This window comes from Amphiprion ocellaris, chromosome 14, assembly GCF_022539595.1.
Source record: "Amphiprion ocellaris isolate individual 3 ecotype Okinawa chromosome 14, ASM2253959v1, whole genome shotgun sequence".
Taxonomy (NCBI): Eukaryota; Metazoa; Chordata; class Actinopteri; family Pomacentridae; genus Amphiprion; species Amphiprion ocellaris.
Window position 1 is genome coordinate 20,040,666 of NC_072779.1, and position 144,179 is coordinate 20,184,844.

Consider the following 144,179-nt stretch of genomic DNA (forward strand, 5'->3'; position numbering starts at 1 on the left):
GGACAATTTTGTCATTTTTGGACATTTCCAAAAGCTATAAACTCAAACAGCTTAACCCCGACAGAGCTCAAACTTGGCCAGGACGTACTTCCGTCATGGTTGATCAAAAGTTATCAAAACGCTCTGCAAAAGTTTGAGGGCGTGGAAATGGCGAGCCACGGAATGCGGCCATTTTGAAATATGATTCATATTTTGGACAATTTTGTCATTTTTGGACATTTTCAAAAGCTATAACCTCAAACAGCGTAACCACGAGAGAGCTCAAATTTGGTCAGGATGGACACCAGTCATGGTTGATCAAAAGTTATCAAAACGCTCCGCAAAAGTCTGAGGGCGTGGCCATAGTTACCAGCGGAATGCGGCCATTTTGAATGTCTTGCCATGAAACAGGAAGTGCTGTCTAACTAGCCTGTACATGCTCCAGTCTGCTTCAAATTATACATGTGTGATCAGAGTCCAGCCCTAATCACGTCCATAGGTTGATATACACTCACAGTCATAGCGCCACATGGCGGCCATTTTGAATTTCTCGCCATTAAACAGGAAGTGCTGTGTAACCAGACTGTACATGCTCCAATCTGCCTGAAATTTTACATGCATGATCAGAGTCCGGCCCTAATCACATCTTTGTGCCACTTGGCGGCCATTTTGGATTTCTCGCCATGAAACAGGAAGTGCTGTGTAACCAGCCTGTACATGCTCCAATCTGCCTGAAATTTTACATGCATGATCAGAGTCCGGCCCTAATCACATCTTTGTGCCACTTGGCGGCCATTTTGGATTTCTCGCCATGAAACAGGAAGTGCTGTGTAACCAGCCTGTACATGCCCCAATCTGCCTGAAATTTTACATGCATGATCAGAGTCCGGCCCTAATCACATCTTTGTGCCACTTGGCGGCCATTTTGGATTTCTCGCCATGAAACAGGAAGTGCTGTGTAACCAGCCTGTACATGCTCCAATCTGCCTGAAATTTTACATGTATGATCAGAGTCCGGCCCTAATCACATCTTTGCACCACTTGGCGGCCATTTTGGATTTCTCGCCATGAAACAGGAAGTGCTGTGTAAGTAGCCTGTACATGCTCCAATCTGCCTGAAACTTTACTCTCTCAGTTGCAGCGCCTCCTGGTGGATATGCGTGGGCCAGTCGGGCCGCTCGGATGCGAGGACCCGTCCAACGCTGCTTGCAGCTTTTATTGGTTTAGTGGTTGGAAGTCAATAAAACATTAGCGTCAGTCAAATTGAATGCGTCAGTGGATGGAAGTGGTGGTTGCCTTGTGCTGCTCTTCACTTCACTGCAGCTCCATGGCTCCATCTGCTGAACGGACAGAAGTGCAGCAGCTGATGGCAGCTTCTTTGACCTCATGCTGCTGTCAGACCCCAGATTAGGGTTTATTTCAGATATATATAATAGAAAATAGTAATTAAAAAATAAGCTGATGTTGTATTTTTGCAGCAGTGAGTTTTACAGGGTTAAGAGCAACCAGTCAAAGGTTATTACTGAGGATTTTAAACAAAAACATTCAGGCAAACAGTTAACATCATAGGGTGCCTGACATGTTTGTTTTTTTTCCGGGTCGATACAGATTTTTTTTGTAATCAAGGAGATCAATAACCAAGATTTGGAATCACTACACATTTGCAGAAAAAATAAAGTTTTTGAACAGCACATAAAGTTAAGTTAAAATTAAAATAATCACGAGTTGCAGCCTTTGCTTATTTATGTTTTACATGCTGAAGTTGTCCTTCAGTGTTTCACTGATCAGATTGTGCTGTGGGCAGGAACAAGATCAGAGGGAGGCAGCTGCAGCAGACCCAAAGTAGTTTCACATTCATTTATCTGATCAGATTTCAGGGGGCTTTTTTTTTTTTTTTTTTTTTTTTTTCTTTAAGAAATGGGACCAATAATTGAAAACATGCTAAATATCAGATGGGATCATTGGTGTCACAGGACATCTGCAGACACAGGTCAAAGATTACAAGGAGTTTATTTAACGAATGAAACTAAAACCAACACAGAAAGGATAACTAAACCAAGGTGAAAACAAAAAGGGGAAACCAGACTAATTGTAGGAGAAAGGTTCTGGTTTCAAAGTCTCTGGTCTGGCAGAGAGCGGAAGAATGAAGAACCGGGCCTTCAGTGTGGCAGTAGCAGATAGGAAAAAAAGTAAAAAGAAAAGCAGCACTCAGTGCATAGATATAAATAGATGCTTTCTCCTTAGAGAAGAAATAGAAATGCTTGTAAAAAAAAAAAATCTTGTGAAATTGCACATATTGACTTATTTACATTTTATTGCAGTTACTTCATGGGTGATCTGAACTACTGGGAGCAGGTTTGATTGAACACAGTCTGACTGCTGCAGGAAGGAAGGACCTCCTTCAAACATCGTGGGTGAAGCAGTCTGTCCCTGAAGGAGCTGCCGGTGATGGTCCTGTTTCCTGCAGGGGGTGGGAGATGTCCTCCATGATAGACAACAGCTTTGTCATCATCCTCCTGTCTACCACCAGCCCAGGACAGAGCTTGCTTTCTTAACCAGTTTCTTTAGTCTCTTCCTGTCTGCAGCCGTGATGCTGCTGCTCCAGCAGACCACTCCATACAGGATGGCTGATACCACCACACAACCATAAAAGGTCCTCAGAATTGCTCCCTGCACCCCGAAGGACCTCAGTTTCCTGAGCAGGTGAAGTCTGTTCTGACCTTTCTTACACCGTGCGTTGGTGTTCTATCTCTAGACATGTTTGAATGTCTTTATCAATAAATGGTCAAACACATGTTGAGTGTCAGCTCAGCTCTTTGTTCCACACATGTATATGTTCCTATGTGATTGGTGTCTTGCAGTCAGAGTGTAAAGAATTGAAGCTGTCAGAGGCTTTCTGTGGTGAAGAGGCTGCAGGACATCAGCTGCTGCAACAGGTGACGCCTTTGTTCTTTGGCTCCAACCAGAACCAGCAATAAATCAGCATGAGCTGCAGCTTATCCACCTCATAGAGTGTATAATAAAGAAACCAAGAGGTTTTAGTTGATAGCTGTCTCTAGTGAATGACCAGCAGTGTCTTGTTCAGGTTGTGAGGAGAAGTAAAAAGCTTACAGCAGCTGGTATGCCCAGGTAGTCTCCCATCCAAATACTAACCAGGCCCAACCCTGCTTAGCTTTGCAGATCAGATGAGATTGGGTGTATTCAGTCTCAGAAACAAACCTGCAATGTAAGTTCTGTACCTCACATGATTCAAATCTCCACTCACACCTTTTATTTGTCCTTTGATTGCTCCAGTAGTGATTGATGCCATCATTTAAGCCAATTTACAACAACACCTTGTAGGAAATGTGGTGCAGAGGTAAGTTCTGTGCCTCACATGTTGAAGGTCCATGGTTCAAATCCCCACTCACACTTTTTATGTGTCCTTTGGATGCTCTGAAGTACTAATTGCTAGCATCATTTAAGCAAAGTTAGAGCAACATCTTGTAGGACAGGTGGTGTAGAGGTAAGTTTTTTGCCTGGCATGTTGAAGGTGCCCGGTTGAAATCCACCTTAGTACCTTTATTATCTTCACCTCCTTAATAGTTTTGTGTACCATCATTTACGAAAACTAACAGTTACACCCAGTAGGAAGGATAGCGCAGCGGTAAGTCATCTGCCTCTCATCCAGGAGGTTTTTGGTTCGAATCCAGCCCAGGGCTCTTTTGACACTTTTTAAGATAAGATAAGATAAGATAAAGTTCTTTATTTCTCCACAGTCCAGGGGAAATTTACATTGTTACAGCAGCTTTATTTACAATATATACATACTTTGGCTGTATGACAACCTCTTTCAACCATCATTACAACAAAGTCCACGAAGGACCTTGTGTGAAAGATAGCTCACACATAGGTTGTGTGTCTGTCATGTGGAGGGTCACGGTTCGAATCCCCACTGGGAACCTTGCGGAGGATGATAGCGGAGTGGAAAGGTTGTGGTCTGTGGTGTGGAGTGTCAGTGGACTGGAGTTGAAGGGTGGTTCCAGCAAAATCATGAAGTTGCCTGAAAAAGGTAAAGAGCGTAAAGAGCGTAAAGAGCGTAAAGAGCGTAAAGAGCGTAAAGAGCGTAAAGAGCGTAAAGAGCGTAAAGAGCGTAAAGAGCGTAAAGAGCGTAAAGAGCGTAAAGAGCGTAAAGAGCGTAAAGAGCGTAAAGAGCGTAAAGAGCGTAAAGAGCGTAAAGATTTAATTTTACTGCACTGTAAAGTTTGAGAAGCTCTCAGCCAAAGACTCACGACATTAAATGTGTTTGTGCTGAGGTTGATTTGTCTCTTGAGGCAATGCGAGTGGAGATTAAAAAGCTAATTTTGTATAAACCACTACCAAAAGGAAAAATGAAGAATGCAAAAAGAGGAGGTGCTCTAGGAACTACACGGTGCCAGACCCCCCCGGCCTGTTCGATGGCCACGTCTGGCCCATGTACCTGCAACACAAGAGGGCGTAAAGAGCGTAAAGAGCGTAAAGAGCGTAAAGAGCGTAAAGAGCGTAAAGATTTAATTTTACTGCACTGTAAAGTTTGAGAAGCTCTCAGCCAAAGACTCACGACATTAAATGTGTTTGTGCTGAGGTTGATTTGTCTCTTGAGGCAATGCGAGTGGAGATTAAAAAGCTAATTTTGTATAAACCACTACCAAAAGGAAAAATGAAGAATGCAAAAAGAGGAGGTGCTCTAGGAACTACACGGTGCCAGACCCCCCCGGCCTGTTCGATGGCCACGTCTGGCCCATGTACCTGCAACACAAGAGGGCGTAAAGAGCGTAAAGAGCGTAAAGAGCGTAAAGAGCGTAAAGAGCGTAAAGATTTAATTTTACTGCACTGTAAAGTTTGAGAAGCTCTCAGCCAAAGACTCACGACATTAAATGTGTTTGTGCTGAGGTTGATTTGTCTCTTGAGGCAATGCGAGTGGAGATTAAAAAGCTAATTTTGTATAAACCACTACCAAAAGGAAAAATGAAGAATGCAAAAAGAGGAGGTGCTCTAGGAACTACACGGTGCCAGACCCCCCCGGCCTGTTCGATGGCCACGTCTGGCCCATGTACCTGCAACACAAGAGGGCGTAAAGAGCGTAAAGAGCGTAAAGAGCGTAAAGAGCGTAAAGAGCGTAAAGAGCGTAAAGATTTAATTTTACTGCACTGTAAAGTTTGAGAAGCTCTCAGCCAAAGACTCACGACATTAAATGTGTTTGTGCTGAGGTTGATTTGTCTCTTGAGGCAATGCGAGTGGAGATTAAAAAGCTAATTTTGTATAAACCACTACCAAAAGGAAAAATGAAGAATGCAAAAAGAGGAGGTGCTCTAGGAACTACACGGTGCCAGACCCCCCCGGCCTGTTCGATGGCCACGTCTGGCCCATGTACCTGCAACACAAGAGGGCGTAAAGAGCGTAAAGAGCGTAAAGAGCGTAAAGAGCGTAAAGAGCGTAAAGAGCGTAAAGAGCGTAAAGATTTAATTTTACTGCACTGTAAAGTTTGAGAAGCTCTCAGCCAAAGACTCACGACATTAAATGTGTTTGTGCTGAGGTTGATTTGTCTCTTGAGGCAATGCGAGTGGAGATTAAAAAGCTAATTTTGTATAAACCACTACCAAAAGGAAAAATGAAGAATGCAAAAAGAGGAGGTGCTCTAGGAACTACACGGTGCCAGACCCCCCCGGCCTGTTCGATGGCCACGTCTGGCCCATGTACCTGCAACACAAGAGGGCGTAAAGAGCGTAAAGAGCGTAAAGAGCGTAAAGAGCGTAAAGAGCGTAAAGATTTAATTTTACTGCACTGTAAAGTTTGAGAAGCTCTCAGCCAAAGACTCACGACATTAAATGTGTTTGTGCTGAGGTTGATTTGTCTCTTGAGGCAATGCGAGTGGAGATTAAAAAGCTAATTTTGTATAAACCACTACCAAAAGGAAAAATGAAGAATGCAAAAAGAGGAGGTGCTCTAGGAACTACACGGTGCCAGACCCCCCCGGCCTGTTCGATGGCCACGTCTGGCCCATGTACCTGCAACACAAGAGGGCGTAAAGAGCGTAAAGAGCGTAAAGAGCGCAAAGCTTTTGTTTTTTTTGTTTTCACGGCCACAGTTCGGGGACATAAAGGAGTTTTGTAGAGAAAGACGGATGACCCGTCCAATGCTGCTTGCAGCTTTAATTTTTAACTTGAGTTTGGACTCGACAGTTTTTGTGAGGAGGTTGGACTTTCGGCTTTGTGCTGGAGGGTTGAACCCTGATTTCCAAGATGTTCTAAGTGTACAGACCTCTTGAGTCCTGAGGAGATGAGCTTTCACACAGTGTGAGGGCTGAAATTTTCGAAGTTTCACAGTAGCTGTCTGTAAACTAGAACCTTGAGATAGTCCAAGGACTCGTGTCTTCTATGTCCATGTGTAGTTGTCTGTTAGTTTGAAATGTCAGATAGTGTGAGGACTGAAATGTGCAAAGTGTCTTAGTACTTCTCTGTTAGTTAGAAATTTCTGTTTAATCGAAGCCTTAAAAGTTGTGAACATGAGTCTTGATTTCACATTTAGAGTATCCATTTGAGTTTGTGACCTGTGTGCTATTTAGAAATGGTCCAGAAACTTTGATTGTATTCACTGAAAAGTATAGTTAGTGGTGATCAGAAGGTAACATTAGTTTGATCAATGATTTCAACTATTAGTAGACTTTATGAGGGAAGCAGTTTTGAGAAAAGAGTTATTAGTAAATCAATTCATAGTGCAACCCAGAACATTGAAAGAGGAACTGTTTGAAGAAACAACCAGATGTTTTTGTTTCAGAATAGAAAACGTTTTAAGATATGTAAATTTATTTGTTTTTTTGGATTTTGTTATTGTGTCTTCTGTGTAATTAGATATTCAAAAGTGTCACTGGTGTTTTTCAAATTTTTTGTCTGTATTTAGATTCATCTTAAAAGTGTAGTCTTGGTCTTTTGTCATTCTGTATGATTTTATAATATTAGATTAGATGTCCAAATGTTCTGTCTTTTTAATGTGTAATTGTTGAGTCAAAAGTATTATTGGATGTGATGAGTTAAAATATTATTTTCAATATTAAATGTTTAGATAAACTGTTGTAGTTTGTAATTTTAAGAACTTGTAGTAGATTTTAATGTGTAATTGTATATTTAAAGTTTTCATAGTAAATTGTGTTTAATTCCTAGTAAAAGTGTTATTGTCTTTAAGGTGTTTATTTGTAAATAAACATTTAACTATTTAAATAAGTGTAGTAGTCTCTTTCACTTTTTGTTTGGATAGGCGTAGTGAGAGACAGCCAGACAATGGGGTTAGAAATAAGAGGTAGGCCAGCGCATACAGCATGGGGTGTACAAGCGGGAGTCGAACCCGGGCCTCAGCGGCGGGGACCTAGTACATACGTCAAAGGCGTAACCCGTAGAGCTACATGAGCACATATGTTCTCGCCTTGTAAACGTGTATAAATCCAATAGAAAGTCTAGGGATAGAGTTAGGGTTACAGAGCAAGGTCCTTACAGCATTAATGAAAAATAAGGTAAATTTAATATGACACATAAATATTTTTAATATTAATACTAAGCAACAGAATAATCCGAGAAATTAATCCACGGTTTTCCCTTCAGCATTGTGGGTCTAAATATCCTCTATCGGAGACGTGCAACCACAATATCCTCTAACGGAGACGTGCAACCACAATGCTGAAGGGAAAACCCCAACTTTATTTTATAAATTTTTTGGGTTGAGTGGCTTAATATTAAATTATGAAAAAATTTTAATTTATATATCAATTTTTTATGATACATTACAACTGTCAGGACCTACCTCTCCAACCCTAACCCTTCCCCTGGACTTCTATTGGGTTGGTACACCTTTGCTGACATGCAACATGTGTGATCATATAGCTCTGCGGGTTAAGCCACTGACGCATGTAGTAGGTCCTCAACGCTGAGGCCCTGGTTCGATTCCCGCTCGCAACCCCGTGCTGTATGAATTGTTCTCATTCTTATTTCTACCCCATTGTCTGGCTGTCTCTCACTACGCCTATCCATCAATTAACTGCAAAAGACTACAACACTTTTTTACAAATTTCCTGTTTCTTTATTAAATACAATTCTTTAATTTCTTACATCTTCCCCCCCCATACTTTATAAAAGTTTAATTGTCTGAACTTTTTCCCATTTATTTAATTGCTTCTTTTTTATGTATTTTCTTTCTTTAATCTTCTTCTTCTTTCTAGAATTTTACACCAACCTTAAATTTTGGGTCATTTTTTGACATTTTGAAAAGCTATCAACTCAAACAGGGTAACACCGACAGATATGAAATTCAGCCAGGATGTACTCCAGGCATGGGTGATCAAAAGTTATCAAAATGCTCACCTTAAGTCTGAGGGCGTGGCCATGGCGGCCTCGTGAATTCTGATGCTTCGCCATGAAACATCAACTGCTGTGTAACTGCCCTAAACATGCTCCAATCTGCCTCAAACTTTACATGTGTGATCAGAGTCCAGTCCTGATCACATCCATAGGCCGACATGCATTCTCGGTCGCAGCGCCACCTGGTGGACGTGCGCGGATTCGCCGACCAGCAAGGATGCGAGGACCCGTCCAACGCTGCTTGCAGCTTTAATTTTCATAGTTACAGTAACATCATGCCGCTATCCCGCAGTGATACAGAAATTCTTAACAAATCCGTGGATCCAGATTATAAACCGCATCACTGCCAAAATCGAATCACTTGGTCTTTGTGTCATTTCTGACCTTCAGTGAAAATTTCATCCCAATCCCTCAATCCATTTTTGGGCAATGTTGCTAACAGACAGCCAAACCTACGGCGATCGTCACGTAACTCCACCGTTTCTTGGCAGAGTAATCAGAGTGCATTAATTTTGATGCTTTGAATGCATTTTGTCCTTCTACGTAAATTGAATTATAAATGCAGGATTTTATTTGTAGTTATATTTACTACACTTGTTCTTAAAGGCCACAGACAATCTTGCGCGTGGCTTTAGTTTATGATTGGGATTTTATTTTGAAGAACCTCGCTCCCTAATGTGACAGTTCAGCGTATGAAACGAGCGCGCGGTTCGTTTCTGTCCCATAATCCTCAGCGGTCTTTTCAAAGTCTAAGGGTGGAAAACATGCCGGGACATATTCCAAAACTTACTATTTGCTTTATGATGTGGGATTCTTATTTTAAATTTGACATATCGATATATATATGTACACATAGTTGTTGACCCAGGCATTTATTTTAACAGGAACATTCTCTTGTGGTGAAAGTTTTGAAATTGTAATAAAGATTCACTCAAAGATCACTGCTAATAGCTGACGTACAAAGCAGAATATGTGTGCATTTATACGGACTTTATATGTACATTCTGACATTATAGCAACAAAATGTAAGTATGTGTCATGTAAACAACTGGAAGGTCTGCTGCTGTTTGACTGTCACTAATTCGCCGTTTTTTCCCAAGGCGGTTGCATGCATTGGGCGCGTAGCTGTGTGTCTGGTCCGGTAATACAGGAATCCTATTTGGGTTTAAACATTCAAACAGAAGCGAGGAAAACTTGCGGGATGACAGAGTGAGGGCATTCTTTTTCAAGTCTCGTTGTCAGTTTGGAGACATGCTATTGGTTAGTTTTGATCTCTCGCGATACTAGCGCAGCCAATTGCCGTGCAGCGGCGCCAAGTCAAACCGAATAGTTTTTCCTCAAGAGGCACAGCGCCGTGTTTTGCAGCGGAGGAGATTTCTCATATTACTACGAAAGACCGTCACACGGTAAGTCTGTTGTTAACTTCACTTCAACATATTGTAGGTACAGGTGTAGCCATCTCACTGGAGCAGACTTACGGCTAATGTTCTGTCGTCTAACGGCTAACTTTAACGTTTTTTCACTTCCACCCTTCACGTCAACTAGCTTATTAGAGGCTGTTAGTGCAATGCTAATGATGCCTATAACGATGCATCGTTAACGTTGCATATAAGCACATGAAATCAACCTAAACCTAGTGGACTGCATATAAAGTTTTGACAGTGTGTTGTGACTGTGTGTGAACGCTTTTACATTTTTTACACTGACTGTTTTTTTGATCTTTCAGAAATCTTCACTAATTTAACCGGTTTGGGAACCTTCACGATGGACAACGTCGCAGTTTCAAGGCGAAACCACACTAACAGGAAAGTAAGTTGACATATGTAAATTGCACATGAAATAATTGCCTTGCTGCGGCGAATTCTGACACTTAAAAACATTTTCACAGCCAAAAATCAGTCGACCTAATTCTGTTTTAATTACAATAGGGAAACAAGGAAAACACCCAGCCTGCACATGGACCCAAGTCCTTTATCAGAAAAGACAAAATGTCTGTTGCTCCACTCCAACTGAAAAACAACGAAAAGGAAGAGACCGTGGCAAAAAATTATCCTTTTAAAGCCAAGCCTAAGCAGGTTGGCACAAGGTCGACGTCTGCCGAGGTTCTGAAAAAGGTGAAGATTGTGCAAAGAGATGGGAAAGCAGAAACTGAAGAGACTGTGAAGCACAAAAAAATTGTTGCAGAAGCTCCAAAACCCTCAGCTGTTCAGTCATCAAAATCTGCTCCAGGCATGTACAAGGGCAAGGTTGTCCAGTCAAAAATTGGCTCTATTTGGAAGACGAGTGCATATGTAGGTGCAGTAGATCCCAAACCATCAGCACCCAAGACGGGCAGTCAGAACATGGCTAAACGCAGGTCCAAATCTGCCTCTGAGATGCCTGGGCGTGGCACACAAAAACCTGTGCCAACAAGGTCCAAATCAGTTTCTGAAAGACTTGCTCAGGTGTCCAAGTCAGTTTCTGAAAGACCTGCTCAAGTGTCGAAGCCCGGGACCAGCAGCCGCCGTCCTGCTGGTTTCTGTTCTGCACGCCCTACCAGAACCATCCCAGCAACACTAACTTCTACCAGCTCCAGAAACACTACTGCAGCTTCTACTGAGGCACGTGGGACTCAGAACTCGAAGTCAAAGATGCCAGTGACCGACAAGAAGGTCAGCAAACCTCCTATCTCGAGCACCCTCAGCCAGTACCGAATCACCACGGAGACGGCCGAGGAGAGGAAGTAAGTATTTATTTTCTTATGTATTTGATTTTAAGCCTTGGTTTGACTGTATGTCAGAAGTATCAAAAATGTTTCTGTTCCCTCTGCAGAGCGAAACTAGCAGAGTGGATGGCTTCCAAGGGTAAAACTTTGAAAAGACCAGCTATGACAACAGCAGCAGCACCTCCAAAAACCAAAGTTTCTGCAAGACCTGAAGCTCATCAGTCTCAGGTTGAGCCTCAGCCTGCTGCACGGTGTGAACCTAAACCTGAACCCAGCGTGGAAACACACAACACCAACTCTGCTGCTTCTCACTGTGATGATATCCAGGGAGCGGAGCCTACAGTCCACGGCCAAACTCCAATCATAATGAACACCACCCTGGACCTGCTTGAAAACTCTGATGCAGATCTGCCTGTTGAGCCACAGGACACAGTGGATGATGTAAGGAGACCGGCAGTGTCTATGTTGCTGAATGAAAATATGACCTTCCCCAATAATAAACCAGGTTTCTTCTTTATCATTTTGACAGATTGTTGTGAACCTCTGTGATGCCTTGGAGGCCATGGCAACACCATCAAGATGCAGCGATGGTAATTCTGTCCACTGTGTTTTGTTAAGTGTTAGATTTGGTAAATCCGGTGGTATTAGGTCACTTCTTAAATAAAGTTACACTGTATATTTGCTTCCGTTGACACAAATGTCATTTTTTTTCTATTAGAAATCTCGCAGGTGAAGAATGAGTGCAATGATGTTGAAATGGACGACAGCAAACCAGTGGAAGAAAGTGGAAAAGAGGAGCTGAAGAATGAAATGCCTGAGGATGTTGGCGAGCAAGTGAAGGATGAAGTAGAAGAATGTGATGACCAGAAAGTGGATACAGAGGATGCTGAGGAAGTAGAAAGTGGTGATGATGACGGTGTGATGGAGGTGACACCGCAGAGGGTAGATGCTTCAGTGATAAAGTACAGTGTGAAGACCACTCCATACCTGCAAAGGTGAGGCCAGCCACTTTCATTTGCAATAGTGTAATTTTTCTACTCCGTCCATTCAGCTATTTCATTATTAAACCAAGGATAACTTTTCACTGACACTTTTCATTTTTTCTTCTTGAATTATCTCCTGTAGTGTCAGAAAAACAATTGAAGATGAGGTCAGCACAAGTACATCGAGAAGAAAGAGCAACATCAAAGATCTGAAGTTCCTGACACCGGTACGCCGATCCTGCCGCATCGAGCGCAAGTCCGCCCGCCTGCCGTCTATGCTTGTCGATCACGATCCCTGCGTGTCGTCACTGGCTGAGCTGGTGAAGCTGGATGATGATCCCAATGCCTACATCTACAGAAAAAATAATGCACTTCTAGAGGATCTGCCAGACCAACCCAGAGTGTGAAGAGAGCCGTTTTTTAAAAAAAAAAAAAGAAGAAAAAAATTCCTTCAGAAACGCCTGGGACTAAAGCTAATGGACACTTTATACTGTTACTTGCAAGATGTTTTATACTAATCTGAATTCATCTGCAAGATTTGTGTTTGGTAATTTTATTTGTTTTATTGTATTGAGGGGAGAACTTATAGTTCACGTTTTTTCTTTCCTTCTCTGAATGTATTAACAGTTTCCTTTAACAGAAAATTGACATGTATCCCCACATGTACCATAATAAAACACTCTATTTTAAATGTTTTGACAGTGAATTGACTAAAAAGTCTTTAATACATCTTTAAATGTCTCACATTTGGTCATAATGAATGTAAAGGTTAAGAAATATCCTATGAGGAAGTTTAAGTTCAGCATAGGCAGATTTCACTCAAATCCACCAAGTGCAATGGAACTGACCAAGTAAATTGTCAGTTGTGTCAGAATAACGGTTAAACACCCATTGGAATCTGATCTACGTAAAACTGTCACCGACCAGCTGTGGACTTCCCCCTAAGGCTATTCAGGAGATTATCCCATCTTATCTCTTTTAATCAGGAATATTAGGGCCTACAGCCTCCACATGCAGGACTTTCTGCATTTCACTGTTTCTAAGGTCAGACTGGAAATGGGGAAGAATGCTTTTACAGTTGCTGCTCCAACTACATGGAGCATTTTGCAGTCAGAGCTCAAGCTCCAAAGTCTGGCATCTCTGAATGCATTAAAGGCTATGATCAATCATATCCAGGCTTCTGGAGTGCAAATGTTTTATTTTAACTAATCTTGTAAAATTATTTGGATTTTTTATGTCTATGTTTAAATGTGATTGTGTGTTAAAACTGTCATTTTTACCTGTATGTACTGCCATTCTTGGCCAGGTCTCTCTTGTAAAAGAGATTTTGGATTTCAACAGGACAAACCTGGTTAAATAAAGGTATTAATAATTTAATAATCCCACACTGCTCTGATTAGATCTGATTATTCTGTGTTTTGTGAAGGAAAAAAAGACAATTTTATCACATTTAATCCCACTTTAATTGACCACGTAAAAATCCAAAGCGCTCAGAAATGAACACTGCTTTCATTTGACCGCTTCTTGGCAAATTACACTCCTGACGTTAGACTGGACGTTTTGACACCAGTTCCCTCTGATCCCAGATGAGACATTTCATTATAACAAAATAAAAAAATGAAAATCATCCACAAAAAAAACCTAAATCTCTGATGCAATTTTCTTCCCCTAAACAAAAAGTATAAAAAGTACTCTTTCCCACTCATCTGCAGACCACAGGGGAAGGCGTTCAGTGCTGTGCGCTAAAATGCTGTTTTCACTGCCATCAGAAGATTTTATGTCCTTGAAAGACCACGGTTGTCAAGATCTTTCACCTGAAAGATCAAACACAAGACTTTGTTAGAAAGTTCTGTTATAACGCAGATTTCTGATAATGCTGTTCAAAAAAAGTCTTTTGCAACGGTATATTAGACAAGCCAAGCCTGATTAAACAAGAGTCAGTCAGACACAGACTGATCTATCAGATGTGACAAGTATTTGCACTGATGAATAAGCTTCAGATCTGATAAACTAATAGACATTAGATACAGAAGTATAAAGCATCAGAAAACAAAAGTTGCATCAAAAGGAGACATTAACATGTTTTATTTCACTTTAAAACCCAAAAGGTTTAATTTACTATCTCTAGTAGATGTTCATATTAGAAAACCTGTAACCATCAACTAAACTAGATGTTAATTATTTCAACGTGATCCAGCTCAAATTCCAGGTTTAGGTGGTAAAGAAATGTTACTCTTCTAGCCGTACGTCTAATCTGTGATTTCCTAGATTTCCTGAAGAATTGTTTCAGAAGATCTCTTCTTGATCAGCAAACCGATGTGGGGTTGAACAGTCCTTGCAGACTGATTGGTCATATCAATAAAGTCAGCTGCTTTACCTTGTATATCCTAACCAGCCAGTGCTCTGTTGTGTAGGCCTCCTCCAACACATCCAGCTCAAAGTCTTTGTTCCCAATCTCTGCATTCCTCACTCTGTCATAACCAGGAGGGCGCTCTGCAGAGAAAAGCAGCAAAATTAAAGTACAGAGGATAACTGCAAGTTGATCTTATCAGGTTTTGGCAGATATCTGCCTCTGATTGCAAAGCAGAAGAAGAGCTCAGACTCTGGGCTGTAGGGCTACTCACTGGCCTCTGTGTAGACCTGTCCGAAGCGGTAGTAACACATCTTGTACATGAGGCAGTTGAGCAGGACAGGCGAACCCTCACGGTCCACTCTGAACTCTCCAGTGGGAGTGTAGTAGTCGTGCTCTTTGATGTGTTTGCCTGTGTCTGTGCTTCCCCCAATACGGACCATCCACAGAAACTTATTGATGTCTGTCATGCAGAGAGAATACGTCATTTAGACAGGTGCTCAGAACAATGTCTTTTTACAAGTCCAGGATCACTTCATGAAATGAATATGTGAACCAAATATCTTCTAGTCTAACAAATCTACTGAAATTAAACTCCAAAAATTCTGTTATGTCCATTTGATAGGTTAGTACACAGCAAACAGGTTTAGTAGGTACAGTCCTGTAAGAACTATCCTGATATATGAGCTCATGTGCTGATACTTGGGAACGTACCATCTGAGGAATAACCTGTCAGTCCTCCAAAGATGACCAGGACATAACTGACATCCAGCTCCCTCATAATCTCGTAGGCCCTCTCCTCTGTGGATGCCATGGCCTACAAAGGATTCAAAAGGCTTTATTGTCATAAATAACAATTAAAAAAGCATCTGAGTGAATGACAGCCGGATCAACACAGCAGCTTATGAGGCTGAACTTTATAAAGATGATTAATCTAAAGGTGACCCAGCTCACCTGTCCAACTCTGGAGATGTGTGTGTTGTTCCACGTGTTGTTGTCCACTAGAATTGTTCGATTAGCCATTGCAGTTATCTGATAGCCATAATCCCACCATGACATGACTTTGGCGTCCTGAAAGCACAAAAATAAATAAATAAAAAAATGAAGCTACTTAAATGGAAACCCTATAGTTGATGGCTGTGACTGTGCATCGTTCACAGCAACAAGTTCTCAATCCACGTTTAATGTAAGACTGTCTCTTTTGTTACTGTGAGGATGACTGACCTCAGGAGTGTTGTGGCGGAGCCAGTAGTAGGCCTCTCTGAAGTCATCGAAGATGATGCGGCTGCCGTCACCTCCACGAGCCGACAGGACAATGGAAGGAGAGGAGTAGGCTTCACTGGTCACCCAGGTCGAGTGGAAGGTGTACGTGATGAGGAAGAAAGCCATGACCAGAATCATCCCACTGGCAACCTGGCAGGTACACACAATACATCAGGATTTTACCTTCTGCATGCATGTGATAAAGAATACTCAGCAATGTGTCAAGAAATCAAGAATCAAAGTAACAGCGCTCATTCTGCAGAGGGGTTATGGTTTCAGGTGATTTTTACATAAAAATTTAACCTATTTGGATATCAAAGAGATTATTTAACTTGAGGAATTTAGAGGGAAACGTCTAAAGAGGAGCTGAAGAGCTGCTGAGCTGCTAGAAACACTAATAAGGGACATCAACTGTCTTTACGCTCTCTGAAACCAGATCTTAAGCTTTGGTAAAAAAAAGAACAACAAGCAAAACATAGTTGAGGTTGTAACCATGGGAAAGCCTAAAATGGGTAGGAGCAGTTTTTTTCTGGCTGTTTAACCTGTTTGAATGTACTGATTTCCATGTGCAAAATATCCTCAGAATGTCACCATCCTCTAACAGTCTCTCAGACCTCATTATATACTGTACCTCATTTTTGATGGGGTAAGTTGAATCCTGCTGCTTCTTGCTCTTCTTGTCTGGCCGACTGACATCCAAATTCTTCATGTAAGTGGTTAACACCTGGGAGACACCAATGCCTGACAAGATGCACATGACTGGAGCCAACACCAACATCAGACGCACCTGAGGAAGCAACAAACAAGCAGTGCATTAACACATACATATCTATAGAGAAGGTGCAAATTCATATCGCTAGTTACACAATTACAATTTACATCATTACATTCTATTCTGTGAAAATGGTAACTGTTATATTGGAAGAAGCAAACAAACGGGTCTCTGTTGGTTTGGTATGTACATTTGGAAAGCATGTTAAAAGCCGATTTTGTAAAAATATACCATGACAGCGGAGAAGTACATGCTGGTGACTCCATACATGATGATGAAGATCCTGGCGTCGGACAGGTTGTTAAAACAGTAGTACAAACCAACTGCAAGGAAGGAAAGTAAAACCAGTTACATTTGAAGTGATGGTATGTTGTAAAGGCCAATTAATGGTTTCTGCATCTGTGTGTGCAGGCCGATAGGTGGACTGTGGATGCGGCTCTGTGTTTACATTTTAACAGAGTCACACAGTCTGCTGTACAGCCGGTTGCAACTTCCCTCATATTGAACAGAGAAAAACACACGAGAAAACAGCATTGTATCAGTAATTATCAATGAGGTGTGTTGGGCACAGTTTGAAAACCCAGAGGGTTTTTGGACAAATGAGGACTTCTTACAGTGCTTGGGCATTGTTGATGAAAGTATACATAAACAGAAGTCCAGTAAATAGTACTTGAATTTAGATTAATTTAAGGATGAATTATAAAGGGTGTGGATGACAAAGAATCTCCTCATAGCAAACGCTTATTTTAAGCACTGCTTGTTTTCTTGACATGTACTCAGGAGCGCTTGTAGTGTGGATTGTCCACCCAGTCACATAATTTAGGCTGAAAGCAGACAGTCCACGCAGACCCTCGCAAGCTTACACTACCGTTCAAAAGTTTAGGGTCATGTAGAAATGTCCTTATTTTTAAAGAAAATCTGTTATTTTTTTTAAAAAAAATGACGATAACATTAAATTAATCAGAAATACAATCTAGACATTGTTAATGTTGTAAATGACTATTCTAGCTGGAAATAGCTGATTTTTACACTGCAGACGCAGAAACCATGAATTAGTCCTTATGTGATTTTGTGTTTCTGCTGACTTGCCTGGGAACATGAAGACCAGCAGCTGGAGGTCAAAGTAGTATGAGGACCAAGTTGTGGGCTGGTGCTCAGAGACAGAGGCGATGATGGGAATGTTGTTCTTGGCGTAGGAGGGGTCCAGCAGCGAGTAGAAACGACCAGTCCATGGAGAGATTTTACCTGAGAGCAATATGCTCAAAGTCAGTCACAGTCCAAAGCAAAATAATGTAGAAAAGAAGTCAACATTTCTATTACGTTGCCCTCTGACCTGTCAGCATGAGAACAGCACCCGCAGACAGTAGGATAAAGCCCACCAGAGAGATGACACTCTTGAACAGCACCTCAAATTGCTGCGCATTGAGTTTGCTGCGCAGGTAGTCCACAAAGGCATGGATCTGGCACAAGCCAAACACACCGAAGGCTGCCATGTGCTCTGATGACTGCACTGGCTGGTGTAGGACAGAAGAGAGACAAACTGTGTTTCCCAGTGCAGAGTAGAAGCTTTTCTCCCCATCATGTGACTATCACTTTCTTTTGAACTTTGTCTAAAAATATCCTGAAGTGACACAAGTCAGTATACTTTACCTGGAAGCCAACAAAAGAGATCTGCATGGAGAGGATGGTGCCCAGGCAGTAGACTGTGCAGTAAGCCACATATATGCGGTGAGAGAATCGGCCTGTGAGCATCAGCACCAGAACGTGGAGGGGTATAAGGTTGATCAGGAACACGTAGCCACCCCAGGAGGAAACCTAAACACGCGCAAAGACCTTATCATACCTCTGTACACTCTGAAATACTTTAGTGCAACATGCAGATTTGTAGCTCTCCTCACCATGTAGAAGTAGGCCAGTGCGCACATGGACGACCAGTACACCGACCCTGTTTTGACAGCCTTGATCCACATGTAATAGGTCAACAACATGCAGAAGATGGCAATACCTGCATACGACAGCACAGAGGCATTACATTAACAACTTTGGTCATACTTTGTCTAAATAACATTGCTACACACATCAGTATAAACACAGCAAGGCTTAAAATAACAATTACTCTTGTTAGCAATGGTCTTTACAACATGAAAAAACAGTAAAGAATGCCCATTGCCATATACTAACTACCAAGCTTCACTGAATGTCTTGATTTGTGCAACAAACACTCCAAAACCCTGTCTCATTGACAACCAAGACAAACATCACATTCTTTACTGGCAGTTTGTCATTTACCTTCATTATCATAGGAGCCAGCAACAGAACGAGAGATATAACCAGGCACCACTGCAATCATGGCAGCCGCCAGGAGGCCAGCACCTGCATCCTAAAGAGACAAAATAGTACTCAGTGACTGTGGTGTGTACATTTCTACTGCTAAAAGCACATACACTCAGTTTTGTTAAAACCATCTTAGAAGAGTGTTGATTAAACTTTAAGTTTATTTTTGAGGCTGCAGTTTTTATTGCTGCTGAACTGCGCTGCATTATATGGACTGGTGTTTCTATTATATTGTCCATTTAATTTATATCAGTGAGGGCAAATACCAGAAACATCGCTATGTATGATGCATTACACTTCAGTAGCATCTCAAACTGCAAACTGAGGGTACTCTGACTAAAAAAAAAAAAGACCAACTTCTCACAAAAAACGAATGCAGTCAGGAGAAAAGTCATTCCTCTAATGCTACCAGGATTCTTAATGAAGAATTTGTATATGTATATTATGCACTTTACCTTCAGCTCCTTGGTAAAGTGGTAGGTGACTATGGCAGTGAAGGAGGAGAACAGGGGAGCCAGGAAGACGCAGACATTTCGAATGTCAATGGTGATGTGGAAAAAATGTAGGACATGGTACAAGACGGCAGACGTGATCATCAATCCTGGTGAAGGAGAGGAGATGAAGACAATCATTCACTGGCATCACTTTTCTGAACCTTATTAAATGCCTGAACTGCGCTACTTTGCTGATCAAACGACCCAGAATGGAGTTTATGAGTCTGTAATAGACGGTTCACCAGCCTTGTTGTCTGATTCTTACCTGGATAAATGGTGCCACCAATGATCCTCCCCAGAGGATACCATGCTCTGTCATCAAACCAGTTGTGAAACTTATAAAATCCTTCTTCTGCCAGGAAGCGGGTGGTACGGTAGTTGAAGTACCTGAAAGCGACATGAAGGTGAGACTTGACTTTATGGAGGACAATCTAAAAAAAAAAATTTTAAAAATCCTGACGCAAGAGGCACTTACGGATCAAATTCATGGATGACACTTTCAAACCTCAACACGGAAAAAAGTCTGGTGGAGAATGCTGAGGAGGAAGAGGAGAAGCACAGGAATCAACAGCCTTTTCAGACATGAGATAGGCAACATTGCTGGTTTCATCAGTTTGGCACAGCAACAACATTCTGTCACTCAGATCAATTTTACATTAAAGTTCCTCATGGCTTCATCCAGATAAAACTCCAGTGACAGAGAGAGACACAGTACGTACAAGATATTTATTATTTACATGAGATTGGACAGCACATCAAGTGATGTATAATATATGATTATGCACTACTAAACAAAATATAAAAACTAAATACAAAATCTCAGCCTAGTTTATATAAAATTTCCCTGCTCACTGAAAAAGTGGTCCATGAGTGAGGGCAAACTACTACTTAACCAGCAGCTGAAAAATATCTCAATTTTGATAGAAAACAGGACTAAGCCTGAAGATATGGATTAAAAAGCTGAACTAAACTTCAGGCTCTGTTAATGTCTTGTCAAAAAAGAAAAAAAAACAAACAAACCTGGACTCCATTTATTATTTGTGAGTCTTATTAATCTAGTCTTGTTTTTAATCGCAATTAAGTTTTATCGTTTTGGATATTTCTGTTTGTAGCCTAATTAATTTGAAATTGTAGAGCAAAAAAAGAGTGTCAAAGGTGGTGAGTTTGGCTGCAATGTTTTTTTCCTTCACCGATGTTTTTGGACCAACACTAGTGGTGAAATCTGGAAAAAGCGTTCCCCAAATAACTACACACTACTCAAAGTACTGTTAGCAGTGCATGTGTATCTGTTACTGTGATGGCCTGCAGTTCACACTTGACTTGTGTTGAAAGTGATACAGAAATGTTACCAGGTCCAGTCTTGTAAGATTGCGGTCAGAACTTTAACAATAAAGCAAGTAGGGTGCTTATTTAGACATTAAGCAAACACACAACTGCAGCCAGATTAAGGGAAAGGTGCACGTTTGAAAGGGACTAATGTGTTGTCTTTGTTTTCAAGGTGTGCTGGGTGCAGAAGACTCACAGAGGACAGCAGCCATAGACAGGATGAGCAGCTTCAGCAGTGTGTCCTGTTTCTCATAGGACAAACGCAGGAAGCCCAGCTTGGTCATTTTGGCGAGGTTAGGGACAGCTCACCGTACTACCTGATGAAAGGAAGACAAGATCTACTGTGATGAAAAGCATTGCAGATGTTTTTTCAGCCCATATCTGGCTAATAAATGTTTATTTAGACACAATCAGTGTTGCAGCTGCTAACAGTCCAACCGGGTAAGGCCACGCACTAAGTTGTGGCGTCAGGAACCAGGAAGCGGCCACTCTGGAAGCCCTGTGCAGGGATTTGTGCCAGTCTTCTTCACATTCTGGCATTAAAAACTACTATGCAAAGCAGAAACTCAAACTATTAAGCTACGTTATTGATGCTAACTTTCAAAGCAGCAGCATCAGAGAAGTGCTGACAGTTAAACAACCTTCAACATCACAGAGGGAGAAAACGAGCAGCAGCTGATAACTGTTAAGTGGCTATTAACAGGCATGATGTGCATATTTAACATGTATGCAGCCACAGAGTAAAACAGACAGTATCTTATAGCTGGTCAGCATTAGGCCGGCTTATGCTGATGCTCCCATCCAGTTAAAAGTGTGAGAAGCTAGCGAGGCTAACTTGCTAGCCGCTGTTTAATGAAAACCCTAATTATGCGCCTCTTGTCTGACTTGTTGTAGAGCTACCAGTGACTCCTTCAGACATGGCAACAGGACAACAGCCTCAAATAAAAACTGATAGTCCTATATGAGCTAACAGCTTTAATATGCAATGTTCAGTTAGACTCACCCGCTCCGCTCCTGCTACTCGTACACTTTTCACACACAACCTTCACCGTAAACTAAGCCCGCCCTAACCACGCCGCGGTGCGTGTTTATTGGTCGAACGTCGGTGTACTGTAATTTTCCATGAATATGATTGGTTCTTTGGCTGTCATTTAAGTTTGGTTCCCTACATTGCCGCTGAGGTGTAGTGACGTGTCCTTACTGGGGAAAGTAAACATGTCGCCCCCTGCTGGCCCAAAGTAATATCGTCTCGTTTCATGTATCACCATAGACTATATAAAGAATAAAATAAAATCTTTATATACAGTCTATGGTATCCCCACCAAAGTCAAACAGTAAACATTACAGTTAACAAATATTAAAAACTGAGTATCGTTTTTCAAATTTTATATAATCTCAATCAAGATTTAAACGCGTCCAACTGGATTTTTACATAACATGTAGAGGTATACAAATGAATGGAGTAAAATTTTTAACTAATAGATCAGCATGAATCTTTCCCAGTCGATTCCTTATAATACAACCTCTCTATATGTTTAAATGAGGCATTATCTTTAAAAAAATTATCTCTATTTTGCTTAACTTTTCAGAACAGAAATCTGAACCTTGAATGAAGTTAGGTTAAAAACTCATTTTGTTGACATATTAGAGTCCACTTTCATTTGTCTATCGTGAGGCGTGCACAGTAAATCAGAATTTAGCTCTTATATGATCAGATCAGAGTAAAAAGCAAATTATAAGTAAAAAGATGCTTTTCTGCAAGAATAAGCAGTGTTGTGTCTATTTTTAAACTGTGTTCAGATCAAAAGGCATTCTCCGCATAGTATTAAGAGGAATACAAATATTTTCCCACCGTAATGTAGATTTTGTGCTTTTTATCATCATCATTCTTGCCAACATTAAAACTACCTTTACACTGAAAGGCAGAATATTACAGAACTGTAGCACAACTTTCTAGATGCCACCATCACTTTCCTCCCAAGTCATGCTTTTGAGTGACTGATTCAGCCTCATGTTTTGAGTTTTTAGTTTAAAATGTCCTGCAGGAAAAAAAAAATCCTGAACACAGAGATCAAATATTGAATACTGACCAATTTTTATTGAAATTAGACTTATTACTTTTACAAAACCTCACTCACAATTATCAGTCTGAACAAACACTATGCTCTTTTCTACAATTGCACACTGTTTCATGGCCCCTTTCCATGAGCTCTGATGAGTGAGAGACAGGCTGGGGGCGTTGCGCTGCGTTGTAGCGGTGAACATCTGACCGAACATTCAGGAGGTATTAACATTATATACAGCAGAAAAACCAAAGAGCCAATGATCTCTGGGGATCAGTTCTATTTGCATCAGCTCTCTTGTTGATGTGTTGGGGGGGACTAGAGCAAGCAAGGCCGATCACCCGTTAGTTAAGATGTAAACGAGTTAACTACATGGCTCCTTTCTTTGTTACAGAGCCTAGCATTGTGGCGGTCGAAGTGAAATAAAACACAGATGAAGCAGTTTGGCAGTGTCATCTCACCTATCACTAATTTCACACCAACAGAAAAGGCTTAGGCAGCTTTTTCTTGAATTGCAACATCAGACAGTGACAGGTGATTTGAATTTGGGATCAGACACCAAGCAACGCTTTTGTCAACACAAAAGAGTGACTTTCTTATTTGGTTTCCATTACAACAGGTCGCCATTCCTTTGTGTAGCAGCTCCTGAAGTGATGTGTAAATTCTACTGAAAACAAAGCAGTGTCAGGATTTCTTAAAAATCCCCCCTTTATAACTGTACAAGGTTGTCACTGGAACTGCTAGGACACCAGAATATGACAGAGGAACACATCATTGTGCAAGAAAGCATTCAACCTGTGAGGAAGGAATGTGACTTGCAACATCAAGAAAACACGCAAAGTAGGTAAAACACGACTGTGCTTTGCTTTTGAATGCAAACGAGTCCCTTCAAAGTTAAAAAATCCTTCTTTAGTCACAAGTTTGCTCAAACGTATTAAAACTACATGATTTCTTGTGCTGTAATTTATTAAAGGAGAGTCACTCAAATGGCACATTATACAAAAAAAAGAAAACAATGAAAGAAAAATCAAAAAAGAAAAGAAGTCTAGAGCTGAGTATATAATGTGTTTTGAGTGTGAGGCACAGGGCAGTCGATTTTTGTGTCACACTGAAAATGTGTCTGGTGCATGCGGCAAATGAATAACTGAAGGGCCAGAGATGAGATAAAAATGTGTAAACCCTTTATCCCAAACCACACATCATCACTAAGGGCAATCCTTCATGAAGAATCACACTGGAGCCACTCTGCCATCCTTTCTCCTTCAGGTGGAGCCTTCACTGGGTGGGCAGCAGTCTCTGGCGGCTCGGGGAGGTGTGGGGCGAGGACAGCCTCTCTGACGAGGCGGACGACGTCAGGGACGACTGCAGGTGGACAGTCTTGTGGAACAGCTTGTTGCTAATCAGCACAACCAGAGAGAAGAGGCGCAGCTGGAAGTGGCTGCAGGAGCAGAAATGTGATCAGCGACTTGTGCAATGGGACAAACTGTACTTTAACAAGTTGTCTTTATTTGACACTCACTACAGCTTTGTTGGTGTCTTTGCCTCATTAGCGCTGATGATGAACAGAGGGAAGAGGATGGAGAACAAGCAGCCACTGGTAGAAAAGCAAGATAAAATATGATATATAGTGAAAGCAACTCACAGAGGATACGAGGTCCATTTTCCAGGCTGCTCTGTCTTTTGAAACTCCTGCATGTTTTGTGTTTATCTGCATTTTTTCCCAGAGGTGACACAGTGTATCTACATCACTGGCTCTACAAGTTAAATCTATATTATGAGCTCAGGTAAGGTCTGGGACAGGAATATGTTTCTTTGGATGCTTGCATAATAATAGGCTTGGGTTACTTTCTTGTGTATACTGCTCCTAAATTTCGTCCATCCATTATCTATACACTGCTTAATCCTTATTAGGGTCGTGGAGGGGTGGAGTCTATCCCAGCTGATTTAGGGTGAAGGCAGGGGACACCCTGGACTAGTCAGCAGTCTATCACAGGGTTACATATACAGACAAACAATGACGCTTGCATTCATGCCTACGGACAATTTGGAGTTACCAATAAACCTTGGCACGTTTTTGGACTGTGGGAGGGAACCAGAGTACCTGTTGAAAATCCACACATGCACAACGAGAACATGCAAACTCCACGCAGAAAGATCCCAAGAAGGCGGGGACGCAAATCGGGGATCTTCTAGCTGCAAGGCGAAAGCGCTAACATGAAGCCACTGTGCAGCCTGCTCCTAAATTCCACCATGCAGTGACCAGTGCTTCCCAAATGGGGTTCCTGACACAACATTTACAAATGTGTTTGAATAAAAATGCTGTTCATGTACAAAAAGTAGTTATTTTCCCTGTATAGCTGAGCCTTTAATAACACAAACCCCTCTAAATTAGCCATTGGCAGGGCTTCAGCATGTGAAGTACTGGGTGTATTTTGGTTGCACGTGTAGCCAAAAATCTGTCAAGTTCAACTAAACATTTTCACTGAACACATTGGTACACTTGACATTCATTAGGCTTGCAGCCCGAATAGGTAGTGAAAAATCGCTCAGTTTCAACTCTACTAAATCTGATATCTGAACATCACAGCTGTCTGAGCTGCTGCACTGCAGTTACTGAGTGACGACTAGAGGATTCTCTGTGCCCAGCTGCCAAACTGTCTACCGATCCATGTGAGGTATTTCAGTGACGATAGTAAACTGAAGTGTATTGATGCGTGTGAGGCGTTTAGGGTACTTTGGTAAATTGTAGCTTCTACCAATAATCTGCATTTGAGGTGTTATGGGGACATCTGTAAGTAGCAGCTCTCTGCCTCCAATCTGCATGTGCCTCAGTCCATCAGTCACACCACACCACCATCACAAATAAACTGTGAGAAACCCTGAGATATGATGAAAGGGCCAATATTATGCACTTCATTTACTGCAGAGTGCAGCTAAAGTATGGCTGGGAAAGGAGCATTTGCTGCTGTTTTGAACTGTAATGTTAACAAGCCATAAAGAAATGACGAAAGAAAATCGCCCTGCACTGTTTAGCTGCACCTAAATTATGTGCTGATGATTCTAAAAGAAAAAAATAACTGCACCATGGCAACCAAAGCAAAAAGTTAGTCTGTAGTCCTGTAATGTTGCCATCATGTTGTCCACATATAGGAGGTGGCCTGAGTTGAATAGTAAGGTATTGTAACATGATCACTGCCTTCATGGTGGAATGTGTAAAAAAAAAAAAAAAAAAAAAATCTGTAGAGCAACTGGAAAACGGACCTTACATACACAAAGAAATAAAACAATAACAAAAAATCTAAAAAAAGTAGTTCTGCAACTAATACTTATCTTCAATATCAATAATGCTGTTGGTTATTTTTTTTTGCTTTATTAAGTGTTTGCAGTTTCAACCTGATGATGTATGAGGAGGGCAGGGCGGTCAGCAGAGCCATGGGTAAACCAAAGCCGAAGTAATACGGCCAATTCCTCTCAATGTTTGACAGGCGTTGGTGCATCTCAATGCCTTTAACAAACATAAAAAGCCACATCTTTTTGCATGAGTTTTACATTCACTCCACTGGACTCACTGGGTGTGCTAAAAGGGATATCTCACCATGGTTGAACCAGCGATACTCAAAACAGTACAGGGAGTAGAGCAGAGACATGTGCAGGAGGCTAACCATCTGTCCAATGGCATCGATGGGGAAGAGGCTGACGATCATACCCTGGAGCACCACAGAAATACACACAAGCACAGTTCAATTCAGCAAGAATGCAAAGACAGCAGAGCAGTTTGTGCCTTTGAATGGAATGTGCTTTACAGTAAAGGGCAGTGATGTTGTATTATTTGCGTGCAAACAAGTTTAGATCAAGTAGTATTCCAAAAAAGGCCTCAAAACAACTAACAATAGCCCTTTCACCAGTTTATGAAACAGTTTTGGAAAAAAACAACTCTACTAAGTGTAACTCCATTATGTTTTGTGTATTTTGAATATACTCTGAACTGCCCTGTAAGTTTAGAAAACGAAATCACTTGCTTGTCGTGCTGGAGATGGCTGTTTAGTAATAACCAAAACTAGGGCTGAAACGATTCCTTGAGTTATTTGAGTAATTCAATAACTAAAATTCCTCGAGGCAAAATTCTCTAAATTGAGGCTTTGTTTAATCCGCTACATACTCAGGTTGCCAACTGGTGGACCAGACTTCATCCAATTTTAAATTTGATGGGACGCTTCTATTTTAACCGGGGCTGCTTTTCTAGCGTTTATGGCATTTAACAGATCAGAGGACTGAACTATGAAGGCAGTTCAACATAGTCAGACTTTCTTTGTGTGAGTCGGCTCAACTAAAACTAAAACCTCAGTCAGAATTAACAGATATGAAGGTGCTTGTCAACTTTCTTTGTTAACTCTGATTTTCTGCTTCAAACCCGTCACACAAACAGGAGCATTAAATGCATCATTTGACTCATTTTATGCAGAAAATTAAACAATCAAGAACAGGTTGTTTTAATGGAGAACAATGAGGAACATAAAAATACATGTCTGGAAATGATGTAAGATAGGAATTCTGGTGAAAAACTGTTAAACGTGTGTAATGTATTTATTTTACCGATCAGTGCAGCTGATTATTTCTAACAGACAGCTGCACAATAAAACTTAAACTTCATATATTCAAACATTATATTGTATTGAAGTGCATGTAGGTTGGACACTGTCTCATAATGAAGGAAATCACTTTAATTTGTGGCTAAATCAATGTGAAACTAAAGGCATTGATTGAATATTCTCTGTAATAGATACTAATAAACTAATCAGTTTTCTTTTTTGTGTTTTATCAGCTGCAGTTTAAACGGACCAAACATAAAAACATATTTATATGGTTTCTGCATCACCAACTAAATACATGTCGGGTTCCCATGGCTTTGAGTTTTCGTGGGATATTGTGTACTATACTATATATGTACGATACACCGCAGATGTCCGCCCATGTTCTGCCAGGATGCTTATTTCTGTTGCACAGCTCACTCACTTCTGCTTTTGATGCCGTAAAGCGCATGCCTAGCACGGAATCCGATTACCTGAATAATCGCCCAATCGATAAAACACTTGATTACTAAAATAATCAATAGCTGCAGCCCTAAACCAAACCCTCTATGCCTACTTTAATTATGGACTTTTTATGAGTCCATCAGAAAAGGGATGTAATTTGAAAACATTTAGTGCCTCACAGCTTAAAACTGACAGCAACTTCACAGTTACTGTTCAACTCAAACATCTTATGTGGTGACTCTAAAGAGAATCGATACATTTGATACGATTTTGTAGTACTGAAGCAAAAAAAAAAAAAAAAACACAGACGGATGCAATTTTTGAATTAAGAAAGACAGCATCCTTGTGCAATGATGTACCTGAATGAGGAAGAGTGCCTGGAGGAGGAGGTTAAAGAGCATGTCTGCGATGATCTTACTAACGCTGGGGAACGGCTGAGCTTTACAGCCTGACACTTCAAATGCTAGGTCAGCTATATCCTGCAAGAGAAAACAACACACTAATATCTGAGTCAATGCAGCCAAAGTACAAGACAGCATATAAAAACATTACAAACATTAACATTTGGAATGCAGTAGGTGTTGTAATGGAAGAATGAGACGACTGAAAATTAATTTTGACTTTAAATAGTCAACAGAAACTGTTAAATGAAGTTACTCAAAATTTTTATGTGATCATTTCCCTCCTCTCATTTAAAAAAAGGAATGAGAAAAATGTGCCTGCAGCTGCTTCATAACAAAAGCATTGGAACAGTGAGGCCAATCCCTTTATTTTTGCTGTATACTGAAAACCTTTGGGTTTGGCATCAAATGATGAATATGAGACAAGAAATCTACATTTCAGTTTTTATTTCCAGGTATTTCATCTGGATCTGATACACAACTTATAGTCAGAAGTGTAACCAACATGAAAACCGGAGAGCTGTCTATGGGTGAAAAACAAGCAATTGTGAAGGTGAGAGAGGACGGAAAATCAATCAGAGCCATTGCACAAACATTGAGCAAACCAATACAACCATTTGGAATGTCCTGAAGAAGAAAGAACCATGGTGTACTCAGTAACAGAGTCCAATAGGCAGACCAATGCAAACAGCAGCAGTTCACGACAGAAACATTGTGAGAGCTGTAAAGAAAGAGTCTAAAATAACTGCTAGTGACATCAGCAACAACCTCCAGAGGGCAGGAGTGAAAGTATCACAATCTACTGTTCACAGAAGACTTCATGAACAAAAGTACAGACGCTACACCAGAAATGCAAACCACTCATTACCAAGAAGTAAACGAAGGCCAGGCTGGAATTTGCCAAAAAGTACAGAGATCCGTCTCAAAAATTCTGGGACAAAATTTTATGGACTGATGAGATAAAGATGAACCTTTACCAAAATGATGGAAAGGCTAAAATTTGGAGAAAGAAAAGAGCTGCTCATGATCCCAAACATACAAGCTCATCTGTGAAACACAGTGGAGGTAATGCCATGGTTTGGGCTGACATGGCTTCTTCTGGGACGGGCTCATTAACCTTCATTGACGATGGAACACATGATGGCAGCAAACATTTTGTCTGCCAGTTCAACCCTTTGATGCGCAACATGGGTCAAAAGTGACCCAAATCCAATGGAAAATGGATATCTCCTAACTCACACTGCACATCAAACGGTTAAAGGAAGATGCAACCAAACTGATTGGGAGATCCTACATTGTGCAGCAAGATAATGACCCAAAACACACTGGCAAAACAACAAAGGAGTTCATCAGGGGCAAGAAGTGGAAGGTTTTAGACTGGCCAAGTCAATCTCCAGACTTCAACCCTATAGAGCTGCATTTTACCGGCTAAAGACAACAAAACAAACAACTGAAAGAGGCTGCAGTGAAAGCCTGGAAAAGAATCACAAAAGAATAATGCAAAAGTTTGGTGATGCCAGTGGGTCACAGGCTTGATGCAGTTATTACAACTAAATATTAAGTCTTATTCACTTTGATCTATTTTAAAATGATCTGTTCCAATACTTTTGCTCACCGAAAAATGTGGTGTTCCGTTATAAATAATGCTATCTTCTAAGTTGTGTATCAGATCCAGATGTAAATACCTTGAAATAAAAACTGAAATGTTGATTTCTTGTCTCATATTCATCATTTTATGTCAAGCCCAAATGTTTTCAGTCTACAGCAAAAACAAAAGAATTGGCTTCACTGCTCCAATACTTTTGGAGGGGAGTGTATAGTCATATCCAAATGTTCACATCTTCATTTCTCAGAAATCCCCTTCATTTTTTTGGTGCTTTTTAAAAATAAAAAATAAAATAAAGGATCATTCTGAGACATTGCACAGGAAGAGTGGACTTCTTTATGAAGTATGGGAATGTCACAGCTGTGCAGTCCTTTGTGATACTAGCTGTACTGTATCGTTATGACAGTTGGGTATTATTGATTTATAACCGATACCAATACTGTTTATTGATCCGGTACTTTAACGATACTTGTACTGGTTATTTTTGTTTTTTGTTTGTTTTTTTGAGGGAAAAAGGGAACAAATTAAGAACAGAATTAAGCAGAAAAACATGTCTGACAGTTTTTTTACTGTGGAGTATTATTAGTTTTACTTGAGTGTTTCTTCTACCATTGCTCTGCTCTGAGTGCTCTGAAACAGAATTTCACAAGACTCTGACCATTTCAGACTGAATTTATAAATACACACACAGCTAAACTTTCAGCTGGCTATGAGTTACTTTTAAATATTAACCCATATTTGTATGATTTAGTTCACTTTGTGTAAGGGCTCCAGGTATGATGAACTTTCGCTGGATGTTTCTACAGCTTGATCATGTTTCAGCTCTTACATGCAAAAGACTTGCTGCACTTGTGACAACAAACAATGTCAGCATCAACTGTGGTGAAGTGAAACCCCACCTTAGTACATTAAATTCTCTCTGCCAGTGTTACTGTATGTTTGTGTGTGCGTTGCTACAGGCTCAGAGAGAGAGATCTCATCATAGAAAAATTATTACTAAATTAGAAATTGCATTGCTGAGACAAAATCTCTAGAACAGATCCATGTCAGATTGTGCAATGAGATCTATGTAATCAATGCAGGACTTAACCTGGAACCAAATGGCGTTGACTATCTTGCTGAGGACGAACAGAGGGAGAACCCAGAGAGCGCTGAAGACAGAGGTCAGGAAGAACTCCAACCAGGACCACACACTGCCATGGAGGGAGGGGTCACCTGGAGCAAATACAGCTTCATCAACAGACTGGTTTCTACCATGTGTCCAAGAATCTGGTCCAGATTCACTAGCAGTCATGCTTACCGATGATTTTTGCTGTGAGAGTCTGCAGCAGTGGGATAAACACTCGGTAGAAGAGAAACAGACTGAGCTGGAGACACAAAATGAAAAGTTACATTTACTCCTGAATTCATGTTTCCTTGCATGGCAAAGTTTTTCAAAATGTAATGCGTGAATATTGAACTTTCAAGGCATTTTAAGAGAAACTCTACACACTTCAACAGAAGAGAGACAGATGTCATTCTAGCTACTAAACATATGGATGCAGCAGAGTTGTTCACATAATTAAACAGAAACTGGGAGATAAATGAGGGACATAACTGGCTAGTATTTTTGTGGAAAGTAAGAACTTTTAGTAATGCATAACAGACACACTTCACTGTTACAGCTGGCTAAAAACTTACCCAGAACACTCCTCCATTCCAGGCACAGCACTGAAAAATCCTGCTGGCTACTTTGGGTTCACTGAAATAGAAATACTGACAATGAGCATCATGGTTTAGTATTAATGGGTTCACTTTAATTTTATTTTTCTTACTTAACCAGAGTCAAACAAACTCGAACATGTCTCTGTTTGCAGACTGGAGGTATCTACAGCAGTGTTTATTCATAGACATCATGGTAACCCTTTGCAGGGTCTTTCAAATAAAGAGATATCAGCAAAAAAGTGGAGGAATAAACGGGGCACACACTGGACAGGTTATCAGTCCATCACAGGGCCACACAGAGACAGACAATCAAGCACACTCACAGTTATACCTACACACAATTTAGAATCCCCTAATAACCTCAGCATCTATTTGGATAAGTTCAAATGATAGAAAGTTTGCAGGATTCTTTGCTTTTCCTTTCACGCATGCAAACACATTAAAAGCATCCCTCTGTCTATCCGACTCTGGTTCAGCAACACAATTAGCAGCACTGTGACCAAAATATACAATATCTATCATGGCCTACTTGTCTGGTTTGCGCTCCTCACTCTGTGCCCGTCTCTGTGCCAAGGCCCCGCTGGCCCTTCGCCTCCGCTGCTCTTCCCTTTTCAGCTGGATGCGGGCATCCAGCTTGGAGATTGTTCCAATCCCCAATATGGAGTCCTTGATCCCCTAGAGAGACCGTACAAAGAAAGAGAGGATGCACATAAGATGTTTGTTTTTAACCTGAAAAAAACATGTCTGTAATGGAGCATTAAAATGTCTCAGTAAGTGTTTGCTGAACAATTATCCAATTATTCATCAAGGTAATTGCTGACCTAATATTAATCAGTGGCTATTATACACTTAAGGCTCCATGAATTCAGCTGACTGCAACACTACAGATGGGGTAATAAAAGAGGTGTTTGAAAATATTCCAACACAAGGCAAACATTATTTTTGGACTCTTCTGGAGTGCAGCCAGGTCACCTTCAAGCTGATGGTACACAATGATAAAGCTAAAGGTAATAAATATGTAATGAGGTTCAGCCATTTTCAGTTTTCCTGCACAAAAGTACACCAACACAACTTTGTCTGTCGAGGATTTGTCAGATTCATTTTGACCTTGATACATCACAAAAATTTCAGTCTGAAACCATCATGTTCTGATTATTATAGAGAATTTCTGTGTTACCAGTGACAAATATTCAACAATCTATGTGTAATCAGGGTACTATCTACTTCAGTCATATTGTATATGATGAGATTATATTGTGCAAGTGCTCCTTTAATTGTGTTTAGCCAATTTAGATAGATAGATAGATAGATAGATAGATAGATAGATAGATAGATAGATAGATAGATAGATAGATAGATAGATAGATAGATAGATAGATAGATAGATAGATTAAACCTTTATCGATCCCACAGCGGGGAAATTTTTGATGTTACAGATGCAGTACAAGAAATAGTGCAAGAAAAAGAAAAAGAGCAGCACACAATGCACACAATGCACAGATATAATCATTTTCTCCTTCTAGAAGAAATATAAATGTTTAATTCTGAACATTAACCACTTGTTACCTTCACTATACAGCAGGTGATTTGTTATTTTTTAATAGGGGGTACATTCCTCCTCATATCTTCTACTGAGTATATATACTCCAAGATTACTGGTACATGCCATTTCTGTTGTATGTCAATGAAATCAGTCACAACTTGCAGTCTTTACTCTACTCAACAGAGACAACTCTATAGACATTGCTGCCATGTCAAAGTAGTGTTGAATGGGTCCATTATTTTGAATGCAGTGATCCATTTCATTGTGCACACACTACATACTTGTGTGTCCTGTTAAAGCTCATGTGTGAGTCCAGTGTGTGTGTGTGTGTCTGCTGACCATCGCAACATTGCGGAGGAAGGCCCTGACGCTGTCTGTCATCTCTGGACCAGCTGCAGATCCATCAACTGCAGAAGGAGGGGGGGCTGGTGACCTGGTGGTCCGCTCTCATGGTAGGGAGGGGCTCACCCAGTAACCTGCCACAACCCGAAACCAGGGAAACAAAGCCAAGACAGGAGTTAATGGACTGAATGCTCTCTAGCAATGTACAGTAGCCTTTAAAATGCAGATCTAAAAAAAACACGGCTCACTTTAGTATTCTGGGAGATAAATCTGCTCAAAGGCACATTCTGTAATGATGTTTCTTGTCTCAATGTTCATAACAACCAATGCTTTAGTCATATTCAGAATAATAAGCATTATTGTTTTACTTCTTTATTTATGGTAATGCTCCAGTATGTGTTTGAATTTACTACATGGAGAAGCTTAATGTTAAAAAAATCACAACACAGGTTATACAGTATTTATCTGAAAAAAAGCACTTTGATATTTTCCCCAAACTACTTAGCTCTAGTTATAACATGTATAAGAAAAAGAGTTCTAGGATTGAGACAGTTCAACAATAAAGTGCTGTTTAGACATTTTCCCACCCTGAGGATGGTTGGTAGCCATTTTGTGCTGATTCACATATGATGTAACTATTTGTTTTAAAACACCGTTTCAAGCCACCACATCAAGCACGTGTTATTACAAAGAACTATGTCAGTGTAACACTTTTCCCTAAAATGCTTGTAAACAGTATTTATAGTAAGTCTTTCGTTTGCTGTGGATGTTATATGTGGTCACTCAGAATGCAAAAGTTTAATGTGAACCACAGTATGGACAGCAGGGTACTAACTAGTTAACAACTGGGTAAACACACAGATAATGAAGTCCAACCGGATCTGGCCCTTAGTTAGCTAACTGAAGTTAGGAAAGCAAAGCTTCTGTCTGTTTAATAAATGCTGCTCTCCCCCTATTTGTTTACAATAATTCCTGGGTTAGTTGAATGGTAACCGTATACAACAGCAATGTCACCTCTCTTGTTCTCAAACAAGATCTGTAATCGGATGAAACCTTTATTCACCGGCTAGTGTCTCTTGGTGACACAGTTTGAGTAATGGTCAGCGTTAGCAGGCTGACTCAGAGGGTTAGCTCAAAGAGGTGATAGCTATACTCAGGGTTAGCTGGCTCTGTCCGACCTGCCCAAAACTCTGAGCAACCTCATTTGTGAAGACCCTCCTTAAGAGGACCAGTTTTACAGATGTCTCTGACCTCCTCATCTTTGACTTTCGGTGGTTTGTTTAGTCCTGTGCTAGCTTGTCTGTCTGTGTTGCTAGCTTACTGTTAACGCTCAACAACTAATGTAACTCTTGTGTCTCTCGTCCAGACAACGCCTCAAAGAGCGAGCAAAGTCCGAGACAGAGCCCGCAGCAAACCACGGCGTCTTCCTTACCTCATGCGACAGGCTCAGGGTTATAATAACTTCGTTAGTTCTTTGTTTCGCCCCCTTAGTATGACAACAACAAACACCAACCACTACCAGCAACCAGGGCCGTCGAAAACACATTGCGCAAGCTCCGGCTTCTAAGGATCATGGGAAATGTAGTCCGCAGTGCTGGAGGATGAAAGGAGAAACATGGACCGTCACATTCAGTGCTTACAGAGAGAAAAGACGCAAACTCTAATGGAAATATATATTTTTTATTTTTTTTAATTATTGTATCACACTATTTTACATGCATTCAACTGATAACATAAAATATTCTTAAGGCCACAGTGATACTTTATTGTCATTTCTGTTGTTCGTGTATGTTATGCAAAAGGCTGCGTTATAGAACATTTAAGAGTTGCTGACATGATTTGCGACATTTTTTAAAAAGGCACTATTTTTGAAGATAAGATGTGCTGTTTAAATATGTTTGCTTTAATAAAACAAGATTAGTGTCAGAAAACTTTTTCAGATAGCTTTTTTTCCCCAGTAACTTTGCAGGTATCTATACTACCAGTCAAAAGTTTGGGTACACCTTCTCATTCAGTGGTTTTTATTTAATTATTTTGTACATTGTAGATTAATACTGAAGACATCAAAACTATAAAATAATACATATGGAATTATGTTGTAAACAAAAAGTGTTCATCTTCAGTATTAATCTACAACGATGAAAATAATACAAATAAATAGAAAGTATTGATTAAGAAGGTGTGTCCAAACTTTTGACTGATAGTCTTTGTATTTGTATGTATTTGTGTATACATATCTCTGCAAACCAAACAGTAACACAGACACCCTGCTAATGAGCTGAGTTAAATTTCCATGTCTCTGCAGAGGCACTCCCCTGAGGCGGAGCCTTGTTCAGGGCAACATAATGTGTTCATCTGCTCGCATGCTGCTATGAACTTATCCTGACTGCTGCTTATGTTACTAGAAGGGATCTTACACACCACCAATGGTTGTCCTGAGGATAAGAAGTGGGCACAAAAGGAAATATGCACTTGTCTGCCTGTGCATTGTTGGCTTCCTTATGTACAGATATCTTGGGTAAGTTAAATTCTCACTGTATTGGTTGATATGTTAGAGCTGTTTTGAGGCTCTTTGTGCCTTATGCAGAACCTTATTGCTGGTGTGTGGGCTTCTCTTATCATACTGGTGTCACAGGATACATACAAGTTTCACTGTAGTCCATAAAATGTGTTCAATGGGACATGGATACAGAATGACTTTAACCGTATTTACAGCATAACAAATGATATAGAAAAATATGAAAAGTATAAAAAATAACTTCATGTGAATGTACTGAAGTCTGTCTTGGCTCAAAATTTGGATTACCATCCTGCTTCTTTGTGTCTGAGTGTGCCAACTCAAGATGTCTACAAATTCCTATTCAGCATGTCATGTGGTCAGTTGAGACACAATAGCCTCTGTGCCATATTATGAGTGTGTGACACAAATAATTCACAGCTCCTCTTCTAGCACACCGGCAACGAGGTGGAGGATGAGCAGGAAAGTAGGCCTGGCTGCCAACACGTCCCAGTTCACCCTGGAGGGAGAGCCCTTCCACATCCTTGGGGGATCCATCCACTATTTCCGTGTGCCCAGAGCCTACTGGAGGGACCGGCTGGTGAAGATGAAGGCCTGTGGCATCAACACCCTCACAACGTAGGAGGACTGTTACTACTAAGGTTATATGTTACAAGCCTGGTCACCAGTTGAATGTTAACAGAGAGCATCCTGCATCTTTGCAGATATGTGCCATGGAGTCTGCACCAGCCAGAGAGGAAGGGGTTTAACTTTCACACACAGCTGGATTTGGAGTAAGCAGTCTTGTTGTCTTATTTGACCTAAATACAAAATACTCATGATTAATTACCATACAGTTTCTTGCTTGTGGTGTGCAGATCATATGCCCACCAAACCAAATAGTTAACCTAAAAATGTCAAAAACAAGATTCCAACCCCCGTTGCACTAGCTTCCTAGCTGTTGTAACAACATTATCTGCACTAAGCCATTTTGGGAATACTCTCCTTTTCTTCTCATCATCTAAGCCCCAGTGCTCAGGGGAGAAACTAGAGGCAGAGCGTCCCACCTGACAACAGCAACATCTCCACAACAACAGCAACTTATCAAACAATTAACAACACAGTGGTGATAAGTGAAGAGAGAAGTGATGCCTCAGCCTGCCACTATTGTTGCCAGGCACTTTCAGCACTCCTCAAACAACAACATATGGGGTCTCACCATGAGTCTACCATAAACTTTGTATTTGTGCAGAATGAAACTGTCTTCTCTGTCTGGGTTTCAGAGCGTACATCAATCTGGCAGCTGAGTTGGGCTTGTGGGTGATTTTACGTCCAGGGCCCTACATTTCCTCTGAGCTGGACCTCGGAGGACTGCCGAGGTAGTGCTGACATTCTCTGCCTATAGCAGCAGTGCATATACAAATACTTACTTTTTGTTTGCCTGAAAAGCATTGTCAGATTAATCCCCAAACCCATGCAAGGAATCGTAATTAAATAAATTCAGCATGAAAGCAAATTCAAACCAGAGAGTACAAAAAAACACTTGATCTGAAGCACAAAGTGCCATTTTTTGGCTCCACGCAATCTTAGTGGAAAAAACACATCTTGCTGTGGGGAAAGACTTTCCCAATGTTTGAAGCTTTGTCCAGTATGTTAGACGTACTATGGCTCCATTGTTCCTGCAGTTCTGTGCCTTTAGTCATAGCTGAGCATCTTGTTTTGCGTCTCCTTGCAGCTGGCTTCTCCAAGATGGCAGCATGAGACTGAGGACGACTCATCCAGGCTTCACTCAGGCTGTCAACTCTTTTTTTGACAAACTTATACCAAAAGTGGTTCCGCTGCAGGTCACTTTTTATTGGCCAAGCAACAACATAGTGTCATAGCTCCAGTTTATTTAGCTTGCTATCGTTTTGATAAAATGCTTGTTTGTCTGTTTTAGTTCAAGAAAGGAGGTCCCATCATTGCAGTGCAGGTGGAAAACGAGTATGGGTCCTTTGCAAAGGACCAAAGTTACATGCTTTTCATCAAAGAGGTAAAGTGACAGCCTTGTTTGATTAAGACTGCTCCTTATACTCTACATTAAAGTGGATATGTAGAAATTCTTTGTGATGTGTTTAATTTGGAAAGGCTTTACAATCAAGAGGGATCAGCGAACTTCTGCTCACATCAGACAACCACAACACACTAAAATCAGGAGGTGTGGATGGAGGTACACACACACACACACACACACACACACACACACACACACACACACACACACACACACACACACACACACACAAGTACTGACAGTTTAACCTGTGATCTACTGTCTCGCAGCCATCAGGACAGTGAAGCTGCAGAAGCTGAATCAGAGAGACATCCAGGACCTAAATGCTATCCAGGTGTGTATCTTCTCTTTCCACATCATTTCACTGAGGAAACTGTTAATGAAACACTCAACCTGAGCTGTGTGAGCTGACAGTCTGGATGTTTTCTGCTCGTGTTTTCAGCCCAACAGCCCCACCATGGTGATGGACTACTGGACCGGCTGGTATGATGTGTGGGGGGACCTCCACCATGTGCTGCCCCCAGAGGGTAAGGAAGGTTCTCCTTATTGTCGGTGGATTTATACTGTACATAAAGTTTTCAGGAAGTGTTCACATCTATAAAACAGAAATAAATAAATAAATATATATATATATATATATATATATATACATATATATATATATATATATATATATATATATATATATATATATATATATATATATATATATATATATATATATATATATATATATATATATATATAGACAAAGAAGGACAAAGTTCTCAACCCATGAAACAACATTTAAACTTACACTTTACCAGAGAAACTCAAATCAGAAACATTAAATCTGGAGATACATTGCTTTTGCCAGACATGAAGATGAAGAAAAGTTGTAATGTGAAATGTATCTACTAACTAAAGCTGCCAGACAGATGTAGTCGAGAAAAAGTATAATATTTGCCTCTGAGATGTAGTGGAATAGAAGCATAAAGCTGAATAAAAGGGAAATACTCAAGTGAAGTACAGGTAACTCAAATTTATACTTTAGTATAGTACTTGAGTAAATGTACTTATATTCCACCACTAAAACAGATTAGCTGATGCCACTGTATTCCTACAAGATGTTTTACAGTGTAGCTTGCAGGTTGTCATCTTTATGCTTTCTTTGTGCTTTCTTTTTGTGCAAGCAGCCAAAACCTATTTAACAATTATTCTGTTAGATGATAATAGGAGTTTATGGTCTAAGCCGTTCCGTCCGGTATTTGACACAAATATCCACAGATTTACTGTACAAAAACTATAACAAAAGTCTACTCAGCCATCATGAAACAGCAGAGTTACTTTCTGTCCTTTGTAATGCAGTAGCTCACTATTTTTTACCTTTCCCTCTGGTAATGGTTCATCTGAAGCCGCTTGGGATTGCTGTACACACAGGCTTACTACCTCTATGGTAGCTTTTTGCATGAGAAGCGCTGGCTACATGCCAGCGATGGAAATGCAAATGTGAACGTCAGAGTCATGCTGCTTTTGACTGAAGTAGATCGGCACCTGGCAAACAGAGACTCAGAAAGGTTTCAGTGACACAATTTAAAATCATGGGTAAAATACTAAAATGTGCAGTTGTTGTGTAAATTCACTTGTCCTGAGACAAAATGTAAAAAAAAAATAGGAGAAAAGAATGCTTGAAAATATTTTTTAAAGTACCAAATAAATCTGGAGTACCCCTAAAACACAATTTTCCTCTTGTCCCAACCCCCGGATGACAAAATTGAATCTCTAATAAAACAGTTAAAATGAAATTTAAATCTCCTTTTTTTGGTATAATATTTTCATTGATGTCTCTTGAAATTGTGGGAAAACATGTAATCAACATAACATTTTAAATAATAGTTATCATGCATGGAACATGGGTCCTACAGCATGCACACAACCCTGTTAGCATAATCTCCTTAGCTGGTAGAAGAACAAGAAAATAGTGAACCACATGACACACTGGAATTAACATCATCAGTTTTCCAAAAGAATGGGTAGAACAAAGCTATGTCCTCTCTTCTATTTTTCATATTTTCATAACATTGTCAGCCTTGATTGAACATCTCACTCTACCTCATGCAACCCCTTTATGCATATTATTAGGATAAGATAAATTATTTTTATTTTTTTCTTTACTTTTTCCATCAGTAAGTTTGTCCTCTTGGTCAGCAGTAACAGCTAAATATCTAGCTTCTACTCTTGAGAAAAAGCTAACATTATCATGGATTAGCAGCCCTGTTACTGTGATTAGAGTAGGGTTAGCAAACAACAAATAAAACATGAAATAAAAATGTTACCATTGATGTGTAAGCTGAGCCAGTCAAGTCTTTGATAGTTCATTACCTATTACTGATGAATATGTAGCAGAAAATTGTAAAAGAGAAGGTTTATTTTTCAAAAATGTTGAAGCCCAAATGTCTTCCATTTCTGGAATGACCCATTAAAAGCTTAGAGGTGTTAGTCTATTGCAGTGATATTCTCACACCCTGACCTTTAAGATTGTAAGGAGACAGTTTGTGAACATGTTGAACCTCTTGTCAGATATGGTGTCCACCATGAGGGAGATTCTGAGGAGAGGCATGTCTGTCAACCTGTACATGTTCCACGGAGGATCCAGCTTCGGCTTCATGAGCGGGGCTCTCGCCAGTCCTTCCTACAGAGCCTTAGTGCCCAGCTATGGTTGGTTTCTGTGCTGTGTGCTCTGTCACACACAATGTTTGGTGACTTTGATGCAAATTCACAGAGATTTTGTTTGAATGATGAAACACTGTCATGTCAGAGCTGGAGAATACTGTATGTTTGTTGTCTACGGAACAGCACTGGCATTAACTCCCAGCAGGTGGCAGTGCTTGACAGTTAACTCACACTGTGATCTCATGCAGATTTTGACGCTCCCTTAACTGAAGCTGGGGAATACACTCCAAAGTACCATCTTCTCAGGGATTTACTGTCTCGATACAACAGTAAGTTAAACATGAGAGTACAGTATGTGAATAGGTGCTGTTAGAGACCTCTTTGCCGTATTGTTTTGACCTCTCTATGCAGGAGGAGACAGTTTTCCTGACATGCCAGCGCTGCATTACAGGGAGGCTTATGAACCAGCCATCATGTACCAGCACCTGTCCTTATGGGATGCCTTGAGCTTCACTGAGGGAGTATGTTTTATGTAAGATTATCTGTAGCCTATGAATATCTGTAATGAAATGAATTTGGTTTTTTCAGTCAGTTTAATTCTTCACATTTTCTCTACAGCCCTTTAAATCAGCCAAGCCAGTGAACATGGAAAATCTGCCTGTGAACAGCAGGAACGGCCAGTCCTATGGCTATACCCTGTACGAGACCACCATCACCAGCGGAGGGTTGTTGAAGTCAGGAGACAACGTCCGAGACCGAGCCCTGGTGAGACATTTTCACTGCACATGAAGGTGCAATCTCACCACTCTGACCTTCTGTACTATGAATATGGTTCCCTTCCATGAACTAAATGTATGCATTATGATGCTGAAGGTTTTTGTAGCCAAATTTTATGGAAAAGACTTAGGTTATTATGCCTTCTTGAATGTTTGGTAAGAGGCTCTTGTCTCATAAACATAAAGCTTGAGCCAAAAGACAGTATTATCCAATATCTATATACCACTTAATCCTCATTACGGTCATGGGGGGCTGGAGTCTATCCCAGCTGACTTAGAGTGAAGGCAGGGGACACCCTGGACAGGTCACCAGTCTATCACAGGGCTGCATATAGAGACAAACAATCACAGTCTCATTCACAACTACGGACAGCTTAGAGTTACCAGTTAACCTGAGCATGTTTTTGGACTGTGGGAGGAAGCCAGAGTATCCAGAGAGAACCCATGCATGCACAGGGAGAACATGCAAACTCTATGCAGAAAGATCCCAGGCTGGGACGCGAACCAGTAGTCTTCTAGATGCAAGGCGAAAGTGCTAACCACCAAGCCACTGTGGAGCCTGTATTTTCCAAAATGAGAATATTATTTTATTGTTATTTGAGTATGAGTCAGTGGTGTCAGCAGTCACACCATGTCACTGGTTTGCCTACAGAGCACATTTGAGGACATAAAGTACGTGGAAGTTGTTAAAAAGTGAAGTTGACAGTGATCATTGAAAAACCACTGAGATATTTCATTCAAGCAAAGTTGAGTAAATGTGTCTCGTGCTATAATACAATGATCTGACAGTGATCTTTACTGCCACAGGTGTTTGTAGACAGAAGCTATGTTGGTCTTTTCAAGCGACAGACCCTGGAGCTGGCGGTTCCTGATGGTAAGGTATGACATCATGCTGAGAAACAAAGGAACATGTTTTGTTGAATGTGATGGATGCCGCAGTGTTGGTTGTTTTGCTGTTGAAACAATCAAAAGACATAAAAGCGATCCATCCCTACAGGGACAGCGTACCTTGAGTTTATTGGTGGAGAACTGTGGGCGAGTTCACCAGGGAAGGGACCTTGACAAGCAACATAAAGGTGATAGACAGAATAACTTGCAGTTCATTGCTATGACTGCTATTAAATCACTCAAGCACTCAGTGGGTAGTGCATAAGCCAATTTTGATCTGTGTTCTTGCAGGACTAGTGGGAGACATTTTATTAAACAATATCCCCTTGCGAGATTTTACAATATACAGCCTGGATATGAAACCCAGCTTTATTGATAGGTTTGTGCTCTTTATTGAATATAACACACTGCATATCACTTTCAGTTGTCTTTAATAGTATTTTTGAAGCAAACTTTTTTCAGTCTTTATCAGGCACCTTGGAAAACTCTCTCTGAATCTCCCAGCTTTCCTGGATTTTTCATGGGGAGGCTGTTTGCATATGGGTACCCGAGTGACACGTTTGTGAAGATGCCAGTAAGTGAAATATACAAAAAAAGTCATGTGAAAAAGTAAGTAAGTAGTGGCAATGATATTTTCAAAATATTTGGACAAATAAACTCTTGACCCCCACTGAAACAGTACCTATTAATAAAGATTTTATATATATATATATATATATATATATATATATATATATATATATATATATATATATATATATATATATATATATATATATATATATATATATATATATATATATATATATATATATATATATATATATAAATAAAAAATAAAAATTGATCAATCCTAGCGAAAAGTGAGCATAATTAATTATCCCAGTGGTTCCACATTAGGTGCCAAACAGTAGTAGCAGTTCCATTTGTGATTTAAGTGTGTGGTGTCATCATGCCAAGATCTAAATAGCCCTCTACACTCTTTGGGAAAAAGATGGTCGGTGTCTACAGGATTTAAAAAGATCCTTTAATCATTTGAAATAAATCATTACACTGTGAGAAAAATCAGAAGTGGAAGTCCCATAAATTTCAAACCACTTCCAATTTACCCAGGACCGGCTACATAAATTCAGTCCAATGGCATAACATTTGATGTAAGAAGTTTCCAAACCCCCCAAATTTCCTTTCGAGGATTTGCTGGTGACTCTGCAACTGCTGGTGTCAAAAGTCTTCATCTACAGTCAAAAAGAGAGCGCACAGATTTTACCTGTATGGAAAGCATGCCAAGAAGAACCTTTGCTGTCCATAACATTGGAGCAGCACTACAGTTTGCCAGTGAACATACAGGCACAGAGCAGATGTGTAGACATGATGTGCTCAGGACAAACAAATCAAAAATAGAACTGTGTTGGCCAAAACCTGTTGTACTGAAAATAGGATGTATCAACAGGATAATGATCTTAAGAGGAGCAAAATTACAGAATGGCTCAAAAAGAAGAAATGATGGGTTATAGAATGGTATCTTCCAAGCCCAGCTTTGAATCCCATTCCAATGTTGTGGGGGATTTGAAACAGGCAGAGCATGCTAGAAAACCCTTAAACATCTTGCAACTGAAGAAAATCTTCCCTAGAACAGCGATCAATTTTTTCTTATTTTTTTTCCAAGGTCAAATCAGAGACTAGTGGACAATTATTCAAAACGCCTACAGGAAATTATTTCTGCTAAGAGCACAGAGAAGGTAAACCAGTTTCTGAGGCCTGTCATGAACCTACTGTTTCCACCATAGAATTATATCTAGAGATAGTTTTGTTCAATAAATGATCCTTGTGGTATTGTTATCTATAGGCACTCTATCAAAGAGAATCAAATGTTTGCTTGTCCAAATTTGCCAAAAAAATGAAACAATTTCCATTTCATGTACAATTTTTTTTGCATAACTAATGTTCTGTAATGTGTATGTTTTTTGTATGCTTGTATGAGAAACGCTTCACGTATACATTTATGGACTCCACAGGGCTGGGAGAAAGGTGTTGTGTTCATCAATGGGCTAAATCTGGGCCGCTATTGGTCTATTGGCCCCCAGCAGACTCTCTACCTCCCTGGTCCTTTTCTAAACAGTGGAATCAACCAGGTACAGCTGTGCACCCACCAGTCTTTGTTAGAGGAACAGTTTAACATATATATAGACATTTTTTTTTAATGTCTGCATACCATGTTACCGATAGCTTAGCCATTTGCTCTATATGAAACATGGATTCTGGTTGCAAAAAGAAATCTGAAAGAACTGTGTAGAAGTCTATGAAAAATGAGCCTACTTCTCACTTGATTTATTATCTCAGTGAACATTTTCCCAATGCATTTATGGTCTCAGTCACCAGATTCAATTCTCCTTCAATACAGCAGGAAGTTGATCTGAAAAAATATGGTCTTATTTAGAGTAAAACAGATGATAAAGCAGGATATGTTTTGCTGCAGGGCTACCTTGTAATTGACAGGTCACTGTCATATTACTGTGCACAGTTGAACATCGTCCTTGTGTTCTCCAACCAGATACTCTGCTCAGTTGTTACAAAAGTTTCAAAAGACTCAAGGCTTCACAACATCAGGCCACAAACCAGTTGGTGACATTGTGGTTGCTACATCCATCATTTATATAGAGTCTGTAAGCTTAGCCATGCCGGTATTCGCTAATGCTAATGCAACTGCTAATGCTAATGCTAATGCTAGGGCTGCTGTCTTCGTATTAACTATTTTTTATGTTTATTTTTTTGCGTCTTAATAGACTTGGCGTATAATTTCAACATTTACAGTATTAACAGAGCAACACAGAGTCAAGTCTCTAACACCTCTTCCTTTCATTTTACTCTGTTCAAATAAATAAGGTCATTGTGTTTGAGGAGCAAGAAGGAGACTACAAAGTCAACTTCGAGGATATGCCTGATCTTGGAATGGCAGCAGACATCCAGTGACTGTCATCGCAAGACATCTTGGGAACTGTTTTGTTGTGTAAAATGTTGTGTGAAAATGTGCCTTTTTTACAAAATACCATGAGGTCAAAGTCCAATACAAGGATGTTGTTGTTAGTCATGTTCTAATATAATACAAAAATATCTGCATACATTCTGTACATACACATTCCATGTCAACAATCAATCAAAGACAGAGTCATGATTGTATGGGAGCAGTTTATATCTATGTACATACAGTACCTTTAGTTACACTGAATCTGTACACATCGAGCAGAAATATCAAGCACATCTTCTTACCCGTAGATTGCCACTTTAAAAGTAATTAATGACTTCTGTCTGTGAGTCACAATTCTATGCCATATTGTTACATTTGTATTGCTTGTGTGAATATTTTTTGCCAGTGTGACACGTAGCAGCTACTGAAACAGATACATATTAGGCCTGTAAAACAAACAAAAAAATAGCTTCATGAGACAAAATGAGGCAGAAGTGATATAAAGAGCTTTTGAATGACACCCAAGCAGTGTTGTAGCAACATCAGGCCCTTATTTTAAAGTAAGAGTTCAAGGTTTCAACAGCCTGCCACTTTACTAACTGACCAAACTCTTCTAAGCCACAGACTCTGAGAGAACATTTGCATTTAAAAGCGATGCCACTGCAAGTCAATGGGGTATGAAATCATCACTTGCAAGTCATCCATCCATGGTGGGAATAATTAGGATGTGTAACACAGCTAAAAGAAAGGATGCACATCCATTTTTTAAAGTAATGGCTTCATATTCCATTGATTCTCACAAGTATAGTTCACAACTAACAAGGGAATGGTACCAGTTACTCTGAAACAATAAATAAATGCAAAGAAACCTTCAGTTCAGTTAATTAGCTTACGAGGAAGCCTGCAGAGTGGACAGGCTACTAGCTACACTCAATCCTCTCTTAAATATGAGGAGACCTCGGTAATGTTACAGCATATCAGGACTAAACCAGAGCTCCTAGTAAATGAGTGTGAGAGGACATTGCTGTTACACTAAAATAAATTACTGCTCTGTGTTTTGTGTGTCTCTGTGCAGTGTGACAGCTGAGCGTATGTGAATGTGTGTTTAATTAGTGCTGGGTTCAGGGTGCTATCTAAATAGCTCAGTGTTGTACAGTACGAGAGGGGAGGGCTCAGATCCCATCAGTGCTATCTGTCAGTCAGTGCTGACTCACTTCAAACAAGGACTTCTTTTATTCCTCTTTGCAGCCCTGTGCCCGACAGCCAGCATGCCTCAGAACAAAAGGGCCCTATTTAATGCTGATTGGATGGTTGGCTGGTGTTGTCTGCGCTGACAGGGCTCTTTATTGCTTGCCGTACCATCTCTTCCTGCAGTTTAAGTCACGTAACATCCTTTGTCTCGGCTCTCCGAGGAGACCTCATTGGGCAAGCTCCTTTTGGCAACTCCTGTGAGTGTCGGCCACTGCTCCGAGCAGAACAGGCCACTTTGTTTTTGTGCGGTTGTGCTTTTATACTCTGTGGTCGGTGCACGCACATGGCTTCATGGAGGGGACAGCTGTACCTCCATTTCTAAGCTATGGTAAGATTTTTGGCCATGGCCGCTGCTTTTAGAAGCTCTGAGGTTGATTTGAATCCAGGCAGAATCCAGTTGAGAAACTCCCCCTGAAACAACAAGTGTACCCTTAATTAGGGCTGACAAAGAAACAAGAAAAACAGACAAGACTTATTAAAGTGGCTCTGTGAGCAAATGCTAATGCCATGTCATGTTGGATTTATCATCTCGGCACTCTCTTAAAATAATGGCCTAAGTCAGTTTTTCTGAGCGAATACTTTTGGCAATATAGTGTATGTGTACACTTATCAGCCACAACATTAAAAGCAGCTCTTGGGTCCCCCTCATGCACAGACTTCTGAAGGTGTTCTGTGGTATCAGGCAGCAAGATGTCAGCAAAACATGCTTTAGGTCCTAGAAGGTACAAGGTGGTTCCTCTGTTGATCAGACTTGTTTTTCCACCTGATGACACAGGTGCTGGATGGATCAAGATCTGGGAAATCTGGAGTCCAAGTCAACATCTGAAACTATTTGTCATGGTCTTGAAACCATTTACTGAAGATGTTCGCAGTGTGACAGGGAGCGTTATCCTGCTGAAAGAGGCCACTGCCACCAGGGAACACTAGAAGGGGTGTAGGTGATCTGCAGGGTTAGTAGAGTTTCCACTCCCTCCTCCAGCCTGCCTTCCTCTCATAGTGCATCTTGCTGCCATCTTTTTCTTTGACATCACACAGATGGCCCCATGTGATGTCAAAGAAAATCTGACACTCGTGTCCATTGAAGCTGCTCTCGGCAGTGAACAAGGTCAACATGTGCACTCGTACTGAGCAGGCTGCTATGTTCTGTGTGTTCTGACATCTTTCTATCACAGCAGCACTGAGGTTTTCTGCAGCTTGTGTTACAGTAGCTCATCTGTTGGATCACACAGGGCAGCTTTCCACATGCATCTGTGAGCCCATGATCCTGTTGCTGGTTCACCAGTTGCTCTTCCTGGACCACTGCTGACAGATACTAACCACTACATACCTAGAACACTCCATTAGACCTGACGCCTTACAGATGCTCTTATCCAGTCATTTAGCCGTCAAAAATGAACTCTTGTCAAAGTCTCTCAATCCATTTACTGCCCGTTTTTCCTGCCACCAACATCATTGGTACATCATCTCTAACTGACAGTTCACTTGTTGCCGAGTATATCCCAGCTCTTGGCAGGTGCCATTGTAACAAGAAAATCACTGCTATTCACTTCACCTGTCAGTGGTTCTAATATTATAGCTGATCAGTGCATATAAAAGTATTTTTTTTAGAAATAGTTGATCTGAAATAGGGATGCCACCAGGGATGGCAACGGAAACAAAATAAAGTAGATTGGAAAAGATGCATTTAGTGGGATTGTTGTTTCTTTTTCAGTCCCTGCTAATAGAGATACTAATAAAACTGTTTAATGAATGGAGGCTAATGTTTTCCAGACTTGTATGGAAAGGGTCACCCCTAGAGTAAACTTAAAAATACTACTGTTACCAAAAAAAGGGAGTAATATCTCTTCCATGCCCGGAGGAATATTAGAAAACAGCACAATTTTGACACTTATTCTGCTTGTGCAATATTGACTGTATTGATGTACCACTTAAGCAAAAACAATAAAGAAAAAAATTCTGTTTTATAAACGTCAGACGTTCATTTCAAGGAAGGTAATATCTGGTGGTGCACATATAATCTGAGATACTTCCCCTTTGGTCTAGCCCCCAGAGTAATCACTGTGTGGAAATGCACTAATTTGCATTTCTAAATCTCTGCTATTACCTGTGTCAGATGAAGTATGTCATATCTCTACGTTGGAGTCTGTAAATCCTTTCTTGCCCTCATTTACCAGCACAGGCTTCTCCGTCCGTGTGTGCCATACTAATACCTGCGGGCAAGAAGGAAGACATGGACGAGCAGAAACACAGTCAATATGATGAGATACTAATACAGAAATGTTGGCTGGAAATGCTGTGCAGTGTTAATATTCTACATCATATGAGCTACACAATGTCTAGAGGCAGAACATACTGTAGCATATTTTAAATGAGCTGTAGGCTTAAAGGGTTGGTTATAAGCTGACAGTTTACTGACTTTAAGAACAAATTGTTATGACAAGGAAAGATCCCAAGACTCATCTTCTTACACTCGCTTGTTTTGCTGCCAAGTCACTGGGGTTTCACGACATTTTAAACATGCACAGAGCCTCTTTTTCTTACCTTAGTGCAGTTAGCAGCTTTGGGTTCCAAGTCACTTAGAGTGACCAGCTCCTTTAATAAGCTGCTCTCCTGATATCCTCCCTTCACCCCACGTAACTTGAAATAAGCCTGAGGTTTGGACAGAATGAGGCGCAGGTTTACTGCAAACCCAGCCATGTCGATGGCAAAGGGCCGGTGTGGGTCGAATACAGTTTTCCAGCCATAAACTTTGCCCAGGGTGTTAACTTTTGGGGACTCGTATCGTAGGCCACCCACAAAGGCCACTGGCCACACCGACACTCTTTTAGTGGAACGCATCTGTTGGTGGAAAACAGAGACAGACATGCAAATCACTTGGGTGAGTCATAATAAATACAGAATCCTAAAATGTAGATTTAGCCAGGAGGAGGAACAGTTTGTTTTATATGTCCTCACCTCCTCAAACAGCTCCAAACTGTATGTGTTGTCATCATCCGCAAAGTAGACAATCCCAGGCTGGCTGTTATTTACACTGAACGTCTCTCGTAGCCATCGCAGAGCCAAATTCCTCTGTATGGTGCCTCGTGGTATTCTCGGGTCCCTGGTGTCTCCTCGTACCTTATAGTTCCTGGGTGTCTCCACATTGAGGTGGGTGTAGTTAAGCCCTGTGTCCTGGAGGAGACGTGTGACCAGAGCGGTCCTCCTCTGGGAGTCCTCCACCAGGATCCAGTGCAGGTTGGACACATGGAGCAAAGTGTTGGCCAGACGAGTCAGCTCTGCCTTTTGCACTGGGCGGCTGTAGGTGGGAGTGATGATGTGGATGGTGGGCAGGATGTCAGACCAGGGCGGAGGCCGGCTGTAGACGTATTCAGTGCGCACAACCTCCACGATGTCCCGGTTCTGTAGGGAGCAAGAGTCCTTGAAAGCAAAGGTGTTCCTGGAGTTGGAATGACCATCGTGTCTGTCATCTAGCAGGAGGGAAAATGATCACAATGAGCTTCTGTGTGCTGTCAGATATAGATGGAACATTGTGCAACATTTACTTTCTGTACATTCAGGTTTTTGTCTTGATCATTTATTGCATACATGAGACTGTGTGGACTCTTTGATTTAGAGATAAGCTGTTATATAACTAGATAGAAATAATTTCCTAATAGAAACCACTGACACAGAGGCACACTGTAAGCAACACAAGTTCCTTTGTTGCAGACAGCAATGACTAAAAAAAAAAAAAAAAGGAAAAAAAAAGATTAATCAATCTGAAAACACCAACACAGATCTTTTTTTCACCCTTTCTTGTAGCGAGCAGAGGAGTGATGGCGCTCTGGTGCCAAACAGTGATGAGCAGTGTCCAAGGCAACACAATCAACACAATGGCGACGATGTCTCGTCTCTTCGGCATTTCCAGGGTCAGACCTGAGTCATGTCACTACCTGCGAGGCATATAACACATGATATGGTGCACAATCATTAGAACCACGGAGATGTGAAATTAGATATCTAAACCTTTCTACTGACCTTCAGATCTCAGTGAGCAAATTAAATGGTTTTTGAGGAAAAGTGTTTTAAATGTTGTGCATATAAGTTGATGTTTTTTTGTATGTATTGAACTGTATGAACTGCATTTTGAGGCATTTTATTTATTATAGCATTTGCAAATTAAACATTAAGCTAACTGATTTCAAATTTGTAATTTAATGGAGTGCTGTGTAATTGGGTTTAAGGGCCGTACACCAGACTCCATTTAGAATGGTCATTTTTAAAGGAAACATTAGCTGCTTTTAGAGTTATATTTAGCATTCTTTCTTTAGCCTGTGAATAGATGAGCTGCTTTGCTGAGTCTCTACATCTAATGGCCCATCCCTGTACGTGAACAACATTTTGAAGTCCATACACCAACATACTCTGGCTGCAAGGCACAAACTACAAGGAAGGAGGCATTTTGTTAAGAAGCAGCCTCAGCGTGCTGGAGCTGCTGCTGCACAACAGAATATAGGTCAGAAACTGCTCCCAGCTTTTTTTTTTCATCTTGTTTGAAAGCATACTGGTGTGCTACAGAGAACAATTGAGCTAATGATTTGAAGAGGGCTAACGCGTGGCTGATAGAGTCAGACCCCTTCCTGCCTGTAAACACCGGACACAGACGTTATGCATTCACTCTTTTAAGGTTCAGCTAAACCCGAGAGAGCAAATAAGAACTGATGCCAGAAGAAGGTCTATCTGGTCTTTATAGTTATATATTATACACTACCAGTCAAAAATTTGGACACACCGTCTCATTCAATGCTTTTTATTTATTTGTATTATTTTCTACATTGTAGATTCATACTGAAGATTAACACTTTTTTGTTTACAACATAATTTCATATGTATTCTTTTATAGTTGTGATGTCTTCAATATTAATCTGCAATATATAAAATAATTAAATAAAATCCACTGAATGAGAGGGTGTGTCCAAACTTTTGATGTGTAGTGTACATTCTCAAATAATGTCCCTCATTTACACCAGTGGCAGACAAGAGACATTTTTGCTGATTATTGCAACAGATATGTCCAATTAATGTACCAAAAATATTCATCACGGTTACATATTGTCTTACTATCTTTAATGTACTATGATTATCTCCACTGCATTAGCATGTTACCATAAATTTCACTGGACTTCACATTAAGTCTCTCAACTTTCCTTTTACAGGTACATGTATGGCTAATTTTTAACATTGTTGTAAGGCAACGAAGAAACAAGACTACAAATGTGTGACATGGTTTTGTCAGTGCCTTGAATGGTAGCTTGCTGCCACCTCTGTGTGTGTGTGTGTGTGTGTGTGTGTGTGTGTGTGTGTGTGTGTGTGTGTGTGTGTGTGTGTGTGTGTGTGTGTGTGTGTCATAGTGCCACATAAAGGTAGTCCACTTCCATTCAGATCTTACCTATGTTTATAGTTAACACGCATGGCCATTCCAACACCTGATGCTGTTCTGCTCTCTGTGGGTGGAGGATGAGTGAACCAAAGGTTCAGATCAGTCGTTTATTTCTGCAGAGAGAAAACATATGTGGGATTAAAACCTGCTTGACAGCTCATCAAATACTTAAGTAGTATAATGCACACAGGCCACCAAACTTTCATTTTTGCCTGCTCAGCCTTTGATTGAGGTCACTTGACTTCCAAATGTGGGTTTATTTTCCAATATCAAAGCATAAATAAGTGTTTCATCAACAGTATTTGTGAAAATCTGGTGTGAATTCCTACCAGAAATAGTTGAATTTACAGCAGCAGTTGGTTTCAAGGAGTTTGTAAACTGGTTCAGCTGATATTTGTGTTAGAAATACCATACAAAGAAATGGCGATGACAGACACATGACATTCTGTATATATGAGTGTTTGCATGTTCACGCATATCTATTTGGTTTGCTGTTTCCTGTAGCTTTAAAACCGTGCAGCCTTCAATTTATACCTCAAATATCAGCAATCGTGTCAGCCAACTGCTCTGTGTGCTTTTATTTCCCTTCTCTTCAGGCCTCGCTTCATGAGACGGATCCTCTGCTGGTTAATCACACGTCTTTAGACATAATTAATCCTTGATTAAAAAGGATTATCCTCAGTCTGAGATCAAAGGTTGTGCTAGCTAATTAACACATCAGGATAGGTTTAATAGGGTCAGGTTTGAACAGCATGTCATTGATATAGACAAGATAATTATCTATGCACATCAGGATGAAAAGCATTGGCTCCTCTTCACCATTTTGCATCCCCATTTGCAGCTGAATTAATGTCATGGTTGAAAACAGCCACAGATGTGAGATTATACTTTAACGTGAGGAGGGAGGGGAAGGGGAAATTATTTCTACGCATACGAAAAATTTGTTAATTTGAAAATGTTTTGCTAAAAATGTAGTCATTTTGAGGGCTGCACAGTGGCGTAGTGGTTAGCACTTTCACCTTGCAGCAAGAAGGTCCCTGGTTCGCGTCCCGGCTTTCCCGGGATCTTTCTGCATGGAGTTTGCATGTTCTCCCTGTGCATGCGTGGGTTCTCTCCGGGTACTCCGGCTTCCTCCCACAGTCCAAAAATATGCTGAGGTTAATTGATCATTCTAAATTGCCCGTAGGAGTGAATGTGAGAGTGCTTGTTTGTCTTTGTATGTGGCCCTGCGACAGACTGGTGACCTGTCTAGGGTGTCCCCTGCCTTCGCCCGAGTCAGCTGGGATAGGCTCCAGCACCCCCCCCCGCGACCCTAGTGAGGATTAAGCGGTGTATAGATAATGGATGGATAATGGTAGTCATTTTGAATATGTATCAAAATAGTGGTCGAAAAGGATGGTGATGGTTTCTAATATAAATATTAACACCTGATAGATGGACAAATCCCACTCCACATTAACAAAGTCTTTTGGCATTATATCACAATCGGATGTGTGTGCAAGAGATTAGTTAGAACCAGTTAATGAAACTAATCAATAACTAGTGTATACACTCTCAGTTTAGTGAATATTAAAAGAAATACACTACCATTCAAAAGTTTGGGGTCACCCAGACAATTTCTTTTTTCCATGAAAACTCACACTTTTATTCATGTGCTAACATAATTGTACAAGGGTTTTCTAATCATCAATTAGCCTTTCAACACCATTAGCTAACACAATGTAGCATTAGAACACAGGAGTGATGGTTGCTGGAAATGTTCCTCTGTACCCCTATGGAGATATTGCATTAAAAATCAGCTGAATAGTCATTTACCACATTAACAATGTCTAGACTGGATTTCTGATTAATTTAATGTTATCTTCACTGAAAAAAAATGTTTTTATCAAAAATAAGGACATTTCTAAGTGACCCCAAACTTTTGAATGGTAGTGGATGTAGGACAAGAGTTGAAAAAAACTGTATGTTAAAATGTGCAACACCTACTGCATATAAATAGTGCTGGAACAAAGAATAAAAGGAGAGCAAAAAGTATCTACACTTCACAGTTCAGGGCTCATCAGCAAAATGTAAAGTTCATTCAGCATCGAGGGCTAATTAGTGTTCGTTTTTTACAACCAAATTCAAACTGTGAAGATGTATCCGCCTGCTGAGTCTTTTTACAGATATTCTGCTCGCTAACAGCCAAACAAATGGGAATGAAAAGCAAACCCTCTTCGTGGAGGTAATTAATGATGAACATAAAAGTGCGAACTAGGCTGTCTTCCTGACAGATGTGCTGCAGTAAAACACAATGATCCTTGTCAATCAAGCTTCCTGTTTTAGAGGCGAAGAGCGTGTCCTGTAACCAGCAGCTGCTGCTGTCTGGATGTCTGCTGGACAGCTCAGTGTAACATCAAGTCACTTAGATTCTTCAGCTTCATCCCTCAACTGTGTTTGTGCATTCAAACAAACAGTCTGATTGTTTGAATTACAACAAGAAAAGCACTCAGAGAGCGCAGTACTCCGCCAAGGCTGCTCAGTCGTTTCATTTCCGACGGATGAAATCTTAAAAAAATTTGTAGCAGAAATCACAACACCATAGAATGTGGCCATTTAATATAGACGTACCCACCAACAAAATGATCTTGTGCTGAGCACAGGTGTTTGTACGTTGCGTGACTGAAATATATAGCAGGCTGCAGGAATTGATGGGACTCGGAAACATGTTAACAATTTAATCAATTGTTCCTTGTATCATTTTCGACGGATAAGTCCAATAAGTCAGCAGCAGCCAATTTGTAGTAGGATCTGAATCATGTGATCGTCAGCAGGCAGCTGATGTAGTATTCACTTGTCATAGTTAAAGTGACACTGTGCTGATATCTCACAATGATACAGAAATCTTTAACAAATCCGTGGGTCCAGACTATAAGCTGCATCACTGCTAAAATCTAATCACTTGGTTCTTGTGTCATTTCTGACCTTCCCTGAAAATTTCATCCAAATCCGTTTGTCCGTTTTTGAGCAATGTTGCAGACAGACAGACAGACGGACAAACCAATACAGATTGTCACATAACTCCACCGAGGCTTCACCTCCTTGGTAGAGTAATAATGCAGATACCTGTATGCTATCTAAGTCAGAATTCAACCCATGCTGTTACTACAGTTGACACAAAGCTTATTAATTAGGATTTTAGGCAATGACTGCCAGCAACTAGTGGATTACAGGCAATTCTCTTGCTTTAGACAACAAACTTGATTTTCCATCTTTCTACAATGATAGGTTGCAACATATAGCCCAAATTCTATTAGTATAACAAAATAACTTCTACAGGATTATGTTTCACAAGCTAAATTTTCACGTTATCAAGCACCACTGTAAAAAGGAGTCAGTACAGACTCAGACTCAGAAATTTAAAGTATGATTGTTATGTCCCAGTTTCATTGTGATTTGTAAAACAGGCATTAGGCTGGTCTCCAGCTAGTGGAGTCTCTTTGCTGTATTTTTTCTTTTGCCTGCAACATTAATTCAGTAATTTATATTAAAACGGCTCTGGGTGTCTGGTGGCCTGGTAAAAGGCACAATAAACTTACTATAGCTGTACATTTCATGGTTTCTACTGGCAGAGGGACCTTTGATCTGACCTTTGTCTCTCTTCTGCACTTGTTTCCTTTTTCCTTACACTAATGACAGTCAAATAAAGACAGAAAAGCCAAAAAAAAATCAAAATAATAATTAAAAAACACCTGTATTCTTTATCTTTGTACAACTGCAGTTTGTGTTGTCTTAAGTAGTCTGTCTGACCTTTGTAATACCACTGCAAATCAGCCCCAATGATCACAACTTATTTAAAACATATTAGCCGCTACAAGTAATAGCAATACAGAGAAAATAAGGATGCTGGTAGACTGTAGGAATCAACAGGGACAGGCATATTGCAAGTAAGTAAATATATATACAAAGTCCTGGATGATTCCTATTTGTTGTGGTGGTTGGAGGTAGCGTGCAGCTTACATCTGCTCAGCATAGCAACCACCATTGATGCATTTCAAACTAAATCTAGTATGGATAAGGATTGCACCATTGCCTGCGTCAACAGGTTCGTAGGGTTAGGGGCACGCTAACTAACTGGCCTGTTTTCTCTGGATTTTTAATCACATCCCTTCAGCTGAGAAGGCTCTTGTGATCTTGCGGTTGATTGGTTTTCAGACTCCACTTGGCACGATACTTGTGTCCGCACACATGACTAAGCACAGGGGTCCCGCCATTTGCTAATGACCTCTGCAGGGAGTAGATGAGTCAGTAAACAAACACTGGGACCTCAACATGCAACTATGATGGTAATGCTGATTTAAAACTGCAAACTCTAGATTTTATGGTGATTTTCTGTATGTGTTTTAATGTTGTTTTTTAAGTTCAAGAATGAATGAATAGCTGATCCAGCCACATAATAAAGAGTTGGAGAGAGTCTTCAGCTCAGTTGTAAACAGGCAATTATACTGTATCCAAACACTGAACCACAATTAAAAAGGTACCGTGGCATCAATGTTTTCCTGTGACCTCACAGCACTTGTATCTGTTCGAGTGCAACGATGTGAGTTGTTTGGTTTAAGGTGCTATTCTGTTAATGTGCCATCTAAGACATGATCAAACAGCAGTAAATCAATACAGGTATATAAGTGGACTTGGCAATGATTTTCTAGTGCTGGAAACAGATTCAGGTCTTCATCACAAACCTAATGATTGCCGTCCAGAGCTCACTAATGACAGACCTTGACTGGATCAAAGAGCCATTTGTATCAGCAGGACAGCAGAAGACGGGCCAGCTTCACTCAGCACTTTTAAAGATCGAACGCTTCCTACACCAAATTTAAAATGTATGGCACAGTTCGTGGAAACTATAAATAGGTCTCTCTTGGTATCAAACCTCTCAGCGACATAAATCCCGTCTCAGTTGGGAAATCCATACTAACGTTGTTTGTGCTAATGACAGTCAAATGGCAGGGGCTGCTAGGGGCTATGAGGCAGTCACAAACTGAAGACAGGCTGATGAAAGATCCTCGGTTGAGAGGGTAACAAGCCTGGTTAGAACTGTGCAACACCCACACTGTTAAGGTTATGATATGTAAACGGCATCGATGGCCGCACCTTTGCATTTTTTCTGTGTTTAACCTCCAACCCTGTTAACTCCGTCTCTCACACTGAAAACTGCATCCAGGGCAAGTCCTCATAACGGAGCAGAGTCCTCCAGGCAGGTGGCAGATGGACTCACAGACAATGAAAGCAATATTAAGGTCGCTGTGCAGTGCATTTAATTGCATTGTCAGTGACAGAAACATCACTTTTGCTTCCAAATAAATTCACTTAACTTCATTGCTGCCATCCACACAACTGTTAATAATCCCGGTGCAGGTGTCTGGATATGATAGACAGCTGCTGGTAATCTGATGTATTACTGTCTCTGCTTTTTGATGTTCTTATGTTTGCAGTCATCACTTTCAGCTGGTTTGTGGAGTAAAAGTTGAACCGGGTGCTTTGATGTACGGCTGGTTTGGAATTCTAATACTGAGGTGCTCTGGGATTTTAAGGATGAGTCTCTCTGAAATAGTTTTTCACTTCAGTACCTTTCGGCTCAGCCTCTCTTCTTTTGGTGCTGCTAAAACCTACTATTTTGTTGTGTCTTGATTTTCATATTAGGTAGAGAATATACTTTCTCGGACTGACTCTAAAATACAATGCTTAGTCAATAATAACAATAAAAGGTGCAAGAGGTGGCTACTTACAGAGGTGAATGATGATCCGCAGAGTCTAATCCTTTTGTGGTGTTCCTAATGATAGGGTGCTGGGCCTTGGAGTGTCAGCTGTGATGAACAGAGGGATCCCTCAAGTTCTCTTTCTGGGGAAGGACAGTGTGCTTGGCACGCATGCGAGCAGCAGAGTTGGGGTGACAACTAGTGGATTTCGTTCACAGCATCCGGTGGGTGCTATCCAATCCTCGTGTAGGGTCGCGTCCTTAGTGCCAGCCCCTGCAGAAACAGAGGAGGTCATCCCTCTGGAAGAATGCTGCTTCTGATTGCAAAAACAAAGGCTGGGATTGTCAAAGCTGATGGCAAGGGGATGGGGCGGAGGGGCAGCCATGGCCAGAGGACTCAGGACAATAGAATAAATCACATAAAAAATGTCACAGCCCCACAAATGGAATTCTTGCTTGGGGATAAGGCAGGATTTGAAAAAATGAGAGCCACGCATAACATGGGGGTTGTTTATCTGACACATAAACAGCTAGTCACATCGCAGTAGTCAGACAGTAAAGCATTTCTATTCATTTTGCTTTCATTTCCTGACAAGCATATGAAAGGAGTGCTTTTTGAATGGACTCATATGCTTGAAAAGTCTAATCGAGGGATAGGGTAAAAATATGCCTCTAATCTAAAGAAGCCAACAGATGGAGAGGAGGCAACGGTTTGAAAGGCAGCACAGCTCACATCAGCAACTAAGGAGATGGTAATGGAAGAGGATTGGCATGTGGCTGTGAATTACACCGCTTACAGCAGGTCGTTTAGACAAGTGACTATGACTTTGAGCCTCTGGAGGAATAAATCAGTGGCAATCACACCTACTGTACTACAGTCACAGAGGGTTTAACTGTCAAGCAGCCTGACAGGGCTGTAAAGGTAGCAAAGATATGCTTCTCAAGTTAGACATGACTTATCAATGCAGGAAGATGTAAGTAATACCTGTCAGATCATCAATATGAGTGGCCCAAAGGGAAGAATCATTAGTGTCTGCCTCAGACTGCAAATTCTGACTTGGAGCAAGATCTCTTACTCGCTGAAACACGTCAACAACCTGCTGAAAAGCTGCCATTATTGACGAAATGCATTAAATATAATCCAAGATTAGTACAGATACAATCATCTCAGTTAATTAGGGTCCGAGCACCGAATGGTGCGAAGACCCTATTGGAATGCAAGGAATTATTTATTAGGGTCCGAGCACCACGAAGTGGTGCGAGGAACCTATTGAAACCCTAAGAATTATTATTATTATACTTTCTTTTTAGGCGTCGAAATCGGCCTTTTTGACGCCCTAAACATACACGAAAACGCATGAAAATCGCCACACACATCAGGACCGGCGAAAAATTTGATATTTTAGGGAAATGGCATGCGTGCGTGCCAAAATGGCTCAATAGCACCCCCTAGAAAACTAAGAAAATTCAGCCCCCGGACCGAGTTTGACCTAGAGCTACGAAATTCGGTACACATATGTAACTCATCAAGACGCACAAAAAAGCCTCTTGCATCATTACCCATAATCCAACAGGAAGTCGGCCATTTTGAATTATGACTCATATTTTGGACAATTTTGTGTCATTTTTGGACATTTTTTAAAATCTATGAACTCAAACAGCGTAACTCCAAGAGAGCTGAAATTTGGCCAGGATGTACTCCAATCACGGGTGATCAAAAGTTATCAAAATGCTCCGCAAAAGTCTGAAGGCGTGGAAATGGCGAGCCACGGAATGCGGCCATTTTGAAATATGATTCATATTATCACTTAAACAGGAAGTGCTGTCTTACTAGCCTGTACATGCTCCAATTTGTCTGAAATTTTACATGTATGATCAGAGTCCAGCCCTAATCACATCTTTGTGCCACTTGGCGGCCATTTTGGATTTATCGCCATGAAACAGGAAGTGCTGCGTAACCAGCCTGTACATGCTCCAATCTGCCTGAAATTTTACATGTATGATCAGAGTCCGGCCCTAATCACATCTTTGCACCACTTGGCGGCCATTTTGGATTTCTCGCCATGAAACAGGAAGTGCTGTGTAAGTAGCCTGTACATGCTCCAATCTGCCTGAAACTTTACTCTCTCAGTTGCAGCGCCTCCTGGTGGATATGCGTGGGCCAGTCGGGCCGCTCGGATGCGAGGACCCGTCCAACGCTGCTTGCAGCTTTTATTGGTTTAGTGGTTGGAAGTCAATAAAACATTAGCGTCAGTCAAATTGAATGCGTCAGTGGATGGAAGTGGTGGTTGCCTTGTGCTGCTCTTCACTTCACTGCAGCTCCATGGCTCCATCTGCTGGACGGACAGAAGTGCAGCAGCTGATGGCAGCTTCTTTGACCTCACGCTGCTGTCAGACCCCAGATTAGGGTTTATTTCAGATATATATAATAGAAAATAGTAATTAAAAAATAAGCTGATGTTGTATTTTTGCAGCAGTGAGTTTTACAGGGTTAAGAGCAACCAGTCAAAGGTTATTACTGAGGATTTTAAACAAAAACATTCAGGCAAACAGTTAACATCATAGGGTGCCTGACATGTTTGTTTTTTTTCCGGGTCGATACAGATTTTTTTTGTAATCAAGGAGATCAATAACCAAGATTTGGAATCACTACACATTTGCAGAAAAAATAAAGTTTTTGAACAGCACATAAAGTTAAGTTAAAATTAAAATAATCACCAGTTGCAGCCTTTGCTTATTTATGTTTTACATGCTGAAGTTGTCCTTCAGTGTTTCACTGATCAGATTGTGCTGTGGGCAGGAACAAGATCAGAGGGAGGCAGCTGCAGCAGACCCAAAGTAGTTTCACATTCATTTATCTGATCAGATTTCAGGGGGCTTTATTTTTTTTTTTTTTTTTTTTTAAGAAATGGGACCAATAATTGAAAACATGCTAAATATCAGATGGGATCATTGGTGTCACAGGACATCTGCAGACACAGGTCAAAGATTACAAGGAGTTTATTTAACGAATGAAACTAAAACCAACACAGAAAGGATAACTAAACCAAGGTGAAAACAAAAAGGGGAAACCAGACTAATTGTAGGAGAAAGGTTCTGGTTTCAAAGTTTCTGGTCTGGCAGAGAGCGGAAGAATGAAGAACCGGGCCTTCGTGGATTAAGGTGATTGAGAACAGGTGAATCAACCCCCACACCTGTGAGAGAGATGGATGGATGGATGGATGGATGGATGGATAGATAGGTAGGGAGGTAGATGGACCATAGATAGATGGATGGATAGGTAGATTCTGCAGTGGGGAAATTTTCAGTGTGGCAGTAGCAGATAGGAAAAAAAGTAAAAAGAAAAGCAGCACTCAGTGCACAGATATAAATAGATGCTTTCTCCTTAGAGAAGAAATAGAAATGCTTGTAAAAAAAAAAAAACCTTGTGAAATTGCACATATTGACTTATTTACATTTTATTGCAGTTACTTCATGGGTGATCTGAACTACTGGGAGCAGGTTTGATTGAACACAGTCTGACTGCTGCAGGAAGGAAGGACCTCCTTCAAACATCGTGGGTGAAGCAGTCTGTCCCTGAAGGAGCTGCCGGTGATGGTCCTGTTTCCTGCAGGGGGTGGGAGATGTCCTCCATGATAGACAACAGCTTTGTCATCATCCTCCTGTCTACCACCAGCCCAGGACAGAGCTTGCTTTCTTAACCAGTTTCTTTAGTCTCTTCCTGTCTGCAGCCGTGATGCTGCTGCTCCAGCAGACCACTCCATACAGGATGGCTGATACCACCACACAACCATAAAAGGTCCTCAGAATTGCTCCCTGCACCCCGAAGGACCTCAGTTTCCTGAGCAGGTGAAGTCTGTTCTGACCTTTCTTACACCGTGCGTTGGTGTTCTATCTCTAGACATGTTTGAATGTCTTTATCAATAAATGGTCAAACACATGTTGAGTGTCAGCTCAGCTCTTTGTTCCACACATGTATATGTTCCTATGTGATTGGTGTCTTGCAGTCAGAGTGTAAAGAATTGAAGCTGTCAGAGGCTTTCTGTGGTGAAGAGGCTGCAGGACATCAGCTGCTCCAACAGGTGACGCCTTTGTTCTTTGGCTCCAACCAGAACCAGCAATAAATCAGCATGAGCTGCAGCTTATCCACCTCATAGAGTGTATAATAAAGAAACCAAGAGGTTTTAGTTGATAGCTGTCTCTAGTGAATGACCAGCAGTGTCTTGTTCAGGTTGTGAGGAGAAGTAAAAAGCTTACAGCAGCTGGTATGCCCAGGTAGTCTCCCATCCAAATACTAACCAGGCCCAACCCTGCTTAGTTTTGCAAATCAGATCAGATTGGGTGTATTCAGTCTCAGAAACAAACCTACAATGTAAGTTCTGTACCTCACATGATTCAAATCTCCACTCACACCTTTTATTTGTCCTTTGATTGCTCCAGTAGTGATTGATGCCATCATTTAAGCCAATTTACAACAACACCTTGTAGGAAATGTGGTGCAGAGGTAAGTTCTGTGCCTCACATGTTGAAGGTCCATGGTTCAAATCCCCACTCACACTTTTTATGTGTCCTTTGGATGCTCTGAAGTACTAATTGCTAGCATCATTTAAGCAAAGTTAGAACAACATCTTGTAGGACAGGTGGTGTAGAGGTAAGTTTTTTGCCTGGCATGTTGAAGGTGCCCGGTTGAAATCCACCTTAGTACCTTTATTATCTTCACCTCCTTAATAGTTTTGTGTACCATCATTTACGAAAACTAACAGTTACACCCAGTAGGAAGGATAGCGCAGCGGTAAGTCATCTGCCTCTCATCCAGGAGGTTTTTGGTTTGAATCCAGCCCAGGGCTCTTTTGACACTTTTTAAGATAAGATAAGATAAGATAAAGTTCTTTATTTCTCCCCACTCCAGGGGAAATTTACATTGTTACAGCAGCTTTATTTACAATATATACATACTTTGGCTGTATGACAACCTCTTTCAACCATCATTACAACAAAGTCCACGAAGGACCTTGTGTGAAAGATAGCTCACACATAGGTTGTGTGTCTGTCATGTGGAGGGTCACGGTTCGAATCCCCACTGGGAACCTTGCGGAGGATGATAGCGGAGTGGAAAGGTTGTGGTCTGTGGTGTGGAGTGTCAGTGGATTGGAGTTGAAGGGTGGTTCAAGCAAAATCATGAAGTTGCCTGAAAGAGCGTAAAGAGCGTAAAGATTTAATTTTACTGCACTGTAAAGTTTGAGAAGCTCTCAGCCAAAGACTCACGACATTAAATGTGTTTGTGCTGAGGTTGATTTGTCTCTTGAGGCAATGCGAGTGGAGATTAAAAAGCTAATTTTGTATAAACCACTACCAAAAGGAAAAATGAAGAATGCAAAAAGAGGAGGTGCTCTAGGAACTACACGGTGCCAGACCCCCCCGGCCTGTTCGATGGCCACGTCTGGCCCATGTACCTGCAACACAAGAGGGCGTAAAGAGCGTAAAGAGCGTAAAGAGCGCAAAGCTTTTGTTTTTTTTGTTTTCACGGCCACAGTTCGGGGACATAAAGGAGTTTTGTAGAGAAAGACGGATGACCCGTCCAATGCTGCTTGCAGCTTTAATTTTTAACTTGAGTTTGGACTCGACAGTTTTTGTGAGGAGGTTGGACTTTCGGCTTTGTGCTGGAGGGTTGAACCCTGATTTCCAAGATGTTCTAAGTGTACAGACCTCTTGAGTCCTGAGGAGATGAGCTTTCACACAGTGTGAGGGCTGAAATTTTCGAAGTTTCACAGTAGCTGTCTGTAAACTAGAACCTTGAGATAGTCCAAGGACTCGTGTCTTCTATGTCCATGTGTAGTTGTCTGTTAGTTTGAAATGTCAGATAGTGTGAGGACTGAAATGTGCAAAGTGTCTTAGTACTTCTCTGTTAGTTAGAAATTTCTGTTTAATCGAAGCCTTAAAAGTTGTGAACATGAGTCTTGATTTCACATTTAGAGTATCCATTTGAGTTTTGGTGAGATGTTCACCTGTGTGCTATTTAGAAATGGTCCAGAAACTTTGATTGTATTCACTGAAAAGTATAGTTAGTGGTGATCAGAAGGTAACATTAGTTTGATCAATGATTTCAACTATTAGTAGACTTTATGAGGGAAGCAGTTTTGAGAAAAGAGTTATTAGTAAATCAATTCATAGTGCAACCCAGAACATTGAAAGAGGAACTGTTTGAAGAAACAACCAGATGTTTTTGTTTCAGAATAGAAAACGTTTTAAGATATGTAAATTTATTTGTTTTTTTGGATTTTGTTATTGTGTCTTCTGCCTGAAACTTTACTCTCTCAGTTACAGCGCCTCCTGGTGGATATGCGTGGGCCAGCCGGGCCGCTCGGATGCGAGGACCCGTCCAACGCTGCTTGCAGCTTTAATTTATTTATTCTTCTTTCTTTTTTTTAACTAATCAGCAGAGGTAACATAAGGGAAGTTGGATTTATTCAAGGTTAGTAGTGGGGCTATTTTTGAATATTGCATGGTTATTCAGGAGTGAGAACTAGTGTTTCTTACCTGCCCATTTTGCTGATTTTGTGTGACTGCAACATTATTAATATCAGAAATTGTTTTCAATCAGGAAAGTTAGGATTATTCTTTAATGTCAGTTGGTATCAGGCATGTCTCATGCTGTGTGGAAACAAAGGTGCAGAAAAGCAGCAAAAAAAAGCAGATCAGTCATATGAGTTAAATCGTAGCATGATCCAAATTTGTGTGGAAAAAATTTTTGCATCTTCTACTTTACACATTTTTAGTTAAAAATTTAGAACCACCTTAAGAGAAAAGATTTGGGGGAATGTATTATTTTAAAATGGTGCTGTTTTGTTAACTTTCTGTGTGCGAAACTTCACATTGCTAATGAGGAAGATCCAGGATGTTTCGATGACGTTACTTGATCACTCATACCAACAGTACTGATTACTGAAGCATGACTGCTGGTTGTAACTTGTAGAAATAAACATATTTCCCAAAAAGTAATGCTATTCTCATAACAACAAGTGACCCAGAGGAATGAACCCAGAAAGATCATTCCCTAAATCTGAATAATTGACTGCTTTGCTGAGTCTGACTTAGCTTATCAGTTAAACGAAGCTAGTAATGAGAGCTGAATTACTTGTAAGCTAAAAAGCAGGGATACAGCCACCTTTCTGGTCACCCCACACAATCAATAGTGAAGCATAACTCGAATCAAACGTTCCATTTTTTTTCTAATTAAATGAGATTTACATAAAAAGCTCATGATACATGCGTGCACTTCTACATGCCTGCATAAGTGAATGAGGAGGAAAGCGATTTTAAAAAAGAGGCTATTAGGCCTGGAACATTTTATGACAATGCAGACAAAAACTAAGATATGAATTTGTGTGGCATCCCAGTATGAGTCATGGTGTCAGCCTCTATAAACACTGTCTGGTTTCATCACTTCCTAGGGAGAAATAAATCAAATGAATTCAGAGTTTTGATTTTGTGTTGCTTTATTCATTATGACTGATCTTATCGGTCCAGTGTAACTACTGGTGAAGGATAAATTAGTAGCAAGTTCAAAATCCATATACTTTGAGAGTAAATATCAGACTTGATCTGCTCAGATACATAATGTCAAGTAAATGATAAAGTACTTGCATGTCTGCTACAGATGTGTCGGCTTGTATTCTTTGTATACTGCTGTGAGGTGTTATACATCAAATGATGAGTCAATCAATAGAAAACAAGCTTACCAAACTACTGAAACTGGCTTTTTGATTGAAAGGGCATTTCTTCAAGATCTTGTTGCTTTTTATTTCTATACAGAAATGTCCTTGACTTGCCAGTACACAGTATACCTGCAGTATGCTGAAGTATCACATATTCTATAGGTTGATGAATTAATTAATTAAAGTACCTCTTTCTGAAGATGTCAGGCAGCAGACTGCAAGACGTGAGCAGTTTTAATCCTCAGCCTTACACATGTGCCCCTCTTTGCACCTTTAGTGTTCTGTTTTACTACCTCCTTCAGTACTGTTGTTGTCCCAGCATCAAATCCTTCATCAGCAACATTACGCAGTCATTAAAATGTTTATATGGACATCTTTGCATCTGATCGCCTGTTTAAGTTTTCCTTGCACGCGTCAGCCGGATTTTTCCCAGGAGAAGCCTTCCTCTGCTGTTTATTCATCCATTTGTTATTGGGGATCACAATAAGATGGTGTTTATTAAAAAAAAGCTCTCTAAAAAGCTGCATTATGAGCTGCAGGATGTGTCGAATAAAGCCTGCATGTAAACAGACTCATTGTAGAAGAATAACTGCACTCAGCCGAACAGCTCTTGGGGGATGTTTCCAGCAGAAGCCTGACACAAGTTATTGATCCAGCAGGAATAATTTCTAAACAATTTGTCATTAAGCTGCCTGCTCCTCACCTCACAACACAGTGTTTTAGAATTCATCATGCTCAACATACTGGGAGACTTGATTCAGCAAAGAGAAACTGACAAAAATTAATTTGGCCAAAATAGCATTATTTGTATTATTTTGCACACCCACTACCAAAAAATGTACCATTGTCCCCTGATAATTCTCCTTGAGGTGAGAAACGACATTCAGCACCTGACAGATGGCTGATTAATGAGATTGTGATGAAATTTCAGCTGTGTCACATACAGAAAGAAGTGTAGGTGTGCTATTAAAATGCAAATCATTAGTCTCACATTCAATTAATGGTTTCTTTAGATGGCCTTGGCAATATTAATATTTATGTGATGAAAGCACTGCGAAACATAACTCCTGTAAATTTCAGTGTTGTGAGTCTCTTGAAAATGATCTAGGTGATAATTAAGTGCCTTTTTACTGCGACAGCTCTTCCTCTGCAAGTGTCATTTCTCTCACTTTTTTTTGTGTTTCGTAACTACACATTTTGGTGTAAAGAGACTGCAATAAAACACTGTAGGTTAATGGAAAATGGCTTCAGCCTAAAAAGACATTTGAGGAGACTTCAGGGGCGATGTTCCGTCTAGGTTCACTCATTTTTGGAGGTCTTGGTCAGAGGCTTCAGTAGCCTACTTTGTTAGCTCTGTTTAGATCTATACTTGCCAACAGTATCTGTCATTCCTTAACCAAACTTAACCAAACCAACAATCCATATTTGTTCTACTTTGTGATTGGTCAGCTGTGTGCTTTAGATGTTGCTGATAGTTGCCTTCAATTGCCTCAGAGTTGTGGAGTGTCTTTGATGATGCCAACCTGTCACTTGTAAGTGGCCACGTCCTTAATTACGCATAACTTCAAGCCTAAATACAAAATGGGGTTGGGGCAGTTGGTGTAAGAAGGAGGGTAAGTCTGGTGCATGATAATTAAATAAATATACTGTCTTTTCCCACAGACTCCACCCTCTTAATCATACAGTAATCATAAAAAATCATTACTATATACCGTTCAGAAGTCTGGGGTCACTTAGAAATTTCCTTATTTTTGAAAGAAAAGCAGCTTTGTCAATGATGATATCATTAATCAGAAATACAGTTTAGACATTGTTAATGTGGTAAATGACGATTCTAGCTGGAAATGACTGATTTTTAATGGAATATCTACATAGGGGTACAGAGGAACATTTCCAGCAACCATCACTCCTGTGTTCTAATGCTACATTGTGTTAGCTAATGGTGTTGAAAGGCTAATTGATGATTAGAAAACCCTTGTGCAATTATGTTAGCACATGAATGAAAGTGTGAGTTTTCATGGAAAACATGAAATTGTGTGGGTGACCCCAAACTTTTGAATGGTAGTGTACATTAGAAAGAGAAATGTATCATCAGTGAAGAGACATAAGAAAAGATAGCTGACACTAATGAGAAAGTTGTTGTTTTTGCTCTAAATGGGACCACAATTTAGAAAATATACATCATGCTATGTTTAGAAAGTTTAGAAACTGGCGACTTAAACCATCACTTCACTCAGAAAATATTTACTGAGGTAACAAATCAAGTGAAAAGTGGGAGCATTTTCTCATAGTACAACCAGACTTCTCTTTGCATCTGGAGGAGTCGCCCCCTGCTGGCTGTTACAAACAAGGCAGGTTTAAGGCACTAGGATTACACCCAGGGGTTACATCCAGCTTTTATCTACAGTCCCTGCATAAACGGTAACATGAGCATGCTGACATGCTCATGTATGGCGGGTAATTTCCCAATTTACCCTTTTTAATTTTTCACTTTACAATGCAGTGTGAGGACTACAGCATGACTTTTGGGGGAGCTCACTTTGCTATACTTTTGACCTGTCCAGGGTGTCCCCTACCTTCACCCTAAGTCAGCTGGGATAGACTCCAGCTCCCGCGACCCTAATGAGGATTAAGCGATGTGTTGACAATGGATGGATGGATGATTTCTGTTCCATTATTTTATATTTAGAAGAGGAAGAGGAAGGAGAACAAGAAGAAAAACAATGAAAAGTAGCCTTTACTACCTGCTTTCAACACAACAGACAATTAGGTTCACTCTTCTTTTGGGCAATTGACATCAAGGAAGTTTTTTTTTTCTATTTTCTGAGTTAAAGTGAACCAAGTATATGAAAACCCTGCTACACTTCAATGATAATGGTAAAAAAAAAACAGCATGCATGCTAGTATCTTCATTAAAGTGAATTAGTGATGAATCACCCTCATGCATGAATCATACATCAATAACAGCCTCATTTTACACATGATCCACAAAGAGGAAGATACAACAAAATAAAATAAAATAGAATTCGTGGTTAAAAAAAAAAAATAAAAAAATTCATATTCTCAATATTTTAGGGACTCCCCAGAATTTCATGAATCCTGTTTTTAGGAAAGCTCATGTCTTTTCCAGAAGACCTCCCTCTTACCCTCCTGTAGTTCGCTCACCGTTACCAAGTATTGGTCCAGCTGACAGACTGAATCATATCACTAACAGGGCTAAAACATTACTCTATGTCTAAATAATAACTGAATGAACTTGTCCCAAACTTCCCCGTGCTTTTAAGCCACTCTGTCAGACTGCATGACAGGGAACAATGAAGACAGGGAAACACTGAGCATGACATTAGAGAAAAGTTGATCATAAGGCAATGCAGCACCAATGAAAGGTTTAAATCAGACATGTTTAGAAATCCGGCACACCTTTAGCTGATCCGGTGCAGCTGCATTATGCTGATTTCAGTCTGACTTTGATGATGAATGTAACTTAAAGACTAGACTTATTAGCCCCCTTCACTCTCATCTCCCCCCACACATCCTGCAGATGATTATCTTGTTTTCCCAGCACGGCCTCATTTGTCAGGAGGTGAATCTATTTTAATTTGTTATCAGCAGCCATCGTGACCTCAGCAGTGACAGTCAAATATGTTGCAATGATGGGAAAAAGAGCTGGACACTGAAATAACTGATGACGTGGCAGCATGAATTGAAAACACTCCACTAACGCCTGGACAGATTTCTATTGAAAAAATTTGATTCACTTTTTATCACTCCGAAACATAAATTTAAACAAACTGGCAGTGAGCCCTGCTGCTGGAGGGGATGTGGAGGAACCATGGCTGACCATGTTTTCTGGCCTTGTCATTTTATCCACGCTTTCTGGAAGGAGCTATTGTAACAATCACCTCGAAAATCCTGGGTTATAGTATGAGTACAACATTCACATCTTAGACATTTCCCTGACAGGCTTAGTAAAGGTGATAAGTTCCGCCTGAAGATCTTGCTAGTAACAAGCTAAAATATGTAGCCATTCAGACAGATCTTTTCTAATCATGTACGTGTCATGTGTAAGACTTTTTTTCAAAATAGCCTCACTTTTCTTGGGTTGCTGATTATCCCATGGTCTCATATTTAGTTTCTTCCTTACTGTTTGCTTCATATAGAGTTTTTCCTTATTGTCCAAGAAAGAAAGCAGCAACATTTATATTTACTTTTCAAATCAACACTTTGATTTAAAAGAGAATGTATTAACACAGTCACACTTAAAACTTTTTGAAGAATGTCTTTAGAATGTGTGAGTTATTTAAAAACAACATAGCAAGTGATACTTCAATTATTCAACATGTGGGTGTATGTAAGTACAGTTTTCTACTGTGAAGATGTCTACAAGCACAGATGGTGTGAAGTCTAACAGTTCAGTGAAAGTGTTAATAAGTACCAGATAGTTGTGCCGGCAGTTCGCTTCACAGCTCAGACAGGGAAAATGTTCCCACTTTCAGCACAGCTTGCATTTGTAATAAAGATATTTTTTATTGGTTTGGTCAGAAAAACAACAGCTCTGGAACCTTATAGATGTATATGTATATATGTAAATATGTATATATGTATAGATAGATAGATAGATAGATAGATAGATAGATAGATAGATAGATAGATAGATAGATAGATAGATAGATAGATAGATAGATAGATAGATAGATAGATAGATAGATGTAGGATCAGCTTAGATACTGCACAGAACCCTCTGTTAGTGGACGTGATCCTCAGATAGACACATACCACCCCCACTTCACTTATTAGTTTTTACCGCTCCTACAAAAGCCAATGTTACTTTTGTCTTACTCTGTAATTGGACTCTTTTGAACTATGGAATAACCTTTGAGAGGAGAAACAACACATTGTTCCTTTTACGAAGGAAGCACTTGCAGCATTAGTTGGTCTGGTTTGATCATTTAGAACTGTCTCCTTGAAAAATTGCGTGCACGTAAATTGTTTTCCAATTAAATAGTGCTGGCAGTTTAATTGCTGGTTGGATAACGTTCACTGGCAACAATTTGTTCCAAACGAATGAAGGAGGAGGTTGGGGTCGATGGAGGTTGTAAAAAGTGCAAGACTGCTGCATCAGACTTCTATTTGTGGTTAGGTTTCAGAAACAAAAACACTTTGAGTAAGACTATGAAAAGATTGTGGTGTTAATTTCATGCAAGTAAAAGCACTAAACATTGTCTCCAGTCATGATAGATGTATTGAACAAGCATTTTTCAATCACAAAGACCTGTTAGTGCCTAAACATGACCATTAAAAGATGAACAATGCTTTGGTCACTATCAGATGGATATTGTATTGACACTTATGAGTTTTTCCTTAAAAATTCACAGTCAATATATTTATAACTTGTCAAATATATTAATTAACAATGTTTACTTGTTATTTTGATCAAAACATAATCCTTTAACAACTGTGTGTCCTGTAAAGTGTATTTACTGTTGCAGCTGTATAGGAATGTTGGACCCCTCCAGTGCTATTACAATACTAATGTTAGGGTTAGAGTTCAGACCAGCAGTGAAAAGATGGCTGGCTAGCCATTTTTAATGGAAGCTGGTGACATGAACCTACACTGACACTTCCTGTCGTGTGACAGGTTTGACTCGGTAACAGTAAAAGTCACACTTATATCTCAACCACTGATATGTTTTTGTTACACTATTTCCACTTCCTTGTCTCTCCTCACAATCTCATGGGCTTTTCTGTCTAGAAAAATGGAAGAGGAACTTATTCCCACCATTAACCATTTGCCAGAGCTTTTTAAGTCCGTCCTTTTTCAGTTAGGTCTTTACCAACACTTCAGTGGTGACTTTGCAGCAGTTTAGCTGGCTCTGATTGACAGTTTTGTAGCTCATAGTCTGAATGTAACATAAAACTAGCACCACTGAGGTATTAGAGTGAAATTCTGAACAGCAGTTCAGAAGTGTTAAACAGTAGTTTCCCGGAGTTTAGCATATTGCATTTTCCTGTTACTGCTGGTTGTAGCCACAGAGTTTGCTGCTCCACAAAAGTAAGTCTCACTTCAAACACTATTGTGTTAAATAAGCAGACTAGGAAAGAGAATGCTGTGTGTTTTCTTGTAAAAAAAAAAAACAAAAAACAAAAAACAAAAACATTAATTAATAGAGATTAGAAGCCTTGGCAGCTCTTGGAGTTGGATTTTGGTCCACTTTTCAAAAAATAAATACACTGCTGTGTGTTGTACCTAAATGTGCTTACTGCCGGCCTCCACTTCCAGGAATGTACTGCCAACTATCCGACTGTGTGTCAACCAAAGGGTGATTATAGAACAAGCCAGAAGATGCTAAAAAGTAAAAACTAAATACTCCAAATCCATTTGGCTGAATGTCTGTATTCTCTTGGCTTTAATCAAGGCAAGTATTACAAATGTGAGGTGTTTTAACTCTATATTGTTAATGTGAAAATGCCAAACAACAACATAAAAAAACATAGTATACATTTTTACTGATATTCAAATTAATCAGTACCAATAATATGAAGCTGAAGTAGCTGATAAGAGATGAGCTTTGTGAATTAGTTTTGCATTCTTTCAATAATGTGTGTATGGACTGTACATTATCACAAACATTAGCCGTACATGTCACACCTCACACTTGAAATTAACTAAGAGAAAAATAGTGCATGTAAGTATTTCTATAATATATTCTATAATATGCAGTCTTGTATAATACAGTAATTGGAATGAAATGTGCATTTTCACTATATTTCTGCTCCACAGCTAGCAGTGAAATCTGTGCTACATTGAATTGCACTGAGGAGCCCTTTCTCACTATACTAAAAACAACATTTATTTTAAGATTAAAAGTAGAAGCTTTATTTCAAGCTCCTATCATTCATTTTTGTTAGCAGCAACTGTCCTGACAGAGAAAATACTCCAATATGCCCACAAACATCACTGTGGACACCTATTCTGCACCTTCCCTATCATGGGCATATGTTAATCTAATTACTTAGAGTTTGTGAAGAATTTAATCTTAACTGTTCCTTCACTTATTATATAAATTTTTGCTATTTTGCATACTGAATTTGTTGACAGAGTAAATAGTTATGCGCTCGTTTCCCTTGAAGCAATCAACATTCATCAAAATTCATGGCTCATCACCGTATCAATTTTCTATATATGACCATAATATAGCAATAATTATGTAAGATGCTTACATGACCATGTTGTAGCTGCTGCCTTATTGCGATAGAATTCAAGTCAGCAGCCCAAGGCAAATGACAATCAGTTCCATCAAAAGTCAGTGTGTACACGTAGTGTAATATTCTACTGGGCATGTAATTAACTTAATCCAATTATTCTCATGATCAAAGTAAGAAACAACAAGTCTGTGTAAACAGTCACAGATAATGAAGCAGCTTTTCATTTTGCCTTGAAATGACATCAAACTGTTCTTTTATCTACATCTAAATAAAAATAACAATGATCACAAATAGGAGATCAATACAGTTGTGTTTGTGCAACAAACAAATCAACAAAAGGGATTTTGTATGATTAATGGTCGCTCATGGATCAGGTGTGATGGACTGGATTTGATATAGGACTGATGTGATCAACATAAGAAAACAGATTTAGATACAGAATTCTGAAGCAATCAGAAAAGTCAAATTATTGTATTATTATTGTAAAATGTATATATTCATGTGTACAACATTGAATTTGAATAAATTAGCATTTGGTCACATTTCACTGATTGAAAGTACTGCACACCCCCACAGAGGCAATCTTATCTTCAGATACTAGTAAAAATACTTTCAAAACAATCACATATACAATCAGCAAATACAATCAGGAAGAAAGTATATGCATGGCCTTGACTCAATTATAACACACAGCCGCAGCAGCTCCCATTATATACAACCTCTTTCTACTGCATGCCACTCATCCTGATTACAAAAATACACACACAACACGCATACATTAACTTGTTTACTAGTTTCTCAGTTGCTGAGATATGTTTGTCCCAGGGGGCAGAAACTTAGAAGTAAGCTTTAAGTAGTTCAATCTTAATCAGAATGGCTCAATTAGAGGAAGAAACACAAACTGCTGCTTTTTCTCTCTGCTGTCCCCTATCTCCAGCTCCATCCCACTGATGCTGAAAGAGGAGGGGGTTTATCGTCTTTAAAGTCAATCATCACTTTGTTGCTTTTGTTTTTGCATACTGGTGAGATATGAAACCTAATCTAGGAAGTCCTGTTTGAATACTTATCTGACATTGGAATGCTGCAGAATTGTTTCTAATACTCTGAGACTGACTTGTACAACCACTGAAAGAAGTTTTGTCTTTTGTTATGGTGAACATAACGTCAGCACTAGACATATGTCATTCATGTCAGACTGTAATCTATAAGAAATACCCATGTGAAGCTCAACATTGTGACTGCATGGACTGTACACACTGAAAATGCAACTGCACCTTTATAATTCATCATTTAAAGATCTATAATTGAAGAAGTCGCAGCCGGACTTGCTTTGAAGTTCTTTGACTCATACACGCTTTCCATCAACGGTGTCCAAACACAGCGAAGGGTTTTAAATTCTCCATAAATCCTGTGAAGTATCATGTCGTTGACACGGCTCAAGAATAATCCTATTGACATGGTGCTACAGTCCAGTCTGTGCCCAGCTGGATTTATCAGTACAAAGTGTAAAGTTGCAGCAACATGTGTCCTTGTTTGACCATAGAACCATGTACATGTCTGCTGTCTGCTGCCAGAGTCTATATCGGTCTGTGCATGGGAACGCAGAAACCATGAATTGGCCTTAAGTGGGACAGGAATGTCTGTGCCAAATGTCACAGCAATCCCTTCAATAGTTGTTGAGACATTTCAGTCTTAACAACAAATGTCACCATCATAGCGGCACAAGAGGAAAAGTCAGGCAGCTTCACCCTCCGTGAGAGTTGGTACAAACCTAATGTCAATCTATGTGATAGATTTTAAGATAATCAATCTTCCAATTGCGTGGAAGGCATTTGTAAAACTCAACCCTGCATCGATCCACTCCGTTCAATTGCTAAATTACTAATTGCTCCTTTTTGTGATATTCACAGCAGCATGGATGTCATATATACTACCGATCAAAGGTTTGGGGTCACTTAGAAATGTCCTTATTTTTGAAAGAGAAGCAGTTTTTTTTCAATTAAGATAACTTTAAATGAGTCAGAAATACAGTCTAGACATTGTTAATGACTATTCTAGCTTGAAATGGCTGATTTTTAATGGAATATCTCCATAGGGGTACAGAGGAACATTTCCAGCAACCATCACTCCTGTGTTCTAATGCTACATTGTGTTAGCTAATGGTGTTGAAAGGCTAATTGATGATTAGAAAACCCTTGTGCAATTATGTTAGCACATGGATAAAAGTGTGAGTTTCATGGAAAAAATGAAATTGTCTGGGTGACCCCAAACTTTTGAGCAGTAGTGTGTGTGTGTTACGACTTGTGCATTTTTCTTCTGTGCCTACAGTGCAAAACAATGTCCTTCAAAGATGAGTAAATCCTTATGAGTGTGAAGTTTACAGTAAAGATGGCTCAAGTGATGGAAACCTGTAAATGTACCAGTTTTATACCACTGTACCTAGGTTTTATAAGGATGGAGGAAAACAGATATAGCAAGTAAGAATGTTTTATTTATATATATTTCAGAGCAGACAGCAGAGTCTGATCAGGTGTGAAATGTGTTGCAGTTTTAACAGTCCTAATTGACATCATCAGTCGGACATGTGGGACCATACAAGCCATAATTTTAATTAGCCATCAACTTTTCTCAATAGAAAATGTGCCAGATATTGTGTTCATAACACTACATCTTAGGGAAATGTAAACTATATGAGTGACATATGGATGAAACATTACAGACACAACCAACTGATTCATCTCATCCTGTAGGAAATTTAAACAAACATTACAACATCACTTGTGTAAATTAGACTAATATATTGTATGTAGCATACTGTTTAGTTGATAAACTGGCTGAACTTACTTTAAGATCCCACAGCTTTAGTGTCTGGCAGCTAGTATGTTTGTCTCAGAACTTTTCCTGTCCAAACATGCTGTGTTGCTTGCAAGGCAAAGAAGTGTTATTACAAACTCCTGCGTCAACGCGTGTAAAAACTCACTCCTTACTTACGCCTCACGTAGAACACATTCATCAGTTTTTGCACACATTTCAGGCAGAGGTCCAAAGTCTGTCTCAATTTAGGTGTGAACCTTATTAGCTCACCAAGAATCTGTGTGGGATGTACTGTGTCTGTCTCTGCTTGGCATTTGATGAAGCTGAGTCACAGTCAGGTTGGACACATTTGTTTGCGCAAATTCCAGTATAATATGAGAGCAATTCATATGAAAGTCCTATGATGATCAACAGCTAAGAAAAAGTGCATTGGTGTTCACATAAATTCTGTTTTTTTTGGCTGCTGCTGATGTCTATACAGTTGTGTGTTTGTCGTCAGGAAGCGGGCCTGGCATTGATTGCTCCGGAATAGATTTGTAACGCCCTCCACCTCAGCTGCCAGGTAGCAGCAGATTCTCTTTCCCTTCCCCCGTCTCTTCTAGGTGAGTATGGCATGTGGCATGTGGACAGGTGTTGCCCATCATAATCAGTGGAGTGAGCTGGCGAGCAGGTAGGAGGGATCACCACATTAACCTACTCGTCCCATACAAGCCAGACGCTTCCACTACTCATCGCCAGATCGTGAACTACTCCAGTTAGTATTGGCCCTGGTTCAGTCTAGCTCCTTTTGTTACTGCTCGTGCGCACTAGTCATTCTCTGTTCCAGTTTGGATTCCTGCCTGGATCTCCCTGGATCACCACGGACTCAAGTCAACCACCACGGCACCAGCCAAGACGCCAACCTCTGCAGCACCTATCCCGACTCCGATCAACACCAGACCACATGGCACCTCACCTGTTCTGTCCTCCCTTCACCAGTTCTAAGCCTCAGACAGTTAAGTTCTCCGCCCGCTCAATGAGCCAGTTCAGTATTGTGTATTCCTGTTCCTAGAGTGCCTAGCTAGTTTCTGTGTTTCCAGTATTCATGGTCGTTTTGCTCTGCACCAAATTAGTGGTAGTTGTGTCGCTTTTCTGGCTTGGCAGCACCAAGTTTGGGTCAGTTTTGTTAATCTGTTTTTCTCGTATGTTGAGTCTGGTTAGAATTACCCTCCGGTCCTTCAGGGGGGCTCTGTTCTGTTCTAGCGCTCAGTATTATACAATCCTGTTTTGGTGACCTCTCGTATGTCACATCCTGTTGTAGTTTGTGTATTCTATAACAAATAAGTGTTTACTCCAAATGCCAGTCTGTTGTGTGTCTGTTACCCTGCATCTGAGTCTCTGACTTTGGCATCATAACAAGACTCTGGTTAAGTGAAGGCTGTTTCCTTGTCAGCATGTGTTTCCACTGACCTCAAATGAAGCCTTACCTTGGCATTAACTACAGCCAGTTGTCTCTTCTATAGGGTCACCTGACCCCAGTATTACGATAGCCAAATTAGTTCTGCCTATTGCCAAGAAATGGAATCCCATTCTAACTCAGCCAGTAATACTTTTTATGACATCCGATGACTGAGGATATTGCTGTGAAAGTGTACCATAAAACAATTTTTAGCTGCTTCCCTGCACCTCTTGGGCCCTCAGCAATACACCTGCTCAGTATGAAGCAGATCAGATGAACAGTAAAGAACAGACCTGTCACAGCCAGGACTGTGCAGTCCTCTATGGACCTACAAATAAAAATTAAATCTGTCCGTCAGTGATTACACAGAGAACGCCCCCACAGTTAGCATTAATCCTACTGTTGCTGCCATCTACAGATCCTCTATAGTTCATGAAAGAGTACAGTTCAGTGGGAACTTCAGAGGAGTCAGCATCCTGCTTCACAGGACGATAGTGCTGGTTTGGCGAGGACCTGCTCTGTGTATTGATCTGCTCATACAGCATTCCCTCTGCTTCCAATGAGAATTTGCCTCTGATCTGAACCAGCTTTCAAGTGGGCAAAAACAACCTTGAACAATCTGACTCAAAGGAGCTTTTCTGTAATGTACATCAAGAGGACAGCCCAGTTTGCAGATTGGAAAAAAAAACAACAAACTGTCAAGCCTGCAACAGTGGTTCAAGCTGTGGGGAGTTTCTCTTGAATATCCTGAACTGGTGTTAAGCCTCTTGAGAGTCATTCGATTTAGATTCCACACAATTTGATGTAAAACAAAATTGTTGGGAAGGATTTCAAACGTTTCAGTGAAACAGCTCTCTGATGAATTCCCAAGCAGATATTAATTCTACATCTAGAACTATTTCATCCAGAAACACTTGTTAATGAACAGGCCAGTAACAGTGGTGCAAATCTCAGAGTTTGCTGCAATAATGTTGCTATCGCTGAGGTGACTGCAGGTTGTTTGTTCTACACTGAGGCTTTGTTTTTCCTTTGACATTAGTAATCTGCACAACAAAGATCCTCTCACTTCGTGCAGTGTGAAAAACATCTACACAGCGTACCAGATTTGCAATTAACACATTTTAATGAGGAAAGAACCTTCTATTGACTCTGCAGGAACATTCTTTTAACGCTCCACTTTCATGGCTTCTTGTGTCGCTGTGTGACACAAAAACAAGCCTCAAGAAGCTTTTCAAGAAGCAATAAAATCTAAGCTTGGCCTTTTTTTGTTCTCTGTGCAGAAACTTTAAAATTACATGGCTTTACTCTGGATTTAACTTTGCACAATAAAGACACAAACAGTAAAATTCGCTTCACCTTGATGGTGCAAACCTGTAAAAAGTGTAACAACTCATTCTTGATATATGTTACAAAGCTTTACATCATTAATGCACTGCTTCATAGTTTGTGTGTGGCTGAAGCAACATTGCTTAGCTATCTCTATGTTGGGAGATCTCCTATAGCTAATTAATTTGTTTTGTATGAACATTGCTGCACTGCTGATCACTTTTCATATGTGTTGTTTTCCTTGTTGCTGGTCATTGTTTTGCTGTGCTGTTGTTTTAAATGGTTAAGTCACATTTGGTGCTGATGAGGTAATAAAGCTCTGTTGAATTCTATCTACATTATTTTACGGTTTTGTACAAGAGGCAGCATGTAATGCTCATACATTAAAGTGCATCTTCATTAGTGTCAGTATTTTGAGAAGGAATAGTTTGTTCCAGACAAGCTGGCAGCAAAATGCCAGAAAGACCTCTTGAAGATCATCCAAAGTCCAATTAGAAGACTTACATTTCAGTAGTGCCGAGCAGAGATGAGATGACAGATTTCGTCTTCAATAAAAGAACTATGAAACAACAAACCCTTAACATATCTGCACTCTGATCCCAAGGACCTATGATTCTCAATTCCGTTAATGACTTTTCTCACCATGAAAGTTGTTTGTAGTTGAGCCAGATAGACCCCCAGAGGATTTGGCAAACTCATCTCTATTGTAGCTTAAGTCTGTAGTTCAATAAGCACTCTGACGCTGGACACAAAGCATGAAAAGCCCTCAGTAAACGGTCAGAAAGCATGTCCTGTCTGTCGCTCCTGCCTGTTTGAAAAGACTGACAGCTCAAAGGAGAGGGGAAAAAAAGAGGTTCAGACCTTAATTGCAGACTGGAGCAGCTCAGCATCCACTTCTCTGCATGTCGCCTTCTCCTCCGCTGCCTCTGCCTCCCAGCTCAAATGATCGTCAAGACAGATTTCAAACACTCTTTGCTGCAGATAACGCCGTCGCTGCCATTCATACATGAACGCTGCATCCCTGAGTGAATGAATAGGGCTTACAGGTGTACATGTCGGGAATGCGCTACCAGAGCTCGCTCTGTGCTCCACTGCTCACAGACTGAGATGCGAGAGAAGAGAGGGCAGCTTATTTAGCACCATAAACCCTCCCTCCCTCTATTCCACTCTCCTCCCGTTGCTCTTCCTCTCTCTGACACTCTTTCCCTCCTCTTATTCACCTTTTAGCTGCCCCTGTTTAACTCCCGTCCTTTTCCCTCATAGCGGATGCCCTGATTCCTCTTCTCTTATTAATACTGCTAGTAATTGTCTGGTTCCAGCAGAAGTGTGAGTGTGAGAGAGAGTGAGGCAGACATGACTTGAAGCAAGACATCTGTGAGTGTATTTATACGGGACTAAAGCAGTATCTGCTCTGAGGGCAGGACCAGCCACCTTCCTCTGTTATGTTAGAGACTGTAAGAAATGGCTGCAAGTTCAGAGTCTGCATGTAATGTGAATGATGATGAGGAAGGACTTAAACAAGCACAGAATCACCTTCCAAACATGTGGGACGCAATTGCATTTTTTTTCTTGTTTGACAGTGAACGATAACTGCTTAGGAACCATTAAGTGCTACTTCTTGTCTTTTTGAAAGGTGTGACATTTAGAAGAAATGCTAAGCTACTGAGAGTAATCCAGCAAACTTGAGCCTAACCTTTGCTAAATAATGGATTGTGGCTGCGCATCATGTGACATCTCAGTAATTGGAAAACAATATGAAATCTCAAGTGCCTCACTGTACCAGTTGTAAATCTACAGTAGTGTGTGCATTAGTTGACTCTATGATGTGCTGTATTGATTTATGGCAAGAACACAACGTTGATTTAAGTAAGACGTGCAGGACAGGCCAGACGTGATGAAGCGAAATAAGCCCTCTGAAGCCATCAATCTCATTTTGAAATCTTTCCGCTCTGCGATGCTTTTCTGCTGCACTTCAAGAATGATGTGTACTCTAGAGATATTTAAGCCTCTTTAGGAGTCTAAGTGATTGTCTTACAATCTACATTCATTAAAGAAACACACTCTAATTAGAGCAAGTGCTGTATTTCCATAATCTCACTAATGAAAAGGTTGATGTGTTGCTTGTATTTGTGCTTTTTTTCTTCATAATGCGGGCCTCTCCTCTGCCAGTCTGTAAAAAGATGCATCATCCCTCCCAGCTTCATCAACATGAGTCCCAAGGGTGCAGCAGCTGTGGCCTTTCAAAGTCTGAATTTTGACCTTTAAAGTTTGTCCCCGATCACAGGGATTTGTAAGTAAGGCTGGGTATGAGCGCTTTCACTTATTCTCCTGGAAGAGTTGCAAACCTTCATGGAGCACAGAGAGGCCGCAGTTATTTAGCACATGGAGGGCACTGAATGGATCCCATCTCAGAAATGTTGTACATTTTTTCATTTTGTTCTAATAATCTATTGGTTTTTAAAAAACTGTATTTAATAGGAATTCAGCCTCTGACATTGTTTTTAATTACTCTGCCAAGGTATGCCGAATTATGTAACGATTGGTGTACGTTTATCTTTCTGTCTGTTAGTCCGTCTGTGCGCAATATTACACAAAAATTGACTAATGGATTTGGATGAATTTTTCAGGGAAGGTCAGAAATGACACAAGGACCAAGTGATTAGATTTTGGCAGTGATGCAGCTCATAGTCTGGATCCAGGGATCTGTTCAAGATTTCTGTATCATTGCAAGATAGTGGCATGGTGTCACTGTAACTATGACAACAAGTGAACACTACATCAGCTGCCTGCTGACGATGATCACATAATTGTGATCCTACTACAAATCGACCGCTGCGGACTTATCGGGACTTATCCGTCGAGAATCATACAACGACTGAGCAGCCTTGGCAGAGTACTGCGCTCTCTGAGTGCTTTTCTTGTTAATGTTGTTTTTGCCACATTCCACCGGCACTAAAATCAAGATGGCAGAATGCTTTGGATTTTTCCATTTTTGATTTAAAACTTGCACTTTTTACCTGGTTGAAGCAGAAGGGTACCCCACCCTGGTGTGATTTTGCAGATCTTGGCACCCTGTTCTAAGGGTAAATATTCATGTCATTAAAATGTCTTGAACTTCTGTCAAGCTACTTTAATCTCACTCTCAAAGACAGAGCAAGCTGGTAATGCTGGTCACAGTGAAGTTGGTACAGTAATCTGCTGCATGCTGCACACACATTCATTTAGCCTCCTTTTTATGAACTCAGTTTTAGCAGAATAGCATCCTATGGCAGCTTTTGGTGAGTATTCGTGGTGATGGTTGGGTGCGTTACAATAGTGAAATGTTTTCTGTTTCTGTATGTTTCTACAGTTTGCCTTGCAAGAGGAACAAGTAGGTCAAAGCGCCTGGGGACCTTGTAAGTGTTTTGACAGACTTCCAGATCTCCTGGATGTTGGTCTCCAGAGGGGTGAAGGCAATATTTAGGGCAAAGTACTGCACAGTAATCTCCTTCCTGCAGCTAGTGCACCAGAAAACTAGCAACATGAAAAATATTTCAAAAAAGACAGATAAATACTGAATATGATAAAGCTATGGGAGCTTGATGAAGGAAGGCACATGCAGATGGGTGTGTGATTGAAGCAGTCAGCAGCAGTATTGCTTTCGAGAGATGATTGAGCATTCAGTAGGCACTGTTTGGCTTCTAGGTTATTTAAAGTACGGTAAAGTTATTGGCTTTCTGAAGCTCGTCCCCGATGGGAAAGCATCATCCACCCTGTCACTGTTACCAGACAACAGCTCCCACAAACTGTTGCAATGGTGGTAAAAGGGGCTGTGAGGGACAAAGAACAAAGCAAAGGAAGTTGCAGGGAAAAAAAGAAATGGTTCAACCAAGCTGAATGCCCGGGCATTTTGTCTCTGTGTGTCTCAATGGGCAGCCTACAATGTGTGTTAATTCATTCTTCACAAAGAGCCTTGAAGCGAGGCTTTCCCAAACTAGCAAACAAATCACTTCCCCAGCTCCATTGGTATTCTGAGGATGGTTCTCCAGTCTTTGTGTTGTGAAATGAACAGTAGAATAAGGAGTAGATTTGAGTTACAGGTATGGTTCCCTTACTGAGAGAAGATTTTGACTGAGCTATATAGTACACAGACACACAGAATGACATATCGCACCTTATTTAGGCTTAAGATTTATAGCTATTGTTGTTGTTTTTAACCTATATATGAGGTCTTGTTTTTACCTGGGTAATTGTACAATTTTCAAATTATCACAGAGTAAAAATGAATATAAAATGCTAGACACTGTGCTCTAGATCCATATTAAAATCACACTGGGTGCAGTGTAGCTAGAACAGTGGTTCTCTAACTGTGTCCTGAAATTACTCTTTTTCATGATGTAGATGTGCCTTGTCACAAAAACATGTAAGAACCACTGAGATAGTTTTTGCTACCTGCTACAGTTAGTTTGGTATAGGTTGTTATTGGTTATTAATTATAACTGTAATTTTTAAAATTATGTTTATTTGATATTGATTTGGGTGACCAACTGTAAATAATGAGTCAGAAGAGATGCAGGTGCAGGTGAGACAACAACATTTGCTTAAAAACTCCAATAAAATAACGACTAACAATAATCTTCTGTCTGAAAGAAAACTATGAAAACCTTGTACATGTTTGGCCTAAAAACAATTCTAACAATGCATTCAACAGTAGATAACTCTCTCTCCACCTCCTCCTACAGTGCAGCCTGCACCTCATCACCTTCATCCTGTCTCTTTGGAAAAGTTTCTTTAATTCACAGCCTTTAGCCTTTGGCTTGGTGAGTTATTTTGCTAATTACCACCAGATAACAACAATGACCTGCCCTGTAACTGTGTGCACTCAACTGACAAGCAGATCTGCTGCTTGAATGACGCACAGAATATCAGATACACAGACTACTTGTGTTTGTAATTAATTGTGTCCTCTTATTTTGAAGGACTGTAACACCTGATTGCAATCACAAATAAATAGATTGGGGGCAATTTTTGAGATTTTGGGCTGTTTATGGAACATTAAGAGCTATAGACAGGTCTAACAACACCACTATATGACATGGATAAAGAAGTACCAATAGCATAGATGACAGAAGCAGCATGTGTTCATGTAAACCAGCATTTATCTAGGTCACATTTACTGCGGTGATTCGTAGCACCATGACTCCATTCTTATGACTGTCCGTGGCACTAAATCAGCCACAAAGCTAAACAGACTTTTATTTAGTGCTAATGATGCTAGTTGCATGTGTGAGGCTACTGCTTTGCAACATTACTCAAAAATGGATTAACAGATTTGGATGAGATTTTCAGGGAATGTCAGAAATGACACAAGGACCAACTGATTAGATTTTGGCAGTGATGTGGCTTACAGTCTGGATCCATGGATTTGTTAAGGAATTCTGTGTCATTGTGAGATAACGGCACAGCGACACTAACTATGACAACAAGTGAACACTACGTCAGCTGCCTGCTGACGATCACATGATTGCGATTCCACTAAAAATCCAGACTTATCGGGACTTATCCGTTGGAAAAGATGCAAGAAACAATTGATTAAATTGTGGGGGTGTTTCTGAGTCTCATCAATTCCTGCTGCCCGATACATATTTAGGTCACGTAATTCGGTATCCGTGCATAACGTACACATGCATAACACACACCTGTGCTCAGCACAAGGTCATTTTGTTTATGGGTACATCTATACTAAATGGCTTTGGTGAAGTACTGTGCTTTCTGTGTGCTTTTCTTGTTATTTCTACATTAATAATGACTCCCACAGCAAATCACGTGAAATGAGTCAGTCAGTCGAGAGAGACAGCGACACGGTTTAGACAAAGCTCACTGTATGCTACTTACTTAGCACCAAAGCTTACAGTCAGTGTTAACTTGTGAACTTACTGTAAGCATTTTTCAAACATGGGAGACTTAACATTGTTGCCTCCATCAGTCTCTTAAAGTGACAGCATGCTGTCATTCAGACATACTGTAGGTCACTTTCACATTAATGTTCCTCATGACTTCATTCAGACATGCCCCCTTCAGTGTGAGAGTCATTGTCATGCAACTCTCTCTCTTATGAGATGCTCATATGTATCCTGCTGCTGTCTAATGCTGCAGGTTTTTAACAAACTCAGAGGAAAGGCTCCTACAAACAGCTGGAAGCAACAAACTGAACTTTTGCTCCTGTTAATGTTTTGTCAAAATGTGAACCACATTCATTATTGGAGAGTGTCATTCAATCGGACTTTTACAGGTTCTGTCTTCAACACAGTAAAATTTCATCATCATGCGCATTTCAGTTTGTAATACATATGAAATTGTAGATTTTGCCAACCTCATAGTGAGAGGGAAAACCCTGCTAAAGTCCCATTGTAGGTGTTCATTGGTATTAAATTATAGTGGAAAACAGGTTGTGTGCAGTGTGGTTAGAGTTAGGTTGGTCAGTGCAGCCTTGACCACTCTGAAAGTCTGAGTGATGCTGTGCTACTTGGAGTCACCTTTGCTATTACAGTTTTTCTCAGTCGCTTTGGTACATTTCTTGAATCATCCTCAATATTTGCAAAGCAGTAAGTTCATTTCTCCAAACAATTTGTACAAATAGCAAAACACCATGGATTACCTGCAAAAGCCAGTATCTTGCTCCAAAAAAACAGAAGTAGAAATGTGAATATAGGACATTCTACTTAGGGAAAACTGTACATGCAGTGCTGTAGGAATTCCAGTGCAGTCTTCCTACACCTCCTGACATTCCTGTCTGTTGGGCCACAAATTCTCATCCACATCATAAATATGTTCTCTTGCGTCTTTGAGCGATTTCAGAAAATCCAAACCCTTCACACATTTCCCTTCATAGAGAAAGTCAAGATTCACCTGGGAGCAATTTACCAATTCAGGACAGATTTAGAAAAAAAAGTCTAATGGAAATGTATAGAAATATCCTTGACATATTATGACAACTTCTTCACCCATTTTGCATGTAAAGACTTATGCAATGAACAAATGCCTAAATGTTGTGGGGGTTGAGACTATTCAACAGAGACCCATTATAATACATTTTGATCAACATGACATAAGCAGTTGATAAAGTAGGAAACAGCAGAGAATTGTACATAATCATTTGCAAAGATGTACCAAAGCATTTGTAACTTGCTCAAAGAAATGAGAAACTGCTTTTTTAATGTGCACAAGTGACACAATGATGTGAAGATTGAACAAGTAGTTTTGAGAATTTCAGTTCTGATCTGAGAAATGTACCAAAGTGACTGAGAAAAACTGTAAAGTTACTAGCAGTAAATGACTGCATTCTACAAGTTCAGACCGAGTTTTTGCAACAAACCCATCAGCCAGAATATGCTTCTTGATATGAAGGCAATTTGTTGCTGTACAGGTCTGAAAATTCAGAACTCTATAAGTACTTATACTGACCGTGCTTGGTGCACCATGGACAGCAGCCCAGAACTGTTGCATTGCACCACATACATAATAATGAGGTGTTTCAGACAGCTATTTTCAGCAATAACATGGAGTCACCGTTAATGGGACATCAAAAAAAGAGTCAAATGGATTGTAGTTTCAAGCGCAACTTAGAGGTTGAAATGTTCACTAAATTTACACTTAATATTTGTGGACTTTTTGAAACATTAATGCAGAATTTCAGATGTTTTATGAGACATAAATGCAGAAACATAAAGGCAGAAATACACATTGACAAGTCAGGATTTTGAGCAAACTTTTTATTTTGCACAGTGCATCATATTTGGTCACATAAGGCAGTGGTCTCTGCCTCAGTACACTGTGTAGTAGTAGGGGATGGTGAGTCTGAGCACCTGTGAGTTACAAAGTTGTGCTTTTACTTTGCAGTTCACAGCTTTTCATCATGGTGAGCCTGTCAGGACATCAAGGCTGCACTTCTCCTAACAACAGAGCTGCTTTCCTGCATGAGCCAGTTTTATGCAGGTAAAGAGAGTTTACTGCTGCATCTGTTATAAATGATGTTGTTGCATGCAGCACACCTCTTAGACAGGAAATATTTAAGCCTGTGCTGTGTTAGACTGATAGCTGTTGCAGCTCCTTCAGTACAAACAACTGTTTCAACAACAGTAACTTGCGGTTCTGCTGCTAAAGGAAGCCGTGGCCACACAAACTCAAACCACGCAAATTGTGCAAATCTTTTTTTATGTTTGCAAAAATCTGAATTAGCCAGCTGTCTCTCATGTTTTACCATGAACTGTGTGTTTTTTTTTATGATAGGTTCATGTTAGACAAATAGGATATGACTGAGCAGTTCTTTGTGCAATACTCCAGTATTAAACAACTACAAATAAATTTACCAGAATGTAATGTAACACTGTGTTAGCTAACATTATAATGTCAGTTATTAACCAAGACACCTGTCCTGCTCTCCGGTGGCTCTCCTTACAGCACAAAAGAATCTCTCTTTGATGGCTATTATTTCTTCTAATCTTTGTCAGTTTCTGTTCTGTGCTACTCCCCACATGTACAGAAATATAAAGACATGGTTGATCTTTCAGTATTAATACACATTTTCAACAAACATTTTAGCGTCAAACTACTGCTCTGATCTAAATTTCTTCTGCTAAACTAGACTGAGTTTAGATGCTCCCCCTTTCCTTTCGTGTTTTTTGTTATAAATGTTACTGTAGATATGTCATTTAAAAATGTACTCTCTGCTACATTGTGCTACACATGAATTCTCTGCGATTGCAAACCTGCAAGTTGCTCTTTAACCCTTTGTACACTACTGTTCAAAAGTTTGGGGTCACCCAGGCAACTTCATGCTTTCCATGAAAGCTCACACTTTTATTCATATGCTAACATAATTGCACAAGGGTTTTATAATCATCAATTAGCCTTTCAACACCATTAGCTAACACAATGTAGCATTAGAACACAGGAATGATGGTTGCTGGAAATGTTCCTCTGTACCCCTATGGAGATATTCCATTAAAAATCATCCGTTTCCAGCTAGAACAGTCATTTACCACATTAACAATGTGTAAACTGTAATTGTAATTCATTTAATGTTATCTTCATAGAAAAACTGCTTTTTTTCCCCAAAAATAATTACGTTTCTAAGTGACCCCAAATTTTTGATCGGTAGTGTACGTATTTTATTTTTGGTGTACTTGATGCTCTCTTCATATTGTAAGTTTTGTGTTGCGCTGATTACCATGTGTTGTACCTTTAGTTTACACATAACTACATAACCTGCTGTGTCGTCTGACCCCGCTAGTCTGCACTGTGTACAGCTTTTCTTTGCTCTTGCCCTAAGAATTAAACATGTGAATCTAGAAAACCTACAAAACTGACATGAAAACTAGACTGCATCTGATATTCACCCACATTATTCAACTCCATCTGCTTCTTCATGTACAGTTTACACCAATTAAAAGCCTATTTTAATAGTCAGTTACCACCTTTAAGCACTGCTAGAAATAGACTGTATAGCTTGCGACATAGCTTTGCACCTACAGTTAAACTGCTAGTTGCATTGGAATGTGTGGATTAGCAGAGCTTCCACACTGACACTGATTTTCTATGGAGGAGCCTTAACTAATATAGCCTGTTTTGCAGTTATCTACAGCCATCTACGTCTTGTTAGAAATTATGTCTCTGCAGGTGTTTTTTATTTTCCAAATTCAACCAAGCAGGATGTCAAGCAGCTATTTTGTCTGAGGCCATTTCTTGGCTCCCTTAATGCTTCTCTGGAGTGAAAACGTTGCCTAACTTTAAAGCAGAGATATACAGAAGTGATGAAACTAAATTGGATGGGTAATTACAGTCATGCAAAAGGTATTAGAGTAACAAAATGAAAAATCTGTGCAACTGAATCAGACTGCAGGGATCATCACTTTGATATGTCTCCTGTGTTCACGGCAGTAAAGCAGCAATCAAGCTGACATTCAGATGTTCCTGTACTTTCATCTTTTTAGTGAAGGCTTGGCCCAAGGTTACTTTATATCGTCCCATGAATTATTAATGGACCAAATGGCCTTGCTTCATTATGCAGCGACAAACGGTGTGAGACAACTGTCTTGTCCATGTTGATGTGTTGTGGTTGTAGGCTGCTTTAAGAATTCTGCCAGTCACAATGAATATTTAAGTGAAGACAAAAAACTTTCAGAAATGATCTTGAAGAAAGTGAAGAGTGTATTGTTGAAAGTGTGGAGCTGTCTGGTATTTGTATTATATTTTGCTTTTTCAAATGCTTGTCTTACACTACCATTCAAAAATATGGGGTCACTTAGAAATGTCCTTATTTTTTTAAATAAAAGCATTTTTTCAATGAAGATAGCATTAAATTAATCAGAAATACAGTCTAGACATTGTTAATGTGGTAAATGACTATTCTAACTGGAAACGGAAGATTTTTGATGGATATAATCACATAATGTAATTTGCAAAAGAGAAATCCTTCATATACTCCATTGACCCATAGAGTTTTCAGGAATGTTTCAGTTTTCTGTCAATTGTCCCTCAGATGATTGCATGTCCTGCTGCTTTGAAATCTGCCACCAAGTCTCCTCAGTATTCATGATCTGTTCAGATTTCTGTCTGCAGCTCTAGGAGTCATGCATGGGCAGAGCACCTGTTGAGGAGTCCTGTTGGTGTTAGTTGCATTGTGGCTGATTGCTTCTCTCAGAAAACTCCACTTTCCACTTTTCATAGAGTAATTATGCTGGCCAGACATGACTGAGATACTAGTTTTACATCCTGAGAAGTGGATTAACCAGCTGGGATGAAAGCTCTGATGTGCAGTCAGCTGGTCTGAATTAAGGACCTAATGTTTACATAGCCAGAAATATTTTTACATCATTAATGAGCAAGTTTAATAAGACAGTCATTGAGGCATTTGCTAATTTCAGACTCCCTGCTGTGCCTTTTGTCTGACCTGAAGGTGACATTAAAATGAATTTAGACTGCTGCTAATATACTTTATAGTGAGATATCTTGACAGCTTGTGAATGGATTGCAATGAAACTCTGTACAGATATTATACCCAGAGGATGAATCTCAATGACTTTGCCTGTAGTATCACCATCACTTATCCTGTGAAATCTCTCACAATCTGCTGCAAGGACTAGAACAGCATTTTTGCACCAATCTCCTGTTTCCCACAGGTGATCCCTGCATTTCCTCTAGTGCCATCATGAGGTTTGTGGTTTGGAGTGAAACATCTCAACAACTCTGAGCTGACTTTGAGCCACCATCAGCTTCGAGCACAATCATACAGCTCGTATGGCTGAAGTCTTGCTGGTGATAAGCTGCCAGCTTATCATTTTGTTCTTTCCAATGTTGTTAAAAAGATCTTACATATGGCACAAATATATAATATGAGCAAACATTTAACTCACGTGACATGTAGAGTCTCCAGGCAGCATGAAACATGACCAGCACCTGCTCATGTAAAACAATAGATAGATAGATAGATAGATAGATAGATAGATAGATAGATAGATAGATAGATAGATAGATAGATAGATAGATAGATAGATAGATAGATAGATAGATAGATAGATAGATAGATAGATAGATAGATAGATAGATAGATATTTTATTAATCCCGAGGGAAATTGAAGCATATATTGAAGAATATTTACAACTTGCTCGATTGCACTAAATCCTCAATGACTTCTATTTTTCTCTCGTAGATGGCAAAAAGATTAGTTTTTCCTGATCTTCTTGAAGTTTTTTCAGCAGCTAGCAAACAAATGGTTTTGTTTTGACCTGTTTCCTCTATTATTACAGCCATGCGTAACATGCTGTGTAGCACCACATTCTGACAGCACAACACAATTTGTTTGTCCCAAAACCAGTTAATGGAAGGAAGTCTGATTCACATTTTGGTTCATTCCAGAATTGGAAGACATTTGGGCTTCAGCATTTTTGAAAAATAAACCTTCTCTTTTACATATTCCTCAAAAATAGGTAACAAACTATTAAAGGCTTGAGATTACACATCAATGGTACCATTTTTATTGCATTATATGTGTTGTTTGCTAACCCTACTCTAATCACAGTAACAGGGTTGCTAATCCATGCTAATGTTGGCTTTTTCTCAGGAGTAGAAGCTAGATATTTAGCTAGCTGTTACTGCTGACCAAGAGGACAAACTTACTGACGGAAAAAAGTAAAAAAAAAAAAAAAAAGACAAAAAGAATTTGTCTTATCCTGATAATATGCACAACAGGGTTGCATGAAGTAGAATGAGACGTTCAATCAAGGCTGACGATGTTATGAAAATGTGAAATAGAAGAAAGAACATAGCTTTGCTCTAATCATTCTTTTGGAAAACTGTTTGATGATGTTAATTCCAGTCTGTCATGTGATTCACTGTTTTCTTCTACCAGCTACAAAGGTTATGCTAACAGGATTGTTGTGGGACACACGTTCCAATAGTTATTGTTTAAAATATTATGTTGATTAAAAAATGTCCCACAATTACAAGAGACATCAATGAAAAAAAGAATATCAAAAAAACAACATTTAGGTTTCATTTTAACTGTTTAATTTGAGATTCAATTTGGTCATCGGCGGGGTGGGGTAAGAGGAAAATGTACTTTTAGAGGGAACTCCAGGTGTAGAAGTAAATTTACACAACAACTGTATGTTTTAGTATTTTGCATATGGAATATTTGAAATTTCATGAGTGGGACGTCAAATGTCCTCCAAGTCTGGAATGACCCTTTTACATCCTCTCACATGCCTCATATTTTTGAAGCATTCACAATCACCTAGTATAAATTCTGTACATATATATTGAATAATACATGCAAAGAGTGCATATAGAACACATACACACTTAGTAATGTAAAGAGAACTGTTGTCACTGTGTTGCGCAAAGGTCATAAATGTTTGATGTTCTGTTGCTTCCCTCCCATCCCTGCTGTTGGCCACACACTTAAAATGCTTTAGTAAAGATGTTATATCCACCTCACTGTGATTGTCTGCAGTTTCAGCAAAATGCTGTAAAATCAATAGAACCTGCAATTGTGCGCTGCTACTGTCCTGGAAAATGATGATGGATGATGGATTTTTGGTTAATAAAGCTGTTGCTGGTATTGCAGTATGACTCTAAATTGGATTTTTCACTGCTAAAGCACAAGTGACCCAGGAAACTGTACCTAGTAGATTTTTTTTTATATATATATATATATTTAATATATTTGGTTAAAGTAAAAGATTGCAATTTCCACACATTACCTGCTGTCAGTTTGTGTGTTTACTAATGTGAACACATTAACTGTAAGCACACATTCGCACATTTCTTTTCCTGTCCTGTGGACACAGAGACTAGTGGATCTAAGTTAACACACTCATTAATAAAACATATCTTAATGGTTCCTGTTTGATGGCGGATTCAGTAAAAATATAATCTCATACCTCGGCAAACACAGCCTCCAAGCAAACAAAAGCTGGTAATACTCTGTTCATAGCTGGAACAAAAAGGGAGGCATTTTAGTCTAGTAAATGTGGTACAAGGGAAAAGAGATATTAAATAGGGAGCAATTCTAACTTTAAAAAAATCCATTATACTAGACTTTAGAAACTGTGCAGCTGTAGAAGAAAACGGTGTTTGCTGAGGTGTGGTGGGTTCTTCTTGCTCGACTATTATATTCAAAATACATGATGTAAAATGAATCAGATTATACTGATGTATGAAATAGAAATTGCCTCACAATTTGATTTACTGTGAAACATGATTTTAGCAGAATCAATGAAATTTTAGTCTGATTTACTTCAATCATTGCCTCATATTTTGTTGGTTCCCTTTTGCTGCCAACAGCTCTGATTCACTAACATATTAACCCAGAATCAGGATAATGGGTCGGCACCCGTATTTTGGTGGTACATGTAAAACAAACATCTGTATGAATGTCAGGACTCAGTGTTTCTCAGCAGAACCTTGCATTGTGCAAGATGACAAAGTCATTTATTTCAGCTGTAATGTTGTGGCTGATAAGTGTATGGACAGGTTCAGTCAATAACAGGAGGACAATTGAGAATAATAAAGCACAGCGCCGACCAATCAGCTGATACAGGAAAACAAAACTGTGAGCAGGAGGAGTCTGAATACAGGCAAAGGTTCAAAACTAAGCATAACCTGGAAATCTGTGTCTGGAATGGAGAAGAGATTTAATTACTCCGCCAAGGAGGCAGGGCCTCGGAGGAGTTATGTGACAATCGACGTATGTTTGTCTGTCTGTCTGTCTGTTAGCAACATTACTCAAAAACGGACTAACGGATTTGGATGTAGTTTTTAGGGAATTCACAAATGAGACAAGGACCAACTGATGGCACTGATGTGGCTTATAGTCTGAATCCACGAATTTGTTAAAGATTTCTGTATCATTGCGAGATAGCGGCACGATGTCACTGTATAACAACAAGTGAACACTACGTCAGCTGCCTGCTGATGATCACATGATTGCGATCCTACTACAAATCAACCACTGTGGACTTATCGGGTCACCCAGGCAACTTCATGTTTTCCATGAAATTCACACTTTTATTCATGTGCTAACATAATTGCACAAGGGTTTTCGAATCATCAATTAGCCTTTCAACACCATTATCCAACACAATGTAGCATTAGAACACAGGAGTGATGGTTCCTCTGTACTTCTATGTAAATATTCCATTAAAAACCAGTCGTTTCCAGCTAGAATTGTCATTTACCACATTAGCGATGTCTAGACTGTATTTCTGATTTATTTGTTATTTTCATTGAAAAAAGCTGCTTTTCTTTCAAAAACAAGGACATTTCTAAGTGTCCTCAAACTTTTGAACAGTAGGATATGTAGACCCTCCCTGATCCACTGTGTGCCATATAATGCCCTAAAAAACATCTAGGTTTAAAGATACTACTTCACCATTAAACACTGTAACCGCATCCAAACATGGAAGACCTGATGGCAAATACAAAACAGATCACCAGTGCATTTCACATCTGCTGAATTACTGCCTTACGACATTAAGGGAGAGAATTTAAATGTACCACATAGAATTCATTTTCACTTGAATGTAAAATATATCTCCCTGCACACTTCTAAATGCACCATCACATCTTTACATCTACTTATTTTGTTCTGCAGGTCTGTTATCAGTCTTGTTCTTATGTTGCTCTATTAAGAAAACTCCAGGGAGGAACAGGAGGGAAATACAATATATTGTCTCAATCACAGTCCTGGTTATCTGCTGTAATATATCCAGAAGAAAACTCAGTGTATTTGTCAGTAGTGCTTGCCTAGTATCAGTTAAACCCAGAGCACATGTTTTTCTTTACTACCAGGCAGCATAATATGTCTCTCTGCAGCCTTCATGCCCAAAATGAAGGAGCACCACATTAAATCAAACCCTTAGCTTTCATCTCCAACCTCCTCCCACAACATTAGGAGACAAACAACCTTGTGTTTAATAATGAGAGTCTGAGCAAGAAGACCTTTATCTCCGGAGAAGACTGGGGATATAATGGCAGTAATTAACGGAATGTTACTCCTCAGCGAGACCTCCTGAGATCCCCCACAGTCCTCCCGGCCGTCGCTGCGCCACCTCCTCCTCTGCCTAAATTGACACTGCTGTCAGGCTTAACATGCTTGCTCACAGCACTGGCCGTGAACAGGAAACCTGTATGAATCTGTACTGCAGTACATGATCAGTGCTCATTTACTTTGCTGTCTGAATATCCAATAGAGAGCAGCTCTAATAAGTCACCCGCATGAATTCATAGTCATGATTTTTATAATTCTCAGATTAAACTGATCCTTAAAACTTATCTCTGATCAGTAAAATTGCATCCATCCATCATCTATACATTGCTATACACCACTTAATCCTCATTAGAGTCGCAGGGGGCTGAGTCTGTCCTAGCTGACTTATGGTGAAGGCAGGGGACACCCTGGACAGGTCACCAGTCTGTCACAGGGCTGCACATCGAGATAAACAATCACACTCGCATTCCCACCTACGGACAGTTTTGAATTGCCAATTAACCTTGGTATGTTTTTGAACTGTGGGAGGAAGCCAGAGAAAACCCACGTATGCACAGGGAGAACATGCAAACTCCATGCAGAAAGATCCCAGGAAGGCCGGGACGTGAACCGGGGATCTTCTAGCTGCAAGGTGAAAGTGCTAACCACCAAGTCTCTGTGCAGCCTCGTAAAATTGCAGATTTAGTAGCAAATCTTCCCTTTGTGCCTTAAAATGATGTAGACGTAGCTTCACACTGTTGGGTCCTTTGCTATGTGCAGATCTATGCATTGTATAAAAAGCAAACCTCCACTGTCATCAAGACATTGTTCAGTCGCTGAGTAGCCCTTCTGTAGTCACTGACTGCTGTTTAATGTTTGCCTTTTGTTTCTCCAGAATGGCTCATTCAGACAGCTTCACATCCAACACAGCACTTCCTCCGGTCCCCAACAATACACACCTGCGCGCGCACACACATACACAAACACACAAACACGCACACACGCACACGCACGCACACACACACACACACACACACACACACACACACACACACACACACACACACACGAAGAGTGGTGGATTTATTAGTGAAATAAACACCACCATATGGACGTGATAACAAGGTTAAAAACCTGATTTCCATTCAATGCGATCTTTAACTATTCCACCGGCACTAACCAGTCCCATCACCTCACATCTAACTGTTCATTTAGTGTTGTAACTTTGTGTAATAGTTAGAAGAGTAATTGTTCCAGAGGGAGCTGCTGCACACTAGGCGCTCCAGTGACAGCCTGCAATAAATCACTATGCCTGGATAATTTATGAATATGAACAAAAAAGGAGGTGTGATCATTATGCTTTGACAGCTCACACAGCTACTATCCACAGCACATATATTAGATCAGCCAGGTTAACGCCTTCATCTGGGCCCTTTGCCATGACAAACTGTAGTGCACAGCTGCAGGGCCTTTGAATATGTAGGATGGAAATGTAGTTTTCTGCTTTTAGCCTTCATTACAACATTTGCCCACATACAATTCATATTGTAATGCATTTGAAAAAAACAGCTTTGCATCTTAAAAACAGGATATGATCAACAAGAGAATGTACTATTTGATGTATTATGTTTTTCTAGAGTTATGAATAAAAACCCATGCAAATGTCAGAAGGAACAATTAGATTGAAAGGAAACTGAGACATGTCTTGTTCCATAGTGGTGGTAACTCACAAAAGCACAGCTTGAAAACTCAGAAGCTTCTTGCAAGCTTTCTTGAAGGCTTGATTTGAAATCAGTGACTGAGCAGCAAATTACTTCTGGGCGGGCGAACCGTCCCTACGGTTCTGTAAATGACTCTGCTATAAATGGTGAAAACAGATCCACAAATCAACCTGGCATTTTCTTCCTCCTGTATGTGGTTTTCTGCCGTAACCTGCCTGTTTAACACCTACTATTCTGCTTTATCAACACAATGGCACTCTGTTATTAAGCTTACTGAAAATGGTTGATGTTACTGAACTTCAGTGTGCAACGTAATTATCATTTCAATAACATCCTTTGACTCATCAATTTCTATGATTTAACCTACAGCATTTTTGTTATGACCCCCCCATTTTAGAACAAACAGCTTTGTTAATCCTGCTCTCATACTGCCGCACGTCCATTAAGCTTTTTTTTTCCTTGCAAAAACAAACAAGCTCAAATGGTGCTATATCCAAAGCTCAGCCTTTTCACATTGTGCTGGTAACAGCTCTCCAGACATGGACGTTACAGTGTCATGAGTTAAATGTATTTTTTCTTTTTCTTTTTAAATCAGTCATGTCATTGACAGATACAGCTACGGCGAAGTATCTTTTTATTTCCCCATTTTCTATGGTAATCGTATAGGAGCTAATAGAAAGAAACAAAGATTTGCTACTATGTAATAACAAGAAAAGACTGCTCAGTTGTTGCAAGATTTCCGATGGATAAGTCCCGATAAGTCCACAATGGTTTATTTGTAGTAGAACTGCAATCATGTGATCGTCAGCAGGCAGCTGACATAGTGTTCACTTGTTGTCATAGTTACAGTGATGCCATGCCACTATCTCGCAATGATACAGAAATCTTTAACAAATCCATGGATCCAGACTATAAGCTGCATCAGGACCAAAATCTAATGAGGTGGTCCTTGTGTCATTTCTGACCTTCCCTGAAAATTTCATCCAAATCCGTTTGACTTTGATTGTTTACATTTCTTGTTGGGATGCAAAAAAGCAATAAAGAGTAAAACACCCACAACAAGATGCAAAATTACCACAAAGAAACACAACATGACTTTAGACACAAAATAACAACAGAGAGATGCAAAATGATCCGAAAATGATGCAGAACAACCACAAAGAGACGCAAAACAACCACAGCGATGTTATACAACCAGAAAGAAAAACAAGATTAACACAGAGATTCAGAATAACCAAAACACTAAGCAACAATGACAAAGAGACACAAAATGATCACTAACAAATGCAAAACTATCTCAAATAGACATACAAGGACCACAAAGAGACTCAACTCAGTGCTTTCCATTTGCTCCTATGTGAGACGAGTCTTTGACATGTCTGTGACTGTAGTGTGCAGGTTCTGATTTGAACATTGATGCTTCACCTATGAAAGCTGCTCGTGTTAATATTGAAGACTTTGATGACTTATTAATATTATGTCACAGCTGTTGCTTTTCAGCATTGTGTAATGCGCATTCTTTTTCATCCTATGATAGGATGGAGAATGCATAAGTACAGTTAGGAGGTACTTACACATCTTTGAGTATTTAAATTTTCTGTTTCTTTGTTCTTCTGCTTCATTAAGATTCAAAGAAAAATTAAGTTTTTACTTCACTACATTTGCTCGACAGTTGTAGACTTACAAAATACACTGCCCGTCCAAAAAAAATAAAAAATCAAATACTCTAATATTTCATTGGACCGCCTTTAGTTCTGAGAATGACACACATTCGCCATTGCATCGTTTCAATCAGCTTCTGCAATGTCACAGCATTTATTTCTGTCCAGAGTTGCATTAATTTTCTACCAACATCTTATACTGATGATGGGAGAGTCGGACTGTTGTGCAAAGTCTTCTCCAGAACATCCCAAAGATTCTCAGTGGGGCTGAGGTCTGGACTCTGTGGAGGACAATCCATGTGTGAAAATGACGTCTCATGCTCCCTGATCCACTCATTCCCAATGTGAGCCCCATGAATCCTGGCATCGTCATCTTAGAATATGCTCGTGCCATCAGGGAAGAAAAACTCCACTGATGGACAGACCTGGTCATTCAGTATATTCAGGTAGTCAGCTGACCTCATTCTTTGGGAACATAACGTTGCTGAACCTGACCAACCCCAGATCATAATCCTAACCTCCACAGGCTGGTAGACACTAGACATGATGAGGACATCACTTCATCCATTCAGCCTCTCTTCTTACCCTGATGCACCCATCACTTTGGAACAGGGTAAATTTGGACTCATCAGATCACATGACCTTCTTTCATTGGCTCCAGAGTCAAATCTTTATGCTCCATAGCAAACTGAAGCCATTTTTTCTGAGTAGCCTCACTGATCAGTGGTTTTCTTAGAGCTACACAACTGTTTAGACCCAATCCTTGGAGTTCCCTTCACATTGTGCATGTGGAAATGTTCTTACTTTCACTATTAAACATAGCCGTGACTTCTACTGTTGATTTCCTATGATCATCTAAGAGTTTGTTCTGACATTTGTTCCTCGATGATGATGGTTCACCACTATCCTTCAGGTTTAAATAATGCGTTGAGGGATTCTTAAACCGACTTTAGTAATTTCAGTAATCTCATTGTGTTTTCTTTGCTTAATACAGGCCAATAATTTGACCCTTCTGAGACAGATTAACATCCTTTCCATGACCACAGGATATGTCTTCCAACATGGTTGTTTCAGAGAAGCTCCTCACTGCATCAGCTAGTGTTAAATAAGTTGTTGCTAGCTGAAACATATTCATCACTGCAGTAATTATCCAATGGAAGGCTCCTACCTATTTGCTTTGTTAAATATTTTTCTTTTGGACAGGTAGTGTATAAGGCACACATACATATTATCTCCCTACAAGTAAATCAAAATTGTCACAATACTTTCCATGTCGACCATTGTGCATAATGAGTACATTTACTTGTATTTGAAAATCTTTTTGTTTTGTAATATTGCAACTTTTACTCAAGTAAATGACCTGATGACTTCTTCCACTCTTGGGATGAGTTATTTAAAACACCTTTGATGTCAAGCAAAGCCAACAGCTGTCTTTGAAAATGCTGTCATTCACATAAAACAAAGCTCACATCTGTGGGTATCTGGGGCAGATTATTGTCCAGCTTCACATATTGGTCCATTCTTCTCTACCTGACTGTCAGCCACATCCATGTGACAAATAATACCATCAAACTGGGAGAGCGCCGGGCCCTGAAGAAACATGAAAACGCATCTTGCAACACAAAATAGTTAGGCAACAGGTGTGTGGGACTCCTTCCTTTATGACAGTGATACTGCCTCACTGTCAAAATGATTCATCCTGGTCCTGACCGTATTATAAATCATGTCATTTTAAATCAGATGCTACACAGAAAGCTATTTTCTGGTAAGATGTTGCAAAAAGTTCTCAGTAGCTGCACATTTAGCCTGTTGTGGCAACATTGTTGTGTGTTAACTTCATGTGTGGACATTGATAATCACTTGTAGGGATACAGCTAACACTCCTGCATTATCAGGCTGATGGTCTCTCTTTATTTCCTCACTTTATAATCATTCAATAGAATCCAATCGTTTAAACAGTGTGTTTCGATTTTAGCATAATATGTTTCCCACAGAAGCTTTGCATGTCATGTGATGAAGGTCAAATTTAAGCCGAGGCCCATTTTAAATTTGTTGCTCATTGTGACATGACTTCATTGTTTCTTTGTGGTAAAATGCAATTTATATTTGCTGTGGTAATACAGTCTGGATGATTATCTTCAGCTCTTTGGAATGTTATTCTTTTCACACAAATTTGTGGTGTCTTTTAAGTCTGTGTGGTTGCATTCGCATGTCACACATTAAAAACTGCTGCTTCTCAAAGCATTGTCAGATAAAGTGTATGTACACCAGTATAAATGCTCGTGAGATGGTTAAACTGCTGAAGGACAATTTCTGTAGGCTGCCTTTAGCCCTGCAAGAAAAAATACAGCCCCCTCATTCATTTTAATGAGATCACTTTGTTAATGTATCAGTTGTGTCAGCACGGCAGGTTTGGACAAAAAAATGCACGGACATCTGGCAAGAAGTTTAACTTGGCTCAACATTTAACTATTGTGTGACATGTGCAATCAAACAGTAAGAACAAGCCCACAACCTTTGTAGGTCACTTTGTAATGTGAACACCGTTTTTCTATTGTTTAGCTAGTGATTGCTATGAAAGATAATAATAATAGTAATAATTTTATTTATATAGCACTCTTAAGAACAGCGTTCACAAGGTGCTCTGACAGTCAAAACATGCAACACAGACAATCAAGCAAGACAGGAGGTGACAAGGCAGAGCAGTCAATTAAAATAAATAGTAAACGTGATAATAAGTTCAATGAATAATGAGCTAGATTAGCACGCATATCAAACAAGGGAACTAGGCAGTTTAAAAATTAAGGAATAAGACTGAAGGTTATCAAAGTTAGAAATTAAAAAAAATAAAAATGAGAATTAAAGAATTAGAGATGAGATCACACCAAAGAACTAGAGCAATTAAAAAAGAGCAGTTAAAATTAAAATAAAACAAGAGAGAATATATAAAATAAAGCTGGACATAATACAGAATAGAACACTAAAACAAATTAAAGCTAAAAGTAAACTTCACATAAGAGCAAGTCTATAAAAGTAGGTTTTCAGAAGTGATTTCAAAGAAGTCACTGACTCTGCAAGCCTTATCTCCTCAGGCAGGTCGAATAGATGAAAAAGATGAAACAATTGCAGTGGTTATTGGGAGTGTGTGGCCATTAGATGCTGGTGGAGGTATCTGACTGACATATCAATATGCTCTGTAACAAATGTGCTACAAGAGAGAAGCAAAAGAATCTAAATACATGAAAGTTTGCTTGTGGTGCTGCAGAGCTCTGTGTGGGAGCTCACCTCAGCTGGTTTGGGTTAGAAACCACTATTAAGGAAAAGCAACAAGCAGAAAAGATTTGTGTGGGCCAAGAAACACAAGGAATGGACACTAGACCAGTGGAAATCTGTGCTTCGGTCTGATGAGTCCAAATTTGTGATCTTTGGTTCCACCTGCCGTGTCTCTGTACGACGCAGAAAAGGTGAATAGATGGTCTCTACATGCATGGTTTCCACGGTGAAGCATGGAGGAGGAGGTGTGATGGTGTGGCGGGTGCTTTGCTGGTGACACTGTTGGGGATTTATTCCAAATTGAAGACACACTGAACCAGCATGGCTACCACAGCATCCTGCAGCAACATGACATCCCATCCTCTTTGCATTTAGTTGGACCATCATTTATTTTTCAACAGGACAATGACCCCAAAAACACCTCCAGGCTGTGGAAGGACTATTTGACCAAGAAGGAGAGTGATGGAGTGCTGCATCACATGACCTGGCTTCCACAGTCACCTGACCTAAACCCAGTCCAGATGGTTTGGGATGAGATGAACTGCAGAGTGAAGGCAAAAGGGCCAACAAGGGCTCAGCATCTCTGGAAACTCCTTCAAGACTGTTGGAAAACCATTTCAGGTGACTACCTCATGAAGCTCATGGAGAGAATGCCAAGAGTGTGCAAAGCAGTAATCAAAGCAAAGAGTGGCTATTTTGAAGAATCTAAAATATAAAACATGTTTTGACTTATTTCACTCTTTTTTGTTTACTACATAATTCCACCTGTGTTCATTTATAGTTTTGATGCCTTCAGTGGGAATCTACAATGTAAATAGTTATAAAAATAAAGAAAAACCATTAAATGAGAAGGTGTGTCCAAACTTTTCACTGGTAGTGTAAGTCAGAAAGGTTATTGAATGCACAACTTTCTCAAACAAAAAAATAAAGTATTGAGCTTGTGATGTCGTTGTTGTGTGTCTGCCCTACCCATGTAGCGCATCTTAAGTACTGTCTGTGGCTTTTGTGCTTAATTAAATTTGCTTTTCAAAGACGATGCACAAACTCCATTAATCTCACACAAAGAGAAGAGATGCTTTGTGCCAGATTAAGCTACCTTCCCTCTGCACTCCTTGTTGGAAAACAATGTGGATTTCACTCTCTGGACATGCTCTGATGTTCCAACTCTGACTGCAATGGCTTTAATGGCAAATGAAGATATGAAGACTCTGCTTGGCTTTCAGCATCTGCATATTTTCATTCAGCATTCATAGATGAGATGCAAGTATAGAAAGGCAGAAAAACATAAAGGCTTTTGTGGTATTTTTGGAGTATACTTTACAAATAAGAAGACTTAGTAGCCCAGCAACATGCAGTATAGCCACATTTTGAAGTCTTAATTGCATTTTATAAAATGAAGGGCACAAAACAGTAACTCATGAAATAATTAGTAATTAATGAGATGTAACTGGTCTGTGCTGCTTGGGGGCTGATTCTTAATTATTTGGGATTGACTCAGGAGGAAAATGGTCAGTTTGATTCGCAAAAAATAATGAACTAATCTTTACCTACTGGACATGTACTTCTTTGTGTAATATCTCTCAGGCGTTTTTCTAAATCATCGTTATCTACTAAAAAGTTCTTTATTTGAAACTACTTTATAATTATTCATCATTATAGCACTCCTCACTTGTTCCTTGCTCCTCTTGGTCTTGTTGTACTTGTTCGTAACAGTGTTGTTCTCCATGTTGTAGAGTGTTAACACATAAGCTAGTACAATGTAAAGTGGTTGGCATAGCATAACATTTGTGTGCAAAATAAATGACAGACCAGTGATTTGATAGAGGTCTTATTATGTGTGCTCAGTATAATTCCAAAGGAAGCGTCGCACATAATTTAGAAACACATAGTTAAATCTGCAGTGTGGAGGTTTTGTCTCCCCCTTCTGGCATTGACAGTAATTACACAGACTTTCATGTGAGCTATTGACATATTGCCTCGCCACTGATCTTATTTTTAAACTGCACATTTCTTCACTCCTATTAATGCATTGCTACATTTTAACAAGCACAATAAACTTTTATTTGAGCAAAATGTATTTAAAATAATGTTAATTTGACTTTAATTTGATATTGTGAATTTTAAGTAGAATCTGCAGCTGTGTTTATAAAAGTTAGAGAAGAAAAACCCACATATTGCTCCCTCAGCTGAGTATACAGTGCAGTTTCAGCTGCTTGTTTAATGCAGCAAGCAGTCAGCTGTATGCGTGGGGGATACTCTATGCATGCATCAGTTTAGAAACAGGTGATTTACTTTTAATTCCTTTGTCCCTTGTTGAAGGTGCTCTTTCTTACTGAGAGTCACTTTCATTTTGTGTTCCTTTAGCTGCATTTGAACATAATGTCTTTCATTATAAACAACACATGATGTTTGTTTGAAACTGCTTCCATGGGCAGAGTGTGAGTTGAATGTTTATCTAAGTGAGAAAGCCAAGCAGTTAACTCAATTATTGTTCTGTATTTTCAAAGCTAGGTTGCCACTGACTCCATGTTTAGATGGACAAATCATCAGTATTGTCACCAATACCTAAATTCCTGTCTAACCCAATAATAGGCAGAGATGTAGCATGAACGGAGCTGAGGTGGGTTATGTGAGCATTTCTGTGCCATTGACTGTCTTCTGACCACACCCACCTGTCATTCAAAGTGACCACACCCTCAGTTTTGCAGACATTTAAGTCTTACTACAAATGAAACAGGTGAGTTATATAAAAATTGACTCTCAGACGTCTTGAACATGAACACAACTGCTTTCTTCTACAAGGCTGTAAACCTGCTTATTTCAGCTATAAAGTTAGAACATTTTCCCATTTGGGTCCATGGGGACTGACTCACTTTCTGGATCGGCCTCAAGTGGCTGTTCAGGAAACTGCAGTTTATGGTACTCTTGTGTTGGCTCCATTTTTCAGCCACGGAAAGACCATTTGAGGAACTACTGCTTGAATGTTGTGCACCATTAAAATTAAAATTAGCTTTGGCTGCCCAGGTAGCTCAACTGGCTGAGCAGGTGACCTATAAAGAGGGGTTGTGGTCTCTGACGCAGCAGTCGGGTTCGATTTCAGCTCATGGCATTTTGCTGCAGGCCTTCTTCCCATTTTTTTCTCTACTTTCCTGTCTGCCTTTTGACGAACCTATCCAATAAAGCCAATAAAAGGTCAATAAATAATAATTTTAAATTAAAAACAGCCCAATTGCTAAATTAATGTTTTTTCACAGGTACTGTCTTTGGAAAACATTCCCCCATTGTTTCATATTCCAAGCCTTTGTACTGTTCAGGGACTGGATAAAAAACATGCTTCAGCTTATCCTGAAATTTAAACATAAATGCACACAGATGATCCCATTTTCTTTGTTCATGGACCTAGGAAAGAAGGTGACAGAACAGATACAATGTAAGATATTAATAACTGTCTCATCATTGCACCTCAGCTTTGGTAAAATTGTCTGACTCTATATACTAGAAAATGAAGGAAAAATTAAAATATCTTGCATTTAATGCTGATTTGACTAGATGTTGTAAAACTATAGAATATGCATGTAATGTATCTGTCAAACCTTCCATACTCCATTCTTCATATTAAAAACAATACACCAATCAGCCACACCATTCAAACCACCTTCCTTATATTGTGCAGGTCTCTCCTGTACAGCTTTGACTCATCAGGGCTCTTGGTCCTGAGGGTTGCGGCATGGGGCCACTTTTCATCCACTTAATTCTGGTGCTTCCTGTGAATGCTCATTTGGATTGGGATCAGGGGAAGTCTAGTCATCACCTTGAGCTTCTAACCGTGATACCTGAGCCGTTTCTGAGCAGTTTTCACGGTGTGGCACATTGTCCTACTGAGGAAGACGGGTGGCGTTAGGGAGTGCTGTTGGTATTAGAGGGCATGCTTAGTCTGGAACAAGGTGGGCGATATGCGTCAAAGGAGCATCTGCCTGAATGTCAGAACTTAAAGTTCCCCAGTAGAACATTGCATGTAATGAGATGATCAGTGTTATTCACTTATTCATACTGTATGTGTGCAGATAGCCATGTGTTCTAAATGTGTATGTTTGTTACAGTTTGTTGAAAAATGAGAACCCAAATGAGAATACACAGAGCGACACGCAGGTGGGAATAATCAGATTTTTATTCAGGGAAACAAATAATTCTCTTTGCCACTAGGGCCAGAAATTTACTAAAGGAGGGAGGGGGAAAGGCAGGCTCCTGGTTGTCAGCAGTCAGGGAGGCACACGCCGGTTTCCTCAAAACACAATAGAGAATGCACTTTAGTTGTATAGAAATGTAATACGTAGGAGAGAGGGTTGACTCTTAAAGCTTTAGAATGAAACCGGACTGGAGAGAATTAAACTTTTATTAACTGCAGATGATTAAAGAAAAAGGAAGACGCCTGCCTTGAACGCAGACCTTGGCTTGAAAACATTTCTGAAAAGATAATTGAACTGTGATGACATTTTCCAAAGACATTTTATTGGAAACACAGCAAAGTGTGCTTCTCAGAAATAGAAAGGTATGAATTGTGAGTGAATCAGTGTGTACAAGCAATCAGTATGATTAAAGTGACTCTTTCCTCATGAATATCCAAAGAATGCAAGAACAAAATCTCTGCACAGCCTTGAAATAAACACACATTTCATCATCCTTTAACTTACCCACAGAGTGTGTAAATCATGCATATTCAACATGCAGTCATGTGCGTGGGCGTCTCATTTTCATTAGTTCTTAACTTCTCACATCAGTGACAAGGAAGAGGTGCTGGAATTGAAATGACAGCTCATTTATACAATATTAGAACTCACTTTCTCATTTCCCATTGTAACACAGTTGTCAGCGTCATCAGCGGATTGCAGTTTAGATAAGAATAAAAGTTATTATGAGTCATTCTGGCATTAAACTTTTTAATACATATATATGTAAATATATATGTAGGTCCTTGGTGATTAATCAGAGACTGAGAAACTAGACCCAGGTTAGCGATTGTCATCCTTCTATTTCCAGATAACATCTGTTCCAGCACTCCCTCGACAAAAGACTGTTAATGAAGAATGAGAAAAATGAATAATTGGCATATCTTGCCTTGCCTTATGGTAAACCTGTACAAGTATTTCCTCCAGTGTTAGTCTTTTTAATTTGATCAGAACACAGAATTAAATGTAAAGCAAGTCAATAAATGTGGATAAAAATGAAAGATGAATATTTCTTTCTTTCTCAGTGTAAAAGCCACACTATTCCCTGAGCCTGATAACAGGTTGAGATGCAATGCTGTCATTAAACTGTCATTAAATGGGCTATCTTCATTAGACTGCATGATGTGGATAGACAGTTAATACCCCAAACCAATTACAAAAGAGTATTCTTAATATTCATTAGAATTCACTTTGTGAGATTAGCTGAAATCCTGTGACGATTTTCAACTGGATCATTTCTTTTCTATATAATCAAAAATAATGGAAAACATTTTTAACTCAAATTGTGTCCTCACATAAACTCACATTTATGTATTTTAAATATATGATAGTAGAGGCATACTTATCTGGATCCTGACACATCTACTGCACACAGGGGCACGGTTACATTGTTCCCCAAGAATACATAAAACATTCCTCGGACAAGCAAAGGTGCACTCAGGCATTTCACTTTGGGTCGGGGATGTCACTTAAAAGTTGTTTAATAAGCTTGCCAAGAGTTTGTCAGTATGGCTACACAGTTTTCATGGCGTTGCTCTTTTTATGTGTAAAGTGAAAGAAACATGGGAATCATTTTATGTGGACACAGGCCAATAGAGAAGAACAGGCATCTCACAATTTTGCAGTCTTTACTGTTAAACCACTGCAGGTTGTAAACAAATATTCCTTTAAACACCTGCAGCCAAACTTTTTTTACACTTAGTTTTTATTAAACAAGATCAATCCAGAATTGGAGGATATTTTAAGTCCCACCCATCAAATTTCATATAATCCATGTACAAAATACTAAAACATGCAGTTGTTGTGTAAATTTACTTGTCCTGAGACCAAATCTAAAAAAAAAAAAAAAAACAAAAATAGGAGAAAAGAATGTTTGAAAATATTTTTAAAATACCAAATAAGAGAGAAAGCTCACATTAGCATAGATTAGCAACCCTGTTACTGTGATTAGAGTAGAGTTAGCAAACAACAAATAAAACATGTAATAAAAATTTTGCCATTGATGTGTTAGCTGAGCCAATCAAGCCTTTGATAGTTTAATACCTATTACTGATGAATATGTAGCAGAAAATTGTAAAAGAATAGTTTTTTTTTTTTTAAATTGACGCTCAAATGTCCTTTAATTTTGGAATGACTTATCTGTGAGCCTTTGTAAGATTTGTTCAACTCAACAAAAGTTGACAGGTGTAATTTGTCAGTTTAACAAGCTGGAGGTAATGTGACGTTCACCCTCTCATGTTGTAGTCAGCACTGCTCACTCACTGTATCTGTACGACAGTAAAACGCTGCATAACTGGCCAGCGTAACATTTAAACCAACCTCCTTGTTTGATCAGGGTAATGGGGGCTCATTCTGACTTTACACAATAATTGTCACAGTATAATTCCTCTTTGCACACGGTGATTTGGTTCTTTATGATTATTAAGCTGGGAAACAGCTCCTCTCATATATGTTTCACTGAGATTGATTGCTTCATAAATGGTGAACTACAGAGCACATTTTGGCAGCCTAAAATTATAAGAGCTGATTATGAATTATCCTTTGTGAGGGTGTGTGAAAAAGTGGGCCTGCATGCGTCTGCAGTAGATTTTTAGAGAAAGCTATTACACTCTACCTCCCTCTCTGCATTATTATTGCCTGCTATCCTTCACTCCCACTCCAGTTCACTCTGACATTCTTTTTTCACCATGTATTCTCCTAAAATATACATAATAGTCTGTGATTTTACTGCATAACTTAACAATGGTTACCTAATTAATGATGACGCAGCTATTCAGTGATTGCACTTGGATCATAATTGGTCTGCCTCATGGATAAGAAGAGGAAAAAAATAACTTACCAGCAGTCCAGCACAAGCTGAATCAAATTATGCTGTCATGATGATTGGCAGCCATATCCAACACAGCTACAGTTTTTTATAGTTGTACAAGTCAGTGCTGCACATATATGACCACCTATCACTGTGTCATCAGTGCTTTTGTTGCATGCAATTACATGTTCCAGCCAAAACACCAGGGTGTTCTAGCTTACGAATCTAATATGAGGCCCTGCTGGCTGCTGCCTCCATTCAGTAAACAATCATCACAGCCAATCAGCACGGTTGTTTCAAGCAACAAGAAAAGCACTCAGAGAGCGCAGTACTCTGCCAAGGCTGCACAGTCAATGCATCATTTCTGACGGATGAAATCTTTAATAAAAAAGGCCTTGTGCTGATGACAGGTATGTGTTTTGCATGTGTAAGTTATGTACAGATACTGATTTGTGTAGAAATTGATGGGACTTGGAAACACCCCCACAATTTAATCATTTTCTCCTTGTATCATTTTTGACGGATAAGTCCCGATAAGTCCACAGCAGTGGATTTGTAGTAGGATCGCAATCATGTGATCGTCAGCAGGCAGCTGACGTAGTGTTCACTTGTTACAGTGACTCGCAATGATACAGAAAATCTTTAACAAATCCGTGGATCCAGACTATAAGCCGCATCACTGCCAAAATCTAATCAGTTGGTCCTTGTGTCATTTCTGATCCTCCCTGAAAATATCAGCCTAATCCATTAGTCCGTTTTTGAGTTACATTGCTAACAGACAGACAGACAAACATGCCGATCACATAACTCTTCCGCGTTCCTTGGTGGAGTAATTATCCAAACATTGCTCTGCAGATCCTCAAACTCTGTCTTGTAACTGTTGGGATAAATTTACTTTTTGATTAAATTTCCATCCTTACCTACCTCTGTACCTTTTCTTGCCTCTGGACCTGTGATCTGCTTCCTCACCTCCCGTCAGTCTCTGCCCTTCAGCTCAGGTAGTAAAGTGGAGGAGTTGCCTTTGAGAGATAAATGTCATGCAGAGCATTGATTGCAGTCAGTGCCTTTGATGCAGAGAGAGGTTTTAGTTTTGAATATTTTATGGATGCACACACATTTTTTTTCCCCAATGAATGCAAATATATTTGCATAGATGCACCCGTGGACACATGCTTACATACCTATTTGCATATGCATGTTGTGTAATTTAATCTTTTTTTCTGTGTAAATTTAGCTTTTATTTTGGAGGGCTTCATCAACACCTTCTTCACCTAAAATCCCATTAAACTGAATGAACTGATCAGAGAAAATATCTGAGAATGAGAGACATTTCCTTGACAGTGTGACTGAGACAGAAGTGCACACAGGTGAAACTGGATGTAAAGAAAGTACATATAACCACAGGGGGTTGCTCTGCCCCCTAAACACACAGAGAGAAGAAAGCGGAGAATGGGGATTTGTAAAGTCTCAAGCAGCAGGGGCTGAATTTGATGCATTAATTGAGATGTGAAGCTAATTTCTGCCCTGTGGCCTGCCTCTCCTGCTGGGAAGCCATTGATTGCAGTTAGTAGGAGTCAAATGAACAAGCTGGGCAACTTTTTCTTCTCCCTTTGTGGTTCATCTGAATGGCTGCAATGTCCCCAACTCATTATTTCTCTCTTCTCTCATGCTCAAGATTCAGTGCTGCTAAAAGAAGTTTTCAGAACACAGACAGGCAGATATTTAACTTGTTAGTTAAGCTTTATTTATAATCGTACTGTTACGGATTCAGTGAGGCTCAGACGCAGGAATGAGAAAGAGACTTCTGGGAATCGTGTCGGAGGTAGTTGTTGCAGCCAGGGTTCTTTGATCCAAGTACAGCGGGAGCAGGAGGACACGGACAGGCGGGATCCAGACTAGGAGGAAACAAAGACAAGAGTTACCAGGAGTTTCAATGTTCGGAGGCTGGAATGAACAGTGCTAAGACTGAATGTTGATCCTTCACGGTTCCGCACGGAATGATGAGTAGTGTCAGGCTTTATTGTAGAGAGGATGGTTTGACTGGACCAGATCCACCTGCTCCCGCTCAGCTGCTACTGATTGCAATTGTCCACACCTGCCACCGCAGTCTCTATGCCAAGCACACCTATAGTAAAACAGAAGGTTCTACTACAGATATTAAATATCACAACAGCTACGACAGAGAGGCCTTATACATGAAAACACAGGTATGGTGATGAATTTCAGTGGTAACTTCTGTCCTTTTCACATCAATCACTGTGGAGAAAATGACAGTTGTCTGCAAAAATGAATCCAGTGTATCTTTTGAAATGAAACAGAATGTATATTTTTTAAAGAATATAATTATTTTCATTGTGTTTAATTGGGATGTCTCACATGATTAGAAATTTGCTGTCTAGTCAAATGTCTCATGCTGTACTGCTTTTGTTCAGTTGCCATGAATCGCTTGCATTAGGGAAGTAGCGTTTAAGGTTCCATACTCTTCTGAAATCCATATATTTGTCTTCTTGGAGCTGCTTTGGTACATTTCGTGAATCCTTCTCAACATTTGCAAAACAGTAATTGTGTTTCATACGGACATAATGTACTATGAGCCAGCTCTGCTAGGGTACTGGGAAGCAACATAAACTAGCTGTTGTTAGTTTAGACAAATTATTTATTGCTTAGTAACGCTATTAACAAACAAAAGAGGCAAAGCTGCAAAGGAAAACAGGGCCTGTGGGTGTTGTAGAAAGTAAAATTCACCACAAGGAAGTAAGGTAGAAACCCACAAAGGGCTCTAACAATATAGCACCACACAATAGATTTCCTGAAAAAGCCTGTAACCTTCTCAGAACCCTTAGTTTATCTCTCAGAAGTAAATATTTCTGTCAAAGAATGTGTCACTACCATCAGAATGACAAGTCTTTCTGGCAGTGCTTCCAAACAAGACAGTCAAAATGCTTGCCAAGCCATGTTGTCAATATAACAGTAAGTCTTTTCAGATATAAGATATAAAGTTTTGATGATACATTGCATATTACTGTACTGCATCATTAGGCGGCTCTCCACTGCAGGAACTTGTAGCTATAAGATGGCACAAATATTTACAGGAACAGTCCCCTAATCAGCCCTTTCAGCCTTTGTGTTTTTATTGCGGTGCAGGAGTCAACAGTTTTGATTGTGACGTGAACTCCAAGTGCACATACACGAAAAAATAGTAGTTAGTGGACATTCTAATTCTAATTCTATGAGCATCTAGGAAATAGAACAATAGAGGTTTGGTATGTGAGCCTATATGGTGAATTTTATGTTGAAGATGGCTGAAAAAAATTACTGTCAGAGTTTAACCAATCAGTACCAGTTAACTTACTTTAAGTAACACAGAAGGCTTGCTCAAAATGAACTACCTCGGAGTAAATGACAGTCCTATTACAACTGATATTATTAGACAGAATGGCAAAGCCCAGCAGAGGTGAGGGGGTGAGGAGACCTGCTAAAGCTTTATGCTTTATGCAGATGACATTTTTCTGTTTGCTTCATCAGCCTGAGACCTTCAGGGCACACTATGTATATATATATATATATGTGTGTGTGTGTGTGTATATATATATATATATAGAATAGAATAGAATAGAATAGAATAGAATAGAATAGAATAGAATAGAATAGAATAAAATAGAAGCACTTTATTGTCAACCAGAACATACACTAGTTGGTGCACACTATGACTGAAATTCTGGTGCAACAAGCTCGCCAGCGGACTGATAAATACAAAAACAAACAAAACATTTTTCTAAAAAACAATTCCAATATATACATGTAAACAACTATATAAATATATATATATAAATATACACACACACACACATAAATATATATATATGTATATATACACACACCTGTAAACATACACATCCACATATATTTATTTTACAGTGAAGATGTAGCATCTGTATTGCACGTGTAGTGAAAAAAAAAAAGTAGCAGCAGTTATGTATTCATAGTGACAACGGGTGCCCAGAAGGGTTATTTTGAGTTCAAGAGTCTGACGGCTTGGGGGATGAAACTGTTCCAGAACCTGGCTGTTCTCGTTCTGATGCTGCAGAACCTCCTCCCAGAGGGGAGCAGGGAGAACAGTCCATGGTGGGGGGGTGTGGAGTCTTTGATGATGTTGCAGGCTCTGCTGAGACAGCGCTTGTGTGCAACATCTTGGATGGATGGAAGAGAGGTCCTGATGATCTTCTCTGCTGTCCTCACCACCCTCTGCAGCGACTTCCTGTCTGAGGCCCTGGAGCCGCCAAACCAGATGGAGATGCAGCTGGTCAGCAGCTCTCTATGGCGCCTCTGTAGAAGGTGGTAAGGATGGGAGGGGACAGCTGTGCTCTCTTCATCCGTCGCAGGAAATGCAGATGTTGCTGAGCCCGTTTGACCAGAGATGATGTGTGTAATGACCAGTCCAGACTGTCCGTGATGTGCACCCCTAGAAATTTGGTGCTGCTGACCACCTCCACAAATTTATTGTCAGTGATGAGAGGTGAATGGTTAGGCTGCTTCCTCCTGAAGTCGATGATTAACTCCTTGGTTTTCTCGACGTTCAGGAGCAGATTGTTCACGCTGCACCAGTCCACCAGTCATTTCACCTCCTCTCTGTAGGACAGATCATTATTGTCCCGAATGAGACCCACTACTGTTGTGTCATCCGCATACTTGATGTGGTTCGAGGAGGATGCAGAGCAGCAGTCATGCGTCAGCAGCGTGAACAGTAGTGGGCTCAGAACACATCCCTGTGGGGATCCGATGGAGACAGAGATGGAGCTGGAGATGGTGTTTCCCACTCTCACTGACTGTGGTCTGTTAGTGAGGAAGTCGAGCAGCCAGTTGCACATGGGGGTGCTGATACCCAGTGGACTCAGTTTGCTTACCAGCTGCTGGAGGATGATCGTGTTAAATGCTGAACTGAAGTCAGCCAGCAGCATTCATGCGTTGGTGTTTTTATCCTCCAGATGTGCCAGGCTCAAATGGAGAGCAGAGGAGATGGCATCCTCTGTGGAGCGGTTTGGTATGTATATATATCAACTGCCCATTTGTGCATATGCAGCAGCATGTGCGATGTTAAGTCTACTTGGACAAATTGCCCAAAATGCATTGCCAGAGATATTTCAGAGATTTTGAGTCATTTTGTGCTACAAATGGGTTATTTGAGTTAAAATTTTTAATCAGAGTAATCATCATGATGGATAAATTCTCATTAACGCATTAGTTTTGACAGCCCTAGTATTAATGAAACTCTGGAGGGCATTAAAATCGTTTGGTTTGCGGTTAGTCCGCCAGCATAGAAAATTTTATCGTCACCATAAAAATTGATATGTCAAAGATTAGTTGGAAATTATATATTTGTGTAAAAAAACAAAAAAAAAACCAGAGGTGCTGGAATTGTTGTCTGTGGGATTCCACTGTCAAACATTCATGATTGTAACCAAGATCAAGATCAAACACGTTGTTATATCAGAGAAAAGCAGCATATTTAAGACAGTACTATGAGCATCTCTACATAGACAGACTATTATGCATAAAATGCAAAAATCTGAAATGTTGACATTTCAGGATACTAATGACTCTAATGATCAACATAATAACACAACGTTGACTCAAAAATGCATCATGTTGACTCGGCACATCTCCGTTAGTTGCAATAAATTAAACTGTGTTACGTCACTGAACTGTCCACTGTCAAAGTGGACAATTATTTTTAAATGCCCTCTATTTGAGAATGAAGACCACAACTCCTACTTGCTTCCATGAAACTGGTAAAAATTAAACTACATACGCCTCCTCTGTCATTTGGGAGTAAATTAATCTTTAATTCATTCCACAGTACAGTTACGAGGCTTTCTCCTGAATAATTTAACACCAGGCAGAGGTATGTATTTGGTTGCGTCACAGCAACAGTGTTCCAACGCTATCAGCTCCCTGTTGACCAGCATATAAATAGTGTATATCCTGAGCATTCTGAAGAGTCAGCTGTGTTGTTTGGTGCAGTAAGCTTGTTCTCTCTCTGGATACTACAGGCTGTCACTCTTACCAGTAATCAATGCTTCCAGTCTGCTGGTGACAGAGTAGAGGGAAAAGAGGAAATAGATTTTCTCAGTATTTTTCTGTAAAAGTCAAAATGATATTGTCGTTACTTTAGTGTGAATATTGACATAGGACAATGTTGCCCAAACATGCAACATACACCAATCAGCCAGGACATGAAAATCACTTGCTTGGTAACGTTAGATCCTCCTTTTGCCAAATCAGCTCTGACCCATCGTAGCAGGGACATGGAGTCTGAAACTGGGATGGTGGTAGTGGATCCTTTGGGTCCTGTGGGTTGTTGAGTGGATCAGGCTCATTTCAGTATATCAGTTGCTCAATCTGATTGGAATAATATGGGGAATTTGGCGGCTGGGTCGATGCCTTGGTTTCTTCGTCATGTTCCTCAAACTGTTCCTGAGCAGTTGTTGCAGTGTGGCAGGCTGCATTGTTGTGATGAAGGAAGCTGCTGCAGATGGCGAAGTTCCTTTGGCACGGGGGAAAATGTGCTTCATCGTTAGTAATGTTTCGGTGGGTGTCAGGGTAACATAAATGCCAGGACTCAAGGTTTCCCAGCAGGATATTACTTTGTGATGATTAATGCAACACTGAAAGAGCTACATGTACAGTATTTTATCTGACTGTCAGCATGGCATTGTCAGAGGAGCTGTTATTTCCCCAAGAGCTGCCAGTCTCACAGTCATTAGAGTATTTAATTATTTTTCTAAAATTACACAGATTTGAATGTGAGTGTTAAATGCTGCAGACTTCAGTTTGCAATGTAGTGTCATGGTAGGAAATTTCCATCAGCTCTTTCTGCTTTGCATGCAGTGACTCCTGTAACTGAAAGTGGGGAAAAATATGGTCATGTGCTCAGTGATGTTCAATAATATGATTTTGGTCTACACAGCTTAGCTGTTATAAGTACAAAGACGGCCTGTCCATATTCATTTTTTAGTTTCAGGATTATCAACAAAGTTCTAAATCATAATGACTGTTATGTGATGGAGGGGTTTTTAACACTGTAGCAATTTGTTCTTTGTCACACAAATGAACTAGACATCTAATAAGTCTTTTTGCTATCAAACACTGCTCCAATTATGTTTCTTAATTCGACAGACCATATCTGGAGCCACTGACTCAACCTAATAACTCAATTTTGTTATGTATTTATGATGAAAACTAAAGGCTAATATCTTGCAAAATCCCCCAGAAAAAAATAATAATTGAGGCTGCTTTGAAAGGGAAGCTACATCTTACTGACCAGAACTCCAGCTGTTTCCTTCACATATACCATGTAAGCATGAATGTGTGGCATGTGACATTATTAGGCTTAAACTAGTTCATTTCAAGGTGAAATGCATCTTACTGTTAGATCAATGTGCAAATAAAGTACATGTACTGATAGGTCTCAGATATAAGACCATAAATTTATTGCGAATACAGCTCTGCCGTATGAGCACAATAAGTCACATATAGTAGTGGTGGAAAAAAGTTTTAGGACACCCTTAAAATTTTACACAATCTCAAGTTTTATCATATTTGTGGAAAAATTGTTTTTTGTGTTTCAGAAGGTGTGGCTGCATTAGACAGACACAAACAAATACAAATGATTTTCTTTATTGTTCACAAGAAAAACTAACAAAACTAAATTCTTGACCGTTTCAATATGTCAGTTCTCAACACTGTCTGTATCAAAGTCAACAAATAACAGAATGTGTTCAAAACTGAACAAAAAATAAATAAACCATCACATCATCAAATTAACATTTAGTAGTCCTGCCATTAGCACACAGTAGAGCTCTAATCCTGGCTTTCATGTTCCCCATGAGCCTTTCACACTGTTGAGGGTTAATCTTGTCCCATTCTTCTTGAATTACTGTTTTGAATTCTTCTAAATTCTTTGGTTTACACTTTAAAACAGACCTTTTGATAATCCGCCACAGATTTTCAATGAGACTCATGTCTGGGGATTGAGCTGGCCACTCTAAGACCTGGATACTGAGCTCCTGCAGCCAAGTTCTACTGGTCCTAGATGTGTTTAAGGGGCATTATCTTGTAGAAACATCCAGTTTTGACCTCGACAGAAAAGTACATGTACAGAAGGGAGCATGTGGGTTTGGAGAATGGCACAATACTTGGCAGAGTTCAGTGTGTCATCACAGACAGTGAGATGACCAACACCAGCAGCGCTCATGCATCCCCAAACCATGATACTGCCTCCACCATGCTTGACAGTAGGTACTGTACATCCCTTCTGCGTACCCTCACATTAGCAGGAGGAGGATAAAGCTGGAAACTGGACTCATCTAACCACAAAATCTTCTTCCAGTTCCTGACTGTCCAGTTCTTGTGTTCTTGGGCCCAATGACGCCGGGCTAACCTCTGTCTCTCAGTGATCGGGGGCTTCTTGACAACCTTGTAGAACATTAAGTCATGATCCGAAAACTTTTATCTACCACTGTATTTATAGAGAAGGCCCCAAACCCACCGGCTGACAATATTGTATCCTTATATTTTTTACATATAAATTTGCATCCATGTTTTTCAGACTGCTGTGTAGACACTGTTGTTTGAAGGTGGAAATGCTCAGCCATGGCGATGACTGCTTATTTCACTCATGAATGTCTTCCAGCATATCAAAAACACCATATGGACACATTAACAAGGTATGAAACATGGCTTTAACTGGAAGGAGTCTTTAAAAATTATCCTGCTGTTCAATTCAATGTTGAATTATTTGCCTCCAGGCATCGACAGATGTGACTGTTAGTGTCAGTGCTGGAAACTAACTTAGTAGATCTACTCAAGAACTCAAAATGGTGTATGGTACTTGAGCATAGTAACTAGATGCAGTACAGATTTTAAGCCTTTAAAAAGATGATCTGTGTATTTAATGCAGAACAGCTATGTCTGTTAAGGGTGGAATGCAAAAATTAAATCGAATAAAAAAGAATGGTTCTGCATGGTGATATGCTGTCCTCTGACAGGTCATTTCTGCCAGAATAAAAAATAGCTTATTAATATGAGAAGAGATAAAGCATCAGGTTGTGAAAGGTAGTCTCTTACTGACTTACTATGTAAGTTAGTCTCAACAAAGGCACAATGATGATACAAAAGGTAAGCACAACACTTCTAACACATTATACTGAGGCAGATTCACAAACACTCGTTCTGCTAAATAACACATTAAAATGTGCAATAAATCCACCCATAAATCACTGTCGAGTACATCAACTGAAGCGAACATGTTGCTTTAGCTCCATCTGTTGGTAGGATGAATGTGAGCATCCAAAAAGCGAAACAAAGATCATATTCCTTCTCTCTGTATGGAAACATATCAGGTAGTGAGTGAAAATCAAGAGAAATAGTCTCTGCAAACCCACATGTGTGTTTTAGTTATGCTGCTGATTAGACCTCAGTTACTTCTATTTTTATAACCCCCCTAAAATTTATTATTTCTAATCTTCCCTCTTTCCTTTTGTTGAACCTTTCATTTCTTCCCCATATAAGAGAGCCAAAGATCCATCAGTGTGTCAGTCTGTTCACACCCACCAAGAGCTCAGGGGAGTTCGAATCAGCCTCATTAATCAGAAACACCTGTGTGGGAGGTACGTGTGTGTGTGTGTGTGTGTGTGTGTGTGTGTGTGTGTGTGTGTGTGCAGAGTCTGTAAATTGTCACTAATTAATTGGTTTTTATGTTTATGTTTGACATAACTCATGACAGATGCGTTTCATCAATCAGGGCTGCAGTGCACTACGCCTCTGGAACATTTTAGGTTTCAAAAATATATTATGACTTTTTAATGAATTAAAGCACATCTACACAGTGATAGTAATCTTATTAAAAAAATGAACACAGGAGCAAAAATTACATCATCATCATTATCTTTGAAAAATGAAAGAAAAAACAGAAACCATAAGGACCCACAATAGGTGACATTTAAGTAGCTTTCATAGCTGCACAACGTCACAAGCTGAGAGACACCTAATTAAAAGATCTGTGAAAGTTAGAAATATTTTTGACATAACCTCAAGAGACACACACACAGAGACTTGTTCTAAAGATGGGATTTATGGCTCTTTGAAGGGAGCTGGGTCTTAAGGAGCCATTCGTTTCCAAGAGCCGTTGAAAAGACTGGCTTGTTGTTATATTCATTTATTTTAGAAGCCAACCAGGGGTAACTCATTTATCAGTGGTAGCAGTTATAAGATCAGAATAATTCAAACTTACACATCCCACCAATATATACACTATTGGCGGGAATTTTTCTGAAATATTAATTATAATTTAATGTGGCTGCTGTTTTCATTGTAAACATTCCATCAGGTGGTGCCATATCCCCATGTTTTGACAGTGAGATCACTATTTGGAGTTTTCCCTTGCCAAAAAAACTTTGTGGCACAATAAAACCTATGCAGGATACAGATAACTTCTATGCAAAACAACTTTCCACACAAGAACATTTTAACAATACAGAAAACAATATATAAATAAGAAATAAGAATAGAAAATATGTATGTATATAAAAAAAATACATAAATAAAACTAGAATAAAATTAGGGCATGATAAAAATGTGAATGCAAAACTGTAGAACAATCAGAACAATGTAAACAAAAACAATGTAAACCACAAAGGACATTTTAACAATGGAGAAAAAAAATGATAAATAAGAATAAGATGTATATATATTAAAAAATATAAATGAAACTAGGATGAAAGTTAGAACATGCTAAAAATATGAATGCAAAATAGAAGAACAATCAGAACAAATGTAAACAATAACAAAGTGTAAACAATAAGTGTGAACAACATGTGTTTTTTTCCCCTAATACCTCCTCCTCTCTGATAAAGCGCTAAATGTGGCTCCGCTCCAGCCTCCAGTCAGTGGGACTCAGGCAGCCCTCACACTCCTCCTCTAAGTTAGCTGCATACATACCTGCGTTCACATGAAAGGAGTGCTGTGGACAACTCAAACTCATGGAACATAAAGGTGACGTGAAGAAAGCATGGACAATTGCCAATATGAATGGCTTGCAACTGCAAGCCGGTTCTCATTGTTCAATTAAAAGTCATTCAAACAACTGACTCATTGAATGTCACTTCTCTAACTTGTTGTTTTTATCATGTTTTTTAGTTCCTTTAATACATGGTCATTTTTTAAACTACACTATCTTTGATGCTTTAGAAGTACCGCTAACCTGATATCCTTGCCAATAAAGCACACTGATTTTGGAATTGTCAATTATCTGCCAACACTTTGGGGAGCAGTGCAGAAAAAAAGTGAAAGGAAGAGAAATTCAACAGGCTTTTCACAGCAGATGTTTGGACATGAGCTCTTAGGGCTGATTGTGTTGATTGTGTTGTACTTGCAATCTAACAACCAGTGTCTGGTTGGTGAAATGCACTGTGATGCCTAACCCTTTAACCCTGAGGCTATTTTTTTGACCTTTCCACCTTTAAAACAACCATCTCCAAATTCAGGCAGTAACAGCATCATAAATATGGGGCCAAAATAACCTTGGGCCGAATGGTTACAACACACTTCTGCTTCTGCAGAATCAAACGTGTAAATTAGAGAGTAAATAACATCCTCTCAACACTAATGTTACCAAGTCTGTTCTTAAAAAATCTGCAAATACCAAATTGGAAACATAACAGGTGCTGCACCCTTTTTAGTCATGGCAGCACTCGGATGGCATTTTTAGTGAATGTGCTGATCTCTGCAAAATTCTAAAAATGGTAACAGAGACAGGTCCTGGTGAAGAGACCTCCAACATGGAAAGGGTTAAGCTACACACTTGTACCACATAAATAGTACTGAGAATAGTCCATGATTACCTGTGTGTGTGTGTGTGTGTGTGTGTGTGTGTGTGTGTGTGTGTGTGTGTGTGTGTATATATGTATATATATATATATATATATATATATATATATATATATATATATATATATATATATATATATATATATATATATATATATATATATATATATATATATACATATATATGGAGAACATCTGAGGAGTTTTTTAAACCTCTGATCTTTTGGTTCTGCAGCAGTCATTCCAGCAGCAGTTCTGCTGCAGTCTTTAGCCTCCAGTAGAGGGCAGCAGTGAGCAACGGGAGCTAAACTGGGATTTTAGTGCAATAATCGAAGGTCAGCTGTGTCGTATTATCCTGAAGGCCCAACTGAATCACAACATATGCAAGATCGTGACGGATACGAGCTGGTTTGTGCGGTGACCAATGACAAATTTAAATTTGCATGTTTCTCTATGGAGTTTGGCGGCGTGGGGATTGACCTCCACCGGACTACTGGACACAGTTTGGCTGCATTACATGCAGTGATTGGTTATTCGGCACACTGACTGTGCGTGCGTGTGTGTGTGTGTGTGTGTGTGTGTGTGTGTGTGTGTGTGTGTGTGTGTGTGTGTGTGTGTGTGTGTGTGTGTGTGTGTGTGTGTGTGTGTCTGTGCGTCTGTGCGTGTGTGAGTGTATTTGTGCCACGGCGGCTGAGTCCCCCCCTCCCTCGTCTTTCCCGGGGACGCGCTCATAGAGCTGCAGATGCGTGAACGCGCCTCGTCTTTAGCATGGATGTGATCAGCGGGAGGAACGAATGAAAGGTAACGCGATTTACAGGCATTAAACTGCTGTATCAGAGACCCCACAGCATCGCTTTATGTCAAGATTAGTTAAGACATTGGCCTGGAAGGCTCTCAGATACTACTGAGATCAGTTCGCCACGACTAACTCTGAAGATAATCGTGCCAGTGTTAGCAAAACTGCTGCTGTCTGGTCAAATGAAACAGCTCAGTGCGGTTTGTTCTGTTGTTTGTCGCTTTGACCGCCACAAGTCAGCCACAAGAGAGTTAACACAGCACATACAAATGATCAGTAAATGTACAGATAACACGAGCAGAACTTAAAAACTCATTTAATTCTAAAATAAAATGACTCCAAGTCTGCTGAGTTCAAGTTTCCTGACATCTGATATTTTTAGGGTTGCTGACTGGAGCCTCCAAGCCACACGTCGAAGCCAGTTAAAGGGACAACTTTGCATTTAAATGACAGCCCTAAATTACAGTGAATGACAGAAGAAGCTGAGCTGCAGGTCCAACGTGTACCTGAATCCTGAACCAGCACCTAGTGAGGTCCCAGGGGATGCACCTCACCAGGGTCTGGCTCAGCAGCATCACAAGCCCCAACATGGACAAAAGGCTTGAGAAGAAGGAGGGCAACCCCAAATCGTAGCAGAGTGTCATTCTGTTACCCTTCATCTGCTGAATCATTGCATTCAGACTAGGTTTCCAAGTGCTAAACGTCTGCAGTTCAGAAGTGACCTGGTGTAATTCCTTCTGTGTTAAGTGATGTTTATGTTCATCTCACTTTCAGGCCGGTGTGAGGTTTCCTCGCTCTGTCCTCGCTTCTAGGAGCAGCAGCCCCACAGACAGACGGAGCCTCCAGCCTGCAGGAATTCTGCTGTAAAGACTGCGTCCCACTGATAAAACTTCATCTACCAGCCCAGGATACATCTCCTTTCATATCTCCCACTGTAAACAACTTGCTTGATAGTGCCAACTTTTTACTGGCTCTATTCTAGATGCCAGGGGACCCAAATACAAGACTCCACTGAAGATAGAACTGCATATCAACTGCAACCATGGGGGCCACAGGCTACGGCTACTATCGTGTCGTCATATTCATCTGCATGTTCATCGGCTACTCACTGTATTTCTTCAACAGAAAGACCTTCTCCTTTGTCATGCCCTCTGTGATGGATGAGATAAACCTGGACAAAGATGACTTGGGTAAGAAAGAAGTATTAACTGAATGTTTTTTGTTTGTTTGGCTTAACGGCTTAACAAATGTGTCTTTAAGCATCAATTTAAAATTTAACCAAGCTGTTGCTTCAGGAAAACTTTTCACAGTAATCCCTGGAGACATTTTGCTTGCCTGAAATGCTCCTGAGCACAAATATGAAACCAGTTGTTCACCCAAAACTGAATTATTCTGTCAGCTGAGGTGTCAGTTTCACTCTCCTCCCACTGGTTGCACATTAAATGTATTATTGTTTAGTAACAAACAAAAACCTAGCTATGTGAAGTGTTTGTTTAGGCCGCTGCTACGCCTAACAAGGTTATCTCATAAACTCACTTGACCTCAGAGTAGTCGTAACACTAAACTAATAACTCTAGAGAAATGAACAGCCGAGGGTGGTGTTGGATGCAGTCCACCTGTAATCCAACATAGGAAAAGATTACAGCATTGCTAGCAGCTCTGTTGGGGTCTGCGTAGATGCAATGGTTCTTAGAGGTAAAAGGCTAAGGTCTGGATGTTACACATGCTCAGAGTGATGATAACGGCATGCCTCTGTTTAGAAAGTATAATGATAATTATTCTCACTATCTCTTACTTCAGTGTGTTAGCATGCTGACATTTACTGATTAAAGATAAAGTAAACCTTTGGCTAAAGGGGATGTCAATACATTTGCAAAGATTTGGTCATTTTCCAGACCGTTATTCCGCTTCTATTGGAAAAGACAGGGGAGTCATAAATATCAGCGGGGTTCATCTTCTGCCGACCATGAATGTGCCTCAGAAGTCATGGCAATCAATCCAGTTGTCAAAAGGTTCCACTAAACATCCAACATGTCAACCTCATGACAGATAAAGTTACATGTCACCATAGACAATCAGATTCACCTTCTGGGGACCATGTTTTGAGATATCTTAGTCTGGGATGGACCTTCTATTGATTTTTATAAATTAGTGATGATGAGCCAAGTCATGACAGTCAGAGGGTGTTAAGTCCCGACTGTCTAGGGTAGCCAGACAGTAACAAAAGGAAAACAAAGCAAACGCTGAGCTCCAGAATGAGAGGTGGGATTCATTTTGGAAGGGGGTATGGGCACAACAACACAGAAAGCGAGGGGGTTGAATTAAAAGCAAATGGATGCTACAGAAAACTAAAGAAATAAACGCAACAGAAAGCGACCTTCTCTATGAAGCTGATATTACAAAACTGGGAGTAAATAAAAGATAACAGATACAAAGAAAACTCTATACCAAAATACACGGGTCACAATTTGAACAGACTGATGCCATGTTGTTAGAAATACATGATGTCATTTTTAGTTGTTGGAAATAGAGGTGCAGATTTTTAGGTAATTTTGTGACCGATAGTTGACCACGTTATCAATAAGTAATCGATAAATTGTCAGTACGAATGAAATACAGTGGACTTGTTTTATTAAGCTGATCTGATCGTTTGCAATCAAATGAATGTAAGATTTGCTACTGTAGCGGCTCGTTTACATTAGCCACTCCATTGTAGGGACTGTCTTGGTAAACTGACCCATCATCAATATGCAAGATCTGACTGGCAACCATTAACTTTCATAAGTCTCTGTCATGGTGGCCCATTGCTAACTGCTGTGTGCTTGCCAACACAAACTGCCTGCAATCTGAGTAACCTCCTTCATGGTTTGCCGCTGTATTAAACAGAGCAAATGAGCTGCAGTCTTCCATCTCATTAAACAGTGAGAGGTACTACAGCTAATGTACAATACATGTTCTGACGTGCAGTTCCTCATTGTCCGCATAATTTGGTTGATAACAGCAATTAATCGCATAACTGTTAATCTTTAACATTGCTAATTGCCATGTAGACAAAGCTAGAAGCAGCCCTTGTCTCCTGTAGTACAGTTTCTGTTTATGCGTTGCCTTGATCTTCATTGTGTTTCTGCAGGTATGATCACCAGCAGCCAGACCATGGCCTATGCCATCAGTAAGTTCATCAGCGGCGTGCTGTCGGATCAGATCAGCGCCCGTTGGCTTTTCTCCATCGGCCTCTTCGTGGTCGGAGGCATCAACATAGTCTTCTCCTGGTCTTCCACTGTGTCCATGTTCTCTCTGCTCTGGTTCATCAATGGTCTGGGACAAGGCTGTGGCTGGCCTCCCTGTGGGAAGGTGCTACGCAAGGTAGTACTATCCATATGAAACACAGATCTCTAGCTCAGTGTAACTGTAAAGTCCTCAGCATGCAGGCTACTCATGGTGCCTGTGATTAGTGTGGGCAGCAAGTGAAACTGTGTCACTCCAGGGTGGAAACCACCTGCTGCTTGACATACTGTGTATGTTTGCAGTCTGCAAGAACTTGCACCTGTCTGTTGGTTGCACTTAGAAGAATCCTGTTCTGGGCTGGCAGCCTGTGCTGACCTTTGGGACAGAGGTAGCACTGTCTGCTTTGAGGAGATATCAGCCAACTGTACAACACACTGATTATCCAAGGCAGGAGTCGTAATGCCGCCGACAGTAGTGGTTTGAGAAATTAAGGGATTACCCAATAATCTGCAAGGTCTCATATATAAATAGCTTTTGGATTTGCTTTAAGTTTATTCTGGGATCATTGAGGTCTCAGTGCAGTGAATAGTTTGAATTTTAAGAGGTACTTTCAAAGTTCATATGTGTGAGCAAACCATAATGCATTCTACTCTAAGACACAATGACGCTTCTAAGAAACTGCCTTAAAAGTAGAAGTGTTCAAAAGCTGGGGAATAAATAGGATTTGTCATGTGTTCAGTGACTGGAGGGGGATCAGATTACAAGAGAATGTATTTATAGAAGATTGTCAATCGGCCTTTCCAATAGAACAGCAACTTTGTGCAAAGGTGTTTTCTTTCTCTAAAACCTTTTAATAGCTCAAAATCTGTTCCACAGCTGAGTTAACTTCCACACAGTGTTAATCAACATAGTGGTAAATCAGCCTGTATCTGCCTTAACTGTTTACCAGTGGATTCTCAAGTTACGGGGTTCTCTGCTTTGAATGCTGTCTGAGGATTGTTTATGGCCGTGTTTAGCTGGATTACATCATGAGGGCGTGTGCCTCTGATGCCATTTCTCTAGGAGGAGTAAAATTTGAAAGAAATTAGAGCAGTGCTGCACTCTTTTAAAGAGAAAGTGCTTTAAATTTGTAAGTCTGTTTATTATAGGGTCAGAATATTGTCATATTTCTGCTACTTTGTCCTGAAATTCTCCTTAACCCTTTGATGCACAACGTGGGTCAAAAGTGACCCATATTCAATGGAAATGGGTATCTCTTGACCCATGTTGTACATCAAAGGGTTAAAGAGAACTGATCCATGTGCGGTAGCATGTTTATGATCATGACCTGTGGGTTGCTTCAGCAAATGAGAGGAAATCAACAATATGTGCAATATTTTATAGTTACAAGTTGTGTATGAATAGGAAGAATGATCTGTATTCTTTGATTCTGTATGTATTCTAGGAGAAAATGTTGACTATTGTTTTGTCCTGTGTGTCTCTCTTCAATCAGTGGTATGAGCCCTCCCAGTTTGGAACATGGTGGTCTGTGCTGTCCTGCAGTATGAACCTGGCTGGAAGTCTGGGCCCAATCGTGGTCACAGTGCTCCTGCAGTACTACGACTGGAGGACTATCCTGACCATGTCAGGCATTTTCTGTGCAGCCTTCTCATTTGTTTGTTTGGTGTTTGTGAAGAACGAGCCAAAGGATGTGGGTCTGCCCAGCATTGAAGCAGCAGCCAAGAAGGGGGTGAAGGGAGGTGAGCAAAACAACCAGTAGAGAAGCTGCTTCTGGTGTAGCTAAAATGTTTAGCATGCCGATCACATGGTGATATATTATTCCCCGTGGGGTTATAACATTCCAACAGTGCTTCAGTTTTGCTACCGACACTTGTGATATCTGAGAGTAGTTCAGAGCCTACTTGTATGTCAGACTTCTGGTAACAGCCAAAGTGTCCAGGTGCTGTGTCTAAAAGGCCATTGTCTGAAACCACTGTCTATTTACCAGACAGGTCACTACATTTACTGTTAACCATTTCGTTTGAATGTCCAAATGTTGAGTGTGTAAATATTGGTATATTGTGTCCTCAAAAAATTCACAGAGGAATGGAAACATCAGCATGTTTGGTCGCTGAAAGCTCCATTTACTTCTCCTAACTTAGTGTTTATTACTTTGATAGTAGTGAATAATTCACACATAAATAAATGGGATCAACTAAACACATACAGAAGTAGGCCAGTACAGTTATTGAAACAGTTAATGAGTTAACTTGAAGCTTGTCAACTTTGTCTATCTCCGTATTTGTAGTGTAGATGTGCTCACTATATCTGATAAAACTGTGGTCACACATAGAAGGATTTTAATACCTAACTTTCCTTTTTAATTACAGCCAGTAAGCACAACTCTTTTGATAGAGATAATATCTCAGTCACAGTTTTCAGTTTTTAAAAAAAAAAAAAAAAATCAGTTCCTCTAACAGTATTAGGACCATGGAGATCCAGCCCCGATCTCTACTTCCTGTCACCAGAAGATGGCAGTGTGGGTAGCTGGATTTTACTAGACCTTAGATCTATGTAACGACATGAATGAAATTGTTCAGAACTGATGCATTCATACAGTATAACCCATAAAATGCCAGCATCACTAAATGACTACAGGACACTATAGATGTAATCTTACAGATTTAAAAGGGACTTAGCCTCACCATGTGACCGACATGCTGTGAGGAACATAAACTTAAAATAGTTTCACAGCACATGCATAAATCTGATTATGCGACATACATAACAGATCTCTTGTTAATGTGTGTGTGAATGCAACACTTGTTTTCTGTGCTCACTAGGCAACAGCGAGAGCACCCTGACGGAGTTCCTCCTCTCACCTTTCCTGTGGGTGCTGTCCCTGGGGTACCTGGTGGTGTTTGGAGTGAAGACGGCAGCTACCGACTGGGGACAGCTGTTCCTCATGCAGGAGAAAGGACAGACCGTTCTCATGGGTATGCATATGAAGCGGTGCTTCTTACTTGGTTATCATATAATGGTTACAGGTGCTGACATCAGCTGTGTTGCTAACAGGCAGTACCTACATGAGTGCCTTGGAGGTGGGAGGTTTTGTGGGCAGCCTGGCAGCAGGCTTCATCTCAGACAGAGCTGTATGTCGGGTGAGTAACCAAAAGGACTGGGCTCAGCCATAGACTGGTCGTCAGGAAGATTGGGAATTTTTAAATTTTTTTTTATAGTCTGTATGCAGGTAATAGGTTGTCTTAACTGCAGTGACACAGCTGGTGAAATTCATAGTAGCAGGAAGCGGCTGCAATTACAACTGAAAGTATTTAGCACTCCGGCCAAAATGTACATCACAAGAAAAGAGAAAACCCACAGCCGACGGTCCAGCGAAGGCACCAAATAAAGACAAAGGCTTTGCTGGCAGATTCTGCAGAGTGTGTTAAGAAATAACAGTTATTTAAGCAGTCTCCAGGAGAGCAGTATCGAAAACATAGAAACATCAGAGAGGAGCAAGCAGGTGCTTTGTCATTCTTACATGCTCTGTGCTGTGAACTAGCTAAATGAACCAACTAAATGTTTTCGCTGACCTTTGGGGATTTCCACTGCAGGTTTAACTGTCAGATTCAGTGCACAAATATTAAAGAAGTTTTCTCAGACCTGTTTAAAAATGGTTGCCAACTCTGATCATAAATGAATAAAGTAAGCATTTGCTTAGAAAATTTCCTTTGCGCATTAGGCAGAGCCTGTAAGGCAGGGGTGTCAAACTCATTTTAGTTCAGGGGCCACATTCAGACCAGTTTGATCTCAAGTTGGCAAAACCAGTAAAATCACAGCATAGTAACCTATAAATAACCACAAATCCAATTTCTTCCTTTTGTTTTAGTTCAAAAAGTACATTCTGAAAATGTTCACATTTAATGAACTATCTTTTTCCAAAACTTGATGAACAACCTGAAATTTCTTCTGAAAAATAAATGCAATTTCAACAAGGTTATGCCTCAGTTTATTATTTACGCATGTGCATTACAACTCAGTGTGTTTATAAAGGCACAAAACATTTAGTTGCAGGTATCTGGAACTAAACAATGTAATAATCTATTTTATGATCAAAACAACTTGTCAAGATCCAGAAATTATTTTTAATTTACAGTTTGCAGTCAATGCTTTCTCTACGGTTTTTACACAAGTCATCCTGCAGACTAGACTGGACCCTCTGGCGGGCCGTATGATTGGCACCCCTGCTGTGAGGCATATGATAACCAGCCCAGCGCTAAAACTGCATACCTTACAGTAAAAATATATGTGAACATGGCTCTAAACAAGAAAGCGGGGTGATGGAGGAGAGGGGAGCAGCAGCACAGATCCAGTTGGAGGTGCACTAATGATTGCTATTGTGTGACTGAAAAGTAAATTAGAGCACACTTACAGATTGACAGATATGTCAGTGGGAATTTGGCGTATGAAATTGTGGCTGCTTGACAGCATTATTCCCGGGCTGTTTTTTGTTGCTAGTCTGTCCCAGGCTGGGCTTATCTTTTCAATTTTAAAGGCTCTCTCTTTGCCTTTTTCTAGCAAGGCTTGGGCACCCACGGTAACCCTCGCCATGGCCTGCTCATTACCATGATGGCTGGCATGTATGTGTCCATGTACCTCTTTAGAGTGACCATCACGCCTGAAATCCCTCAGGTAATTTGACTCTATTATCTGTCAAATATCTGTGAAATGTGCATGTTGTTAGGGTTGAAAGTACTTTAATCATTCGTGTATTTGCTCAGGAGGCTCCTCTTTGGGTCCAAGTCATTCATCCTGTGTCTGTCCTCACTGGGGTGTCAGAGAAAGAGGTACGCTCAGAAATGCTTTCATTTAAATGGATCAACATGCAGTGTGTCATCAGAACGAATTCAAGAACTTTCATATTGTCTTCACAGATTTGGATCCTCTTCCTCGGTGCTATGTTTGGATTTTCGTCTTACGGACCAATTGCCTTGTTTGGGGTGATAGCCAGTGAAAGTGCTCCTTCTAATTTCTGTGGAACCTCTCATGCTGTTGTAGCTCTGATGGCTAACGGTAAGCTCTAGTTTCAGGTGACCAGCAAAAATCCCTTATATTGTCATGTTTGCGCATTGAAACATTTTGGCAACCATAAATGTAATTATTTTACAGAAAATGCTATGTAAATGTGCACTTAACTTGATCTAAATGTAATGAAACCCAATAATGTAATAACTTCACAGTAAATGTTATATAATGTTTGGAATAATGTCAACTTCACATTGAAAGTAACATAGAAACCCTTTATCACCAGACGGAACTAGCACTGGTTATGTGTGTTTATATCAGGTGTCATGTTGTGCACATGGAGGTTTTCTAAATGCTTAATGCACTTTTATAGCATTGTGGTTGTTTTCATGAACAAGTTTTTGCTGGAAATCTGTGGTGCACAGAGAAAAGTAGAAGACTTAGGCATCAGGATGTAGTTGCATGTCCCTGAGTTTCTGTCTTAGTGTATAAATCTAAATTTAACCTAACAGTCATTCATTCATTCCAACCAATCTGTATTTAAAATTCTTACATTGTTCATTTCATTTTATTTCTTTATTTATTTGGACAGGACAGTGCTTACTAATGAACATACAATCTCATAGATTTACACAAGGTTACAGTAAATAAGCCGGTGCTAATTTCCATCTGTTGTCCCAAACATAAAAGAAAAACATACAGGCGTATCAGACAAAAAAGCAAAGACAATGATAAATTCATTCTGGCTGGGTTAAACCTACCCTAAAGTGATATTATTTTAGTAAAGTGCTTACTAGGCAGAGCCTGTCATGAAGTGCTTAAAGTTAAAGTGCCTGTTTTTAAAGTGTCTGATTTTCTCAATGTTCACAAATTTGATTGTTAATCAGCCATGCCTTATACTGTCTCTTAAAACTGACAAAGATGGAGCTTTCTCTGATAGCTTTTGGTAAAGTATTCCAGTTTGTGCAACCTTTAATAGATAAGGCATTCTGTACAAAGGAGGACTTTCAAAATTTTACTTCACAGTCACCCCTGGCGGCTGATCTTGTATTAGAAATACAATTTTTCTTTTTGATAAAATCTCCCAGGGGCTTTGGGAACATCTCATTCATTGTCTTATATATTAAGCAGGCACTTTTAAATGATTTGAAATTCTCAAGGCTCACGAATCGATATTTCTTCAAGATTGCACAATGATGGAATTACTGGGGCTTTTTGTCAAACACCTTGATGACTTTTTTATAATGCTGTTCAATGTTAAGGTACTTAAAATTAGTGACCATCTCCTGTTCTTCCCCATCTAAGAACACAGAGGATCGGGAAGAATTGGAGATGGTAGCTCACCTTATGTACCTTGAGGCTGTGCTGGACTCCAACCTCAATTTTAAAAAACACATCAAAAAAGTAACCAGTACAATAACAAAATTGGAACAAATTCGGCCTTTCATAACAACAGAAGCTGCTAAATCCTACCTCCACTGCATGATCCTGTCTCACATCGAATACAGCTTCACAATGTGGTCGTTTGCTAGCATCACTGCTCTAAAACCTATTGAACAGCTTTATACAAAAGCCATCAAGGTGTTTCAAACACAATATATAAAACTCTGGACTGTATATGAACACAGTATTACAATATCTGTCAAAAGTCTTACATTATCAGTTTTGAGAAACATAAATGACCCACCTGAATTATATTACATTACTGGTGAAAATGTTCTGACAACATTAGTCAGGAGCTTTTGTCATATTTATTCAATTTTTTTCTTACATTTCTGGTCAAGTTAAGTGCAAACATTATTACATTTTCAAGCGTTATTACATTGTCAGTAAATTATTACAGTATTGGCTGCTATACCTTCATATGACTAAACAATCTTTGTGTCTGTCACAGTGGGAGCTTTTATGGCAGGACTTCCCTTCAGCACTATTGCCAAACAGCACAGCTGGGACATGGCTTTCTGGGTAGCTGAGGTGATAATGGGCATCGCTACTGTTGGGTTCTTCCTCGTGCGCAACATGCGCACCAAAATGGGACGGATCGCAGAGAAAAAGGACTAAAGTCTCTTCTAGAAAAGAGCCAAGTGTCAGTGTCAACAGATGGTGTTCTTGCACTTTCGATAGCAGAATACTGCACATTAATACAACTCCGGTCTCACAAACAAAATGACAAACACAAGCTAATATTTAGATATTTTTCCACGTTACTGGTGATTGATGTAGATACTCTGGGTGAGTAAACCATTTTAAATTAATAATCCGTTAGCCACGCACACATAGCTCTAGTCGTCACATGCAACAGCACAGCAATGCAGGAGATCATAATCTTTTATCACAAGCTAACATTTAATTCTTCCATTGACAGCCTAGAAAATGCTTTCATGTGGTCACACTTAGTTGCTTTATGACAACTGTATGCTCAAGAAAATACACAAACATGAAAGTCTTTAAGTTTATAGGAGGATTTTCTCAAGATACAGTAAACTGTATGTGCTGCTCGTTGCATACTCTGCCTTCAGTGGAGGTCATTTATATTTAACTTAATGAATGTTTACTGAGCAGTCTGTATTTTCTAGGATCCTTGTCTAGGTATTAGCACAGATGTGTTGCATGTGTCTGCATTCATTTCACTAATACCTCAAGTATTTTTTAAAAACGTAGAAGGGTTATTGTTTCACTGACATTATGTAATTAGAGAATGTGATATTTTTATATACACTTGGATGCTAAATGATACAGAACAACAGTTTTGGGCATTCTTCTTAGGCCATGTCAGCTTTTCTGATCTGACGTTTTTAAGGTTTGACTAATTAAACGACAGCTGATAATGTCACTGCCATTGTAGTTGTGAAGAGCACTTGCAACACCAGATTATATACTGTTAAAATCTGTCATCTCAAAAATGGGAGTTTTGTCAACTCCAATAGTAAGAAGTCTGTAATACAATGTACTATTTTTGGTACGTCTGTGTCTTACTGGAATTGTACAATGGACTTCAAAGAGAATCTAATAAATGTGAATTTTACTTTCTTTTCTCTAGGTTTATCTATAAACTGGCTTTTGTTGAACTTTTCATCTGCAGTTCAGAAAATGCCATGAATTACGTGCACCCTGAAGAGGCCAAACCCTCCTAAAGCTGGTAGTATCATGTCACATTAATGTTTAAGTTTTTTTGAAATCAGGCTCAAAGAAAAACTTACATGTGGGGCAATAGTAAGATCCCATATTATAATAGTAATTACTGATATGATCAAATGGGGCACAAAATCCAGTCTTTCCCATTGCTGATCTAAACCTAGCACGAGGCTTTAGCAGTTTCTAATGCACAGATAAACTGGATCATCTTCCAAAGTTACCCGTTTTAGCACCAAGGTTTGCCTTTAGTTTACAGTCGCTCCACTGTAGCTCCACACAAAATAAAAAAACACGTTTGACCTTTATAAGCAGCATATAAACAGTTTATAAGGAATTATAAATCAGAAATGTGTAAAACTAATATACTTTGTCACCAATTAGAATTCATCTTGAAGTAACCTGTGAGTGTAAGCAGAAAATCACTGATAATACAGAAAACACAAGAAAAGCACTCAGAGAGCGCAGTACTCCGCCAAGGCTGCTCAGTCGTTGTACCATTTCCAATGAAAGAAATCTTTAAAAAATTCATGGCAGAAATCACGGCAACATAGAACGTAGCCATTTAATATAGATGTACCCACAAACAAAAGGACCTTGCGCTAAGCACAGGCGTGTGTTATGCAGAAATACAGATAGAGGATCCAGACTATGAGCCGCATCACTGCCAAAATCTAATCAGTTGGTCCATGAGTGATTTCTGACCTTCCCTGAAAATTTCATCCAAATTCGTGGGTCCGTTTTTGAATAATGTTGCTAACAGATAGATGGACAAACAGACAAACCAATGCCGATCACCACATAATTCCACCGCGTTCCTTGGCAGAGTAACAATTGTAATCATCCTAAATATTTGGTCAGAATTTGCTAACAAGTACTGTAATAAACACATAGAATATTCTAATAGCAATGAACCGTTTATAAATGTTGGTTTAATACATTCTAAATAGGGGCACTAATAGTGTTAGTGGATGTCAGATCAACCCCTCATCTCATTTTCAGGGGGGTCCTGAAATCGTACAGCTAAAAATGCGGATATTGAGTACCCAAACACTAGCATTAAAAAAAGCTTGAGGAGGGTTTTTATGGACAGGAGGAACAATTAGAACAATCAAAAACTGTTGTTTCAGCATTTATTTATCACTGTCCACATTAGCTTCTACCTCAGCATACAGTACACAACAAAAGGGAGTATACATCTGTGTAATATCACTTAAATGTCAAATGACTCAGAATGATATAACCTATATAATAGATTATATCCTATATTTAAACTACAGGCCCAATGCTAGGAACTCAGTGCAGCACACATTGCTTTTGCACTGACTTCCTACTGTGCTATTATTTCAATCTTCTATTCATTCATATGTCCACCTTTATTTTTGACGACAGACTCAGTCCTCCTTAGCATGGATGATACAGCACCTATTATTTCATTCAAAGACTGTTTTTGCAACTGCTGTTTGCTGGAGGGGTTGTGTTGCTCTGGCTTTCTCTAAATACCCTAAAAGTGTTCTTTAGGATTAAAGTCGGGCGAGATACTTGTCTAGATTATAGTTGACACTTTTTACTCCTTTAAAGACTCATAAACTCATTAAATAATGTATCATTAAAAAAATAACCCAGGGTAATGCGAATATACATGTCACAATTTTAGAAATAATGGAGACATGTCTCAGTTGTACATGGAATACAGCTAATGCTGTGTGGTGGCCTTGTTTTGTACCAATTGTAGTCTTGTTTGCAGCAGACCATACGACTGAAAATAGTCCAAAGGAAATAACATTAATGATTTAATGACATTTTATTTTTTATTTTTTATTTTTTAACATCTCATGGAGTACCAAAAACATTTTCTAGCAGGAGCTTGCCTTTTACTGGTTTCTTAATGACAATGCCAGTATGCTAAGATCTCAAAGACTGCTGCAGCCAGTGTAATTCCCAGTAAATTTGATGTTATGGACTTGTTCAAGTTCTGAGTCCTGTATATTCACTACCATTCAAAAGTTTGGGGTCACCCAGACAATTTCATGTGTTCCATGAAAAGTCACACTTTTATTCATGTGCTAACATAATTGCACAAGGGTTTTCTAATCATCAATTAGCCTTTCAACACCATTAGCTAACACAATGTAGCATTAGAACACAAGAATGATGGTTGCTCCAAATGTTCCTCTGCACCCCTATGTAGATATTCCATCAAAAATCAGCTGTTTCCAGCTAGAATATTCATTTACCACATTAACAATCTCTGAACTATATTTCTGATTGATTTAATGTTATCTTCACTGAAAAAAACTGATTTTCTTTCAAAATAAGGACATTTCTAAGTCACCCCAAACTTTTGAACGGACTTGTAGCTGCAATGTGGGATTTAAACTAACCATAGTCTGCTCAAAATTATCATAAATTCTTATCCATCCATCCATCCATTATCTGTATACTGCTTAATCCTCATTAGGGTCGCACTGGGGCTGGAGTCTATCCCAGCTGACTTTGGGTGAAGGCAGGGGACACCCTGGACAGGTCAGGAGTCCATTGCAGAGCTATATTTACCAACAAACAATCACACTCACCACCTACGGACAATTTAGAGTCACCAGTTAACCTCAGCATGCTTTTGGACTGTGAGAGGAAGCCAAAGAACCCGAAGAAAACCTACGCATGCACAGGGAGAACATGCAGAAAGATCCCAGGAAGGCCGAGACGCAAACTAGCTCTTCTAGCTGCATGGCAACAATGCTAACCACCGATCCACTGGGCAGCCCAATTCTGATACATACGTATTTAAAATGGAATGATATATATACAGTACAGTTGTGTCAGTATCGTGTGCAAACAAAAAGTAAACTCATCCTTTCAGTCGGAGGCTGATTTTGCAAGTCTGTTCTACTTCTGAACCCAGTAGAGCTTGAAAGTTCATGAATGCTTCAGAATTTCTTCATCAACAATAAAAACATAAAACAACAACAGATGTTCATGGAAGTGGCACAAAGAGAACCTGTTTCATACAAGTACTATACTTGACCATTCAAGTATTTTCAAGTCACTCTATCCCATATACAGTGAAACGGGTCCAAGCCATGATGCTTCCACCACCATGTTTCACATGGGATGAAGTTCTTGTTCTAATTTAAACTTGGATCTCATCCACCCACAAAACATCTTTCCATAAGTCCTTTGGCTTGTCCACAGGTCTTTAGAAAACTGTAAATGGGCATCCATGTTCTATTATGTTCAACTATGCCTGTCTGCTTGCAGCTGGCCAGTGTTCTTACGAACTCATGAACATTAGCATTACTGGATATGAGACGGGCCTTCAGCTCAGACTTTGATAGATTGTTGTTTGTTTTTTTCAAATAAAACAGAGTACTCAATCACACCTGATTGTCATCCCATTGACTGAAAACAGCAGACTCTAATTCCACCTTTTATTTACCTGCTAAACCAACGGGTTCACCAATACACAGATATGGACTATTAGACTATTGCCCTCAAAGTATGAATGACCAAGTACAATGTTTTTTGATCTTTTTTGTATAATTGGATGGTATTTATCAGCTTTTATCCACTGAATGAAAATCTGACGATGTTTTAGGTCATTTTTAAGTGGAAATATAGACAATTCTAAAGCCCCACTGCTTTCTGCCATCCATTGCATACTGCACAAAGAAATAAAACAGTTATTATTATGCAAGGCTTTACATTTCTCCCCTCCGTGGTTGAGAAACAGTTTGGGGGATAAAAATAGAAAATAAATACTTGAATAATGTTCTGAATTTCAAATGATACGATCACGTTCTTTAGCTTCGTGTTGAAGGCAGTTAGAATTATAGCCCAAATCAAAAGCTTTACTGGTTACAAAGTTAAAATATGAATGAAACAAAGACACGTGTGTTCTTTAATACTGCATGAACAGCCGTGGACCAGCTTCACTGGGAAGAAGATTAAAGAGAATCCCCTTCTCTGCCTTCCTCCATGTTCTCTCTGCGGACCAATCAGAGCAGAGCCGGTGGGAAACGTGCTGCCGCAAATACGTCAAAATTACGTCAGGACACGCGACATGATCAGTTTGTTTACCAACACCGAGACAGCGTCAGTTTGTGATAACTGTGGAAATGAATCTCCAGATGAGAAACCTTTCATGGCAACGCAGTGAGAAACGGCAGCTGATGGAGACCGAATGAAGCTGTCCATGGTGCTGAAAAGGAATACAGCGGGTTTTACTGGGACACAACTGAAAACCAGCATGTTAGAGACTGGACTCTAAGGAACTATTGTACAGGACTGGTTCATAGTCACGTATCTATAGATGTTTACTCCACATAAAAACTACCAAAGCTTGGATTGGACTAATTGAAGACTGGATCTGTTATGTCTTTAACCTGCATCGAAGGGAATGATTCAATTTATAAGGCGCCTGCTATTTACAGCTAATATCAGGGAGCAGGTTGTAGGAAAAACGTCCCAACTGCGGCCAGACGGTGAACTGGAGTCATTTGAAAAACTGTTGAGGTGAGATGCATGGACGCTGGCTGAAACTTCAGGAGGATGACTTCTCTGAGGTGCTGTTATCCGGTGGTGAGATGCACAATGAGGTCAGTTTAAATCAGCCAGATAACACTGGTCTACAAGCAAACTGCTTCCAGAATAAAAGTGGTTCAACTTTACCTACTTTCAGTTACTAAAAAAGAAAAAAATAAGTCAAAAGTGATGGTTGGCTCAAGTTATCAAGATACAGTAGTAAGTCAGATATTGAAAATCTGTATGAAATAATGAGAGCAATTATTAATTGAAAGGATATGCATATGTCTGAGCTACAAGTTCTGACTCAAAACGTTTCTGCAATGTAGAACATATTCATGCCCTCTTTGACAAATTATACACTTTGTTACATTTCAGAAGTCATGACGAGCATTAATCTAAGTCACATGTTGCAGCTTTTGTCAGTGTGTGATACTTTCATCGAATTGTCTCATATTTCTTACCTGAGGAACCAGAGATGCCTCGAAACTGTGTAAACTTCTGTTATATTTGCATCACAAAAGCTCAGTATAAGTGTTGTTGTGAAAAAGGCATAGAATCTTTATTTTGGATGCAAGATAGGGGATCAGGACAAGAGTTGGACGGCAACTTAGAAAAGGTATCAGGGAAAATGGAATCCATCTACGCTGGCTGACTACTGTTGAAATATGTCAAAGGATGATTCTGATGCTGTGTACAAGAGACAAGCCAAAAAGCACCATGTAGATACTGAATATCTGTTGTCTTAAGTGATGGTTTAGGTGATGTTTCAGTTTGTAATTTCCTAATACATTTAGTTTCAGTAAGTCATGAGACTTCTTTTGTTTAACCCTTGCCATGGTAGCACTTGGACACTTCAGATATAAGTATTCTTTCAAACGCTAGATTTATATACATAATAAAACTTTGTCATCTTGGAAACATTAGCCAGTCAGTTTTATCATTTGTTTTCCAGTTCATCTTATCAAAGTGTTCAAGATTTAGCCAATTTTATCTCAATTTCCAAAGATTTGTATACCAGTGTAATTAGTTGGAGTAAACAATGTTGTAGTTTCTCAACTTTAATATTTCATTTCCTCAGGTAATTTAGTATTGTTTTTTTTACGCTAGAACAGGGGTGTCAAACTCATTTTAGTTCAGGGGCCATATGCAGTCCAATTTGATCTGGGGCCACACCAGTAAAATCATGACATACTAACCTATAAATAACTACAACTCCAATTTTTTCCCTTTGTTTTACTGCAAAAAAGTACAATTCTGAAAATGTTCAGATTGAATGCAGTATCTTTTAGAAAACATTATGAACAACCTGAAACCTCTTAAGAAAAATAAATGCATTTTCAACAATATTATGCCTGAGTTTATCATTTACACATTTGGATTAGACCTTACAGATCGCAGTGTGTTTACAAAGGCACAAAACATTCAGTCACAGGTATTTGAAATTGAACAAAAAAGAAGATCTAGAAATTATTTTAAATGTAGAGTTTTACAAATTTACAATTTCCAGTTAATCTCCTCTGTGGTTTTTACACTTCACAAAGTCATCCCAACGACCGGATTGGACCCTCTGGCGGGCTGCTTTTGGCCCACGGGCCAATGTTCGACACACCTGCTCTAGAATCTTAACTACAGTATTTTAACTTCTCAAGTTTATGTAATAAAAATACTCGAGTCTTTACCTTGATGTTTCAACTTTAGTAAATTTGCACTGCAAATCGTGAAACACTTTGGCTCAGCAGCTGTTGCTTTCGACAGGCTGTATAAATAACCATAACTTGACCTTCAAGGGAAATTTATTTTGTAATTTGTATTGTAATGAATATATACTGATCTTAAGTGTCCTCTAAGTTGATTTTAATCCATTTAATGCATCATTATCTAAATTATTAAATCACTATCTAAATCTAAAACATTTGCTGTTTCTACAGTCCTGCATCACAAGCTTTAACTGACTTTCCAGAATGAAACAGTGTAGCAACTACCAACCGAGTTTTATTGGTTTGTTGATAACAATCATTACACAGGTACATCTATAAACAAAAAGAAACTGCACATTTGTACTTGATACAGATACCTAAAACCCACATGAATATTGCTACTGCTGGTATGCATTTGACATTTCAAATAAATGTACAGTTTGTCTATCAGCCTTTAAGAAGCCAGTCTCAACAGTTTTTTTTAATGGTTACATATCTCATTAGCTTGGCTAAGAAAACAAAGTCCATTTTTACCATCCTTACAATGTACCATTACACACTGCATATAGAAAGATTGAAAACCCTTTTCACAGCAGCTATACAAATTTATTGCAATGCTATCACAGAACAGAGACACAACCAACACACGCGATGCACAGTTCTGAAAGGGAGAGCTCCAGTACTAGGGATTTTAGGTTTATTGATCAGATTTGTTAAGAAAACTGCATGAGTACAAGAGTTAACAAATAGGAACAAAGCTTACAAACATTCTAAAACACTGTTTTTCATTATAAACAATAAAACAATGAGTTGCCCTGTGACTTTGCCCGTCCCCACCCCAGCACAGATTACACACACTGTCCCTTATAAAGCATATGGAATGTAATCCACGCAGGCAAGTTCTTCCGGTTGTTGCCCCAGCTCCTGTGAACGTCATGCTTGCGTGTTGACACAGTAACCTGTCCCCTTCCCTCCCCTCCTTCACATTTAAAACTGAAATTAAATCCACTGACAGTAATGACAATGACCGCAAATTTCATGGCGATGCAAAACTGTGGGATGTGATGAACTTCCCGTCTCCAAATTGACTTTTTTTCTTTCATTAAAAAAAAGTGTTCTCTACAATCAAACTACTAAAAAACCTGTATTTAGAAAATAGTTGATAAAAATATTCCCCTGAATTGTACAAGAAAAGAGGTACAGGGAGCACTGGTAAAAGATGTGGCTGGAGATATGTTATTCTGCTGCCTCATCCTTTTGTTCAGCTCCGTCTGTAGCAGGTGCCTGGAAGACAAAATTTGTGTCAGACTTTCAGAGTTCCTCCAAGACAATGAATTTCATGTTTAAACAAAATGACAACATTCTTACCTCTTCCTCAGCTTTGGCTTCGCCATTCTCAGCAGGGGCCTCTGGCGCTTTCTCCTCAGGCTTAGCCTTCTCCACCTCCTTATCTTTCTTCGGCTTAGCAGGTCCCTTCTGCAAACAGAAAAATGAACCACATCAGCAACTAACAATCATCAGTTCAGACATGTGAGCCTAATCAGAAGTAATCAAAACAAGGCCCTACCTTTGGCTTAGGTTTGCCCTCTGCCTTTGCAGGTGCAGGTCTCTGTGAAGTGAGAAAACACTGTCAGCACGAAGAATGCAGTGAACAGCATGCATTTTATCTGTGTTAGGATGGGCTTTGCAGTACTTACATCTTTCAACCTGAGAGATCTCCTCTTGGGCTGCAGAGACAGAGCAGACAGGGTGATTACTTTTAATATTAAGCCTCACCCAATGGCTCTGACTGATGGTGTGTTACTGACCCCTGGTGGGTGTGCACACCAACTGCTCATTATTTTTAAACACATATCCCAAACAAAAGTATGTAGTTCTGATAATTACTTACTTCTGACTCACCTCCTGCATTTGCCTGCGGAGACAAAAAAAACAACAGAGAAAATCAAGGTGAAGAAAACTGTCTGAATTGTGGATGCAATTGGTGGTGGGAGTGGGGCAGGGGCTTAAGTATTAGTTATGTAACTCAAAAGTGGGCGTTTCCAGACAGAATATTACCCTATGGCTGCACACCAAGCTTCATATATGATTTATCTGAAACCAGGCAATGTGACTGGATGAGATATGATCTTAAATCTCATACAATGGAGTTTAAAGCCAGGACAAAATATCAGTGCATTTAAACAATAAAGATCAGCAGGTTTGTTTACAGTTGTACTGTGCAACACGTCACTATTGCTCCTGGAGAAACTACATTTGCAGGCGCAAGAGTAACGAACAAGCGGAGAGTAGCCTTTGACACGCCGGACTACAAAAGTGGGAGTGTGACGGGTAATATGAGAGCATAATGTAGTTTAAACGGCGTCACGTGGTGGTGCTCTCCCTGCTCTGGTAGTGATTTGCCTACTGTAGAACTCCGGTGGAGGAGGGGGCGGACTCCGCCTCCTCACGACACATCCATTCATTGGTAATAAATGGGATTGCCAGTGTCCGGAGAAAACCGAGCAAGCGTTCTCAGTGTTCCCGCCATGAATTTGAAAAGAGTCACTCCGAGATGCTCAGCGACTCTGTCGGTCTGCTAGCAGAATCTACTAGAACCCCCAGCAACAGGAGCAGCGCTGTGCTGACGGAGGCTCGCCATTGCATAACCTACAACTGGCCTGAGCCGACAATACACAAGAAAGGCTCTCCGCTAACACGACGAACGCCTTCCAAGAAACGCGTTTTCACCGGTCAAAATGAGGAAGGTCGCGTATTAACACGCACACACAAGCTAGCTCTATAAAAGAACGTCGTTAATTAAAGCATATTAAGTGTTTTTGTCCGAGAATACCACAAACAAGACTCGGTGTCCACACTAAAGTAATAACCACAGCATTACAGCCAACTATCAAAGAATAACGTGTTATTACTGAATTTTATTTTCGGTCGGAGAAACTTCGGCATTCACAGCGTGACGACCCCCACAGAAAACAATCAATATGCCGCCAACTTTCTCTGCAGAAAGCCCATCTATCGACACAAACGACCCCGCTTTGTCCAAACACTGCAAGTATTTTAACACAAATGGAGCCGTGCATGTTCCTTCACATTTCATTTGGCGGTGAAAAGCAAAAGAAAAAAAACAGCCCGGTACACGCAAATCACTTGGCACAAAGATAATCACTGCACGAAAGAGAACCACTAAGAACGAGCCACTTTACAAAATCAAAACAGACGCTACATAGCAACTAAACTCTCGGCTGCACGGCTCAGCACTGCTGACATTCACTTGGTTCACAAAACGGACATTGGCAGCAACATTTCAACTCAAGATGTAACAAACCCATTTAGCAAATTGCAGTTGTGGGTTATAAATACTGTACAGCTGAATGCATGAAAGGTAACGGTCTACTCACTTTGCTCCTTTTAGGCATGGTTGGTTTGTGTGGGGTGTTTAGTAAAAAGGAAAAAAAAGAGCTAAATGTTACGGAATAGAGGAGAGAATACAGTGGTATATTCAGGATAAAGCTGTGCCAGTACAGTCTAACACAGCACAGCGAGACGTTAATGTTCCATTGGAAGAAAAACTAGCTCAAACCGGATTGGATTCTCCCCCTCCCTCCCTATTCAAACCGTTATAGTTCCTCCATGATTGACGGCGCTACGTCCCGCCCCCGCTGCGCGCTGATTGGACCTCGCGGTGGTTAGCGACACGATTTCAAATCTGTGCTCTCACCTGTGTGGATACGTCACACGTCAATCAAAAAATATGGCGAACTATTTGTCTTTCTGTGCAGCCATCTGCGATAACAAGGCAAAATTGTCATTAAAACTGCTTTCCACTTCGCCTGGAGACGCTTTTGTTTCCCCTCCCAGACGGTTCACCTTGACATGTCTGAATATTTTCTACTTTTGCACATATATGAAACCATTTCGAGCCTCTAACACGAGTGGTAAATAGAATATGTGGTATTGGCAGGAGATTGAGAAAGGGGTGTGTGCTCCACCGGCCAAGGCTTTGTAATTTAGCTTGGGAAAATGGCGACAGGATGCGTGTGGGTACAGCTCCTCTCGTGTGTGTGTGTGCTCTTGTGCAACCTCCTCTTAGTGTAGTCACCGTGCACTAGCCCCATTGTGTGTGTGCAGTCCAAACATGACTTCAGTGGAAACAAGTGCGTTGGTTTTGTGTTGAAGTCATTTCACACGTTTCACACGGAGACATTCATTCAGTGGTCCTGAGTGAATGACAACAGCCTGACATTGTTTCCTCTTTTTCATCCTGCACACAGCGCAGATAGTCAACTCTGCACGCTAGATTTGGAACAGGCTGCTGTAATCTAGTTCCTTTCTATGAGGCAATTGAATTCATTTTAATTTTATTTGTTCATTTTTGAATTTTGCTTGAAGAGTTGACAACAATGACTTTAAAAAAGAATGAGCATGTGTCTTATTGTGTTCTAATCCTATGAGACATTGAAACAATGCCTCTTAATAGAGCTCAATTCAATATTAAGTCACTATGACAATATTTCAAGTAGATGAGAAAAGTGTAACCAACAAAACCCACTGATAAATCTATTTATTAGCTGGAGATGAAAATCTAATGCCTTTTAATGTTCCCTTCCTGCATTCTTGACAAAACACAATCCTGTTTTGAGCAGGAAATACGTCACATTATAGGGACAACATGCTCTCAGCACAGAGTTTTTTGGAACCAGAAGATGCCTGTTTACTTAGATTTTTATACAGGGCGGTATTTTTATTTTGCTGTCAAATTTTGCAAAGCCTCACGCCAGACAGTTTACTGTAAAGGAAATTAAATAATGCTTTTTATGACAAGAAAAACAACTGGAAAAAAACACTCAATTTGGCTTTGATTCAGTCCAGTGCAGTGTTACCACTGAGCCAGATACTTTAAAATAATTCCACTCAGTGACATATACAGATGGGTGACAATTTAACCAACAACCAACAGTAAGAGTTTTAGGTATTGGACTACCAGATGTTGCCAGAACAGCTTTAGTGCACCTTGGCATCGATTGTATATACTGATCTTTAATGGTAATGTTGTTACTAACCTTTTTTTTGTTGTATGTAAGCTGCTGAATACTTGAATTTCCCTCGGGATTAATAAAGTATCTATCTATCTATCTATCTATCTATCTATCTATCTATCTATCTATCTATCTATCTATCTATCTATCTATCTATCTATCTATCTATCTATCTATCTATCTATCTATCTATCTATCTATCTATCTATCTATCTATCTATCTATCTATCTATCCAAGTCTCTGGAATTCTACTGAAAAGATGAACACAATTCACCCAAAAAATATTCCTTCATTTGGTCTTTTGATGGTGGTAGTAAAGAACTCTGTCCAGCACATCAGTCTAAAATCTGTATGCTGCGATCTGGTGACTCCAAAGGGTATATTCACATCATTCTTATCAAACCATTTAGTGTCCTCCCATGTCCTTTGGGAGGCATTGCCATTCTGTAAGAGACCACGCCCATCGGGATAGAAATGTTTCATCATAGTGTAGGTGTCTATTCCAGCTGATTTAGGGCGAAGGCAGGGGACACTCTGGACAGGCTGCTGGTCTATCGCAGGGCTACATATACAGACAAACAAACACACTCACATCCACACCTACGGACAATTTTGAATTACTAATTAACCTGAGCTGTGGGAGGAATACCAGATTACCCGGGGAAAACCCATGTATGAACATGCAAACTCCATGCAGAAAGATCCCAAGAAGGTGGGGACATGGACCATCGATCTTCTAACTGCAACGCAAAAGTGCTAACCACCAAGCCACTGTGCAACTTCTTGGGAGTCTCCCTATGTAAACATACCAAGCACCATCTGGATTGGCCACTGAATCTCCTAAACCGTGTCAGAATGACAACCCTTACACTTGAATTTCATTGTGGGGTAGAGGAACAAGTCAAATTGAGGCAAATCTAGTAAGTAGGGTGAGTGGGGGCAAGGATTTTATTGAAATAACTTAAGAAAAAAAGTGCACAGTGCATTGGAGCAGCTACATGCATTCGCGCCACAGTTTAGATTATGTGCGCCAAAAGTTTTCCCTCTGACACCTCAGGAAGTTACAGTAGAACTCTGTCATTACAGTACAACCTGATCTGATTAGCGCCTTGCCCAGTCTTGGAAACTGCGGCCTCTTCCACTGTGAAACCGCTGCTCCTTTTCTCCGTGGCAGCTGCAGGGCAAACTCCCGTTACCAGCAATGATCCTCGACATGAAGGTACTCTCATCCCAGGTTGTTGGTTGACATAGAATGTGACTGTTGCAGTTGGGGTGTGGTTGTGTTTAGCTGCAGGGCAGAGGTAGGGCAAGTTGGTACAGGCAGCAGTGCCAGGATGAGTTTATCAGCATACCTGTGGTGCATCATCTCATCAGTCTGTCTTTGTTTTTCATAGTAACATTCTGGGACCAGGACTGCTGTTCCAAGGCCAACCACACCACAAGTCACAAAATGACACGCAATGCAATCTTTCTAGAAGAAGTGTATTATGATTTGAGGAGAAACTGTGTGCGCTCTGGCAGGAGCCGAGCATTGTAACACAGAGCACGCTACATTATTCTTTGAGTCATATGTGTGGTGTGGCAGTAATTAAGTCTTCAAACTGTGCTTCAGATTACTCCATCTTTGTGTGTGTGTGTGTGTGTGTGTGTGTGTGTGTGTGTGTGTGTGTGTGTGT

The 144,179-nt window shown here is 39.8% G+C and overlaps 7 protein-coding genes across 14 annotated transcripts; 3 read left to right on the forward strand and 4 right to left on the reverse strand.

Moving 5' to 3' along the window:
* The first annotated feature begins 9,643 nt into the window (after positions 1–9,643).
* si:ch211-266i6.3 (cytoskeleton-associated protein 2) lies at positions 9,644–13,417 on the forward strand. The gene is made up of 7 exons (XM_023281850.3): positions 9,644–9,751; positions 10,072–10,154; positions 10,274–11,067; positions 11,157–11,490; positions 11,579–11,639; positions 11,768–12,044; positions 12,175–13,417. The coding sequence occupies exons 2-7, from the start codon at positions 10,110–10,112 to the stop codon at positions 12,437–12,439; spliced, it is 1,776 nt and encodes a 591-aa protein (XP_023137618.1). The 5' UTR covers positions 9,644–9,751; positions 10,072–10,109; the 3' UTR covers positions 12,440–13,417.
* On the reverse strand, positions 12,458–21,726 carry stt3a (STT3 oligosaccharyltransferase complex catalytic subunit A). Its single transcript, XM_023281848.3, has 18 exons — positions 21,575–21,726; positions 20,768–20,888; positions 19,721–19,781; positions 19,511–19,632; positions 19,207–19,352; positions 18,707–18,797; positions 18,316–18,422; positions 18,068–18,232; positions 17,751–17,931; positions 17,507–17,662; positions 16,649–16,740; positions 16,277–16,432; positions 15,607–15,795; positions 15,337–15,453; positions 15,097–15,199; positions 14,657–14,845; positions 14,410–14,525; positions 12,458–13,846 (listed from the first exon to the last, which is right to left on the reverse strand). Exons 2-18 carry the CDS (start codon positions 20,853–20,855, stop codon positions 13,808–13,810), a joined length of 2,118 nt encoding a protein of 705 aa, XP_023137616.1. The 5' UTR covers positions 20,856–20,888; positions 21,575–21,726; the 3' UTR covers positions 12,458–13,807.
* Positions 21,727–22,642: 916 nt separating this feature from the next.
* ei24 (EI24 autophagy associated transmembrane protein) lies at positions 22,643–34,848 on the reverse strand. Of its 2 annotated transcripts, XM_023281846.3 has the most exons (11): positions 34,696–34,847; positions 33,261–33,397; positions 31,908–32,053; positions 31,355–31,415; positions 30,975–31,041; positions 30,765–30,889; positions 28,027–28,146; positions 26,230–26,341; positions 26,028–26,139; positions 24,154–24,228; positions 22,643–24,072 (listed from the first exon to the last, which is right to left on the reverse strand). In XM_023281846.3, the coding sequence occupies exons 2-11, from the start codon at positions 33,300–33,302 to the stop codon at positions 23,910–23,912; spliced, it is 1,023 nt and encodes a 340-aa protein (XP_023137614.1). In that variant the 5' UTR covers positions 33,303–33,397; positions 34,696–34,847; the 3' UTR covers positions 22,643–23,909. The 2 variants fall into 2 exon arrangements, with proteins under 2 accessions (XP_023137614.1, XP_035809477.2); XM_035953584.2 differs by lacking the exon at positions 26,028–26,139 and having other exon boundaries at positions 34,696–34,848.
* A 730-nt stretch (positions 34,849–35,578) lies between these two features.
* Positions 35,579–46,149, forward strand: LOC111576271 (beta-galactosidase-1-like protein 2). 4 transcript variants are annotated; one of them, XR_008603954.1, is made up of 20 exons: positions 35,579–35,781; positions 36,202–36,399; positions 36,486–36,554; positions 37,044–37,139; positions 37,496–37,604; positions 37,700–37,792; positions 37,888–37,969; positions 38,083–38,147; positions 38,256–38,340; positions 40,373–40,510; positions 40,714–40,794; positions 40,877–40,986; positions 41,084–41,230; positions 42,049–42,120; positions 42,239–42,317; positions 42,421–42,508; positions 42,592–42,703; positions 43,796–43,868; positions 44,145–44,261; positions 45,013–45,030. XR_008603954.1 is itself a non-coding variant. In XM_035953582.2 (19 exons), the coding sequence occupies exons 1-19, from the start codon at positions 35,690–35,692 to the stop codon at positions 45,097–45,099; spliced, it is 1,908 nt and encodes a 635-aa protein (XP_035809475.2). In that variant the 5' UTR covers positions 35,581–35,689; the 3' UTR covers positions 45,100–46,149. The 4 variants fall into 4 exon arrangements, 3 of the variants coding, with proteins under 3 accessions (XP_035809475.2, XP_035809474.2, XP_023137636.2); XM_035953582.2 differs by lacking the exon at positions 43,796–43,868 and having other exon boundaries at positions 35,581–35,781; positions 37,888–37,957; positions 45,013–46,149; XM_035953581.2 differs by lacking the exon at positions 43,796–43,868 and having other exon boundaries at positions 35,587–35,781; positions 36,214–36,399; positions 45,013–46,149.
* Positions 45,296–79,135, reverse strand: b3gat1b (beta-1,3-glucuronyltransferase 1 (glucuronosyltransferase P) b). Of its 2 annotated transcripts, XM_023281856.3 has the most exons (8): positions 78,862–79,135; positions 57,533–57,775; positions 51,774–51,877; positions 50,135–50,277; positions 49,301–49,812; positions 48,887–49,183; positions 48,450–48,555; positions 45,296–46,756 (listed from the first exon to the last, which is right to left on the reverse strand). In XM_023281856.3, exons 4-7 carry the CDS (start codon positions 50,244–50,246, stop codon positions 48,469–48,471), a joined length of 1,008 nt encoding a protein of 335 aa, XP_023137624.1. In that variant the 5' UTR covers positions 50,247–50,277; positions 51,774–51,877; positions 57,533–57,775; positions 78,862–79,135; the 3' UTR covers positions 45,296–46,756; positions 48,450–48,468. The 2 variants fall into 2 exon arrangements, with proteins under 2 accessions (XP_023137624.1, XP_035809479.1); XM_035953586.2 differs by lacking the exon at positions 57,533–57,775.
* A 40,600-nt stretch (positions 79,136–119,735) lies between these two features.
* On the forward strand, positions 119,736–131,140 carry slc37a4b (solute carrier family 37 member 4b). 3 transcript variants are annotated; one of them, XM_023281861.3, is made up of 11 exons: positions 119,736–119,886; positions 120,656–120,744; positions 120,864–121,071; positions 123,012–123,244; positions 124,599–124,845; positions 125,929–126,081; positions 126,161–126,246; positions 127,664–127,777; positions 127,867–127,932; positions 128,020–128,158; positions 130,005–131,140. In XM_023281861.3, the coding sequence occupies exons 3-11, from the start codon at positions 120,924–120,926 to the stop codon at positions 130,169–130,171; spliced, it is 1,353 nt and encodes a 450-aa protein (XP_023137629.2). In that variant the 5' UTR covers positions 119,736–119,886; positions 120,656–120,744; positions 120,864–120,923; the 3' UTR covers positions 130,172–131,140. The 3 variants fall into 3 exon arrangements, with proteins under 3 accessions (XP_023137629.2, XP_023137627.2, XP_054873262.1); XM_055017287.1 differs by lacking the exon at positions 119,736–119,886 and adding an exon at positions 120,267–120,566; XM_023281859.3 differs by having other exon boundaries at positions 120,656–121,071.
* A 6,601-nt stretch (positions 131,141–137,741) lies between these two features.
* Positions 137,742–141,036, reverse strand: hmgn1b (high mobility group nucleosome binding domain 1b). The gene is made up of 6 exons (XM_023281864.3): positions 140,865–141,036; positions 139,358–139,381; positions 139,164–139,193; positions 139,034–139,075; positions 138,835–138,942; positions 137,742–138,750 (listed from the first exon to the last, which is right to left on the reverse strand). The coding sequence occupies exons 1-6, from the start codon at positions 140,880–140,882 to the stop codon at positions 138,703–138,705; spliced, it is 270 nt and encodes an 89-aa protein (XP_023137632.1). The 5' UTR covers positions 140,883–141,036; the 3' UTR covers positions 137,742–138,702.
* Between the last annotated feature and the right edge of the window lie 3,143 nt (positions 141,037–144,179).

Coding starts and splice junctions, on each gene's coding strand:
- stt3a (XM_023281848.3), bottom strand. CDS start 20,855: ATGACCAAGCTGGGCTTCCTGCGTTTGTCCTATGAGAAACAGGACACA. Junction 19,353..19,510: donor TGGTGGCACCATTTATCCAG/GTAAGAATCAGA, acceptor CTCCTTCACCAG/GATTGATGATCACGTCTGCC. Junction 16,741..17,506: donor GCTGGTCTTCATGTTCCCAG/GCAAGTCAGCAG, acceptor CCTTCCTTGCAG/TTGGTTTGTACTACTGTTTT.
- ei24 (XM_023281846.3), bottom strand. CDS start 33,302: ATGACAGACAGCGTCAGGGCCTTCCTCCGCAATGTTGCGATG. Junction 31,042..31,354: donor GGAATGGAGGAGTGTTCTGG/GTAAGTTTTTAG, acceptor TTGTGTCTCCAG/CTCAGTCTGTTTCTCTTCTA. Junction 24,073..24,153: donor AAGACACCAACAAAGCTGTA/GTGAGTGTCAAA, acceptor CTGCTCCTGCAG/CCACTTCCAGCTGCGCCTCT.
- slc37a4b (XM_023281859.3), top strand. CDS start 120,924: ATGGGGGCCACAGGCTACGGCTACTATCGTGTCGTCATATTCATCTGC. Junction 124,846..125,928: donor CAAGAAGGGGGTGAAGGGAG/GTGAGCAAAACA, acceptor TGTGCTCACTAG/GCAACAGCGAGAGCACCCTG. Junction 127,933..128,019: donor CTGGGGTGTCAGAGAAAGAG/GTACGCTCAGAA, acceptor TTGTCTTCACAG/ATTTGGATCCTCTTCCTCGG.
- LOC111576271 (XM_023281868.3), top strand. CDS start 35,690: ATGGTTGTCCTGAGGATAAGAAGTGGGCACAAAAGGAAATATGCACTT. Junction 38,148..38,255: donor AGGACCTAAATGCTATCCAG/GTGTGTATCTTC, acceptor TCGTGTTTTCAG/CCCAACAGCCCCACCATGGT. Junction 40,987..41,083: donor CCTTGAGCTTCACTGAGGGA/GTATGTTTTATG, acceptor TTTTCTCTACAG/CCCTTTAAATCAGCCAAGCC.
- si:ch211-266i6.3 (XM_023281850.3), top strand. CDS start 10,110: ATGGACAACGTCGCAGTTTCAAGGCGAAACCACACTAACAGGAAA. Junction 10,155..10,273: donor GAAACCACACTAACAGGAAA/GTAAGTTGACAT, acceptor TAATTACAATAG/GGAAACAAGGAAAACACCCA. Junction 11,068..11,156: donor GAGACGGCCGAGGAGAGGAA/GTAAGTATTTAT, acceptor TTCCCTCTGCAG/AGCGAAACTAGCAGAGTGGA.
- hmgn1b (XM_023281864.3), bottom strand. Junction 138,943..139,033: donor AGGGCAAACCTAAGCCAAAG/GTAGGGCCTTGT, acceptor TTCTGTTTGCAG/AAGGGACCTGCTAAGCCGAA. Junction 138,751..138,834: donor AAGCCAAAGCTGAGGAAGAG/GTAAGAATGTTG, acceptor TTTGTCTTCCAG/GCACCTGCTACAGACGGAGC.
- b3gat1b (XM_035953586.2), bottom strand. CDS start 50,246: ATGCCGAAGAGACGAGACATCGTCGCCATTGTGTTGATTGTGTTGCCT. Junction 49,813..50,134: donor TCTGCTCGCTACAAGAAAGG/GTGAAAAAAAGA, acceptor CCCTCCTGCTAG/ATGACAGACACGATGGTCAT. Junction 48,556..48,886: donor AAGCTGCTAACTGCACTAAG/GTAAGAAAAAGA, acceptor TCTTGCCCGCAG/GTATTAGTATGGCACACACG.